Source organism: Delphinapterus leucas, chromosome 19 (genome assembly GCF_059928025.1).
Source record: "Delphinapterus leucas isolate spDelLeu-1000000601 "Yukka" chromosome 19, BTC_Dleu_Yukka2, whole genome shotgun sequence".
Taxonomy (NCBI): domain Eukaryota; kingdom Metazoa; phylum Chordata; class Mammalia; order Artiodactyla; family Monodontidae; genus Delphinapterus; species Delphinapterus leucas.
The window spans coordinates 63,835,390-63,960,331 of NC_143147.1; the positions used below are offsets into that span (position 1 = coordinate 63,835,390).

The window sequence follows — 124,942 nt, forward strand, 5'->3', positions numbered from 1 at the left end:
CTGTCCTTCCCGCCTTTGTTGGTTTCCAGCCAGACTGACAAGCCTTGAAAAAATAGTACCTCAATGTCCGTAGCCTGTTCTCCATCTTTTACACCAGGCCCCAAGATGTTGACCTCACTTTATAGACAGGGGGCTTCTCGGAATTAACCGGCCCAAGGTCACACACCCAGTGAGCTTCGGGCTCGAACCCAGGGTTCCGGGCAGCCTGTTTTCTCCGAGGTTGCGCTTGGTCCCGAGTGTCCTGTCGGGTCTGGGGACACAGTCGTGGAGAGGGGAGAAGGGACGCGAGGGCGGGCAACAAGAGCCCTAGAACAGCACGGGAGCGGGCGGCGGGGTGGGCCGGCCGGGGCGGGCCGGGGCGGGGCGGAGGCTGCGGGCCCCGGTGGGGCGGGCCCGCGCGGGTGGCGGCGGCGGCAAGCGCTCCGCCACAGCCGGTCGGCGAGCCCTGGAAGCCTGGGCGCGGCGCGCTGCCCAGCCCGGGACGGAGCCGGGCGCCGAGCGGGCCACTAGAGGGGCCCGGGGGGCGGGCCCGGTCCAGCGCGCCAGGCCGCGCCACGGGCACCGGCCCCGCGGCGCCCTAGCTCAGGCGCCCGCCGGGCTAGGACAGCACGCGCCAGCGCGCTGAACCGAGGCGCGGGGACATGCAGCGCGCGGGAGGCGGCCGGCGCGGGCTCTGGGCGCGGGCGCAGCGCCCCTTCCCCCCGGTGAGTGGCGGGCGCCGAGCCGGGGGCGCCAACTTCGCCGCCAACTTGGGGCTGGGCTCAGGCGCCGCGCGGGCAAGGACAGCGGAGACAGATGGCGCGGCACCGGGGAGAGTCTGGTGGACGCAGGGAACCCCAGGAAGGGGGCGCCGGGGGACCCTCGGGGACCGGGCCTGGGGTTTGGACCCGGGCGGGCGGAGAGGAGGTGAGGAAGAGGCCGAGGTGACAGGCGCGCGGCGGGCGCGAGGGAAGGGCGCGGGCGAGGCGCCCAAGACGTTCGTCTCCTGGGTCGCCGAGCCCTCCAGCTCTTTCGCCCGGCACCGCGGCACCGCAGGGGAGGGTGCGGTGTGGGGACGTGGGAGTCTGGGCTGCGGGCCCCACAACTGTTGCTGCTGGAAGCCGGGCGGGGGCTGGGGAGCGGGGCTGGGAGCTGGGGCCGTGGGGGTTCGACCAGAGCGAAGGGGGCTGGAGAGGGCACGGAGCAGAGAGGACGGTGGCTCCAGGAGCCCGGCCCCCTGCTCCCGGGGGTCTGCTGAGCACCTACCGCGCGCATCTGCCTTCACACTCCCGCCCCTTCACCGGCTGTAAGTCCCCCAGGTCCTCCCCTCCCAGCTCTTCCTTCGGTAGAGCGCTCCCTCCTCTGACCTCAGGAAATCAGCGTGGGCTTCACCGGGTGGTGGGCTCTTCCCAAATGCTGGACCCGCGCCCGGCGGACCCAGGCTCCGAGGAGGGGCAAGGAAGGGTGGGCGAAGAGGACCTGGGAGAGCCGAGAGCCTGGGTGCGCTGGGCCCTGGCTGCCCCACCAGCGTGTTGCTCTGGTCCCCCGGGGCTTCGACCAGGATCCCCGACGGCGGGGAAGGGGAGCCACTGAGCCTCCTGCAGCGGAAGGCGGTTCGTGCCGGGCCTAGGTGGGCAGGGCCAGGTCCAAACGAAGGCAAAAGCACTCAGTGGCCAGAAAATCGCCAAGGGTGCGTTCCACGACCCATCCCAAGGTCCTGCTGGGTGAGCGAAGGGGGAATTCCCGCGGGGCCCTGAGGCTCACCCCACTTGTCCTACTGCTCACCCGTCGGGACTTGGGGCCCAGTCCCCAGCCCTCTGACAGTGGCACCGCCCCGGCTCGATCCGACCCGGTCTATGGAGAAAATGAGGAAAGGAACTTGGGCGGCGGGAGCTCGTCTGCTCAGTCTCAGAGCCCGTCTAGTTTCTGGCTGCGCTAGCCCGTTTCCAACCTAGTCCTAAATCCCGTTAGGAATTCGAAGAGGAGCGTGAAGGGGACTGGGTAGGTCGGGAACCGGACTCCTGGGTTCGCCCTAGGGCAGGGCTGGGCTGGTACCCGCCTACAGCCCCGCCTGCCAGGCGAACTCGGCGCCCCCCACCCGCGGGGCTTGGGGTGGCGACCCAGCTTGGGGCAGTGGGGATGGGGACCTGGGAGCCGGGACCCCCTCAGAGGGTAGCAGCGAGGCGGGGGGCGCGGAGTGCGTGGTGCCCAGTTTGGCCGCCAGGAGGCGTGGCGCGGGTCCCCGCGCCCGGAGTTGCCGCCGCTGCTGCCGCCGCATCGCGAGTGTCCTTGAGCCGCGGGTGACGGTGGCCCTCGCCGCTCGCGCCCCCTCCTCCCGCGGGGGGAGCTCGATGCCACGTTCCCTATGAATTATATATCGCTGGCCTAAAAATACCCAGAACTTCACAGCCCGAGTGTAAGAGATTCCCCCGGGGGTTCCGGGAGGAATCAGCTGGTGGGGGGGGGGGGGGTGGCGGGTTCGTCTTGGAGGAGGGAGACCTCGGTGACCGCGCCAGTGGGGGCAAGGTGGAGGGGTGGTCTTCTCCCCTGGCGCCTGGGTTCAGGTCTTAGCTCGGCAAAATGGAGGGAGGGAAACCCGACGGCAAAGCTGAGGCCGCTCACTCTGAGGGCAGCGGATCCAGAGGAGCCGCGCAGCCGGGGTCCCTGGGTACCCGGGAAACAGCGCGGTTGGTGGGTTAGGCCGACTCCTGGGACCGAGGCTCCCGGCTTAGAAGAGGGGGCGGCCATCAGATGTCTGGAGTGTGAGTGCGCGTGCACGTCCGTGTGCGGGAGCCTGCCTGGGATTGGGGGAGCAGGGGGAAGAGAAGAGCCCTAAGCTCGTGGAGGTGCTCAGGCCGTTCAAGGTGATGCTGAGTGTCCCGGAAGTGTCGCCATTGCCACTCTCCGCCGGGCTTTCGGGGGTCCGGGAGTTCATCAAATATTAACAGCACGTTTGTGAAAGGTGCGGACGGCAAGTGGGTGGGCAGAGGTCCTTAAGACCACAGTCCAGTATGGGGCAGGGGCATCATGGAGTGGGCAAATTCCTGCAACAGGGGGCACAATGATGAGGGAGACAGCGCAGAGGCATAGCCAGGAGCTCCCCAACCTGGGGGATGGGGCTGGGGGCGGGGGAGAAGGGCAACTGGCTTACAGCCAGACCCAGACCCTCTGTCTTCTCACCCGTGTTTCCAGAGCCGCCAGGCACTAAGGCAGGTGCTCTGTGGGAGAGGGATTTAGGTGGGGCTCTGAAAATTCTGGAATTTGTCTTGTAGACAAGAGAGAGGCAGCGGGAAGAGGACATTGTAACCTGAGGGAACAGCAGAGCAAAGGCCTGGAGATGACGACAGGGGGAGCTGTCTGGCCACCAGACTGGAGGGAGTGTGGGGTGCACGGAGGGGAGGACAGTTGGGGTGCGTGGGGCTCTGTCCATGGGACCCAGGTGTCTGGACTTCATTAGTGGGCACCAGGGAGCAGCTGTGCCCTTTGAGGAGGGGTGCAGTGGCCAGAGGACTGTTTCAGGCCAGTGGGGCAGGCGGGGTGGGTGGATGGGAGGTGGCGGGGTGGGTGGATGGGAGGTGGAGAGGTGGGAGGCCAGGGGGAGGCAAGTGGGAGATTGGATCAGGCCCGGGCTCGGGGATGACCTCCTGCCTTGCGGGGGAGGCTGGATGCCACGTGGTGCTGAGACTCTGGAGCCTGAATCTCTTGGAATCTGCCCATTGCTATTTGAAGCTCAGAGACTGGCCTGATTGGGGCCCCTCCCTCCAGGAGCATTCGGCAATCCCTCCTCATCTCCAGTCCTGGAGGACACCTTCCCAGCAGAGAGAGTTTCTAGGGGCAGTCCCCCCTCAGAGTTGAGGGAGGACCTGGGTCCTTCATCTAGAGTCATGTGGTCCAAAAGAAACAAAATGAGAGCCACATGTAGGCACATTAGAAAAAGGAAAAAGAAAAGTGAAATGAATTCTAACACTATATTGTTTAACTCAATTTAGCTAAAATATTTCTTCAACATGTAATCCATATAAAAATATTAGTGAGAGATTTTCTTTTTGTAATACAAAGTCTTCACTCTCCAGCGTGCATATTACACTTCACAGCATACCTCAGTTTGGACAAGCCACATTTAAGTGCCCAGTAGTCATACGTGACTGGAGGCTGCTGTATTTGACAGCGCGGTTCTAGAGCTCAGAGCTGGGAGGCATAAGTGGGGAAACTTCGGGCTTCCCAGAGGATGGGGAACCTACAGAGGTGGGCAGAGATGAGCACAGAGAGGAATTGCAAAGGAAGAAATGAGCCCGACAGTGCTCTTTGCAGGTGTGATTTGAAATCCCTCATTTGAGGTAGTGGTGGGCACGGCACGCTTAGGTTCCCACCCTAGAATCACACGCCTCGGGGCTGATGTTCTAAGTCAGTGTACTGGGAAACCATACACAGGGGGAAATTTCAAGGGCACAAAAATGAGCACAGTGTGTCCTCCCCTGCCCCAAAATCCTGTCTTCTCATTTTGAAATGAAACCAAGCCCAGCCTGGTCACCATTTGGCTCTCCCCTGTTCAGAAGTTTCACTGGGGATGTCATGGAGATGGAGAGGGTGGCAAAGCTGTGGCCGATGGCCAGCTGGGAGGGAGAGCTGTATCCGTGGGCACCACTCACCGGTGTGGCTGTTTGTCCAAAAGCAATGATGTTTGTTTCGCAGGGATACATGTCAGGCCCTTGGGGTAGGTTAAAAAATCCCTCACACCAACGATGGCCTAGGGTGGCAGGTCATGTGTGAGATACCCCGAGCCCTGAACAAATCAGTGGTGACACACTCCTGCTCTGGAAGAGCTGCTACTAATTGAGGCCACAGAGGGTAGAGTAGGGATATCCAGTGCCCAGGAGGAGGGGGCTTTGTGCCAAGTAGGATTATGAAGAGCAGGGCCCTTGGGGATGTTAGATTCAGTTTAGGATGGAGAAGGTGTGCGTGTGTGTGTGTGTGTGTGTGTGTGTGTGTGTGTGTGTTACAAGAGCTGCCTTCCTTTACCTGGCTGTGGGGCTGTCACCTATAGGATAGGGATACTGATAACAGTGGGTAGCCCTCCCACTGCTGTGAAGTAGGTCCTGTGATTACTGCAGGCAAGAAATCATGGCTCAGAGAGACTAAGCAACTTCCCCAAGATCACACAGTTAGTAAGTGGCAGAACTGGGACTTGAACTCAGGTCTCTCTGACTCATATCCATGCACTTGGTACCAGGTTAGCTTTTTTTTAAAAAAAATAAATTTATTTATTTATTTTTGGCTGGGTTGGGTCTTCGTTGCTGCACCCGGGCTTTCTCTAGTTGTGGCGAGCGGGGGCTACTCTTTGTTGCAGTGCGCGGGCTTCTCATTGCGGTGGCTTCTCTTGTTGCGGAGCACAGGCTCTAGGCGCATGGGCTTCAGTAGTTGTGGCACGTGGGCTCAGAAGTTGTGGCTCACAGGCTCTAGAGCGCAGGCTCAGTAGTTGTGGTGCACGGGCTTAGTTGCTCCGCGGCATGTGGGATCTTCCCTGACCAGGGCTTGAACCTGTGTCCCCTGCATTGGCAGGCATACTCCCAAGCACTGCGCCACCAGGGGAGTCCCACCAGATTAGCATTTGCTGTGAACCTTCCTGGGGCAGAACCCAGATGGATGAGTTTCCAAAGGTCTGGCCTTTCTAGCGAAGCCTGATGTTCAACAGTAGAATGGAAGTAGTGAGCACCTATTCTGGTCACGTTCTTCCCGGGTCCTGCCCTCTGGGCTGCGCTTGGACGCTCAGCTAACTTCTCTGTCTCTTTCTCTTTGTCTGTCTGTGTCTGTCTGTCTCCCCCTCTCTCTGCCTCTCTTTGTGGAGGGAGGTTTCCCCCTCTTCTCTTTCATCCTCTGGGTGTGTGTCCCTCTGACTCTGGCCTTTGCCTCCTCTCTGTCATTCATCTTTTCTCTCCGTGCCTCTGTCCCCCTCCCTGTGCCTATCGTGGTCTCTCCGCAGGACCCTCCAGTGGACATGGGTGGGGCCCTGGGGCCGGTCCTGCTACTCACCTCACTCCTCGGTGCCTGGGCAGGGCTGGGCCCAGGGCAGGGCGAGCAGGCTGTGACGGTGGCCGTGGTGTTTGGCAGCTCGGGGCCACTGGAGGCCCAGGCCCGTATCCACCTCACCCCCCAGAGCTTCCTGGACCTGCCCCTGGAGATCCAGCCACTCACCGTGGGTGTCAACAACACCAACCCCAGCAGTCTTCTCACCCAGATCTGCGGGCTCCTGGGCACTGCCCGAGTCCACGGCATCGTCTTTGAGGACAACGTGGACACCGAGGCCGTGGCCCAGATCCTCGACTTCATCTCCTTCCAGACCCACGTGCCTATCCTCAGCATCAGTGGGGGCTCTGCTGTGGTCCTCACCCCCAAGGTGCCCATTCAAAGTCATGTCCCTACATCCCATGAGCCTGGAGCCAGGCTGGGGCTGGGGGAGAGGGGCTGAGTCTGGGCCAGGGAGACACTTAGGTCCTGGGAAACTGGGATTGGGTGGGCCCAGCAAGGGGGTGAGGGCAGAGGGAGGTATGGGTGAGGGAGGAGAAGGCTGTGGGAATGATGCTTCTATGTTCTAGAAGATAAACTTTCTGAGCTGCTTTCACACTTGTGTCTGGATGAGGGATGGGCAGGTACCAAACCCACCTCTGGTTCTGGGGCAGCCCTCGCCCACCTTCTCCCTGTTTTCCTGGCCTTCCGTGGTCAGGCTCCAGACCCAGAGGTGCAGGGCCAGGCTGGGTGTGGGATCTGATGTAGCTGGCCTGCAGCGGGGAACATCCAAGGGCAGGTCATGCCCTTGCTGTCCTGTGGGGAGAAAGCGCTGAACACACATTCACCAGCAATCACAGCTGGGATCCTAGTCCTGAAGGAAAAACACAGGATGCCCCGAGGGAGTCCAGTGGGACCTCTTCTGGGTCTGGGATTGGTCAGAGAAGGTCTCCTAAGAAATGGCACCTAAGCCGAGACCTGGAGGATGAGGGGGTTGACAAGGTGTGTGTGTGGGGCGGACTGGGGGAGAGCGTCCCAGGCGGAGGGAGCGGGGGTGGTGTGGACACCCAGAGGTGAGAAGAAGCACAGAGTTTCTGAGGAACCGAGAGGAGCCTGGAGAGGGAGGCGAGGTCCCAACCACACGGGAGGACACTTGGGTTTTACTCTAAGTAAGTGAGGAGCTGAAGAAGGTGTTGAGGGGAGACTGATCTGATTTGCCTTTCTTTTATGATTATATTTTTATTATGGGGAATTTGTTTTGTTTTGTTTTGTTTTTTGCTGTACACGGGCCTCTCACTGTCGTGGCCTCTCCCGCTGCGGAGCGCAGGCTCCAGACGCGCAGGCTCAGCGGCCATGGCTCACGGGCCCAGCCGCTCTGCGGCATGTGGGATCTTCCCGGACCGGGGCACGAACCCGCATCCCCTGCATCGGCAGGCGGACTCTCAACCGCTGCGCCACCAGGGAAGCCCTATGGGGAATTTTGAGCATACATAAAAGTAGAAGAGTATAATGACCCCATGTATCCCCTATCCACCCCAGGCCAACTGTGCCTCAGCCTTACTCTCACCCACTTCTCCTCTTCTGTTTTATTTTGAAGCAAGGCCCAGACACAATATTTATTCCATCCATAAATACTTCAATACACATCTCTAGATGGTAGGACTTTACAAAATAATAAAACCACCATACATCATCACATCTAAAAAATAATAAAAATTCCTTAACATCATAGAGAATCCAGGCAGTGTTCAAATCTTCCGTGTTGTCTCATAAATGTTTATTTTTATGTCTCTTGCCTTGAATCAGGAGCCAGATTAGGTTCCCACCCAGCGATTGGTTGGGATGACTTCGGAGTCTTCCCTCTCAAGGCTCCTCCTCCATCTCTCTCTTTTTTCCTTGCAAATTTGTTTGTTGAAGGAACTGGGTTACTTGTCCTGTAGAGTTTTCTCGGAGTTGCTTTTTTAAAAGATTGGGACAGTCGCAGTGTGGTGAAATCTTGGAGGGGCTGCAGTGGCAGCAGGGAACCCACAGCTAGGAGAGGCTTGCGCTAGCCCAGGCTCGATCTTGCAGTGTCCTGGGCGTTTGTGGTGGCAGAGGCAGTAGAGAGGAAGAACATTCTCATCCCCAGGGCTGCATAGAGGATGGTGCTTTCCCAGTTACCCGTGGGCCTGACATTAGCTCTCAGCACGGTGGTTCTCCACCCACACAGTGCTTTAGAAAAATACAGACACCCAGTGTACCATGTCTAAGATTCCCATTCAGTTGGTCTGGACTAGCAGGCTCAAGAGTCACCTAAAGAGCTTGTTGAAATACAGATTCCCGGGCGCCATCCTCAGGGATTCTGATCCAGCAGGTGAGCACTGCGCCCTAGAATCTGCATTTCCTACAAGCTCCCAGCTGACGCTGCTGCTGGTTTGCGGTCCAGCCTTGGTCAGGCACGAATATTTAAAAAATCTCTCCAGGGCATTCTAATGGGCGGCAGGGGCTGGGAACCGCGTGCGGGGCGGGCGGGCGGGAAGGAGGTTATCGCGAGACTAGGGATCCCGGGACACCTAGCACCTTCCGACGCAAGGGTGTGTGGGGGTTGACGGAGGGAGTGGAAGTTGGGGCGGGGCGGGACTCGGCTCGCCCCACCCCCCGCTCAGGCCCCGCCCCTCCCCCCTAGGAGCCGGGCTCCGCCTTCCTGCAGCTGGGCGTGTCCCTGGAGCAGCAGCTGCAGGTGCTGTTCAAGGTGCTGGAGGAGTACGACTGGAGCGCGTTCGCCGTGATCACCAGCCTGCACCCGGGCCACACGCTCTTCCTCGAGAGCGTGCGCGCCGTCGCCGACGCCAACTACGTGGGCTGGCGGCTGCTGGACGTGCTCACGCTGGAGCTGGGCCCCGGCGGGACGCGCGCCCACACCCAGCGCCTGCTGCGCCAGCTCGACGCCCCGGTGCTGGTGGCCTACTGCTCGCGCGAGGAGGCCGAGGTGCTCTTCGCCGAGGCGGCCCAGGCCGGCCTGGTGGGGCCCGGGCACGTGTGGCTGGTGCCCAACCTGGCGCTGGGCAGCACCGACGCGCCCCCCGCCGCCTTCCCCGTGGGCCTCATCAGCGTCGTCACCGAGAGCTGGCGCCTCAGCCTGCGCCAGAAAGTCCGCGACGGCGTGGCCATCCTGGCCCTTGGCGCCCACGGCTACCGGCGCCAGCACGGCACCCTGCCCGCCCCGGCTGGGGAGTGCCGCGGCCACCCTGGGCCTGTCAGCCCTGCCCGGAAGGCCTTCTACAGGTGGGCACCTGCCCAGGGCATAGGATGGCCACGAGTGGCCGTGAGTTTGGGCTCACTGGTCACACCTCCCACTAGGTGTGTGCCTGCGGCCAAGTGACCTCACCTCTCTGGGCCATTGTTTCTTCATCTGAGAAAAGAGCAGGGTGTGAGGGTGTGGTGAGGATCTCGAGGGTCAACACAGGGAAACAGAACAATAATTACACAAATGCTACCTGTTGGTGGCGGTGATGAGGCAAAAGGTGGGGGAGGGCACATCTGGTCCTGATCAGGGCTAAGAGGACCCTGGCTTCTCCCCCCTCGCAGGCACCTACTGAATGTCACCTGGGAGGGCCGGGACTTCTCCTTCAGCCCTGGTGGGTACCTGGTCCAGCCCACCATGGTGGTGATCGCCCTCAACCGGCACCGCCTCTGGGAGATGGTGAGAAGGGGGTGAGCCCAGGGGCCCTCGGTATCCTTTCATTGTATCCCCCCCTCTTGTCCCACAGCTGAGCAGAGAGTCCTTTCTGTCCCTCATCCAGCCCCTCATCCTTCAGGTCTCAGCTGAAACATTTCCACTGAGAAGCCTTCCAGGTCTCCCGGGGGTCTGAGGCAGCCCTGCTCCGGGCTCCCACAACACCCTTCACTATAGAACTTATCAAGCGCTCTTATTACACAGTCCTGCCCCTGAAGGAGTAACCCACAGCTGTGTTGGCTAGACGGACACGTAAACAAATAGAATTTGGGGCGGTCAGTGCTTAAGAAACAATGTTTGCAAAGCACTATGGGAATAGAGAGGAGGGGCAGAAATTAGTTCTGCCTTCAAAGGAGGAAACTGGGGAAGGCTTCACAGAAGTTGGGACATTTGGGCTGGGCTATGGATGGTTGAGTAGGAGCCCATCGGGAAGGGATAGTAGCCTGGTATAGACTGAGGGGAAGGAGGGTTTAGGGTTTTTTTTGTTTTGTTTTGGTTTTGGTTTTGGTTTTTGCCATGCCACGCAGCTTGTGGGATCTTAGTTCCCTGACCAAGGATTGAACCAGGGCCCATGGCAGTGAAAGTGCCGCGTCTTAACCACTGGACTGCCAGGGAATTCCCCTGGAGCATTTTTAAGTGATGCGTTTGGAGGCGTGGGGACTGGGGAAGAAGGGTAGGGTGATGGAGATAAATTGGACCCGTGAAGGGTCTTGAGTGCTGGGCTAAGGACTTTATGTGAAGCTTGGGGGAATGAGTGCGGTGTGACAGGCTCAGGTCTGGGCTTTAGGAAGAGGCCGTGAGCCAGCAGCAGTGTGGAGGCTGGACTGGAAAGTGCGGGGACCAGAAGCCGGAGAGGCTGTAGGGAGCCCTCCCCTTGGCCAGCCCCTTGCCCCGACTCTCCTGTTCTCCAGATGCTCCCGCCCCAGGCCCTGCTTCATCCTGCCCCGAGTGACCTTAGGTGTGGTGGGGGGATTCTTGGTCCTGGCAGGCCTCGCCCAGAGGACCCACCTATAGCGTGGGCTTAGTGGGGCTGAAGGTCCCGGGCTGAGGCCGGTCATCCTCTGCAGGTGGGGCGCTGGGACCATGGTGTCCTCCACATGAAGTACCCGGTGTGGCCTCGCTACAGTGCCTCCCTGCAGCCCGTGGTGGACAGCCGGCACCTGACGGTGGCCACGCTGGAAGAGCGACCCTTTGTCATCGTGGAGAGCCCCGACCCTGGCTCAGGCGGCTGCGTGCCCAACACTGTGCCCTGCCGCCGGCATGGCAACCACACCTTCAGGTCCGCGAGAACACCCGGGAGGCCCAGTGTGAGCCGTGTGCCGCCGTGCGATGGCGGGCGTTGTGTGTGCCTTATGCTTGGGTATAGGGGTGGGCGTCCACCAGCCAGGCTGGGAGGAGCTGCTGGCTCTGACCCCTGCTGGTCTCTTGGTGGCAGCAGTGGTGACACGGCCCCCTACACCAAGCTTTGCTGTAAGGGCTTCTGCATCGACATCCTCAAGAAGCTGGCCAAGGTGGTCAGGTTCTCCTACGACCTGTACCTGGTGACCAACGGCAAGCATGGCAAGAGGGTGCGCGGCGTGTGGAACGGCATGATCGGGGAGGTAGGCCTGCCCCCAGGCCACCTGAGCCCGCCCACCTGCCCGCCTGTTGCCCTGGGCCCCATCCATCCGTCAGCCACCCCCGGATGTTCCTTAGGTGTTTCCTCCTGTTCTGGGGATCAGTCAGGGTGGGACCCAGGCCCAACTCCTAAGGGTCTCTGAACTGGCAGGGGCACTGTGCTGGCACCAATGATGACCCCTGGGGTCAGTACTGAAAGTGGAGCTCTGAGGACCCAAGTGGGAACAACTGACTCAGCTGGTGGGTGCTGGATGTGGGGCTGGGAGAGGAGTGGGGGAGTCCTCCAGCCTGCGGGAGCCCCTCTTCTGATCCGGGCCTGACCCCCAGGTGTACTACAAGCGGGCAGACATGGCCATTGGCTCCCTCACCATCAATGAGGAGCGCTCCGAGATTGTCGACTTCTCTGTGCCCTTCGTGGAGACGGGCATCAGTGTGATGGTGGCTCGCAGCAACGGCACCGTCTCCCCCTCGGCCTTCCTGGGTGCGGCTCGGGGTGGGCAGGGATAGTGCAGAGGGGCCCACGAAGTGGACGTGTGGAGCATGGGTGGAGATGGGGAGCTTGGGGTGCACCCTCAGAGGGCAGCACTGCAGCCTTGGGTCCTTATAGGTTAGCCAGAGGCCTGAGCTATAATAGGTGGGTAGAACGGAGAGGGAAGAGGTGACGTCCAGGTTCAGTCCTAAGCCTGGGTGCTCGGTAAGGGCGGGGGATGGGCAGAGCGGGGTAAAAGGTGGCGCCATTGTGAAGGACAGGAAAACCAGCGAGGCAGGCTGCCTTCAGGAGGTGCCTCGTGGGCTGCGACATTGCTTTTTGTTTCATTTTTTGGCCTCATGGCTTGCGGGATCTTAGTTCCCTGAGCAGGGATTGAACCCGCACCCTCAGCGGTGAAAGCGCAGAGTCCTAACCACTGGACCGCCAGGGAACTCCTGGGCTGGGCCGTTGGGACAAAGGGAGAAGATTCACGGGGGGTTGGAGGAGCCAACCCAGAGCACGGGAAGCCGGGCTAGTTTCTGACTTGATTAGAAATTCAGCATTTCTTGGGCAGCTCCCTTGTGCCGGGTCCCGTGCCAGGTGCTGGGATCCGGCCATAGTCCTGGCCTTCCCAGAGCGCCCAGTCAGAAGTTCAAGTGGGACTTGCAGTGTGGAATGGTTCAAAGAGCCCTGAGGACAGGTGAGCCTCTCGACCAGGAGCAGAAGAGGGAATCCCAGGTCTGCCTCTTCCTGCTGTGTGACCTTGGGCAAGTCACTGAACCTCTCTGAGCAGGGTTCCTCAGCCACAGGGGAGGCAACAAACTCCACTTCGTAGGATGGGCGTTGTATCAAAGGAGCAAATGATTTGGGCAGTAACGACTTCTCACTCAGGGAGACTGAAGTGATTTTGTCAGAAACCTCAGGTCGGTCTCCCCAGCCCCTCAGGCCTCGGTTTCTGTGTCAGTAGGATGAGGGGTAAGGCTTGGCTTCAGAGCTCTGATTCCGAGCAGCTCACCCATGCTGGGCCCGGGGTGTGTGTGGGGGGGTGGAGTTCCAGACCCAGGAGCCTGGGCAGCGGTGCTGGCGGCGAGGAAGGAGAGGAGGAAAGCAGAGGGAATTCCCTGAGATTGCTCCTGTGGCTTTAAGGGGCCACCCTCAGGGGCTGAGGGGTGGAAGAGGTTGCAGGCAGGGGCGGGGGGATGGGAGGGGAAAGGGAAAGAGCATGGGGTGCTGGCCCTCTTTTGTGAAAGGAAGTGGGAGGAAGAGGGAGAATGAGAGCCAGGGGAGATGTGGAATCAAAGGGAGGTTTCCTAGGGTGGGTGATGGGTGATGGGACCCTGGCCCAGGGCAGATGGAGGGGAGAGACCAAGAATGCTGGGGAGCCTGACCTCCCTGGGGGATGGCGTCTCTCCTGGGGCTCCACTGCTCTGAGAGTCAGAGACCCCTGAGCTCAGTCCACGGGGCTGATATGACCACATGGACCCACCTGTCTGCACCCAGAACGCCTGAGCTGTTGGGGGGAGACACAGCGCCGCCTCCTCTGAACCTCCTGCCTCTCTCCCCAGAGCCCTACAGCCCTGCCGTGTGGGTAATGATGTTCGTCATGTGCCTCACCGTGGTGGCCATAACCGTCTTCATGTTCGAGTACTTCAGCCCCGTCAGCTACAACCAGAACCTCACCAGCGGCAAGAGTCAGCTCCCACCTGGGCCTGGGAGCAGGGGCAGGGCTGGCACTTCCAGGAGGGGTGGGTTCAGGGCCAGAGGGGCCCTTCAGAGAATGCCCCGTGGGGGAGGTCCCTGGCCTTCCGACAATATGCAGGGGGCCAATCAGATACATGAGAGAGAGAGAAGCAAGGTGAGTTGACGTGCCCTGGGGTGGGGACAGCCAGGGATGGGGTCTCCACCCAGGACAGAGCAGAGACGGGAGCCGTGGAGTTGGGTGGGCTGAACCTGACCCCCTCTGTGCCGGGCAAGAGGAGCACCAGTGTCCTCCCTTTCACCCCCAGAGTCTGGGGGCCCGTCCTTCACCATCGGCAAGTCTGTGTGGCTTCTCTGGGCACTGGTCTTCAACAACTCGGTGCCCATCGAGAACCCCCGGGGCACCACCAGCAAGATCATGGTCCTGGTCTGGGCTTTCTTCGCCGTCATCTTCCTCGCCAGCTACACTGCCAACCTGGCCGCCTTCATGATTCAGGAGCAGTACATCGACACTGTGTCTGGCCTCAGTGACAAGAAGGTTCTGGAGCTCCAGAGGGTGCTGTTGGAGGGTGGGGTGATGCCGCAGCCAGGGGGAGGCCTTGGGTGGCACACAGGACAGTTGGAATCAGTGGAATTTGAACTGGAGGCGGGAGCAGGCAGAAGCAGGGGAGCCTGGGGAGGAGGGGGCTGGGGACGGGGACAGGGAGAGACGGCTCAGGTCCACTGACTAAGTGGCCTTGAGTAAGTCTCTCCCTGTCCCGGCCTCAGTTTCCCCGTTTGTAAAACACAGGCGTGGGCTGGACAGTCTCTAAGACCGTGATGCGCTCGCTATTCAAGTCCAGACTAGGGGGATGGTGTCGGGGCCGGGGTCGGCTGGAGGGTCGGAGGAGGGGTTATGAATGGCGGCTGCCCTCTGTGCGCAGTTCCAGCGGCCTCAGGATCAGTACCCGCCCTTCCGCTTCGGCACCGTGCCCAACGGCAGCACGGAGCGGAACATCCGTAGCAACTACCGCGAAATGCACACCCACATGGTCAAGTTCAACCAGCGCTCAGTGGAGGACGCGCTTAGCAGCCTCAAGATGGGGTGGGTCCGCAGTCCTGCACCCACCCCCTGACTGTCTCTACCCACGTGTCTCCCCGAGAGACCCAAGGTGGGACGGTGAGACTGGGTTGCCATGTAGGACCCCCGGGGAAGGGGTGAGGAGGTCTTGGGGCAGAGTGAAGCTTGAGGACGCCCACCAGAGCCCAGAGACGCAGCTGTGGTATTGACCAAAGTTCAGCCGTGCCCTCAGGTGTTGGTTGTCACCTTCTTAGGATCTTTAGGGGCCTGGAGGGCAGAGAGGGTGTGTCCTCTGGGAGCAGAGTGTCCCCTGGCCTCTCTGAGGAGGAGGGTAGGTGGGGTTCCGAAGCTGTGGGAGGGGGCTTCTCTGCACCAGGACCCCAGAGAAATAGAGAAGGCTCTGCCCATCCATCCCTCCTGGGTGGTGGTCAGTGGGCCCACGTGGCCCAGACCCCTGTCAGGACCCAGGTTTGGTGCCCTGAGCCCCACTTGATCCCTGGCCTGAGGGCTCAGCCTGTCCCCAGGAAGCTGGATGCCTTCATCTATGATGCTGCTGTCCTCAACTACATGGCGGGCAAGGACGAGGGCTGCAAGCTGGTCACCATTGGCTCTGGCAAGGTCTTTGCCACCACTGGCTATGGCATCGCCATGCAGAAGGACTCCCACTGGAAGCGGGCCATAGACCTGGCGCTCCTGCAGTTCCTGGGGGACGGTGGGTGCAGCCACTGATGGGGGCTGGGGTGGGTCCCAGGTGGGCCACAGAGCCCGTGGTCGGGACAGCTGCCCGATGGCTGGTCAACATCTCCACCACTGTCCTCTGAGTGCCCAGGGCCCACGGGCACGGAGAGAGGTCTCTGGGGGTGAGAGATGGGTGCAGTGGCTGGGTGGCGGGTATTAGGAGCAGCTGGATGGAGACGTGGGGAGGGATTGGTTTGCCGGGAGGGAGCAGGAAATAGCTGGGGAGCCCTTGCAGGAGGGGAAGACAGGAAGGAGCTCAGGCCACACGGTGGAGGTTGGGGGCATCTGAACTCCTTTACTTTTCCCCAAGACCCCTCCCCTCCATTGCCATCTTGAGATGACCTGGGGTAGTGCCAACAGCCTGCCTAATCCCAGAGCCAGAACCCAGGTTTGCCTTGGTACCCCAGGGGCTCACATGTGTGAGCGGTCCGGCTGGGCTGCCCCAACACCCAGAGAGAGCTTTGAATTTAGAGTCCCAACCCTATTAGATAAATAACTGTCTGGTTTTCCATCAGTGCCATAGAATAATGCGAGTGATAACCATGAAGGTGCCTGCAGCCTCCTTGGGGGCCTAGGCCTTTTGTCTCAGTGTGCCCAGCTCCATGCCTAGCGTGTAGGTGATCAATAAGTGTTTGATGAATAAATGAATGATAAAATTTATGCAGTCGACAAGCCTTTGCTGGGCGTGTGGGCTTGTGGGAGGTGGGCATGTCAGAGGCTGGCATCCCCCCCCCGCAGCTCCCACTCTGCTCTCCTTCCTTCCTGCTCATTGACACCCCCTCCCCCATCCTCCCCTGCCAGGCTGGATCCCCGTGTGGTCCTACAGGGGGGTGGTACCCTGGCCCCAGACCCCTCCTCACTCCAGGCTTGGGTGAGCACCGGAAGGGTCCTTCCTGAGCCAGGTGTGCCTCGCCCCCACCAGGGGAGACCCAGAAGCTGGAGACGGTGTGGCTCTCGGGGATCTGCCAGAACGAGAAGAACGAGGTGATGAGCAGCAAGCTGGACATCGATAACATGGCCGGCGTCTTCTACATGCTGCTCGTGGCCATGGGGCTGGCCCTGCTGGTCTTCGCCTGGGAGCATCTGGTCTACCGGAAGCTGCGCCACTCGGTGCCCAACGCGTCCCGGCTGGACTTCCTGCTGGCCTTCAGCAGGGTGGGTGCCCACTCCACCTTAGACAGGCCCCAGCTTCAGGGGCAGCAACCCAGCTAAGTCAGAGCTGGCCATGGCCCCATTTACAGATGTAAAAACTGAGGTCTGGAGAGGTGGCATGGCCTGCCAGCATCACACAGCAGGTGAGAAGCAGAGCCCTTTTCCAGCAGGCAGGGCAGGACTTTGGAGCCGGGCTGACCGGGGTTCGAGTCCTCACTGCCGTTTACAAGCTGTGTGACTTTAGGAGGAGTTACCCTCTTGGTGCCTCGGAGAGCTCCACTGTAAGCGCTCCCAGCGGCACACAGTAGGAGCTTAACAAATGTTAGTTACTTCCTGGGACTTAGAGACACCTGGGCTGATGCTTCCCACCTGGGCGTGGGGCGTGGGGCGTGGGGCGTGGGGCGTGGGGCGGTCCCGGAAGGGAGGGCGCCGCTCACACCGTGTCGGTCCCCTGCCTCCCGCCCAGGGCATCTACAGCTGCTTTAGCGGGGTGCAGAGCCTGGCCAGCCCCGCGCCGCCGCCCAGCCCGGACCTCACCGCCGGCTCGGCCCAGGTCAGCGTGCTCAAGATGCTGCAGGCGGCGCGCGACATCGTGACTACGGCGGGCGTGAGCAGCTCCCTGGACCGCGCCACGCGCACCATCGAGAGATGGGGCGGCGACCGCCGTGCGCCCCCGCCGCCCGCCTGCCCCAGTCCGCGGCCGCCCACCCCCGAGCCGAGCCCCACGGGCTGCGGGCCGCCGGGCGGGGGCCGCACCGCGCTGGGGCGTAGGGCCCCGCAGCCCCCGGCCCGCCCCCCGACGCCCGGGTCCTCCCTACCCGACGTCTCCCAGGTGTCTGGCCGGCCGGCCTGGGAGGCGCGGTGGCCGTCGCTGGCCGGGCGCGGCGGGCGGCACCTCTCGGCCTCCGAGCGGCGCGCGCTCCCGGAGCGCCCTCAGTCGCCCGAGCGCTGTCACTACAGCTCCTTCCCTCGAGCCGACCGGTCAGGGTGCCCCTTCCTTCCGCTCTTCCCGGAGACCCCCGAGCCCGAGGACCTGCCGCTGCTCGGGCCGGAGCAGCTGGCCCGGCGGGAGGCTCTCCTGCGCGCGGCCTGGGCCCGAGGTTCGCGCCCGCGCCACGCTTCCCTGCCCAGCTCGGTGACCGAGGCCTTCGCCCGGCCCAGCTCGGAGCCCTCCTGGTGTGCCCGCCCGGCCTGCGGGCGCTGGACGCAGGCGCAGTCGATGCGGCTGCCGTCCTACCGGGAGGCCTGCCAGGAGGGGGTGTGGGCAGGGGCCCCCCCCTGGCCGCACGGACAGCACGCCTGCCTCCACGCCCATGCCCACCTGCCGCTTTGCTGGGGGGCTGCCTGCCCTCACCTCCCACCCTGTGTCAGCCACGGCCCCTGGCTCCCTGGGGCTTGGGGGCCTCCGGGGCACAGGGGCAGGACCCTGGGGCTGAGCACAGAATACAGGGACACTGGGGGGCTGGAAGAGGTCAGTAGGGTGGCCTGTGGGATGCACGGCTTCCCCCGACCGTGCACCTGGAGGCGGATCTCCAGCTTGGAATCGGAAGTGTGACGTGTCAGCTATTCTGCTCAGCTGGACTCTCCGCCTGGCACTGCAGCGTTGGGGGGTAGGTGGGCTCGGGCTTTTCTGGCTTCTGCCATGAAATCCTGGCCATGGGAGCCCAGTGACAGATGATATCTTCCACGGCCAGCTCAGCGACCTCAGCAGCCTCAGGTCCTGGTGTGGGCTGGGCTTTTGCTACCTTCTTATGCAGATCCCTTCCCACCTGGCCTGGAGTCACAGGGAGCAGTGGGGTCTCCCTGCCCTGTTGTGAGCCAGTCCCTGGACATGGCTTCTGGGGGCTTGGTGTGGGAGCATGGAGGCTGGAGCTCGGTGTTGGGGCAGGGTGGTCCTGCTCCTGGCTCCAGCTGGCTGGAGTTTCTTCTCCTCAGAGTGCTGGGACATTAAACAAACCTTGTACAACCCACTGGTCCTGGCTGCCTCATTCTGCATCCCTGGAGGGGGCACCCCAGAGCTGGTAGGCAACAGGAGCATCATGGGAGTATCCCAGATGGGGTGTCTGCCTAGAGCAGGTGGGCAGCTCCCTTTGTGGAGTATCCAGGAGGCAAGGCTGAGAGAGGGCTCCAGGCAGCAGAAGCCACTTGGTATTCAGTGCCAGCTCCCGCCCGCCCTGGTGCCAAATGAGACAAATGTGCTCAGCACGGGGGCTCTGGTGGTGATGGATGGAGCTCATCCTTCAATCTCCATGAAAAGAAGGGCTCATGCTAGGGGCTCTGGGGGTTCTGCCCCGCCAGGGGCCCCCATGGGAGCCTGACAATGTTATGGTGGAAACGGCAGAGGGAGGTCTGTTGTGGGGAACCTGCTGGGCTCTCCTGGGCCCTGGCCAGCTGTGTTTGCCCCGCGGTGGCTGTGCAGGGCTTGGACTGCCTGCTGGCTCTGGAAGCCTGGCATGGGTGGCTTCCGGGGTCAGGCACGGCTCAGCCTTGGGAGGGAAAGACCTCCAGGTCAGAGAATCTGTCCCACATCTCAGTTCTCTGTCCTCCCTCTGCGGCTCTCAGCCCCACCTCCTTCCTCTGTCACATGTCACTGGCTGTGAACCATCTAAAAAGATGGCTCTTGCTTACCATTTTCAATGCTTTCACCTCTGTGGTTACATTTAGCCCCACAATGACTAAAGCAAGCCAGCCCTCCTTCCATCCATTCCGCAAACACGGTGAGCATAATTGATACCGTTAGAGCCTTTTCTAACTGTGAGCCTGTGAAGCCCAAGGCCTTGTTGTCCCCGGCAATTTGGGTGAAGCAGGGCAGAAACTTAACTCCTTGTAGTAGGGAGGGGGCTGGGGAGGGCAGTGCTGGATGCCAGTACCACGTGTGGCCACGGCCCAGTGCCCTTACCCACATGGCTCCTTGCTGGCTCCCAGCAGGCTGGGTCCCCTCTCCAGTCTCCAAATATTCTACTGCTGGGGCTGGAGCCATGAAAACTGGAAGTTTTTTTGTTTGGTTTTAGGGGTGAGAGCCGCTGAAATGGTAGAGTGGCGGAAATTACCAGTACCCTTCCGTTCCTGGGTGGAGGGCCTGACAACCGCAAGAATGTGTGCCCCCCCCAGCCCATTATAGTCAATTTCACATTCTCTGCCCCATGGATTTTCACGGATCCAGGTCCAGGATCGGTGGGGGGGGGGGGCTCAAAAACAGGTTGTGAGTGTGAGTCTAAGGGGGGTGCTAGAGGCCAGTGCCGCGGAAGGGAGCTTGACCTTGGTTGCAGCCACTGGAGGTGAGAGGGTTAACCGCTGGCCACCAGCCCCTGGACCTGAGCTCCCTGGGTCACGGTCTGAGCGCAGCGCTGGGTGGAAGGCTGCAGCAGGTAACGCCTGGAGGAGTTGCGAGGGCCAGGCTGCTCTCTGCTCACTCTCCAAGATCATTAATAACCAAGAACTGGAAAGATAATTAAGAACCACATGTAGAGCTGAGCCTGCTGCTGACTGGCTCTGAGGAGGGGCCAATCCTGCTCCTGGGGCCGGGCTCCTGGCCACCTTGCTCCTTCTCTAAGAATGTATTCTGAGGAGAAGCGAGTCCCATGGGGAGTGGGGGCAGGAAGGATGCCTCCTGCCCCTCTGCGGGAGGACCGAGGAAGGGTCCTGCATTATCAAGGGGAGGACAGAGAGCCTGGCAGGGGAGGAGGGGGCCGGCTGTGTGGGAGAGTGAAGCCACAGATGTTCAGTCATCACACACAAGGGTGTGACAGTGTAGCACAGCCAGCTGAACCCAGACACCAGATACCCAAATGCTGTTTTTTTTTGTTTTTTGTGGGACACAGGGAGAGGCCTTTGGTCACAACTCAGCAGTAGAAATTTCTACTATCTTTCCCCGTTCCCTCCTGCTGCTGCCATCGCTGTTTCTTCCTCTGTCTTTACTGAGTTCATGGTCCACACCACCTCTTTCCTGGGGCCCGTGTGTGGGGAGGGGGCACGATGCCCTCACTTACGATACTTGAGCTTCAGTCTTGGCTCCAAAACTCCCCAGCCTGGCCTGAGTCTGGCTCTGTGATGGGGGAAGGCTGTCCTTCAGTTTCCTGGGGGTGTTGGGGAACCAGAGACCACCCCCTCCCCAAAGCCCTAAAGAATTCAAGTCCATTTCCCGCCTCTGAATTGTGGCAGGCAGTTGCTAAGAAGCCACTTTGCTCATCAGGAGGCTATGAAACCGGTTAGGTGCCTGAGGACCTAAACCAGGGTCTTCAACGAGTCTAGAGGTATGTGGTACACGTGCAGTATGGCTGGCAAGGGACAAGGGAGCTGGGCATCAGCACCTGAGAGCTTTATTGAACACTTCTGTGTCAGGTACTCAGGACTTTAGCCCCATACAGGTCAGTGATGCAGGTACTATCCTCCCCATGTTACAAAGGACAGGAGGAGAGAGCACGGGCTTTGCTGCCTGCAAGTGGCACGTCCGACTTCTCGGTCTACGCTCTTAACCCGTGAGTTATGCCACCAAGGTCCACGGGGAAAGTGCCCAGCACTGTGCCCGCATACACCAGGCACTAGTAGATGTCACTTTCCCCTTTCTCCAATCGACACCATGAGCCCCAGGCCCTGGGGAGAAGGGATCGTGAAGCTCCCTCCTGCAGCTCTGGATCCTGGTTGCGCAAGAGCCGGGTGTCAGCCCTGATCAGGGATCCGGTCCCTAGACAGGCATGGCCTCAGCCTTCGCTGGCTCAGTGTCACACACACACACCAGGCTCTTCCCCTGGGCTGGTTCCCCATGAGGTGGGGGCAGCCCCTGCCCTCCCCCCACTCTGACTTTAGCCTCTTCCCATTGCTGAGGCCGCTCCTGGCCCCCATCTGGCGGGAACAGGTGTGTGTCTGAGGGCCTGGCGAGGTGCCCGCTGCCCACCTCCCACCACTCGGCAGTGCCTCCCGGCCTGTCACCCGCCATCTGTCCCATCCATAAGCCCGCAGTCATCTCTCTGGCCTCAGGTGAGGGAACAGCCAGGAGCCGCTGGTGCGATGGCACGAGGCTCCAGTGCCTTGGCAGGGAACGAGACAGAGAAGGCTGCCTCCCACCTTGACCTGCCCTGCCCTCGGGGCCAGTCTGGGTCAGTGCGGGTGAATGGCGTCGGGTGGAGCCTGCTGAGTTTATGTTCTTCTCCACAGCGACACTTGTACCTGGGCCAGGTTGGGCTGGCATCCTCTTCTGGTTTCCCCACCACAGACCACAGGGCCCATCGGTAGAACAGAAACCATGACCCAACTGGCCCACCCCCGCAAGCTGATGTAAAAACTCACAGGCGAATGTGCTGCATGGGCAAGGTGAACAAGCCTCACCTGGGAACGTCTAGCTGTCAGGGTCCCCGCGCCCCCTCCCCCAGGCCATCAGCAGTAGAGAGGAAGCTGACCCCATCTGACCTCTAGCACGACAGACAGCAGGCAAACACCAAGGAGCAAAGGAACCCAGTGACGTGGTCCTTCCAGGACCACGGCCAATCACCTCCGGCCAATTCCTTCCAGGACTGTGGTTGCCCAGGTCGGAGGTGGAGGGGAATGCAGCCATCCGGCTCCACTGCTGTGTGGCTCCAGACTGCCCCATAAATCAAACTGGCTTTACCATGCTAGTAAATTTGTGTCCAAAATTTGGATTGGAACCTGAGGCGGTGGGATGATTTAATTTGCTTTGTCCTTAAGCAAGAGGGAATGTAATTGGAGAAGGGTAAGTACAGATGTTTTAATTTTCAGCAAGCAGCCCGGCAGCTTCCGGCGGGGTCCGTGCCACGCGGGGCGGGGCCTCGTGGAGGCCCCCGGCCCCGCCCACCCCGCAAGGCCTCCTGGGAAGCAGCCACGATGGCAAATGGGGAAGAGGCGTCCTTCTTTCACGAGGATGGAAAAATAACAATACGCCGGATGAGCTGTGAGAACTGAAGATGTGCGGCAAAACTGAAGATGTGCGGCAGATCGCGGCCGATTATGACACGGGACTCTCACAGGCCGGGGCTGCCAGGGGGCCATAGGGGAGGGCTGGGGCTGCCTGCGGACTCCCCGTGTTCTTGCAAATCCCATGTCCCCCTGCCCTGAGACCATCGTGGGCCCCAGGAGACCTGGCGTCCTCGCTCTGTCCAAAGTTCAATGACGGTGAGATGCAGGGGGAAGGCCGCAAGGGGTTCCCTGGAGAGAGGAGCAAGGCACTGAAATCAGCGGAGGGAGGGGGAAGGGCCGAGACCCCACCCCAGAGGCTGCTCCTGGCCCAGCTGCTGTGGGCTCCAGGACAAGTGGGCTTAGGCCCAGGGCCGGGGCCACACGAGGGAGGGTCAGGAGGAGCCCCCAGGCCCTGACGCAGGAGAAGGCACATTGAAAATGCAGAGTTCTTTAGGGTCCCATGTGTCTCCGAGGAAGGCTGGCCCAGCAGGTGCATGCATGATTGTTGGGGGGGAGGGGAGCACGTGGAGCTGGTGACGTGCCCAGGAACCTGGCTCTCCTTCCATGGGAATGGTGGCCGGGGCCCCGTCTCACCCCACAGCGCCCAAGGGACATGGAGAGCGTGGACGCTGAGCACGCACAGCTCGGCTCCAAAGGGAGCCACTGTTAGTGTTGGAGCGGGGGCAGGGCCGGGCACTCCCACAGCTGTGCTTTATTCAGACTGAAATGTAGATGGTTAGGGTTTTGCTAGAGTCTGTGTATGGGTTCTAAGGGTTTTTTCTGTAAGGTAAGAGCTTCTGCTCCATGTGCTGGGGGGGGGGGCAGGCCCGACCTCTCTCACAGGGTGGGAACCACGGGCTCCATGCCCGGGGTGCTCCCAGGCCACTGTGGTGACAGCTGGGGGTAGCTCCCCTCTGGTGGCCCTTGTACGCTGCTCCCCCCCGCACCCCCCGCAGGAAGCCTGAGGCGCCCTTTCAGGGGTCGAGAGCTCTGGGCTTTAAACCCCGTGCGTGGGCTGCTGTGCCCGTGTGGAAAGGCTGCTCCCACCCGCTGCTCTGGAGTCATCATGGGCTCCGAAGCCCAGGACAGGAGCTGGCACCTCCCAGCTCTGGTCTGGGGACCCTGGTGCCAAGTAGCACTTATGGTCCTTGTTGTCAGCTGGCCAGGCACTCCCCTAGGAGAGGCACTCGGCACCTCCAGGCCCGGTGGGAAGGTGAGCCCTGCCAGGCCCAGTGGAGAGGAGGGGTAGGACCTGGGGTTGCCCTAATGGAGATTTCCCAGACAAGGATGCGGGAGGGACTGGGAGAGCGGGGTAAGGGGTGGGGGGGACACGTGTCTGGCATAGTGGCAGTGCCAGCACTGCGTCTCCACCCTTCCGGGGGAAGAGCCCGCCCTGGTGGTGGAGTGTGTGAAAGCAGAGGGCTCGATCCCAGTAACCAGTCCTAGAATCTAGGAGCAGCCGTGTGCCCGGTTGTGGGACTCGGCTGGCTGGGGGCAGCCCCAGCACGAGGACCTGGAGGAGGGTGACCCCGGCAAGTGAGGCGAGGTGCAGACTGTGCGGAATCCTGGGTGGGGGAGCCCCCCAGCTGGAGGCGTGGAGGGTACCCTCCAAGAGCCCGGGCCTTGCCTGCCCCACGGACACCTGGGAGGCAACTAGCCCTTGGCTCTGCCAGCGGGGAGGGCGGGGGGGCCCCACCCCTCTCGTCACCAGACTTGTCCTGCCATCAGAGCTTAGTCTCGCTGAGGACGATGTTGGCGGTGACAAAGAAGAAGCAGGAGAAAGCCCAGAGCAGCACAAAGCCCACCCAGAAGGTGCGGCGGAAAGGGGACCCGTGCTTGTTGACGGTCCCGTAGCCGAAGGCCAGCTGGGTGTCCTTGCGGCAGAGGTACACCAGGAAGGCGGGGATGACGTACTGGATGCCCGTGCCCGCGTAGGCCCCCGTGATGCCCACCAGGGACTCCAGGTCGTGTGTGCAGAAGGCCACCAGCACAGGGGGCAGCAGGGTGATGGTGGGGAACACCACGTGGTCCACCACCCAGGGGTATGTGCCCCCCTCTCGGTGGAAAAGTGTCTTCCAGTTGTTGCGCAGTGTCACGGCGATGATGGGGAAGTTGGTGCTGATGGTGAAGACGGGGAAGAGGCCCAGGAAGAAGCGCACGGCGGCCAGGCCCACGACGTCGCAGCGTGCAAAGTTGAGGGTGTACATGTCCAGGAGGCTGTCACCACGGAAGCAGAAGATGGCGGTGAAGGAGAGGAGGCCGTAGAAAGCCAGGATCAGCACGTAGTCCAAGAAGACCAGGCGTGTGAGGTGGCGCTTGGAGGAGATGGGGGTGATGAGGGACGGCAGGGAGTGCTGGCTCATGAAGGAGTAGATGCACACGCCGAACAGGTTCCGGACGCCGGAGAAGTCGGCCAGCGGCGGGCGCCCCTCCCCACGCCCATGTCCGATGCGCACCAGGGCCAGCACGATCATGATGGCGAAAGCTGGAAACAGGAGGGGAGTGAGTCAGGGAAGGAGAGGCAGACCTACCTGGGACAGCCTCTGGTCTGGGGGCACCTGCCGAGGGACCCGAGCCCCATGAGAGAGAACCTGCGGGTTCTGCTAGAGTCTGTGGATGGGTTCTAAGGGTTAAATTCCTGTGGCCGTGAGGGTCACACTCTGGGGCAGGTCAGCAGTGGCCGCTGCTGTCGGGGACATGCCGTGCACGCCCACGCCAGCAGGTGAGGGAAGGTGTCTGGGGGTGAGGGCCGGGCATGACGGGGGCTGCGCAGGGAGATCGGCAGCGGAGCCACCCCGCTGTCTTCTCAGAGGAGCGCAGGCTCCTGGCCAGGCGCTTCCCGGCTCCCTGACCGGCCCCAGGGGTCTGGGGGTTGGGGGGCTTCCTGCCAGCTTCCTGACTCTCCTTTGGTTTCAAGAATGTGTGTCTGAGGAGCAGGGGCGGAGGCACGGAGCACTTGGGAGGAGGTGTCCTCCTGGGCCAGGGCATCTGCCAGGGACAGCTAAGGGGCGGCAGTGAAGAGCGCGGGCAGCCCCGAGCGGAGGCAGGCACCCAGGGGCCAACACCGGGAAGGAAGGTACCTGGGCTCACTCGAGGGAAGAAATGGCACCAAAGCTCAAGGATCGTGGGAGCTGAGTCCAAGGCTGGAGGCCAAGGGCATGTGGCTCTGTTCTCCTGGGCCTGGTGGCACAGGTAGGAGGCACAGAAGTACAGGGAGTAACTCTGACCTGGCTTTGCTGCAGAAGCGGTAGGGGACCCACGATCTATCTGTTCAGAGCAAACAGAGCTCCAGGCCAGCTGCACCTCTTACAGCGGCCCTCCTGTGGGTCTCATACCCAGAGCCGGGCTTCCCAGCCGCTGCTCCCAGCAGACAGACATACTTCCAGATCCAGCAGCCTCTCTCTGAGTCTCTGGCTTCTTGCATCTGTTATCCAGATCTCCCAGAACTGCCACCCTTAGCCACTCGGCACACGCAGGGACCACCGGTGTCCCTGTCTCCAGCGTTGGAGTCCAGAAACCGCTGCTGTCTCTGTTCAGACCAGACCTGACAGCCCCTCCAGCCCGGGCCCCCATCGCTCAGGTAAAGCCCACGACACCTGACATTTCTCGGGGAGTGACGCAGGCGAGCGTGAAGGAACAGTGGCTGAAGAGACTGCCTGCCAGCCCATGGGAAGCTCAGGGCTCCTCCCGAGTGGGAGGCTGGGGGTCTCCCCACTGTCCCCTCGGGCCACGTCATACCCTCCCCGCTCCCTGGAAGGAAGAGGCCTTTCTTCCAGGATTCACGGGAAGCCAGACCAATGTTTTCCCACAATGACACTTGGAAGTGGGCTCAACGGAAATGTCATCTGTCACTTCTCGTCAGAGCTGCTGACACTGCTGCGGACAGGATCGGGGGAGGGGAGCACGGGAACAGGCCTGTGGAAACTGCCGATAAAGACGATCATTTGTTTCTGATGCTCTCATCCGACTCCGGCCCTGCCGCTCCTGATTCCGAGGGCCCCACGACGGAGGGGCGTCACAAATCCCACCAGCTGTGGTCAGTCAAGGGGCAAGCGGTGACCCAGTCCCTCCCAGAGGAGCTGCCTCTGGCTGAACCCTCTCGGGCCCGGGACAGGACACCCCGTGAGGGCCTCCCTGTTTCCTCGGGGACGCTCAGGACCCTGGCAGTCTGGCTCGTCACATTTCTCAGGGTGGGTGCAGGAGGGGTGTGCGGGCCAGAGATCTGTGTGGCAGAACCGCACCCAGGAAGTGCACTGGGGCAGGGTGTGAGGGCAGCACCCAGGGGAGACGGTGGACGGGGTGGAGGCGGAGTCCCCCGTGTGCCAGGCAGTCTGTCCTGGGCCGGAAAGGGTTACGAAGCAGAGCTGAGCGGGCGGGCCGCCTGCCGATTAGCTGTTCACGAGGCTGCAGCTGGCGCCTCTGCCAGCAGAGGTGGGCCACCAGGGTCGGGGCAAAGGGGGCAGCTGCTGTAAGACAAGAGCTCGATCCTGTCGTGCCGCTAGCGGAGTGTCCCCCGGTGACCCGGCGCTACTCCTGGCCCAGGCCGAGGCCAGCGCGGACTGGCAAAGAGGCAAGTGGGGAAATCCTGTCTGTTGCTCGGCCACGGGGCCCTGGGTCTGGTGGGCGTGGAGGAGGCAGGGAGAAGTTGGCTGTTGGGACATGAGCTCATCACTGCTGCCTGCAGCTGGGATGCTGGCTGAGCTGATGCTTCTCTGCTCATCTCCTCAACCCTACATCTCCAAGAGGCTGTAAGAAACGCAGGCAGAAACTGGCTCGCTGACTTCAAGGCGAGCTGTCTGGCCAGCCCTGACCGGCAGCTCTGACCTTGAGGGAGGGGTCCTGGCACCAGGGCCGCCCGGCCCTACCCTCTGGACCACAGTCCTCTGCTCCCGGCCCTTCCCTCCACGCATTGCCGGGGAAGCAGAGTTCAACAGCCATCTCCTAAGATTGATCGTCCCGTCCCTGGGAGATAGCTGCTCCAAAAACTCATTAGGTCTGATAATAAATCAAGATGAAATGAGGATGACAGGTTGTGAGCGACAAACGCAGCCAGGAAGTTCGGCAGAGAGCAGGGCTCTCAGTGCACACAGGATGCCCAGGGCTCGGGCGCGGCCACTGGCAGCTCGCGCCACCTGGTCGCGGCCGTGTGGGAGGCGGGGGTGGCCGCTTGGGAGAGGGGGACAGGGCGCGAGCAGTCCTGACGTCTGGGTGAGCAGGCCTCACAGTTCCCCGAGGGCAGGGCGGGCTGGGCTTCTCTCTGAGCCTCACGGGGGCCGTGCTCAGGGAGCCCACGTGACGGACAGGGTAGCAGTCCGCATCCACCTGCATCCACCCGCATCCTGCACCGGAGTCATGCTCCAAGGGGTGAGGAGGTGCAGCGAGCTGCTGGGGACGATGCTGTGGGGGGAGGGGGGAGGGCCTGACACATGTCACACGAGGAGTGGCTGACGGCCTCGGAAGATGCAGCTGCCAGGTGACGTGGGGGATCAGGAGACCTCTTTTTTAATATCTGCGGTAACAGCCCACGTAAGAACAACTGCGCTTGTTTTGTGTGGCTCAAGGGGCTCACCAGGACCATTCGTTCATTCGTTCATTCAGCAAGGATGTACTGAGAGCCCACCGTGCAGATACTATTCTGGGCATCTGGGGATGGCGCTCTGAGCCAGCAGTTACGGTCCTGCAGGCAGTAAAACCCAGTCCAGGGGGCCACCGGGTGGAACTTACAGGACACAAATTACTACCACGGAAAGAACTGCCTAACAGCCACATGAGCTGCGGAGGGGCAGGGGGGCAGATGGGGAGATCCCTGTCTCGGGACGTCCAAGCCCAGGGAAGAAGACCTGGGGGTCACAGGGGAACCGGGCGCCAGAGCCAACCTGGAAGAACGTGGCTGCTGTCCCCCTCGCGGCGCAGGAGGGGAGGAGCAGCCCGATGAGGGTGGCGACAGGGGGTCGGGGCCCCGGGACTTCACCGCTTCCGCCCAGCATATCGATCCACCTGGAGCTGCTCTCCGCTCTCCCCACATGTGCTGCCTTGGGAGGGAGGGAGAGAGACAGGAGGGGAGGCAAGTCCTAATCTCGGTACAAATCCTGAGCCCTGAGGGCACTGCTTAGAGGAGACATCTTTCCCCCTCCTTTTCTGAGGAGGTCAGGTTAAAATGAAAATTTACATCAGGAACGGCCCTCCAGCACAGGCACGTCGGGGGTGACAGTATCAGGATGGTGGCAGGTCAGTGGGGTCATGTCAGTACTAGCTTTCTGTCCTGGGGGCGTCAGCAGCCTCAAGGATGGAGGTCAAGGTCGTATTTTATGTCAAGATGCATTCTCACGACATTTAATGAGTCATGCATGAGTTCCCTTGCGCGGTCAGAGGAGAAGCACCGCTGTCCACGGAGGCCCCCTGCCCCTCCCCCCTTCTTTGTGAGCTGGAGTCAGATGAGGAGCCCCAGCTGGGAGCTGTCTTGCCTCACGGCTCTCTGTCTGTCTGACCTCAGAGCCTCTCTCCTCTGCAGAGTTGGGCCGCTGAGCCGACACCCTCTGAACTCCTGCCAAAGGGTAAAGGTGGTCCAGACTTATAAGGGGATGAGAGTGAAAAGACAGACGACCGCGAATCTGGACTGCTTCGGCCTCTCCTGGTTCCTCCCTTTGCTCTCCCGGACCCCCTCCACCCTGGGGCCTCGGCTGCATAAAGAGGTGAACTGGCCCAGACCTCACAGGAGTCGGAGCTGACTCGTTCTTGGGGCCAAGTGGAGATGGGCAGGGGTCTGAGGTCTGGGTCCGGGGCTCTGGGAGTCCAACCAGTGGCCCCAGTATGCCTGTCTTGGGGCTGTGGGTTAAGGCAGAGATCAGAGTGGTCAGCAGCCAGTCCCAGCCTTCGTGCACTGGAACCCAGCCCTGGGTGGGTTGCGCTGGCGCTGGAGAGGGGAGAGTTCCTTCCGGACCTCTGCCTTGGCCTCTGGGCTGTGGTGGGGCTCTCCCAAGCACTTGGAGTGGCGGTGAGGCTATGCAGAGCTCCGCCTTCCTTACAGAATTCTGGGGTCGGTGTGGGGCTGGCATGAGCCGGGCCACCTGCCTGAGCATCACGGGAGTTGGGGAGCTCGGGCCAAGACTCTCCCTGCCTGGAGGAGGGCAGGGCAGAGCTCTCCCAGGAGCCCCCTGCCCCGCGCCCCCCATTAGGCTGTCACGCTGACACTGTGATAATGGGACACGGGATCCCTCATGATGGTTTTACCATTCCGCTCCTTCTCCAAGACTGGCTTTGCAATTATGCATGGGCTACCTCTGGGCATGCTGAGTGCCTCTGAGGGCCCTCCTAGCAGGTGGCAGTAAAACCCTCGAGCTCTGAAGGAGAAGCACGCGCAGCTGTGCTGTCCACCAGGGCAGCCATGAGCCACATGGGGCTCCAGAGTGCCTGAGTGCGGCCGGCCCAAAACGAGCCTTGCTGAAGCCTAAAACGCACCTCGGATCTCAGAGACTCGGCGTGAAAAACGAAGGCGACCTAGCTCATTCATCATTTTCTCATATTGGTTCCATGTTGAGAAGGTATTTTTGATATCTTAGGTTGGATAAGCATATTATTAAAATTAATTAAATGTTCAGATGTGACTGCCACACAACTGAAAAGTCCCCAGTTGGCTCGCATTATATTTTGATGAGGCAACGTGGGTTTACTGGGACCGTGTGCTCCGTGGCGGTGAGGGAAGCACCTGACCTGTTGGGAATCAGAAAGATCTCTGCCCCCTGCCCCCAACCTCGGCCCAGGTCTCCTCACTGTAGCCCTCGGTCACCTGCCCTGAATTGCACAAGACACCTGAAACCTAGGCCTGAGGTGTGATACTGGGCCAGCCTTTAAAAAGCTAAAGGGAAAATGGGCTATCAGTTCCCTGGGCTGTGCCCACCAGGGCGACCTGCCCTACAGAGGGAAGGCACTGCTGGGTGGGGCTGGGCAAGTGGCCTGTGGTCCTGGGTCATCGAGTCAGAGGGACATTCTGGTGGGGGTTCGAGCTGGAACAGAGCTTCTCTGGAACACAGGAGGGCTCTGCCCAGTGGCCCGTGCCCGGCCCTGACCCCTCCTGTGTCCTCTGCAGGCACTGGAAGGAACACAGCTGTCACGGAGGAGGGGGACACATGTCCACTAAGGCCAGATCCCTCATCCTTAGTCCCTGAGGGCCCCGGAGCACACATATATGTGAAGCTGTGATTAACAGCCAACGGCGAAGCTGATGGACTCCTCCCAGTGGAGCCCCGGGGCCCGTGCCAGCAGCCCCGGGCCCTCCCCACAAGCCAGCCCTGCAGCATGCCTCGCCCGGGTGGGCCTGCTTCCTGGGGAGCCACCTAACCCCCTGAGCTCTGGACCGGCCCTGATGCTGACCCCAGACACCTTGCTGTTTTCGGAGCCCTGTAGGTGGCTCTGCTCTGACACGTGCGAGGTGGAGGCCACCTGTCAAGGCGGCTGTCAGGAGGATGGCGCTCTCTTCTCCAAGAAGGGGATCAACATGCCAGGGCTGATGCTAATGAACGGCCGTGGGTACCCATCCAGGCTCGGGCACTGGCGCTCCAGGCTGGGAGCTGGATCCGGGGGAGGATCCAGCACCAGCTTCCTTCTTCACCACCGCACTGTCCTCAGAGGTGCTGGGGCATGCATGTGTCTCTCCTTAGGCTGGGTCATCAGAGCTGGGCCAGGGCCTCCCGAGATTCAGGAGAGCTGGGAGGAACTGATAGGGTAACGTCAGCCTGAGCTGAGAACCACTGAAAACCAAGCAGTTGCTCGGCCCTAAATGTGGGCGCAGGCGGCTGTGTAACCATTCCTTAAAGAATAGGACCGACTGTGAACAGAGAGCCACTGGGCAGGCTCACAAGACCCACAGGCCAGGGGTGTGAGTGGCAGCTCACCTCGCGAAGCTCTAACCCCTTGGAAAGAGCAGGAGAGAGGGAGAGAGGTGGCCGCTGCCCTTCTTCTAAACAAGCTTAAGTTCCCAAGTTACTCTGGGCTCAACTCCTGATTCTGCCACCGAACTGTGTGATCCCGGGGCAGTCACTTAACTTCTCAGTGCCCCTGTTCCGTCACCTTTAAAAAGGGGGATGCTCGTGGGTGCTGGGAGGATGGAATAAGCTGGTACAATAAAGAACAGGGGCAGGGCCTGGCCCACAGCAGTCGCTCAGAAACGTGTCAGTCCCTTTTATTGTCGCAAAAACCTGACTTCCCACCCGGAAAGCCCAGGCAAGCAGGAAACCTTGTCAATACCGAGTTCTCCCCTAATTCTCCTTTTGCTCCAAGGAGGGTACTGGGGTCATCCTCGTGACCCCAGCCGGGTGGAGCCGCAGCCATGACCCTTCCCTGCTGAGCGTCTCTGGCCCAGGGGTCAGCTAGTCTTTGGGGCTCTGGGGGTCAGGAGGACCCCAGGCAGGCTGCTCATATCTGCTCTGTGAATCAGAGACACCTCCTCTCCCTCCACTGAAGGCCACACAAGGCTAAGCCGTCCCCTCCACCTGTCATCTGGGGGGAGTCGGCGGCATGTGCTCTCTGTAGGGGGCTGGGCGAGACCGGAAAGGAATTCTGTTCGGGTTCTTTGGTGCTCACGTTCATCCATCCTTCCTCTGTCATCACCCTCCCACCTGAGCACAGGCTGTGGTCGGGGTGGGGCCTCCTTTCATGCTCCGAGAAGACAGGACACACTCCATCTCTGGCTGGGAGGGGCTCCCTCTGGGGAGAAGGGAAAGCTCCCCGTGCAGATGCACTCGGCTCCAGAAGCATCTTGGCCCTGGGTCGCATTTCATGTCAGGTCGATGAGACATTCTGTGATTGCTGCCCTTGCAAAAAAAGTCACCTGGGTTTCCACTGAAGGGAGGGAATTCAAAGCCAATCAGACTACCCTCCCATGCAGGGTCAGCCCCCGTGGTTTCTGGAGGATTCTAGCTCTGTAGTTGCCGTCGTCGTCGTCGTCATCATGGAGGCAGAAGAGAAGGATGTTTACATAATCAACTTACGGGACTGAGATTCTACTCCAGAAGGACTCAGGGCAAAGCCTCCCCACCTCCAAGTGTGTCAGGAGGCGCAGGTCGTTGATAAAGGGCAGGTATTTGAGTCTCTGAAGCAATCAAGTCTCAAGTACGAAATCAAGAGTTCTGGCCTTTTCATCCTTCAACTTTCCACACTCTCAAGGCATGGCAAGTGGCGCCTGGGACGGCAGGCTCTCAGTTCTTCATTCTTAAGCTGTCAGAGCCAGCTCCATTTGTAATCGCTGGGAAAGCGCACCCGAGTGCCCTCTGGCTGCTGGTGGACTGATCTCCTTCCCAGAGACTGGAAATATAAAACTTCCACACCGTCACCTTTCCTGAAGGCCGCTCAGTCCTTTCTTAACCCTTTCTTCTTGCCACTGTCCCCCCTTCTGATTTGTATGTCGAAGCCCTAATCCTCAATGTGACTGTATTTGGGGACAGGGCCTCTAGACAGGTTAGATGAAGTCGTAAGGGCGGACCCTAATCTGATGGGATACGTAAACTTTTAAGAAGAGAAAGAGACACCAGAGTACGTGCTCTCTCTCTGCACACACGGAGGAAAAGCCATGTGAGGACACGGTGAGAAGGCGGCCGTCTACAAGCCAGGGAGGGAGGCCTCACCAGAAACCAACCCTGACAGCACCTTGATCTTGGGCTTCTAGCCCCCAGCGCTGAAAAATTAAATTTCTGCTGTTTAAGCCACCCAGCCCATGGTATTTTACAGTAGCCTGAGCTAAGACAGCTGTCATGCAGTGGCTGGATGCCGAGAGAAAACAGGAAGGCGAGGAAGAGGAGAGGCAGTATTGTGATAGGGGCGTTGGGTTGCCCTGGTCTGAATGTAAACCCCGGAGCTCCAGGGTTGCCCTGGGCCACACTAGCTCTGTAGACCGATATGGCTGCCTGACCTGGCTGCCTGCCTGGGGTTCACCCTGGCTCGTGTGCAGCCTGATTCCGAGCAGAGGCGAGCCTGTAACCATCAGTGTCCGTCAGACACCTCGCCCCGCGTGGGCCTCACCCTCCCTTCCCTTGCCAGAGTCCAGGCAGCTGGCCTGCTAACCTCCTGGTGGAACAGGAGTCCCTGCCTGATGGCCGGGCCAGCACACATGTCAGCCACACGCAGAGCAGAGCTGCTGACAACACAGGCCACTCAGAGGGGACGTGCGGCCGGGAGAGCCACGGCCTCTGCTTGGGGCCCAGCGGAGCTCTCAGGTCAGTCCTGCCGCTAATGAAAGGGGTCACTTGATGACACGTGGCTGGCCCTTCAGCAGACTTTGATTAGGTGTCCGCTCGACCCTGAAAGCCTTAAGACAGAACCCTCCAGTCCCTCTTCTTTCAACTGACCTTTGAGTCTGCAGAGAGGACTTTCAGAAAACCAAGAACAAAATAAGACTGAAATGAAACGTACATAAAAAGGTTTTCCTGGATTCCCTCCACTGGCTGTGTAACGAGGGAAAGCCGGACCCTTAATGGCCCAGGAAAGCCCTGGACAGTGGCCCAGAGAGAGGGTAGGTAGGGCAGCAGCAAAGGCTCAGGACAAAGGCTGGCTGGAAGGTCAGAGGGGGGCCCATGTGCTACCGTCCTTAGGGAGCGAGGGTCCTTCCTGGCCCCCCGAGGAGCACCAGTTGAGAGTGAGGGGACAGCAGTGAGCGACCCTGAAGGAATTCAAACGCTGAGCTGGCTTGCTGAGCCAACAGGATGTGGGGAACAGATGGCTCAGACATAGAAGACCCCTGGCTGCTGGTGGTGACAGATCAGAGCAGTCCCACCAGGAGACACTCAGCTGAGATCAGTCATAGATCCGTGGGGGAAGAGGCCACACGGCCACAGATCATTCTGGGGACAGGTAAAACCTGAGCCCTTATGTTCCCAGGTGATGGTCTCCTCCTGGGGACCTTCTGCCACTCGGGCTACCACCACCGGCTCCCACCTCTCCCTGCTGGCTCGGTCTGGAAGACAAATCTGGGGCACCAGCCAGGGAAGGTGGGGCGCGCGGGGCCAAGACAATTCACGAGGCAGGCTCAAGTTTCTCCACCAACAGTCGGGGAGGACGGCGCCTGACCCACTTTGAAGGGAGCACAGAGATGGGAATAACGTGCATGGTGCTCTGAATACACAATCGGAGGGAAGGCAGCCCTGCGGGTCCCTGACAACCCAGACGGAAGAGGGCTGTCCTGAGCCAGAGCTGCCTTTATTAGAAAGAATCGTTTTTTTAACACCACCAAATGGGGAGCCCCGAGCCGAGCCAGCTGTTCATGTCCCTGAGTGGGAGGCGTCTGCAGGGGCGGGGGTGGGGGGGCTGGTAACGGGAGTGAAGTGATGGTGCTGCCGCAGCCCCTTCCATCCTGAGAGCTCCCTGCTGGGCGGCCCAGGTAGAACAGTCCACAGCGGCCCATTTCGTGGTTTAGGGCTCCAGGCTCTGGCGCCACCGCTGCCGGGCCTGTGGACATGAAGGACAGAACGGTCGTCGGCGTCTCCTAAGTGTCCCTGGTCGACCTACGGCTGACAGTGAGAGCTGGGAGTCAGGAGGAAGCCCAGCCTCTCTGTGAGGTGGGCCTGCGTCTCATTTCTCTTGGGCTCAGGCTTCCTTGAAGACGATGGGGGTGGAGGCTGGTGGGGGCAGGGAGGCTCCCTGCCCGGTGTTCCCCAGGTACACACAGTGCTGGGGTGGGGCAGAGGGGAGGCCATACGGAGGCAGCCGGCGATGCTCCAAGGTCTCTCCGGGGACCATCCAGCGACACAGCTCTTTCTGCGGGTGGCTTGGGCCACGTCTCTGATCTCCGGGCCAGCCCCAAGGGAGGCTCACTCTGAGGCCACTCCCAGGACGCAGTGGCCGGAGACGCCAATGGCAGGGCCGCGCACGGGGCTGGCGTCTGGATGCTGACCCGCTGCTGAGCACTCTGCCAATAGTGCTTTTCACACAGTCCCAATTCATCTTCCGGCCTTCGCCACCGCCCGACAGGGAGCCTGGCCCATCAGTGCACACCGGCGACGGATACCGGCCGACCTGCGCACCTGGGCCGGAGCCGAGTGTTCAGGAACCAGTGGACGGCACGGGGGGCAGGTCAGGGAGTCTGCTGAGGCCTGAACAAGTTTCACCTGCCGGGACGGCAATCGATCGCTCTCGTCCACACAAATTCAGGGGCATTTGCAAACCGGGTCTCCCAGACTCAGCAGCCTGGTCTCCCCAGAACTTATTTGAGCAGCAAAAGACACGAAGCGATGCTGGCGCGTGTCAGACACGTTCTGACATTTTCCCGACAAGCGGCTGTTTGCAACGGCCGTCCAACTTGTAGATCCCGTGCTGGCAGCACCAGGGGCTTCTGGCGGAGGGCATGGTGAACACCCTGGAGGAACCAGTTTAAAGGCTTCCCTGTTTGTCTGGAGCTCCGGGGGCCCCTGCTCGGGGTGGGGTTCCTGCAAGTCTGCCCCAGCCTCATTTCAACAGATGGCAGAACAAATTCCTAATTACGCACAAGAACGTTTCCGGCCGGCTCAGCACGTTTATTTATGATTTTCCGGTCCCTTTGGTGCTCATTCTTCCCTTTTGTCTTCCTAGAACCCAAGCCAGCTTATTGCCACCCTGAGCTCCCCGCTCGGCTCTCTTGGACAGTCTGGGCCCTAATCTGGGCGGTGGGAAGAGGCAGGGTGCGTGGGAAGGAGGGAGGTCGGGGTGGGGCACGGCCGCACCCCTGCCGTTCAGAAGCAAAATGAAGAGGGAGCTCATTGCAAACTGACAACTTGGCGCAAACTTGAGAGGGCTAACGGGGCCTTGGTGCTCACTGCCTTTGGAGGAGTTCTAGAAAAATCACCTGGGGTCAGCTGGGGCCAGAGGAGACACCCCCCTGGGATGTCCCATGGGCGGGGCGCGCTCCCTCCCACAGCGGGGCTGCCTGGGGGCTCCCCGGCTTCCACAATCTCCACTCCCTGCCCCCGCTCCTGCTGCCGCCTGCTGCCTGGGGTCAGGACCAGGGAAACTCCTTCCACCAGGTCTACAAAGGAAAACGCCCAGGTGTCTCCACCGCCCCAGGCTGGGAACTGAACCCCGGGTTCAACTACATGTTAGAGAGTTGACTTCACTGGCCGATTTGTCTTCCACTTGAGAGGGCTTTGTGTCAGAGACGGGTCTACTTCCCGAGCCCAGAGGCCCGAGTCCCTCACGGAGACAAACGGCTGGTCTGTGTTGTCACCCACAGCAGCGCCTCGGGGAGAAGGTCCGCGGAGAGGCTACTGCCGCTTGATTATCTCAAGGATCAGAGGGAGCAAAGAGGCGAGTGACTTGCAGAGACAGCCATGTCACCACCAAGACAGGAGCGCGGATGACCTTCACGGGCTGGTCTCCACCTGGCACCCTCTCTCAAGGCCACGGCCGCCTGGCTCTGTCGCACTGCAAGGGCTGCCACCGAGGGCCCATGAAGTTGCAGGCGGGAGACCAGAGGAGTCCCCCTGCAGTCCCCTTGCTGCCCTGTGGGAGGGGGGCTCTGGCTGGGAGGAGAGGCAGGATGGGGTCACCGGGGGCCAGGGTGGCCTGTGTCATGGGAAAGAGCGGCTGAGTTTCTAAAGCAACTGAGCCGCAGGCGACACTCCGTGAGCCCGGTTCTGGAGGACGAGGAAGAGAACTCCAACCGCAGAAGCAGGAAGGGCCGCTCGAGGGGCCTGAGGACCCTGTGGCCAGCTAGCAACGGGAGCTCGGTGCCACCTCTGCGGGTGGGAGCTGGGTCTGACCTGAGCCTGGGGGCACCTGGCATCCTGTGCCCAGACAATCGCTCTCTATTTACCATCAGCCTCCTCCACTCCTTCTTACAACCTTCTCCCTTTTAACAAATGCATCGCTCACCAGATGCGTCGTGCTAAACAGGCCCCAGGTGCTATGGAAGCCATTAACTGTCATTATCCAGAAGGCTCCCCGCGTGGGCTGACGGGGAATCCGTCATGTCAGCTACAGCACGTCGTCCCCTCCACCCCCCACGCCCTGCTCTGTCCCCCCGACGACGGAACCAGCGCTTAACGAGCCCCTTCCACCGCTGATGCGGCAGGTCAAGGACAGCCAAGCCCGAGCTGAGCAGGGGCCAGACCTCCAGGACGTGGGGACCCGACTTCAGGGACCGGAGGAGTTGGGGCAACAGAGTTGGGCCAGGGAGCGAGGAGGGAGAACGGTTTTCTCCAAATACAGCTTACCGAGAGAAAACTTTTCCTTCTGGAGATCACCGGGGCTTTCAAATACTTCCTATAAGCGGACTTACAAGGAGAAGATTGGACGGCCAGTAATTGTGATCCCAGTTTTTGGGCACAACCCCTCCTGGTACTCACGGAGGCTCCCTTCCAGCTTCTTACCCCGGAGCTAGCGTGATCCTTACGTTCTAAGGAAGGAGTTTGCCTTTTTTTCCCCAGGTGGTCATGTTAGTTTAACCCAGGGCTTTGGAGCTTGTGAATGAAATCTGGGAAGAGCAGCCTATAGGGTCAGACCAACTGGGTGGGGCCGACAAGGACGCCTGCCGCATCCAGGTGTTCCCTCGTCTCAGTTGGACGGTGAAGGGCAGCTCATCGAGCTACAGAGGCCCCAGAGCTCACACACCGGACGGCTCAGTCCTGCTCTCATTTCCTTGTAGGAAGGACCAAGAGTGGGAAGAAGCTACAGGCTGGGGAGTCTGGCTCAAGACAAGGCACTGGCAGACGTCCCCTCAGGGTGGAGCAGGGGCCTTCCTCCTTCGGGAGCTCCTGGGCTGGAGGCTGCCTGCCCCGTCCTTGAGCTGCAGCGCCTGCCTCTGCAGGGGAGGGGCTGGGCTGGATGACCTGGCACCTTCCAAATGGAGATGCACCAGGACTCCTGGGACGCAGTGGCTCCTTACACTGGGATCTTGGAACCCTGGAGTGAGGGGGTGCCGGGGGCCTAAAGGTGCCAGACTTGCTGGAGACCGTCTGGATCAGAAACTGTCCTGAGCTCGTCACGATCCAGTGCCGGGTGCCAGCACGGAATACGGAGCGACGTGCACCCCGAGTCCTGATCAGGGCGGGTGCAGCAGCGACGGGAGCCGGGCCAGGGGGTCAGGAGCGAGGCCTTCCAACCTCGGGTTCCTTGGGAACCTCTGTGCTGATGGGCAGGGGGGATCCTGGGGAGCACCCCGCAGGGGTCCTGGAGGCCGGGCAGACCCCCTCTGCCAGTCCCGTCAGCCACAACAGCAACAGCATCCATCTTTGTTTTTAGACCAAAGCAGGCGCGCAACTGATCCCAGAGCGCCTGCCGGTGGCGGGGGAGCCGTGACTGCACACCCTCCGGTCACGGGTCCAGGTGGGTCAGCAGCCTGGCCCTTCCGGGTGGCTGGCAGGACAGTGTCGGGGGTGACCAAGCTCCTGGCCGCAGACCTGGTATGGGGGAGAAACCCCCAAGCTCCCCTGAGGATGGTGGCGCTCTCGCTCAGCAGGGTGTCAGACAGCTGGAAGGTACTGCAGATGGGGTGTCTCTTCCCGCCCTGGTGGCCGGGGACGCAGAGGTGGCCACCATGGCCCACGGGGTTCTATGGCTGTGCCACACGGTGCGCCCAAGAGAGCAAAGAGCAGGCTTCTCCCCCGCCCTGAAGGGGGCTGAGCCTGACCCAGGCCCCCAGGAGACCCGGAGCCCACCTGTGGGTTGCAGGCGGACCTAGCACACTCGGAATCAGCCGTCCAGGGCTGAGCCCCGCCTCTGCTCGCATTACGGGACCTTGAAGTGACCTCTCTTTTTTGGTACTAGATTTCCCTACCAGTAAAAAGGCACAGAGCACCTGCTGCCTCCTGGCCCGCGGGAGTCCACGGAAGCCCTTGCCACGTTGCAGTCCTGGCTGTGAGCTCATGTGGCCGTGGCCCACATGGCTGAGGACAGGAGGGGAGAAAGCGCGTCAGACCCGAGGTGTTTCTCAGACTCACCGATCCATCTCATCAGCGACGTCAGGAGCTGCAGGTACTTGGTCTTCTGGACGTCAAAGAAGGTGAAGGGTCCGAGGAGGAGGGTGAAGACAGCCTGGGGATGAAAACAAGAGTGAGAGGGCGCAGAGACTGCGTGCACACGGCACATCGTGTGTGTGGGGAGGGCACGCCGTTCACGCAGCCCCCGGCCACCCCAGGGCCGGTCCTAACCCAGGTGTGCACCTGGAACGGCAGAGGCTCCCTGGGGTCAGACAGCATCACCTGGTGAGTTCCCAGGGCCAGGGGTGCAATAGAAACTCAGAGCTGTGCTTCTCTGCTGTTCCTCACACTTACTGCCCTGAGGCTATTTTCTAGGCAAATCCGAGGTGACATCCTAGGGACATGGCCCTGCTTGCTTCTCTTCAGCAAGCACTGACTGAAGGGTCGAGGGCCCGGCACTGAGCTGGTGCAAGCACGAGTTAGGAAGATGAGGCTCCAAAACAAACACCAGGCACACCCTGGACCCTCTCGGTTTACTGGGAAGAAAGGACCAGGGGTGGGGTGGGGGACGCACGGGCCCTGATGACGTGGCACAGTGGGAAGGACACCATCCTGGAGGGTTCAGAGGAAAGGATGAATCAGGATGTCGTTCATCATCAACGTCCTGGACTTCGAGAGGAGGGAAAGCCTGGAGAACCACAGCCGGTGGCTCCCCGGGCAAACCCGTCAGAGAGACATCCCGGACCAGGAGAACCACAGCCGGTGGCTCCCCGGGCAAACCCGTCAGAGAGACATACCGGACCAGGAGAACCACAGCCGGTGACTCCCCGGGCAAACCCGTCAGAGAGACATCCCGGACCAGGAGAACCACAGCCGGTGGCTCCCCGGGCAAACCCGTCAGAGAGACATCCTGGACCAGGAAAAGCAGGGGCTACCCCAGGGAGCTGGGAGTGGACAGGGGTAGGGGTGGGAGCCCGGCCAGAGGAGTGGGAGCTGCTGGCACTGGGCCCCTCACTACTCTTCCTCTCTGGAGAACAGGGGAAAGCGAGCGTTTACTTAGGAGGAAGAAAGAGAATCCAAAGCCTGCCTTAGAGAATTGGTCTGTGGGAAATCTGAACCCGCTTTGCAAAGGAAAACGGGGGTAGATGTGGCACTGCAGACACTGGGGCTGGGGCCGAGGGAAGGCGACCTCCACACCAATCGGCTGCTCAGAGAGCAGAGGAATTAGAAGCTGCTGGTTGGAGTTACGATAATGGTACCACTTCCGATCTGCCACTCGGAAGCAGCGGAGGCGTCAGACCTTATTAACATTTACACTGCACCATTTTATCACGTTACTGCTAATGACATTCACCAGAGACGCGGCTGGCTGCGCGAGGCCCGAAAGTGGGCAGTGAATACCTCCTGGCTGCTCGGCCAGGAGCAGGGGGGCTGAGCCCGTCTCTCCCCTCCCTGCCTGCAAGGAAGGCAGGATGTGGGAGAGGCTGTGACCTCTCATCTAAGTAAGTCCATTATCACCGTGAGAATGAATGACAGGAGAGACTAAAGCGCTGCTTAAGGAGAGGTTCTAATTAGCTGGGGTGGGCAAAGCCTCCTGGCAGGCACCCGGGCTGGGAGACTTCGGGAAGGAGCTTGCTCCTGGGGGCTGACAGCCAGCCCTGCTTCTGCTCTGGAAGGAGCAGCGTCTCCATCAGGCGGGGGTGATGGGGGAGCCAGAGGCAAGGGGCTCTCCGGGCAGCCCTCGCCAGTGCCCCTCTGGCCCGAGGACACAGTGAGGTACTGGATCAGAAGCCCTTGGCCGAGCTAGTCTGTATACAGCACCATCAGCAAGTCATTTAGGAAAATTACCACTTAAGGGAAACTTTCCACTGATGAATTTCTCTTTTGAAGGATGGGAGAGGGACACGTCATGTGGAAGAACACGTACAAAGCCGCTTGTCACAAACATTCCCAAACGGCCCTGGCCTGCTAGAAACTGGACTCTGGGGCACCCGGGCCAGAGGTTGGGGACTTTCACCTCTGACCTGCGACGCCCCCTGCTGAAAACACGGTGCTCCAGCTGTGGGTGCTGGACATTTTCTTGGTGGGTGGCTTATGCGGGAGGTCAGATCTGACTTTGGAAGCCTCAAGACTGGGTTTTCGAAGGTTCCGTTGCTTAAAACCAGGGAGATCACAGAACCAGCCGCAGAGGCAGGTGGGGAATTCTGCTGCTGCGGGCTGCATGGGGCCTCCTCGCCAAGAGGGAATCCATCTTCCTCCACCTCCTCGGCAGACGTTCATTTTATAGGACCCGGTAGGATGGGACCCCGCTGAGAGCACCCCTTGCTTAAAGGGACTGAGCACACAGACACACCGCCCAGGGTAGAGTCGGAAGCGTACGCGAGGCGCCCACCGAGTGCCGGGGAGCGTGAGTCAGGCTGAGAACGAGGGTCCGCCGCCCTCTTTCAGATCCAGCTCCGGGACAGCAGGTCTGTCCTCAGGGTGGGGACTGGCGGTGAAGGACTCTTTTGGAAGATTCGGACAACAGGCTGTGATATCTGTGGCTGGACGGCGGCTGGGAAGTGCTTTCTTTCTTTCCGCTCAGGAGCCCAGACTGAACACAGGGCTCGGGAAGGCGCAGGGCCGACAGCCAAACGGCAGCCCTCGCGCGGGGCAGAGCTCATGCAGCGCAGGGAGCCCAGACCGAGACACGGCTCAAGCTGGGGCTAGTTAAGGAACAGGTGTCCTCTGCAAATCAGCTCCTGCCAGACTCAGCATCCGGGGTGGCGAAGGACAGAGGATTCGGCCGCGGCGTGTCTGGCCTCACCGCGGTGTGGATGCGAGGTCTGGGGGACGAAACGGCCCTGGTGGCCCAATGGTCCAGCTGACCAGCCAAGCTTGGCACCTTCTGTTTTCCCTTTTCTTTTACAAAAAGAAGAAATTAAAAGCCGAGAGACAGCCTGTCCTCCTGGGTCTTCTTGTCCAGCCTGTATGACATTATAAATCACCTGGCTCCCGAGCAATTTCCCAACTCCCAAATGCCATTGATTAGTTCAAGTTCGGTCTCTGTTCAAGGACTCTGCGAGCCCGACACATGACAGGAGGCAGGGACACCAACTGCTGTAGCCGAGTGTGCTTCTTTTTTTTCTATAAATTATTTTATTTTATTTATTCATTTTTGGCTGTGTTGGGTCTTCATTGCTGCGCGTGGGCTTTCTCTAGTTGCGGTGAGCGGGGGCTACTCTTCATTGCGGTGTGTGGGCTTCTCACTGCAGTGGCTTCTCTTGTTGCGGAGCACGGGCTCTAGGCGCGTGGGCTTCAGTAGTTGTGGCTCGCAGGCTCTAGAGTGCAGGCTCAGTAGTTGTGGCACACGGGCTTAGTTGCTCTGCGGCATGTGGGATCTTCCCGGACCAGGGCTCAAACCCGTGTCCCCTGCATTGGTGGGTGGTGGATTCTTATCCACTGCACCACCAGGGAAGTCCCGAATGTGTTTCTTTAAAAAAAAAAAAAATAAATAAAAGAACAATTCTTTGGTTTCTAATGAAACCTTCAAACTGGTCACTGGGAGCAAACTCTGAGACAGACCTGGGAGGGGGCAAACGGGGCCGCCCACGTGCCTCTCTCTTCTGGCTGCTGAGTTTAGATGTGCCCTGTGGCAACCCTGCCGGTCCTGACGGACAGGACGCAGCTCACGTCCTCAGGCACGGCCGGCAACGCTTGGCCACGGCTCTTACAGTGTCCCGGTGGCACCGTGATCTTGACACGGAGTCTAGAACTCAATGCTACCTCTCCGCCCACATCCCCAGGCGGGTTAAGGGCACCACCCGCGTCCACCTGCTCCCACTCCAAACTTCCAACTACCCCTGGCCCCTTCCCCACTCTCTGTGCTGACGTCCCATGACTGCTGTAACTCGGTGGCTTAAAACCGCAGGAACGTGTTTTTTGTAGTCCTGGAGGGGACACAGGGAACATGGAGCAAGGGCTCCTAACCCAGCCTGGGAGGGGCCGGGGAGCGGGGGGACACAGGGGTAACAATACATAAAGTAAGAGGAATCAGGTGGGCAGAGGGCTGGGGGCAGTTCAGGACTGGGGAGCTGTCGGGCCCCTTTGTCCCTGTCCTCTCCCTCCTGGGCCCGAGCCAGCTGGTGCCAGGGCCGCCTCCCCACTGTCAGCCCCAACCATACTCCACTCGTGATGAGCGAAGGGCTCATCGCTTCAGACGACAAAGTCCAGTGGCCCCATGGTCTGGTGCCAGCTGCCTTTCTCAACCTCGTCTCTGGAGACACCACCCCGAGAGCCTACGGGCGTGAGTCCCTGACTTGCCCGCCCCCTCCGGCTGCTGGGCCTTTGCTCGGCAAGCTCGTCACACCATTTCTGCGGGTCAGGGTCCCGCTCAAAAGTCTGCTCCTTCACCCTTGTCTCCTGAGTCCCCTCACTGGAGTGGGCTGAGTTTCCCTGCACATCTGTGTCCCCCATGGGACTGAGCTGACCGGGCACATGCCTGGAGGGTGGGGTGGGCAGGGACGAGCCCGTTTCTCCAGCCTCTGCCAGAAATGAGACCCGGCGACAGGCGAATAAAGACAGTCCTAACCTAACTCCCAGCTCCCGGTCCACCAGAGGCAGGAGTCAGTGTCTGAGAGATGCAAGGAAGGCCAGGGGGGCTGCGCTCCGAGATGCCTGGGACAGGAGGTTCCCCGGACAGGACGGCGGCTTTGCTGAGACCCCGAAGTACAGACGCTCAGGCCCGCACGAGCCGGCTGGCCTCGGGGAACCCAAGGCTCGTCTCTAACTGGAGCCACCGCCTTCCTCTTGGGAAACAGCCGCAGCTACGGGACGGGAGAGAGGAACACATGCTGTGCTGCTTCGGAGAGCATCTTTCAATCAGGGTCCCTTGCTCAGAAGTGCGGAGGCTAAGCTGCGCCCACTGCCCTCGGAGAGGAGAGACCCCCAACGCAACTCAATCTTGCTTCACACACAAAATGAGCCCAGGATCGGCCATGTGCTATGTCCTTTGCTCAATGGTGCAAAATGAAAAAGCGGGAGCGAGTCAGAATCGGGGCAAAGTAGTAAAGCAGCTTGCTGCCTGTCTCCCCACCCCCAAATTTCTCTGCATGTTTAGCTGGCCAGAGAACGAAAATGTTAATTTGGTGGGAATCCCAAATTAGATGCCAGGGGACCTGGGTGCCAAGTCTCTGGGCTCCGCCTTCTGCCCATGCATCTGTCACGTCAGCCTCAGCCCTGTCCTCCCAGCTGCCGCTCCTGTTAACCACCCATCACATCAAAGGGGTCCCGTGATGAGGTCGCTGCCCAGGGCTGCATACCCCCGAGCTTCACAAAGTGCTCACACAGGCACGGTTTCACGTCACGCTCACTGCCATTTGTGAGGTCACCAGGTAGCTGACGATGTCTCATTTTACTGACAAGGGGGTGGAGGGACTGGAGAGGTTGGGTGACAGGGTAAGGAAGTGGCAGAGGGGACTGGGGGGTCTCCTGGCCCTCTGCCCCGACTGCTGTGATCCACACACTGCATCCTGTGTGAGGCCACTTTCCCCTCTGACTCCTGCTTTCCCCACATCAAGCTAATTCTCACCCTCATGCCTCAACCCTTGTGATTCCTCCTGCTGGCAAAGAATTTCCTCTCTACCTTCCTTATTCCTATCACCTTTCAAGCCCTGCTCAAGTGCCAGTCTCCCCTGCAAGTTTCTCCAAATGTTTTATTCCTCCCTGGGGGCTCCTGACTGAATCACCAAACGCACGGTCGGTACCACATCACTTAATCCTTGTAGGTTCTGTGTCGCTCCTTGTTCGTGGGCTGCTTGTGCCATCAGCAGAGGGTAAGCGCCATGATGGCAAGCTCTGCATCTCTCGGCACATGTGAGATGCTCAGTAAATAAACATTTACAGCATACACTGAACTTGGTGGAGGAAGTGCCTGATAGAGGCAGGTTTACTCCTGCAGGGTGGGAAGAGGCCACCCCAGTCTTGCTGACTCGCTGTGTACCCTCTGTCACGGGCAGCATCTGGGCTGGCAGAGCAAGTGGCATGTGGGTATGCAGAAGTCACCCGCTCGCCGGAAAGCAGTTCACTTTGTCAGGGAAAAGCTCCCTTCCCAAAACAGTTGTGAAATCAACGTGCTCTGATTTAGGAAGAGTGCATGGAAATGGCATTGCTCCGAGCACGCAGCTGGCTCCAGGGGAGGGTGAGACGCAGCCCCGATGAGGAGGAAAAGGCCTGTCTGAGATCAGTTCGGGTACTCGGCTGCCCGCCGTCAGCAGTATCTCCCAGGACGCCCACTGAGGAAGGGACGATGTCTTACAAGAAACCTAAAGTCAAGAACCTATACGTCTTCAGAGGAGCGGCTCTTCCCTCTCCTACTTCTGGGAGACAGTGGATTCATGGTTCCCCAAGAGCCATACACCGGCCACCCACCAGTTTTTTTTTTGTTTGTTTTTTGTTTTTTGCGGTACGCGGGCCTCTCACTGTTGCGGCCTCTCCCGTTGCGGAGCACAGGCTCCGGACGCGCAGGCTCAGCGGCCATGGCTCACGGGCCCAGCCGCTCCGCGGCATGTGGGATCTTCCCGGACCGGGGCACGAACCCGCGTCCCCTGCATCAGCAGGCGGACTCTCAACCACTGCGCCACCAGGGAAGCCCGGGACCATAGTTTTTAATTAGAACTTAAACTTGGATGAAATTCAACAACACCCATAAGTCCATCTCATTCCCCTCGAAAAAGGGGTGGGGGGAGGAGATATAGGGCACGCTCTTCTTCGAGGAAAGAGAAGCAGGAGAGAATGATGTGCTAAAGTGATGGCCACCGTAAAGGACAAGCGTCCTAAGAGCCTCTGGGCAACTCCATGGGACAAAGGGCGATACACCAATCACCTCCCCTAACAAGTGACAGTGAGAAAACATCCTAGAAGAGCAGCGGAACAGTCAGCCGACTGCTGACCCAACAGGGGAGGGTCCCTCCCAGCCCTGCCCCTGACGTTGGCGTGAGCAAAGGGATAGGATCCGGGGGGACAAAGGCCAGATGGTCAGGGAAGCCAGCAGTGGCCCTCAAAGCACCAAGGCAACGCTTCTGTGGTGTCCCATCGTTCCCGGGCCGAGAGAGGGCTTGGAGCTGAAGGAGGTGACGCCCTGCCTGGCTGGGTAACTGGCTGGACGGCCAGTCCTTGGACTGCCTGCTTACCTACTTACTTCCCTCTAAAAATAAGCATCTTTTCGGTTTGTCTGTGGCTCCCATGGTGTAGTGAGATGGAGCTTCCCAGAGACAAGAACTCAGGCGTCAGCAGCTTTCTCTCACTTCAGCTGTCAGTTCCTGACTTTCAACACAAAAGAGCGGCAGATCCGCTTGGAGCCTTCTTGTACTAGGGCGCTGGGGGGACTCCGACTTCTCTTGTTAATCTAGCAGGGGTGACGAAGCGAAATGTCTTGGAAGGGGGAATGGCGGTATGCTGCCTGATCTACCTAAACACACAGGGACCCGTGGGGCTGACGACCCAGTGCACGGGGCCCCAGGGAGCCAGTTCACTCAGAGGTGGCCACACACCGAGGGCACGGCTGAGCTCTGTGGACTGGTCCTGGAGGTTCCTTCAAAGGACAAAGGAAACGGACGCCCTGCTGCTGACACGGCTGTCCTTGTTGGGCGCTAAGGGTTAAGAGTTAATTGGGGTTAATGGAAACTCAGCACGAACCCGTCCCTAGACGGGAGCTGAACTTTCCACGCATCCTTGAGGTGCAGCGAAGAAATGCTCAAGGATTCTATTTTTATCCCTCAAGTGGCTGTGAACGTTTTGGTTTTGGAGTTTGTATTTTCCCAACTTGAATGACAATGTCTGGTGATCCAGCCACGAGAAGGAGGTGTGTTCTGAGGCAGTGAAGGACAGCGGAGGGACCAGAGGCTTCGGGGTCACATGCTCAGGGCGAGGGGTCTGAATGCTAATGTTGTCCCAGCTAACGGCGAGACCCTAGAGCACTTGTGAACTTCCCAGAGCACGTTACGTGTGCAGAGAAGGTACTCAATACACAGCAGCCCTGGCCGTGTGACCCCAACAAGGATCAGCACACCCTCGTGGGATCACAGCCCACCTGTCCTCCCAACATCCCGGGAGGGGGAATTCGGAACAAGTGAAGCCAAGTGACGACCTCCGGCCACAGAATGTTAGGTCGATACTATTCCTATTGGACTTACAGCACCTCCACCCCAAGCGCTCTTCAGGGGGAGTTCAAGTTCTCAAGTACCAAGCATGAAGGATCAGTCATGATGCAGATGCAATGCATGATGTGAGGGAATGAGAACAGGGGGTAGGGCTGAAGCGGCGTGAGCAGCTTGTGCACTGGACCCAGTGAACCATCCATCAGCACAGCCTCTCTGCCAAAACCCTGAGACGAGAGGCATCGTGCCACCTAGAGGAGGTCACCTGAGTCCTGCAGGAGGACCGGCAAACTCACAGGAAGCGCTGAGAATGAGGTTTCAGAAACAACAACCTTCCCCGACAAGGCAGGGCGGGGCTGACCCCGAGAGCGTGAAGAGCCCTGCTGTGGGAGGGGGCTCCTGCCAGGATAGACTGCTGGGCTTCAGACGACCAAGCCAGCAACGATGGGGGCGCTGCCAACCTCTTACTCACCGATCCCTCCAATACGCTTACCTGGTGGAGAAGGAGTGATGGAGACGGATGGAGGCTGGACGCCTCTCCAGCCTCGCAGGCGTGGCGTGTCTGACAGGCACCCTCCCCAGACGCGCTGCTTAGGGCGAGTCACCCTGTCTTAGTGTCCCTGGGTCCCTCCCCAGCTTCCCCAAGCCTCACCTAGAAGGTACTTCGGAGATGCTTGCTGAATGGGTTGAAAGACTGAAAGATTCAGGTGATGCCTGAAGGTGAAAGTGGAGGAGGGCTAGGACTTCCCTGGTGGCTCAGTGGTTGGGAATCTGCCTGCTGGTGCGGGGGACACGGGTTTGATCCCTGGTCCGGGAATATTCCACATGCCGCAGAGCAACTAGGTCCGTGAGCCACAACTACTGAGCCTGCGCTCTAGAGCCCAGAAGCCACAACTACTGAGCCCACGCGCCTAGGCCCTGTGCTCCACAAAAAGAGAAGCCATGGCAATAAGAAGCCCGTGCACGGCAACGAAGAGCAGCCCCCTCTCGTTGCAACTAGAGAAAGCCCACGCGCAGCAACGAAGATTCAATGCAGCCAAAAATAAATAAATTTAAAAGAAAGTGGAGGGTTGATGCCCAGATATTCTAAAGCAGCATGTGATTCTGGAGCATAGACGTCAACTCTATAAACCCAGCTGTTATCTCATGACGCCCTTCAGCAGAAAACAAAGTCCACTCCTGTCAAACAATTCAGCCCCATTCGGACTGAGTGAGCTCCGAGACTCGTAACATCTGTAGCGCTCATCAAAAGGTGAGCGCGTGCTGCCGGCAGACACTAAGCCCAGGAGAGCAAGGCGCCGAGCCCCAGGCCGAGGCCAGAAGTTAAGATTCCCCAGGGAGTTCTTAAGTAGCCACTGAGCTACAGAACAGAGGCAAGAAACCAAACCCACACGGCAGGAACTCGCCCGCCTGTCAGACCTGGGGATCAGGGGGCTGGCCGGGAGAAAAGACCTCTCCCCACGCACAATTCACCGAGAAGAGGATGAAATGCTGGGGCACCTTCCCGGCAGCAACACGGACTGGCCAGGGCGGGGCTGCCTGAACAACCTCTGCCAAGGTACTGTGAACACGCTCTTTGTCTCTGATACCGGGGAGCCTGGGAGCAATTTCAGGGAGGGACCACAGAAGGGGTGGCTGCTCCCAACCCCGTGCACACGGGCAGCTCTGGCTGTCGAAGCCCAGAGTGCTGCCTCCTACAGGGTGTGAGTTCAGTCGCTTTGTGGCTGGGGAGGGGGCGGCCTGGAAGACAACGGCAGAGAGGCCCCCCCGGACTGAGCCGATGCGTCAACTGTACAGGATGAGGGCTCCAGCTCTGAGAGGGGAGGGCTGGGCACAGGACGGTCCAGGCCTCCGGCGCATCGCTCCCCAGCTCTCAAGGAGCCTGGGTGATGCGATCTCAGCCCTGTCAGCCCGGAGACAACCATGCACGCAGAGGGCAGGTCTCAGGCTCCCTCTGTGACTCCCCAGACACACTGACTGGAAGGCTGCCTGGACTGTTTGACAGTTGAAAACATCCCCAGATCCCTCCCTCAAAGCTGCCTGCTTCCCTTTCTTTCAAGGCAGCTGGAAACAGAACAGACCTAGGAAAGAACCCAAAAAACTATAACTTCCTTTTCCGAGCCCCCTTCTCTAAACAACCCCCCACCTTACACAGATGAGATAGAAAATCCCTACTTAGGGACCTGAGGTTTGTACCCAGCTTTATGGTTTTTGCTCTGGGAGGCAAAAAAAGAAAAAAAAAAAGAGCATATCTCCTCCCTAACCCATAGATGGTGAAAAAGATAGGTTGGGAAACTCATCCCAAACTTCTATGATCAAGCACCGTGATGTCCTACCAAGGAGCCTGGCTGCTTCACGCAGTTTTAGAGATGGTGGGAGGAGCGACCTGGGAGGGGTGAGATGTCACAGCCTACGGGAGGCCCCTCCAGTGCAGGGTGGCCTGGCGTGTGCTATGACCACTGCTGGAGGGAGGCCGGGTCTTTCCAGAACATACACTGTGGCTCCCAGCCAGTGGTCTCCACCATCACATCACAATCCCCTCCCGGCTTCTGGAGTCAGGCGGCGTCCCATGCACCTGGTCCAGGTGTCATGCCCACATCACCTCCAAGCCCCCAGTTCTGAGGGGATGCTGTTGGCAGCGAGGGAGGGCTCTGCCCCCGACCAGGCCACTCTTCCGCCCAGAGCCTACTCCTGCTTCCTGACACTCCCCAGGAGACTGACTAAGCCACCTCTCAGAGAAGGAAGGCTCTGTGCTGGGGTGGGGAAGAAGGAGGCTCAGAGAACCAATGGGCAAGTGAACCAACATTACCGCGCACCTACCGAGTGCCCAGACAACAGCATCTTCCATCTAAGATCGCTTTTGAATCCTGACACCCTACAAGTCGGTTACTGTCTCCATCTTAAAAAAACTGAGGTTGAGAGGGTTAACTAACTTGTCTAAGATCTCATAATAACCAAGACAGCTGAGATCAGAGGTCAGGCTGTCTGTATCCAAGGCCCAGTCCTCCTTTGGAGCACTTGACTGCCTCCCTCGATTACGTCCTAGAGAAAGAGTCTCTCCAACACCCCCTCCATGTCCCTTCCAGGCTGGCTCCCAGGGCCGGGCCAGGAGGGCTGGTCTGGTCTGATGGCATCAGGCTGGCACGGCTGCTGCCGTCCTTGTGGTCTTATTGGAGGACAAGCCTGGGTGCCTGTGTTGTCTCTTTCTCAGCTGGAAAGCCAGATGGTAACCAGTGGTGGGCAGAGTTCCAAGGATTTGATGCCAGAGCTGCAACCCTTGTGATTTGGGGAGAAAAGATAAATATTGTGGAAAACCCACGAAGTCACTCACTCAATGATGATAAGCCATCAGGGTTTAAAAAGGACGGCCTGGCTTCTCACAGGTGTGAAAGAGACTGGGGCAGGGAGGGGAGGGTCCACTCCCCCCCGCCCCGCCACATCCAGGTGAAAGACCAAGGGGCTTGATCGTGACCTAGGTGGGCTTTAAGGACATTATGACAAGGAGCTGGGGAGGGACAGGGGGTGTGTGACGATGCGGGAAGCGGGATGAAACAGGTGGAAGGCTGGGGGCTCTGCCTGGGGAAAAAGACTTTGGAGATGGCACCTGTTCTAATACTTCACTTCTCACACTCCAGGTGCCAAGAGGTGGCAGAGAAGGAGATGGGTGGTGAGCCATCCTCGACCTCCTGGCACCTGGATGGCTTTGGGCTGCTCTCCGCTACCTTCAGCCACCAAAGATAGGGGCCCCTAAGCCCTCGCTGAGGGGCAGCTTCTGTCCCAGCACCAAGGAGCAGAGGACGGCCGCCAGCTGTGGTGAGCCCTGGGCGTCAGCAGGCCCAAGGGCTGATGGAGGGTCTCGCACCCGTGCCCGGCCGCAGACCCCGTGGCGGCGGCCCGCCTGAAGGGTCTCGTCCACTCAGATGCTCGTGGAGCAACCCCCCTGCGGGCAGCCCCGTGCTGGCTCTGGACTGAAAGGTGGATAAGGCACGGCCCTAACCTCGAGGAGCTCACGGTGAGGCCAAGGAACTGAACACGGATAAGAGTCCCATTACCGCCACGCGCGGGTGAGGGGCGGGGGTCCCTGAGCTCAGTCTGGAATGAGTGAGTGCTTGTCGGGATCTGAAGTGAGGGGAAGCACGTGAAGGGCACAGAGCCGTGAAAGTACCCGGCGTCTGTGGAGGACAGTGGCCAGTGAGGGTGGGGCGGTGGTGAGACAGAAAGTTCCAGAAGGAGATTAGAGCAGACCACGTCCCGTGAAGGACTTTAGAGCTGCCTTGCAGAGAGGAGTTTCTAAAGGATTTTAAGTACGGAGATGGCACTCAGATTTACCTAAAACCAGGCTGAAAGAATGAGATGTCAGAAACAGAAATGCCTCAGGACCCTGGGGCAATCCTCATGCTGGGAGGAGGCACCTCTCCTTGGACAAGCAGCCCGGGCGCCCGGGCTCCAAGGCCCCCCTCGGAATCCCCCGCGTGGGAGTCCTCTCTGTTCTCACGGGGAGATCTGAAAGGGACTTGGAACGTTAGAACTGTAAGTTCTGGGGGCCGGAGGAGAGGAGGCACGGCTGGGACTCCCCGTCCAGCTGGGTGCAGTGACAGATGCATGAAAACGTTGACCCGGGCCTGGCGGTGAGCCCGAGCAAGGAGGTGCACAAGCCCAGGGCAGGCTCCGAAGCAGCCCTCTACGGCAAGGAGAGAACAGGTCTCACGGGGGAGGCAGGGCTCTGCTAACGAGCAGCAGAGTTGAAAGCCCCAGAAGAGTGCGGCAACCCCTCCTCGGGCTCAGTGAACAGGTGCATAGATGATGACTTCCTGCGCACCGCAGGCTGGGTTTACCCCTTCCCACTTTTTAGCCACTGAAATCTGTCTGCAGAGAATCAAACCCAGCTCTGTGGCCCGGTCTATTTCTGCTGGCTGTCAAACAAGGGGAGAGGATGGGTACCTGGCGTCCCTCCCCCAGGGCCGGCTGAACTTACACGCTGCTTCACAGACACGAGGAAGCTGGAGCTATTGGCCACGTGATCCAGGGGCTGGGGAACAGCTGTCGCGGCCAGACTAGAGATCAACTGGGCCTTACAGGTCCTCAGAACAGGAGGACTTGAGGGGAACGGGTGGGCAGGTAACACCCTATATCGTGGACTGTGTTATGAATAACAAGGGGTGGGGAGCCCCTGGGCTTTCAGCTCCCTCGGAAAAAAGCACCCACACCCCCAACCACCGGATTCTGTCAAGAACAAAGCTGCTCAGATACCCTGGGTGCTGGGCAGGACGTGAGCCCCGTGGACCCTTAGGACCAGCAGGGCTGTTAGCGTCTCCAGTAACCTGCTGGAATCTGACTGCTTCTGCTGGCCCCGCCCCGGGGACACGAGGAGGCGGAGCCATTGCCCTCTGTCACCTCAACTGCCTGACGCCTGCGTGATGCTCCAGGAGAGGTGCCGGATAATCACTGCGGATGCTCAGGCACACCCCCTCCCCAACTCTTCCCGCTCATCTCTGCGCAGGAAGAGCGGGGCCAGGACTGGAGCGGAGGGAGGGAAGGAAGTCAGGGCCCGGGATGCGGAAGCCCTGCAGAGAGCACGGGCGGACTGGCTCCTCCTCTCCCCTGCTGACCCCCGACCTCGAAATAAACGGAAAGCGGCAGGATTCTTTGCGGGGTACCGAGTAACCCCGGTGGAGGTGGGGAGGGAGGGGAGCCGGCAAGGCAAGGGGGTGATTAACGAGCTCCGTGGAGTCGGGTGTAAGAAATCACGCTAATGACCCCCGGCTCCCTCCCTAGTGGATGGTCAGAGGCCGAGGCCTCTCTGTGGGGCTGGCACGCTGTGGGCTCCAGGAGGAAGGGACCGGGTGGGACCTGTTGGCCACAGGTAACAAAGCAGCCGCTGGCAAAGGGGTACTGCTGGAGGCCCTCTTCTCCTGGGGACACTCAGAGTCTGAAACCAGTCTGGTCAGAGCAGGAGTGCAGCTGCTCCCTGTCTGCAGTGACGCGCCGGAAGCCAGGCTGGAGACCTGCGATGCCTGCCCCGTCTCTCCCTGGAGGAGGCTTTGCAGGGCCCTGACCGCTGCCTCTTCAGCTGAAGCTTGGGGAGCAGATCCAAGGGAGACCACAGCAGGCCTCTCCCCGGGAGGCTGGGTGTCAGCAAGACCACTTATCGCTGCGAGAGGGCCTCGGCCAGCAGACTTTCTCAAAGGGCAGAGGACACAGAATCACCCTCAGAACAGGTGGAAAATGCAGATTCCTGGGCCTTGCAGTCCTAGGTGCTGCTACATTAGGCCTGGGGTGCAACCCAGGGATCTATATTTTTAATAAGTACCAGTGGTCCTGGAACCAAGCTCTGAGACCCAGTTGAGGTGACTGTTCCTGGCCGGGGGTGGGGAGAGGGCTGGGCAGTGTTCCTGGAGGCTGGCGACCCATCCCTCGGGTGCAGCACAGCCTCCTGAAACAGCAGTGAGAAGTTCTCCTGCCAGAACTGCTTGGGTGTCACAAACTGTGGGGGGCCTTCCAGCCCTGGTCAGCATCTAACCTGGCCCGGCAGCCTCTTCCCTCCTCCTGTCCAGGTTTCCAATTGAGCGTCTCAATCCGCGGCTAAAGGAAGCTTTTTTGTAGCTCAACTCAACATGCCCTGCTGTGCTCTGTGACCCGTCCTTCTGGCTTCACACAGCATTTGCTCAGCCATGCCCTCTGCGGTACCTCCCTTTGCACGTGAAGGCTTATTAAAATGTACCTTGGCCTACTCTTGGCTAATTCACGAGACATCCCAAGCTCGTGCTACTTAATCGGATGTCATCATTGATATGCACCCTAATTGTTCAGCTCTGCCTAATCACGTCCGTGTCCCAGGCACCCTTCTGCTGGCTGAGAACGCTTCGGGGTTCCTTAGCTGCTGCTTTCTCCTCGGGGCCAGCCTGCAGGCTGGGGAACGTGCCCATGGATACTTTTAGTCTCCGCACGGTTTGCTGGGCCTCCGGTTGGGACACCAGCCACACGGCGGAGCACGCTTATTACTTTAGAATGAGCGCTTTATTTAATTAAACAATTACCGCCAGGGCCCTGGGACACTATTTAGAAATACAGCAGATTCTGTTTATAACAGACACCCTGTAACAGAGAGCAAGCATCATTCAGGGGGTAGCACAGCCTCACAGAAGTCAGCAGGGCCGTCGCGAGGACCACGGATTCAGCTATGGAATGAAAGCATCAGAGAGACATGGAGCTGAAGGAGGAACGTGGTTTAGCGTAAACAGTTTTGATCCTCGTTAGCACGAGATGTTTAAGAATGTTCCATATTACTCTTAAAACAACTGGAAGGCTGCTGTATTTCCTATAGTTCTTTCCTATACTTTTTGGGAAATGAAGCCAAAAAAAAGAGCAGGGGAGAGTAAGGATCTGAAATTGACAACTGGGACATTTCCTTAAAGAATACAAAGTCATTTTTTTAGCTCTTTGCCCAGAAATGGGAGGTCTGCAAGCAGAGGGGATGCAGTCTGGAGATGGCCTCAGCTGTAGCATCTTGGGAGTTTGCCTAGAGCAGCTTCTGAGGGGACTGACTAAAAACACACAGACATGGACACACACACCTGGGTCAGTGGCCAGGACCAGCCCGGGGAGCTCATGAAGCAAGGAACAGCAGCTTTGCACCACCAATCACGCTGCACACAAATGAAGAAGCCTCCAGCTTAGGGCGTGCCCGGGATCAGTGTGAAGTGTGGGTAAAAATGGTCCTGAAAGAGCACAGTGCAGAAGGTCCCCAGCAGGGACGAACACTCCCCAAGGAGACTTATTTGGAAGTTTCCCAACCAAACTGGCCTGTGCATGAGTGTGGGTCGTGGGCATATTCTTAACAAGCTCCGTGACGCTTTCCCGGCTTGGGGCCCCGTGTGTGTGCACGTGCGTGTGTGTGTGTATCCGTCTGTCTGTGATGTCCACGCCAACCCCATGTCGGCCTATTTCTCCGTGAAATGGGCTCTGGACTCCTGCACTTTACATACAAACATGTGGATACGCTTTACCCAAGAGATGGGCCTCTAAAAGTTCTATTTATAGATACTTAATTTCCACAGAATAACGTTTTAAGCGCACTAGGGAAAGTAAGTACTCAAGAGAAACCTGCAGCAAGCCCTTCTGTAAAGTATCAAATTGTTTTGTAACAAATAATTACCCGCTGAGTTCGTTTTATACATTGGGATTTTCATATCATGGGGCTTCTTACAAGCCGAGTCTGCTGGCAGGGGTGGTCCGGTTGTGGCGCACAGATAACTTTCCCCATCGCAGTGCCCATCCCTGAGTGAACTGGGGAAGGGGGCAGGGAGAAAGGACGAGACACCAGACAAGCCAAACTGACAGTTTCCCACGTGCCCAGGGTAAAAGTGGCTTGTGCCCTGGGCAAGTCCTATTTGTAAGGATGTACTCATTACTTTCCAGACGACGGAGATGGGGGTAGAGGTCGGGGACATTCTAACAGGGTCAGAGAGACACTCAAGCTGCCACTGTGAGAAGGGGTTCTGGGCAGTTCACCTGGCTCAGGAGCTACAGCCGAGTTCCCTTCATCCACTAGGACGGAAGAAAGGCCAGAGGACTCGAGCTCAGCCGGTGAGCAGCTTCCAGGGCTCAGGGAGGGGTGGTGCGGACTGTCTTGTGATCCTGATGCCCGTCACCTGCTATCTTTACCGGGAGGTCGGAGCGGATGGCACAGGGGAGTCAGCGCTGTCCTCTAAGCTGGTGTGTCAGGCATCAGCCATCGCAGAGGCAGGACGTGGGGGGTGATGGATGGCGAGCTTAACGCTGGCGGACAGAACCCATGTCCCCGAGAGCCGCGTTAAAAATAAAAACAGTCCTCTCACTGAGCCGGAGGGAGCTCGGACCAAACACCCCAAGGCACTGGGGGTCAGGGAGGAGGGGGTCACCGTGGTCCAGCGAGGCGCTACCCAGGTCTCCTCGGAAAGGTGAGGGCTGGTCCTGAGCAATGCTGGGCAGCAGCTGGGCTGGCACTGGGGACGGACTGGAGGCTGTGCCCAGACACCAGTAGCAGTGGGGGGGCGGTGACGGGGGTGCCCCTGGGGTCCCTTGGCAGGAGCTGGAGAGACAAGCCATAGTGTCAGAGTGAGTGACAGCGTGATCTGAACTTCATTTAGAAAGGGCTGGGGGGGATGGAAAGCACAACGAAACACAAGCAGCCATTCCCTGGATGAGCCATAGAGACAGCTTCCTAGGAAAGGGAGGAAGGGAGGGAGGAAGGGAGGGAGGAAGGGAGGAGGGAGGAAGGGAAGGAGGGAGGAAGGGAAGGAGGGAGGAAGGGAGGAAGGGAGGGAGGAGGGAGGAGGGAGGGAGGGAGGGAGGAAGGGAGGGAGGAAGGAGGGAGGGAGGGAGTAAGGGAGGGAGGGAGTAAGGGAGGGAGGGAGGGAGGGAGGGAGGGAGGGAGGGAGGGAGGAGGAGAAACGCAGGCCTGCCCCTGTATTGTTGATATCCTTGAAAAAGAAGAGACAAGCTAATCCTTTAAAGTCAGTCCTTTCAACCTGAGCACCGGCCACTGTTTGAGTTAGAATTTGCTCAGCATGAGCGCCTGCCTGTCTGCAGAGTGGGTACATGCAGTTTTAGGGTGTTGGGCAGAAATGCTTTCTTCCTTGAGACCCAGGATCGTGGGCTGAAAGCAGAGGCTCGGCACTTGGGGGGCTAGCACCCTGAGACACGAGGCCTCCCGGGGGGCCAGATGAGCTGGCAGACGACCGCAGACCCCCCACCAAGTCGGGGTGGGACCGGCCCGGGAGAGCTACTCTGCTCGCCGCACCTGCAGGGCGTTGCCCAGCATGACCGGCACCTTCCCACCGGCGAGCAGCGAGTAAAGGGTGAAGCACAACAAAACTGACCTTCCAGGAGCCTCCAGAACCAAATGAGGAGCTGATGTCAGGGTTAGGAAGGGAGGAAAGGAAGGGAAAGAAGATGGGCTTCCCTGGTAGCCCAGATAGGTCCCCAAACAGTCCCCATCCTATGAGGGCGGCGCCTTGATGTCCCAGACCCTGTAAGCAACCCCCTTCTTGCCCAGGTGGCCGGGAACCTCCTCTTGGCTTGTTCCGCTTTGGTGTTGGGCTAGGTCCCAACCCACAGGAGGCAGACAGGAGGGCGATGTCCCCAAAGAAGGAAAACTGCCACTGGTCCGTTTACTGCACTTAGGGCCCTGCCCTCCATCTGCGGATGGAGCCAACCCATCAGACTCCTGCATGAAGATGGCCCATCCTGGGAGCACTGCGCTTGCCCTCCAGGACCACCCTGCCTGTCTCGCCATGGTCTCTGCTTCCTTCCGGGTTCCCCACGTTGTGCATATCCAGGGGCGGCGCTCACACTGTCTCCTATTGGGGCTGTGCTCTAGGGGCACAGGCTGGTTCCCCTGGAGGTGTCCCCGAGAGTCCCCAGGTCCCGTGAAGTCACTGCTGCCGCTGAACCTTGTTGCTTCACACTACCTTTCCCTCCTCACTGATCCTGAAGGCCTCTAGACCACCTCCTGCCCCAGCGTCGCTAAGAATAAACATTCAAGCAATGGCAGTGGTGACCCACTTATTAGCAGATGCCACAGCTCCAGGGTACCGTGGTTGCTATTGAAAGAACAGAGAGAGAGACCGTGGCAGGGAAGGGAGACGTCCTTGGGCAGACGCTCTGAGTTCCAGCGCTACTTGAGTGAATGGAAGAAGCCCATCTCGCTACCCAGGAGTGAGGGGCGGCAGGAAGACAGCAGGTCAGTCAGGCAGATGGGCAGGATGCGCAGACACAGGTCACCGAGCAGATGCCATCCTGGGGCAGCGTCGCCCCAACCTCTGCAAACGTCAGGCTCCCAGGGCTGATGAGCAGGCGTGACCTGCCCCCTCGTTTTGGGCTCTCATCTCTGCCTCAGCTCAGAGACCCTGGGGAAGTCACGGTCTCCAAGTCTCAGTTTGCTCTGCTGTGAAATGGGATGAGGCCACAGACCTTACTGTTTGGAAACGAGAAAGTAATGGGTAACTCGCTACACTGACGCAAACCACACAGCAGGAAGGACCTGGCAGTGCTCGGCCTGGCGCCTCCACTCGGGTACGTCACTCTGTTCTCCACCCCCCAACACAAGGGATGTTTCTTCCCCTGAATGGTACCGTTCTAGAAAGAGACTGTTTGGTTTTAAAAAGGGGATCGTGTGGGACTTCCCTGGTGGTCCAGTGGTTAGGACTCTGTGCTCCCAATGCAGGGGGCCCGGGTTCGATCCCTGGTCCGGGAACTAGATCCCACATGCTCGCATCCCGCAACTAAGATCCGGAGCAGCCAAATAAATAAATAAAAATAAAAAGGGAAGCCCGCGCTGTTTAAACGTCGCCAGTGGCAGGGAAGCGTTGCCGTGTAAGACTGAGACAAGACGGATTCAGAAAACAGCCTCCTGCCAGAGGAGGAGAGACCAGCACCCTTCACCGCTAACCTGAGCCCGAATCAGACTGACCTGCTCCTTTAGGAAGAGTTCAGCAGGCAGGATCCCCCCTGCAGCCCCCAACACATACCCTGTTTCTTCAAGGGGTGTCCGCAGGGAGAGGCCCCTCTGTCCGGCAGTGGGTGGCAGGTCACCTGCCAGGCTGCACCTCTCTCCCCACTCACCCGCAGACCCCAGAGGTGGACCTCACAGCTCCTGCGTTCAAGGCAGCATGGCAAGCCAGGGTGACCTTGTCCTGTCTCAAAGCAGCCCACGAGGGGCCCCCTGCCCCACGCTGCCAGTTTCTGGCTGGGTCTCCAGCCAGGATGAGCTCCGCTCTGCCATCTGCGGGCCCGGCTCTGCCCAGCTGGGGCCTGCTGGGCCGCCGGTGCCGCAGCGGCACCTGTCCACCTGTAAGCTGTGGAGGCCGCTCCTGCCAGCAGTGAGGAGGCTTCAGCACTCGGGGAGTCCCGCTGTCCCCCAGGACTTCCCTCTGACACTCTCCAGGAGGCGGTACTGACGGGGCCTGGGGCGCAAATGAGGCCGGACGGCCCTGCAGGAATGAGGAAGGAGAACAAGAGTGCCGGGCAGTGCCCTTGACTCAAGGGGACAGCGACACACGTCCTGCCTCCCAGACACTCGGGACAGTACGATTCCTGGACGGAACTCATTTCCATATGACCCTGCCGTTCACCAGCAGCTCCTGACTCTTCCTCAGCACATAGGAAAATGAAATGCTAAATTCTGACTTTGTTTCCTACTCAAGCCAGAGATGCTCTGCAGAGAGAATCCCAGGACGTTCCCCAGCCTGGAGGCAAGGTTGCGGGTCTGAAAGCGCTGTCCCATTTGATACTTCAAAGGAGCATGAGGGGTGGGCGGTGGGGCTCGGAAGATCAGATCCTGATGCTAATTCTCACGGGCCCTCATGACAGGGGCCCAGGTCACTGCTGGCTCCAGCTGTGGCGTCTTGCTGGGACGCCCTGGGGGCACGTGTGACTCACGGGACCACCCCCACCTCACAGCAGCCTGCTCTGCGGCTACTTCAAGGAGGGAGAGGGAGAAACTGACTCATATCAGCTGCATGGGAGTCACAGGATGTGGACAGAGGTCACAGGCTACGGGAGGGGAGGAGGAATTTTCCACTCATTAAGGTCAAGGGCTTCGGGAGGTGACCGGTAGCTGGTGGTAGAGAAAGCTCCCTTCTGACAAGTAATCATGATGCTACACAGGCTGGCCTCTGGAGATGGTTAATATCCCGAATATTCTCATTCTGTGTGTGCATCTCAGCAGCACTCCCGGGAAGACAGAGAAGAGACTGCTTCCAGAGGACTTTCTAAAAATTAAACCGTAAAGTTAAACCAGAAATATACCGTCCTGGAATAGAAAAGAAGTGGCTATTAGAGGTCCTTTTGAACATGCAGGCCGGATAGGTGTATCGTGTACCTGAGACAAAGAAGTGGCTGTGCCTGGGGTGGGAAGGGGGCTTAAAACCCGCCCGCCTCCGTGGCCAACGCTGCAGCAACAAAACAGCTGGTAGAAAGAGGCGCGACGGGATTCTCTAGGCGGGACGGACAATCTTCCAAACACGAATGACTGGGGGGCGAGGGGAAAGGATGCCCCTCTTCTCCCATGATCTGAAGGGGCCACTTGGTGGAACAAGGATGCAGGGATGAGCCCCGCGGGCCGGACTTGGGAGGGGAAGATGCTGTTAGCACCTGTCACAGAGCACCCAGGACGGAGGAAGGAAACCCACGTTTGCCAACCCCCTCCTTCAGTCGCTAGGCCGCTTCCGACTTACTAAGAGGGGGTGGCCTGCAGAGGGACAGAGCCCCCCCCCCCGGTATTTAGGGTCAGGTGGCACAGCTCTGTGGAAGCCGCGGACCCCCTGGGAGCCACATGCAAAGTTGTAAAGTAACTTCTGAGACAACGCGAAGGTCCACCTGCCCTGAATTTCTCCAAACCAGGCAGAAGAGCACGTCTGAACCGAAAACCTTCTGAGCCAACTGAAGTCCCCGGCAGTGGGAGGGTGTCAACCACCCAGAGAGAACGGGCTGTTTCTGCTCAGCCCCGCCCCCTCCTATTTCGTGCAGCTTCTGTGGGCCCGGTGGCAATTAACTTTATGAGCTATAAGTGCAGTATCTGGGAGACAAAGGCTGTAATTAATGCCTGTCTGCTTTCCTGAAGGGCTCCTTCTGTTCGGTCAGACAGTTATTGAAACTCAGGCAGGGAGGCTTCCATCATGTGGAAGGTTTATAGGAATGAGAGGAAGAACAGTTTAATAAGGCAGTAATGATGCTGCTAAATAATTCATCGGGCCGATGGCGGCAGCAATATTCCCAGCACTCCGTGTCTGTTCTGCCGATGCGCGAGGGAATGAGCCAGGCAGACCCTGCACAGCCTCCAGCAGCGCCCCCGGTACAGACCTGCCTGAGGGGCTCTGCCGCTGACCCTCCATCCTGGACCTGCTCCCGGGTCTGTGCTGAGCCCCTGGGACCCTTTCTTCAACCTCCTCCTTCTGCCTGACTGTGCCGGTTAGAGATCCAGATGGGTCCTTACAATTACCAACACTTCTGCTAATTGTATCAATCACGGTTTGTTGAAAGCCGAGAGGCTAACAGGCCTCCGCTCTCCCGGGTTCTCCTGGTGGCCCTGCTGAGTTCTCTGCCTGCCCCCAAGGCTGGGGAAGTGGGGAAGGGGCCGGGAAATTAACCTGCCACCGAAGTCCCATTGGACCTTGGCTGAGATACAGTCCTCCTAGAAGACACCCTCCTAGCCGTAGCTGACCACCCGACTGGTCCAGAAACGCACAGAGGAAAACAAATCTCTCCCGGGGCTGGGGCCACAGGACTCCTGGGGTAGGTCGATAGGATAGGACTGGGAAGGTGAAAACCACCATTCCGCTGTCCTTGGGGTTAACAAATTCAGAGCCGCATAACACAGGTGGCGGGCCGCGGGAAGCTCTGCCAGGATAGGGATAATTAAGTCAAGAGGCCGACACCCTGAGCCTCCCTGCGAGGCCGGCTCTCCCGTGTCCCGCGTCCCGCTTCACATCAGCTAAGTGGCCGCGTGTCAAGCTGTGTGTCGCCTAATGTACCTAAATCTGTGTCAGGGCTGAGGAGGGCCAGGAGGGAGCAGAGAGCATTAACAGACACCGCACAGGCGAAAGGGAACCATTTCTGAGTCGCGCCTGCAAAGCAGGCAGACAGACACCTGCCTCTGGTTTTGCGTCTTATTCCCTGAGACCCGTGGGACACGTTATTCAGCTCCAATTCCCCCCTCCGCCCACCCCCGGCCCGCCCCCGGCACAAAGCACTCAAGACGGAGCCTGGACATTCATCTTCTTCCCTTGTCTGCGAGGAGCAGGGGAGACTGGGAGCGAGCTGGGCTGATCCCTCCTGATCTGGAGAGCTGTCTGTACCTGGGGTCAGCCGTGAGATGGCTCAGTCCCGCCTGCCTAGCCAGCAAACCCGGCATCCACTCATGTGCTCCTGGGCTGGCCGGGAGTAAGGTCAAAACAGGGAAAGTTTCTGGAAAGCCAGCCCTGGCCCTCTTACAGGGCTTTGATAAGCATGCCCTTCAAACCCCTAGATGAGTTTATAAGAGTTCACGGCCCTGGAGCTGGCGCCAACCCCAATGCCAACTCCAAACCACATACGATGGAAGCCCGCTGGCCGGGACGCTCTGGGGCTGGCACTGTAGCCACATGATCCACTTTCTGCCCGGGACCAAAGCCCCAGTAATTAGCCAGGCTGTGGGGCTGTGTAGACTCTCCGCTCTGGGGAAAGTTCTAGCTGAGAGTGCAGGCGGGCGGCTCCCAGGCCCCTGGTCCCCTGGGCCAGCCTGGCCGACCACTCACTCACCAGGTAGATGCGGTAGGCGTCCACGCGGTGCAGGGGCCCCCAGCACAGGTCCGTGTCGTTGTACTTGGCTTCGGCCTCCACGCCGCAGGAGTCGTTGCCCACGGCACTGCTGATAGAGAGACAATGGCTCAGTGTGGGCCTCCCTGCCTGGCCGGGAGCAGAGAGAACCTGCCCTTACTGACCAGGGGCAACTGCCGCGCCCCCCACCCCCCGCCACCCAGCTGCAGCTTCAGGTCCCACGCTCTGACCCTCCACAAGCCACGTTTTTCTGTCTCTGGGGGCAGGCACCTTATTCCTTATTCCTGCTGCACTGTTTCCCGGCAACTGGTGGGAATCCCAGTCACCTTCCCAGCGGGGCAGGGATGGGGTCAGCGGTGAGCTGTGTGTCTCTGACGGCCAGGACACACAGCTGGCTGTGATGCGTGCAGAAAAGGGCCTCAGACATGACGGACTCGCTTGGTGTTGGGCTTCTACCCTGAGAAAACACTGCCCTGACTGCCCAAGGAAGCCCCTCTGGCTGCAGCTGGTGTGGGGGGCAGGGGGGACACTCACCAGGTCACCTGCATGAGAGAGAAGGGCACGGCGGCAGCATAGATGGCCAGGTCCCCATACAGGTAGGTGATGATGCAGAAATAGAACAGGTTGACCCCCACTGAAAGCAACAAAACCATCGGTCAGGGAGCCACAGGGAGAAGCCGGCCTGCTTTTTTGATGACTACAGCTCTACCTCATCCACGGCTTTCGTTCTCCAAGCAGAGTGGGAAAACAACCCCCAAGTCCTGTTTCTCATTCTGGCTACCGACACTGAGATGCTGGCGGGAGACACATCTGCTCGAGACTGTCGCCCGGTGGTGAGCGGGACAGGATCAGAGAGGTTCTGCATCCAGGGTGAGTGTGGGGCGTGGACTGGCCAGGGAGCACCTGGAGGCGTCTTCGCGCTCGGGACAGGCTGCCCGGAGGGGAGAAGGAGGGATGGCCTGAGTCAGGGCCTGAACCCCCGGGCTTGCCTGGACCAGGGCCTCCTTCGCAGCCGCACACAGGGCTCTAAGATGAAAGACTGAGGGATTGAAAAGAAGAGAGCAGGAAGTGGCCCAGCTCCGGAAGCTGAAATCAGGAGGGTGAAAAGCCCTTGATTTCCAAAGACCAAGTGCCTCATTCTGAATGTGGCCCATCACCAAGCACCCAAGAGGAAGAAGGGTGGCCTGGTGCGCTGGGGAGGGAGACAGCGGCAGGAGTGGGACGGCTCACTTCCCTCCTTACAGGAAGCGTCTGCAGGGGAGGATACTGACTTTGGAAGGCATGGGAGGCGGAAGCTCCCTCTGCAGAGGCAAACCTTGGTCCCCTCTCCCTCCAGGAGGGGCCTGGACTGGCAGGCGGGAACTCAGGCTCTGGTCTTCATCCCATCGGCCTCTTCTCCTGACCCTGGCAAGTCCCTGACCGTCTCTAATCCTGTGCAGTGAGAAGAATTCAGCCAGTGCTAAATTCCATACGTGATTCCAGCTACAAAGATCAGGGGTAAAAGTGCTGAAAAAAGCATCTGGGCCCTACAACCTCAGGGTCGTGGCCCCAGACGGCCAGTCTCAAACTCCCATTCAGACTGATTGCTTGTTTTTGGTTTCATTGGTCTTAAGCTGCTGGAGTCTCCGAGAACAGAAAGAAAAATGAAGTGACAGTTTCCTTCTAATCCAGGTGGCTCAGATGAGCCTCTAGGTCCCGGGGGAAAGCCAGGGGCATGTCCCTCCTGGGCTATTTGAGGTCGGCTCTGCTCCTAGGAGCCTAGGCGGAAAAGATTCGGAAGATACAGTTCTTGAAAGAACCCTGGATGTCCAAGCTCAGTGGCCCCTGGCGTAGCTGCCACTCACCCCCAGGCTCCGAGCCCAGCCCCCGCTCATCTTTTCGCTCTGAGCTGTCGCTCCTGCAGGGAGGCACTGCCCCTCCCCACTCCCATCCTTTTCTCCACCTGCCGTGGACTCATGTCCGCTGTTTATAAAACTGTCACTGGCCCTCCCTGATCAATAAATTTCATTACGAGACACAAAGTGGGAGGATCAATGAACTTCCTTGAGGACGGCAATGACCAGGACTGGCATTTCTCATTACAAGGACTGAGTCTGGACCCCAAGGGAGACTTGTGTGGAGTGTGGCAGCCCTCCCAAAGGTGAAGGTGACGGTCTATGAATTAGGATAGAGCCGAGCAGTGGTTTCAACTGGGGGTGATTTTGTCCCCCACCCCCTACTGGGGACATTTGGCAAAGTCTGAGGACATTTTTGATGGTCACGACTGGGTAGTGCTACTGACGACTAGTGGGTAGAAGCCAGGGATGCTACTCAACACCCTACAACACACAGGGCAGGCCCTGCAATGAAGAAGGACCCAGCCACACAGCTATAGTGGTAAGCTTGAGAAACCCAGGAGCAGGTGGGAAGAGAGCTTCCTTTAAGTCTGAGCTGCTCTTGTACGAATGTGTTTATTTTCTATCAGATTTGGGTAAACTAGGAGTCTAGTCTGTGGGGGCACACACACACACACACACACACAAAGACAAAACAAAACCAGGGCTTCCCTGGTGGCGCAGGGGTTAAGAATCCGCCTGCCAATGCAGGGGACACGGGTTCGAGCCCTGGTCCGGGAAGATCCCATGTGCCGCGGAGCAACTAAGCCCATGCACCACAACTACTGAGCCTGCGCTCTAGAGCCCGCGAGCCCCAGCTACTGAGCCTGCGCGCCTAGAGCCCGTGCTCCACAACAAGAGAAGCCACTGCAATGAGAAGCCCGCGCACTGCAACTAAGAGTAGCCCCCGCTCGCCACAACTAGAGAAAGCCTGCACGTAGCAATGAAAACCCAACACAGCCAAAAATAAATAAATTAAATAAATAAATTAAAAAACAAAACAAAACCACAAGTTCCTAGAATTCTTAAAGAAATCAGGGTGGGCTGTGAAACATGACAATTAGGAAGGACGTTTAAGAGGTATGTGTCCCCCCTCCAACACGCATTTTGTTTCAGAAGCTTGCATTTGGGGGGAGGCTGTGCAACAGCCAGAAGGGAATGTCTGCTTCTCTGATCTGAGGCTAACGAGGCGGGGAGAGATAGAAACGGAACAAAGGAAAAGCACAGAAGTGCGCCAGGCACAACCAATCTGGCTTTTTTAAATAAGTATATTTATTTTTACTTATTTATTTTTGGCTGTGTTGGGTTTTTGTTGCTGCGCGCGGGCCTTCTCTAATTGCGGCAAGTGGGGGCCACTCTTCATTGTGGTGCGTGGGCCTCTCACTGTGGTGGCTTCTCTTGTTGCGGAGCACGGGCCCTAGGCACACGGGCTTCAGTGGTTGTGGCACATGGGCTCAGTAGTTGTGGCTCGTGGGCTCTAGGGCACAGGCTCAGTAGTTGTGGCGCACGGGCTTAGTTGCTCCGCGGCATGTGGGATCTTCCCAGACCAGGGCTCAAACCCGTGTCCCCTGCATTGGCAGGCAGATTCTTAACCACTGTGCCACGAGGGAAGCCCCCGATCTGGTTTTGATAAATTCTGAGAACCCTCAGTGAGGCCGGTCTGGTGGGGAGGACGGAGGGAGGCAGACCCCGAGGCAACCTCAATCAGGATCTTCTGTCACATCACACCATGGTGATAAACGGACCGCCGGATGTCCTAAGAAGCCATTGAGAAGATTCTAGATTCTAGTTTCCACAATCCCCCTCGGCTCTAACTTAGTGCGGCCACATTCAAGACAGGAAAGAACCAAGGGAGACGCTCCCCTCTGCAAACAGGGGCTTTGACGAAGGGGCACAAAATCTCCCAAGGTAACTGCAAGGTCAAGGATTTTTTGAGATGTGTCTGACTTTCTGTGAAGGATCGAACATTTTAAAAAACTAAACCCTAAATAGCTCATCTTCCAAAAGAACAAGATTTGGAACGGAGGTCTAAACTATTGTTGCCGGAACCAACAAGGCAGCACCCGAGCTGGGTGCTATCCTTCGATCCCACCAAGCCGCAGGTGGAGCACACCGAGAGGTCACAATTAGATGCGCAGAGTCCAGACAGCAGTCCTGAGCGTGGGCTCCTAGCACCCTCTGCTGGTCACCAGGAAGAGACACAGACACACAGACACACACACACACAACCCTACTGTCAGGATTAGATGCGCAGCGTCCAGATAGCAGTCCTGAGCGTGGGCTCCTACCGCCCTCTGCTGGCCACCAGGAAGACACACACACAGACACGCAGGCAGGCAGACAGACACACACACACACACACACCCTGTCACAAGGTGGTTGCTCTGTCCTGTCCTAAACAGAACAGTCCAGAAGAAAAGAGAAGACAAGTCAGAAGTAATCGAGCAGGAGGCACAGAACCGCCCGCCGCCTCCACCGGCTTCCTTGGAAAGCTGCTCGCGACGCTCAAGCTGTGTGAGCTGTAGTCGTTAAGTAGCTGCTTCGCGAGCGGGGAGGGTCCAGGGAAAACCAGGAAGTCGTTCGCGCCTCTCAGCAAGGCGGCCTCCGGGTTGAGGATCTGCTCCCCCCCCTCGCCTGCCCCGTCCCTAGTTGAGGCGGAACCCCCGCTCCGGCTGCCCCGGCCCCCAAGAAGGCACCAGCTCTGCCCCTGCCCGTGCCCCACCTGGAGAAAGCACTCCCACCTTTACTGAAGAACATGGAGGCCATCTGCCCCATCTCCACCCGGTCTGTGATCTCAAAAAGGTTCGGAGATCCATGCCTCTCTGTGGAACCAAGAAGAAAGAGGAAGTGGTTTGTTTTTTTTTTTTTCTCTCACAAGGAAAAGCTCTTAGAAGGGGTGCTGAGTTCACTGACTTCTCCAGAATAATGACATCCCAACGGGTTCAAACTCCTGAGAAAAGTTTTCCTATTGCTTCCTGCTTGAAACATTTTGAAATATCTAGAGGGACTTCCCTGGCGGTCCAGTGGTTCGGACTCCACACTTGCACTGCAGGGGGTGTGGGTTTGATCCCTGGTTGGGGAACTAAGATCCTGCATGCCATGCAGCATGGCCATAAATAAATAGACTAAATTAAATAAGTAAATAAATACATAAATAAGTAAATAAATAAATCGTCTATAGAAAGGGATCCCAGGGGTGCTCACTGTGGGGTGAGAGGGAAGGCTGGGATGCTTCGCCCTGGCGCAACTGGAGTGTGTGCGTGTGTGAGTGTGTGGCTGAGTGTGTGTGTGTGAGCGTGTTAGTGTGGGTGTGCAAGCGTGTGTGGGTGTGTGCACGTGTGAGTGTGTGCGTGAGGGCACGTGCGCGTGTGGGAGTGTGTTAGAGACTGAGTGTGTGTGCGCACACGTGCGTGTGCGTGTGTGTGCACGTGTGTGGGCGTGTGCGTGAGGGCGCGTGTGCACGAGTGTGTGTGTGTGTGTGTGTGTTGGGATAGGAGGAAGGACAGAAGTCAGAGAACTGACATTTACTTGAGCTTCCAGGGGCTGAGGTGAAGGGACCTCCCCAAGCTGCACGCGCCAGTTAGCAGCAGAGACAGCAGGGCCGGTGCTCTGCTCTACTGTCCCATGGTGCCGTCCTCGGCTCAACCCTCAGGTGGTAAATGCCAGAGCGTCTCTGTAGGGAGTCCCCGGGGCCCTCTCCACGAGTAAGGGAAAGCCCGCGGACCAGAGGGAAGCACGGGCCAGCCCAGAACCCCAGGACTTACGCACAGACAGGATGGGCCGCTTCTCTGCCCGCGCGTCGTTGTCCTGGGTGAGAACATCACTGTCGGAGGCCGTGGAGGAGCCATCGTCTTCCTCCTCCTGGGGAGGGGGGGGGCACAGGGCGGATGAGAACAAACAAGGAAACAGAGGGCACACAGCTCTACAGCAACCCCCGGGGCGGCCAATGGACAGCCTGCTTCCTTTGTGATTTCCTTCTAGAAGGTATCTGATTAGGAAGCTTTCAACACTTCCCTGCTGTCACATTAGAGGGTCAGACACACCGGGAGGGAGAAGCTGCGGCACAGTTCCTGGGTACAAAGGTTCAGAATGACTGAGCCAGCTCAAGGCCGGGGTAGGAGGGACCAACAAGGGGATGTTAAAAGAGCAGAGACTGCGTTTGTTCCGTAAGCTGACATGGCTGTGAACTTCAGCTCTGGGCTGGGGTCCTGGAGCAGCGCTGTGGTCAGGAGCCCTCCAGGCGTCGGGAGGGAGAGGACTGGCTGCTGAGGGCCACCTCTTTGCACACGACTGCCTGGGGGCACTGCCTGGAGCCAAGAGCAGCACACACACCTGATGGGTTTCCATTCTCTTCCAGCGGAGCTGAGCGTTGGCTGCCGCCATGGCCTCCACCACAAAGGTAGTTGTCACAAAACTGCAAGGGAAGGCCACGTGTTAACTGCGAAAGGCAGGGAGGAGTTTGGAGAAGGTACAAAATAAAAGGAAAAGCCATTTAAGACCTGACCCGACCAGTAAGCCCAAAGCTTACTCTCCTGAGGAAGGGATGGCAACTTCTGAGATGGGTCTGACCTGATAAAAAAGCATGTGTGAATACGTGGTGCCTCTTGTGCTCTTCCTGACGTCTGTCTATATTTAGAATGTATTTCCAGTGCACTGGAGAGAAGGGTGTGAAGTAAGCTGATGGGAAGGAGGGAGAATGAGCCTGGGGGAGAGGTGCTCCCTTGCCCGGGGGGCAAGGTGGTACTGCTCCCCAGAAGGGGCCTGTCGGGGGGCAGAGGTGGGAGAGATGGGAGGATGGACACCAGGTAATGCTCTAAGCTGGGAAGAGGAGACTGGTCCACAAGGGGGCCCTCCCAGAGCTTCTGGGAGGGGCAGCAGGCAGCTCTCACCTCTCCTTGCTAGCCAAGCGGTCAACCCCCAGTTACACACACTAATGGACGGAGCACAGGTGTGGATATAATTGAAAAGGGGGACTTCCCTGGTGGCGCAGTGGTTAAGAATCTGCCTGCCAATGCAGGGATCACGGGTTCAAGCCCTGGTCGGGGAAGATCCCACATGCCGCGAAGCAGCTAAACCCGTGCACCACAACTACAGAGCCCGCGAGCTACAACTACTGAGCCCACGCTCCTAGAGCCCGTGCTCCACAAAAAGAGAAGCCACCGCTATGAGAAGCCCATGCACCACAACGAAGAGTAGCCCCTGCCCACCGCAACTAGATAAAGCCCGTGCGCAGCAACAAGACCCAATGCAGCCAAAAATAAAATAAATTAATTAAAAAAATAATAATAATAATTGAAAAGGACACTTGGCTCTGGAATCATCCCCTCCTTCTTTTTTGGGGGGGTGCCTTTACTTTCCTAATAATCTGGTTAGTATTAAAGTAACTGTTACTTCAATATTAATTATTAAAATAAACTACAATATATTAATGCATAATGTATTTTTTAAAATATTAATTAATTTATTTGGTTGCGCTGGGTCTTCGTTGCAGCAGGTGGGCTCCTTAGTTGCAGCTCGTGGGCTCCTTAGTTGTGGCAGGCGAACTCTTAGTTGCGGCATGCATGTGGGATCTAGTCCCCTGACCAGGGATCAAACCCGGGTCCCCTGCACTGTGAGTGCGGAGTCTTAACCACTGCGCCGCCAGGGAAGTCCCGATAAACAACGTGTCACTAAGTTAAAATATACCAATAAATTAATATATTTAATAAATTAAAACGTATTAATAAATTAAAGTATGTTCACATTTTAATTTCCTAATAATCCAGTCCGAAAAGGGAAATTGGGAGGTGGCACCAGACGTTTGCTGAGAAGTCAGACTAGAGTGAAAAATCGTCTTTACTTAAGGAAATGGGAGAGACATGGATGACAGCGGGAGGGCTCTCCCTAGCAGCCGGTAGTACGGGGGAGGGCCGCCTTCCTGCTGATAAAGCCTGAGGAATGACTCTGTCCTTGCTGAAAAGACCCGGGGTGGGACATGCATCTGTTTCTTGAAGCCACCCGGCAGAGCCTGACGCCAGACTCGACCCCAAGCCCCTGCCTCGGGCGCTGTCACCTGCTGCAGGCTGGCTGCCTGGTCCAGGAGTCAGGGGGCTGGGGGTCGGGGGGAACGACACAGAGGTCAACCCACACCCACTCCATCTCGGTACGGGTGTGGCAGCCGTCTCTGAAACTCCCACTCCGGCCACCGCAGCACCTCCTAGAACGGTTTCTCACCACCTTGACTAAGTGACCGTTTTAAGGGCTTTAGATTTCCCCTTCTTTTGGGAAGTAAAACTGAAATCAATCATAAGGTGTAAAGAGGCTTCTCCAGGCTGCACAAAGCCATGTCTGAACGCAGATGGGTTGAACGAGGTTGGGGCGTGGCGGCCCCTAGCTGGGGGCCCCCAATAATCACTTCCCATTCAGGTGGCTGCCTGCGCTGAAGGTCCTTTGAAGGGGACTGCAGGGTCACAGAAGGACAAGGACTTCTGGGGCTGTCGGTCACCAGGGCTCGCAGTACGTAATGAGCCAACAGTCCCTCGAGGCTGGCCACAAAACCCCCCAGAAGAAAACGTGGGAAGAAACTGAAAAACACGGGTTTTCCTATCCTGTGCAGCCTCCTCTAGGTCTTAACTCACTTCAGCTACTGAACTGTTTCATTCCTCCACTAGTGCCCCCTCCTTTGTCCTTCCAGTCTGCTGCCCTCCATGGCCATGGACCACCTGCTTCAAACCGCGGCCACCCCAGGCTCCTGAGCCCCTCACCTCGCTGTACGTTTCCCCTTATCACTCATCACCTAACTGAACTCTACACTTGTTACCTTCACTACTAATTGTCCACTGAGAAAGGGTACAACAGCGGAGGCAAAGCAGCTGGGTAAGAAACACACGAGCACCACGGTGAGACACCCCACGGCCTAACTGGAGGTCTTCACTTCTCAGTGACTGGGGGTGGACAACCGCTCCATCAGAGCGAGCCCCTGAGACCTTTGGGCCTCCTCTCCTGGCTCCGGGCACCTGTTAGGATTCCCTCACCACAGAAGTCTTCCCCCACACTGACGGAGAGAGCTCGGGCTTCCTGGGCAGACTCCCCCAGCTCTGCCCCCAGCTCCCCGGGGGTGGCCTCTTACCTCATGAAGCCCAGGAACACCAACAGGACCAGGCTGACGAGCCACCCAGCCGCGGCAAAGGCCTTGGGCATGGTGAGCGCGCCGGTGCCCACGATGAGGTTAAACATATACACCAGTCCGACCTGGAAGCGAGAGAGGTGGCATTCGAGCCCAGAAATTAACGAACCTCACCCCCAAACGGCTCCCAAGGGTGACCCTGGGCAACGACAAAACCGTGGAGGCCGGGAGGCCAGGCCTTAGGCAGGTGAGCAGGTAAGTAGGGTGGGTTCCACCCAGGTTCCAGGGGGGTGGGATCTGCAGCCGGCTGCTGGGAGCCGAACGTGAACACCTGGAAGACTGAAGCCCCGGCTTCCATCAGACTTTTCAAAATGTCTCTGGCGTTGGGTTTGATTCTCCACTTTGGCTGTCATCAGCCCCATCCCCTCATCAGGGCGTATTATTCAGAGCCGTGTCTCAGATGATAGCTCTGGGCTCAACCGGACTGCAGGTTTCCTGAGGATGGGCCATCACCTCTGGGGTACCCGGCACACGGATCAACCCATAGCACTGACCCCCCCAAAAATTCCCACTTTTCCAAGGCCACTGAGCACGCGGCCTGATCCTCCTCTCCGCCCGTTCTTGCCAATGCCCTCCGGGACGTCGCCGTACATGCTGCTTCCCTTTTCCTGTCCTCTGCCCCGTACTAACTTCAGGGGTTAAAAGAAAAAAAGATGATTCACGTGCCATAAAATTCACCCTTTTCAAGTACACAGCCTTGCAGTATTTTCACAAGTTCTGCAACCAGCATCACCATCTAATTCCATTTCATTACCCCACGGAGAAACCCCCTACTCAGCGGCAGCCCCTCCCCCTCTCCCCTGGCAACCAACCTCCCAGCGGAATTGCTGGGTCACTGACTTCAGGTTTTAAACTTAACTCACACCAACTTGACTCTAGCTCAGCTAATTACAATTATTCCCTTCTCGGGCCCTCCTCGATCATGAAATCCCTTTCGCTGACCTGAAGCCCCTGCCGCCTACAACCCTGTGCACTCCCACTGACCCGCCCTTGTCCTCATCATGATGTCCAGTCCCCCCAAACCCTCCCTACCCAGGCCACCACCTCCACGGTGGCCTCACTGACAATCGGCTGGTTGCTCAAAGCCCACACTGCCCCGAGCTCCCCACACCTTCCCCGTTCTAACCTCTCCGGCCCCCAGCCTCAGAGACGACCTGGCACCCACCTCCTCGACTCCCTAATAGGAAGCCGCTAAAGGCTCCTGGAATTTTTGAAAAATTCTAACTGTGAGTCCCCCTAACAGACGGTCTCTGCAGCTGCGGTCCAGCAGCAACAGATTCTCTTCACTCCTCCGTGTGGACTTGCGAGTATTTCCCACGCACGTAAAGGCTCCAAACCTCCGTCTCCAAGTCCCAGACCCACAGCTCCCATCTCCCCCAGGTGAAGGCTGCAACTCCAACGCTACGGAGGGGGAGGGGACGGAGACCGTCTGACATGCGCTCCCCAAGCCTCGCTCCTTCCGAGCTCAGAAGTCAGTGTCGGCCTCCCCTCTGCCCCCCTCCCCATGTCTGGGGGAGCACGGCTGCTTCCTCTTCCCTGACAGGCTCAGCCCTGCATCTGAGCTGGGCTCAGCTCTCTCTGGAATCCTCTCCTCCTCCTAGCTCTCTCCCCCTCTGACTGCGAACGCTCTCGACGCCTTTAAAATGTTGCCCTCTCACTTTCCCTCAGCCCAACTCCTTGAAGGAGCAACCTATATCCTCCGCCTTCATTTCCAACTTCCTCTAGTTTGTGGTTTCCATCCCCAGAACTCTTTTGAAACTGCATTCTTAAAAATCACCAATGACCTCCTATTTGCCAAATCCGGCGGCTTTCTTAGACCTAATCTTTCTTGCACTTCTGAGGTCAGTGGTCTCTCTTTCTCTCTGCGTTTCTTTTCCTCAGCAACATCATTCAATCCCAAGGCTTTAACCATCATGGCGGACGGTATTTCTCTTAGTGCAAGGCTTTCTGCAGACCTCAAATCCAACTGCCTGCTGGTCACCTCCACGTGGACACCCCAGCGTGGCCTCAGCTCCCCGCTTCCCCTCCATATCCCAGGGCTAGTGATTTTATTTCTGAAGAGTCTTTTGTGGGTGCCTCTGGCTCCTATTCCATTTACAGTTCAAGTGAACCATTTCTGGCCTGGCCTATGACAGTAGGTTCCTAACAGGTCTCCCTCTACTCCACTAAACTGGCTAACTTACAGTTTGCTTTACCACTTGTTTCTGGTCATGAGAAGACAAACACCAGAAATACCTATCCATCGCTCGTTTTCACCTCCCCTTTCTGAGAAATACGCACTTTTCTGTATTTAAATTTTTTTCCAAGATAACCACGTGCTGCATTCTTAATCAGAAACACACAAATTAGGGCCCATTCTCAGACCAGCCTCAGTCAGATCTAAAAAACAAGACGAAACAGAGATAGGGAGCAACAGCTACCATTCTGGGGCCCTTGACAGGGAGGGACAGGATTCCGGGCAGGTGCCGACTGGCCATGTGAGTGCTGGACAAACGGGAGGGCGTCCTGTAGAGAGGGAACAGCTCTGTCCAGAACCCACATACACTTGACACAGGGCACCAACCCCTTGTGCCTCCCACCCAGCCCCTCAACTCCCACCCACCACGAGGGACCCATTCAAACGCTTGTCCCACCATAAAGCCCTTCCCAGTCTCCCGAACCCATCTTGCTCCCCCTCTCAAAGCCCTGGAGCAAAAACACTTCTTACGCCATAGTTTGGGTATTTTTTTTTTTTTTCCTAGTTTGGGTTTTTGATGTTGATGTGTTTATCTTTTCCCCACTATTAAATCTGAGGCTCGCTGCGGTCACAGCCTGCAACTCACTTCTCTCTACATTTCTCGGGGCGCCTGGCACACGGCCTCAAGATGGGGGTCCTCAACGGCTCTGGCTCAGGTCCTCTCTGCCGTGAACCTGACAGTCTTCGGCCCCTTTTAAACGTCACGGTCTCACTCTGATCCCCCAGGAGATCCCAGAAGGATTAAGACAAGTTTGAATCGTCTTCCTCTAGCTCCTGACTGGATCACAAAACCATGATGTGGTTGCCCTGCCGGGAGTCTTGGCCCAGGGTGATGTTATGAGAATAAATGTTGAGGGTGACAGCTGGCCTTCTGAATTGACTTTTCACAAATGGGAACGTCTACAAACTAACTTTGCCTTTTGTTGGGTTTAACTTCGATCACTGGCACTCTGAGGCGAGTACATCCAGGCGTGGGCTCGTTTGCTTACTGCACAGCTACCGAGAGCCTTCCACGGTCCTGGCCCTGTGCTCAGAGCCCAGGGAATGACAGTGAGCAAGACGGACAGGAGGACACAGACAAGAAGACAAACGATGATTACCGCCTCGGAGAAGCGCTCTGAAGGAAAGAAGGGGCTCCGTGACAAAGAACAGTGGGTCAGCACTTCAAGCAGAGGACGGCCTCGTGGTGACATTCAAGCCGGGACCTGAGGGCCGAGCAGGAGCCACCCAGGCAAAGGGCCAGGGAAGACACTGGCAGGTAGGAAGGCCTAAGGTGGGAAAGGGGGAGGGATTTCCCAGGAACTCTGAGGCCAGCGTGGCTGCAGGCGGACTCCCGGGCCCTGGCGCACAGAACAGGGAGTTCGACGTCACAGGCAGGGTTGTAAGCAGGACGCTAAGAGGCCAGGCCCTGGTCGATGACCTAACGTCTGATCTCCCGGCAGCTTTGTTCTCTGCATATCGCTTTTATAAGCTGTAACACTTTGAAGGGCAGAACCTTACTTCTTTATGGAAAACAGCCCTGGTGATGGGCTCGTGACAGAATTTAAGAGAAAGCAAAGAGGCCTAAGAAAGTGATGGTTCTCAGCCAAAAGTTTTATGGGGATGGGACTTCCTTGGCGGTCCAGTGGTTAGGACTCTGCGCTTTCACTGCAGGGGGCATGGGTTCGATCCCCGGTCAGGGAACTAAGATCCCGCAAGCCGCGGGGCGCGGCCAAAAAAAAAAAAGTTTTATGGGGAAATTAAGTAGTACAAGAAGCATTTGTGAATTCAGGGATGCCTGAAAGTCTTGGGATGTGAAAGTCACGGGTCTACTGTCAAGCAGTGTTTCTCAGCCTGAGCGCTGCTGACATATGGGGCCAGCTCACTCTGTACTGTGGGCCTGTTCTGTGGATTATAGGATGTTTAGCAGCATCCCTGGCCTGTACCCACTAGATTCCAGTACCCCCCCACCTTGCCCTTGTGTTGTGATGGTCACACCGTCTCCAGACATTGCCAAATGTCCCCTGGGAGGCAAGACTGCCACCAGCTGAGAACCACGGCTGATGAAGATGCAGTGAAATAAACACACTCCCAGTGGAAACTTCAAATAAACCTCAGTGAAAAAGACCCTTTACGAACGTGACAAGGAAGTTAATTAGGGATCAACTACTGGAAGTTAGGAGCAGAAATGAGTCATCACATTTGTCTTGGGTTGTTGCTATGTTTTAGTTCTGAGGCAAGCACTCCGGGCCTGGTGGTGCTGCAGGGAATCCCATAGGGAAACATACGGCTTCTCCACCTTCCTGGCCGGAGTTAAACCCTCCTTACTTTCAGTAACGGGGATCAGTAGGGACCAATACCAAGGAGAAGAGCACGACGCAGGAAGCAGACCTGAGCTGAGCCACAGGCCGGGTGGAAGGCAGTTGTGACACAGAAGGAAACGGGGGAGTGAACTGCTCTTCTGTTTGTTAGGGGACAGTTCTGTGGGGACAGCCTGCAGGGAGGCATGACCAAAAGTGGTGAAATAGAACCCTGCTGTGGTCTCAACAAAGAAGGCTATGCAAACCGAGCTTCCTCCTGTTCTGGACTCTTCCCCTGTGGCTGAAGTGCAGAAGACACAGTCCCTGTCCCTTGGGGTGGCTGACCCGCTCCCCTGTGCTCGAGGGGGTTCAGTGCAGCGTTCCCACGGCCTCACCCACAGGTGTGCATGAGGCAGGGGTCACGGGCACCTTTCAACGGCTTCCCCAACGACAGCTGTCAAAGGAAACAGAAGGTGGCAGAGATGTGGAAGCAACAACTAGGGTTTCAGGCCGGGAGACAAGCCCTCTTTCCTTCGAAAGCACCGGCATCGATCTTCCGCGAGACTGGCCGGCGGAAGGCAGCCTCGGCAGTTATCCTTATGTAGCCAGTGACCCCCTTCTTCCTCTATTTTGATCACACGACCCCTTCAGTCCCGAGCCACTCGTGGTCCCCATAAATGGGGAAACAGACATGCCTGTTCTGAGATCACTTATGGGGGGGATGCATAGGCCTAAACCATGCTCCTGCGTCCGGCACTATCCTTGAGAGAGTTTGTCATCCGAGTCCCCTGCGAGGCTCGTCTGCCCATTACACACACACAGTTTATGCAGAAGAATGCGGGCTAAGGCAAACACCCCTGACACCCAGGAGGGGCAAGAACCCCCAACAGGGCACCGCAGAGGTAGGGAGAGGCTTGGTGCTGGGAATGACCGGGTTATGGGCTGATGCACCGCTCAGGGTCATGGTCTCCCAAGGCAGGCAGAGCAGGTTCCGCCCACATCGTGCTGAGCAGCATGTGCGGTAAAGTCCATTCTGCAGCCTCTCTGGGCTCAGTGGGTGGTGCACCTCACACCCTTCTCCTGGTCTCACAGGGGATCAAGAATCATTCTTGCAGGACGGCAGAGTTAAGGAAACCTCAGGCAAAAGGTGTCTAATCCTGGTTAGTGCCACCTCATTCTCAGCACCATCCACCTCCCCCCGCCTCTCTCTTCACCGGCAGGATAAGAGGATACGAGCAGGTGTTTACGGCCAGTGCCCAGAGTCGGCCCTTGAACACATGCCTCAGACAAAACCAAACACATAGGAAATGGAGGAAAAAATTTTAAAAAGCAGAACCCGCTGAGACTTTTAGGTCTCACTGCCCCATTTCCTGTGGGCACATGATGATATGTGAAATTACTGAACAGCTGGAGGCACGAGAAAAGTGGGCACATCAAAGGTTTTCCTTCCCAACACTCAGCTACAGAAATAACTCATTTCCTCGCCTCTCAGCTTACAGATGTTGTAAGATGACGCAGGAACCATGGTGACTTTCATGGACAGTGTGGACATGTCATTGCTGATACCAAGAGGAGGCTGTGAGCTGTTATGCAATTCCACTAATGAGAGGGGCATGACCTGATTCATTCCAAGGTTCAAGAAAGACTTCCCGGACTTCCCTGGTGGTGCAGTAGTTAAGAATCCACCTGCTAATGCAGGGGACACGGGTTCGAGCCCTGGTCCGGGAGGATCCCACATGCCGCGGATCAACTAAGCCCGCGCACCACAACTACTGAGCCTGCGCTCTAGAGCCCTCAAGCCACAACTACTCAAGCCCACGCACCTCGAGCCCGTGCTCTGCAACAAGAGAAGCCACCGCAATGAGAAGCCCGTGCACCGCAACGAAGAGTAGCCCCCGCTCGCCGCAACTAGAGAAAGCCTGCGCACAGCAACGAAGACCCAACACAGCCAAAAATAAATACATTTATTTTAAAAAAATGAAAGACTTCCCTGATAAATTATTCAGGTGAAGAAGGCTCCCTTGGAGCCACACACAAATGGCACAGACCCAGCAGGAGGACCCTAGTGTGAGGGTTTTTGCCAGATGTTCTCAGAGGTGCTTCCTTATGCATCACACCACAGCTCTAGAGTCTATGAAGCTGGCAGAAACAGAGCATGGATCCCCAGGCAGGTGCAGAGCAGGGCAGCTGTTGAAGGTTAGGTACTTTCTAGAAAGAGGCCTCTTGCTACTTAAGGCAGTGCTGCCTTTCTCTGGGATACTTGGCAGCAACATGAATCAATCATTTGATTATTCCAGTCCTCCAGCTACTCATCCAAGCAAGGATTCCGTGATGTAACCATGACCAATCTTATATTACACAAAGAAGATAAACTGAGTGTACGTGAGAGGGGTGGGGGTAAAGCAGACCCAAGACAGTGAGAAATCAATCACTCTAGTTGTCCTAGTTACAGACTCCACCCAACGGCAATTGAAGGTCTCTGTATGCTTTCTCTGCCTCTTACGCCATCCAAGACTATAAAAGTTGTGCAACTTAAAATTCAGCTGAGAACCGAAGTGGTTTCAAACTGCTGAGGGGAGCAGAACCCAGAGTCAACAGCCTACAGCCTTCATCCACCTGAACTGGCCTCAGTTTGCAAGTGCTAGCAGCCCTGAGACAAAAATAACGAGTGAGCAAGTCCGGTTTCCTTTCTTGACCACTCTCTGATCAACATGTGAAGAGTGAACAAACCTGACTCTCATCATACATTCACCGTGGCTGCTGCTGAATGGGATTCCCAGACCGCGGCTATGAAAGCCGCTGGACTCACAAGTACAGTCCACAGGAAGCAGTGTGCTTCTCCAGAAGCCAAGGGCACTGATGTGGGCAAAACAGCTCCAAAAGTAAAACTCACATAGGGAGAATAGAGCTCCCCGGGCTCTGTGATTTCACCCGCCATTTCCAAAAGCGAGGAAGGGTCCGTTGGCTGCCAAGGTTCCTTCCGTGCAGGGGCGGCGGCGGCCGCGGCTCCCTAGGAAAAAAAGAGACTTCAGCTTTCTGATGGACCTAGACGCGGGCGGAGGGATGTCTACAGAGCCACCCCCTCCCTGTCCTTTAATCACAGCCACTTATGGCCTTATCTGTCAAAAGAGAGCCCGGAGGGAAGGACCTCCCTGAAGCCAAGCAACTGTCTGCCTCCTCCGCCTAGAGCAAGGGGCTGGGGGCTTTCCTAGGTCGCCCCCCAACCCAACTCCTTGCCCCAGAGCCTCTCCTTTTTAACGGGGCCTCCACGTCTCCCAATCTGCCTTAGGGCTCTCCAGCCTCCCCCTCTTCCCAAGAGGCCCTCTCCGAGCCTCTCCCCCATTTCTTCCTCCCTCCTGGAGGAGCCCCGAGTCTGGCACGACCCCATTCCATCCCACCCTCCTGCTCCGACACCTGCAGCGAAGCTTGCTCCCGCTGCCGCGGCCGCTGTCTCCGACCCGGGGTTGTTGCCGGCGACAGCTGTCCCGCACCAGCGCCGGCAGCACGCATGCGCCCGCGCCGGGAGCCCACCTTTTTTGTGCGCGCCTCGGGCGGGGCGCACGGCGCTGATTGGGCGCCTCGCGGAGGCGGGACCGGGATTAGGCCCCGGCGGCTGCCGTCTGCGTGGCGGAAGTGGGCGGGGTTCGCTCCCACGCGCATGCGGGAGGGGCGGCCGCCTGCCAGGTGGGAAAGCGGGGTAAGTTGGAAGGGGTGGATCACACCTGCTGGGTACACGTTCGTCGGCGAGGAGTGGGTGTGAACTTGGCCGTCGCGGGACCCCAGTGGTTGTGGGGGTTCGAGAAGAGTAGCCTGTAACTCATCACAAAGAGGAGGGGATTGAGGCCTTAAGCCTGCCTCACCCAAGAGTGGCCAGGGAGGCCCCGATGGCTTGGGGGGCAGGAAGAGGGAGGACCCGAGCCCGGGGGGTGGTCGCTGGGAAAAGGGGTTGGAAGTAGGTTTAAGACAGGGCTGAGAAGTAACCGTGGGGCGGAGTCTCAGAACTGGGGCGAGTGATGGGAGTTTTGGTGATGAGTCTTGGTGCTTGAGTGTGGGGCATCGAGCTTCCGGGTGATGGGGCTGAAGGGACTGGCAGAAAAAGCAGCCCATATTTGGCCCCTTGAGATGCGAGCCCAGGATTGTTTAATCATCTTTCACCAGCCGTGTTCCCTTTCTTGCAAAGGGTTTAAAGTCCGTGTTCTCTGAAGTGAAGAAGGACAGGGGCTCTTCTGACAGCTTAGTCCCCAGGAGGCATTTAGTGAACTGAGAGCCGGGGCTCCCACCCTAAGTGGGAGGAAACTCAGGTGCTGAAATCTTTGCCCTCCCACCCGCAGGCTGCTACCATGAGGTTAAATCAGAACATCTTGCTGCTGGGAAAGAAGGTGGTGCTGGTACCCTACACCCCAGAGCATGTGCCTAGGTAACCATTCCCCTGACATGGGGTGCAAGCCAGCTCTCCAAGGTGCAGTGAGGAGGGTGAGCCTGACTTAACCCCAATCTCAGAGGCTGTTTTCTCTGAGAAGGAGAAACATTGGTGTGAGAAGTAATTGCATACGGGAAAAAGTGAAAACTGAAACAGAGGGCTATGACCTCCCTGGAAGAAGTCATCCATCCCCCTGTTTCTCCCTCCCAACCCCTCAGCTTCCTTTCTGGCCTTTCAGCCAGGAATTCTTTTATGTAAACTGCATGTATGCAAGAAAAAAAAGATACTGTCTTCTAATTATAAATGAGTGCCATTCCTCTGGTGCCAGTAAATAGGCTCAGTTCTTGGAAACTAAATGTTAGCTTGTCATAAAACTGAGCAGGTGGGTCGTCGTGATGTCTACTGCTTGGAAAGGGCAGGACCGAGTCGCAAGGTGGGACTGTCGTGGGCCAGGTGACGAATGTCTGGTAGACAGGGATACTGGTGCTGTAGGCGTGTGTTCTCTACTTGTGGTCTTCCGTTTGGGGGTTCCTGGTGCCTGGCCTTTGTGGAGATCTGTCCAGCCTTCTTTGCTGAGTTTGGCTTGCCAGGACCTCCCCTGGGGAATTTGAGGAATGTTCAGCTCCAGGCTGCTCCCCCGCACTGACCCCTGAGATAGGAGAGGAGGCTGGATGGATAGAACTGCCTCCTGCGGTTCTCTTTAGGACTAGCCTGCCTCTAGTTCTTGGGCCTGTGGCCTTCTACCATAGGAGCCATTATAACTCTTTCTTCTAGCCCTCTGTGAGCCCTGGGGGGGGGGTTCTCCCCTCAGCCATCCATTTCTTCATCTCATAAAGCGTCAGACTTAGGCTTCTCAATTTGTCCTGCCTGCCAAAGGCCGACCCTCCGTCCCCGCAGGTACCACGAGTGGATGAAATCAGAGGAGCTGCGGCGTTTGACAGCCTCCGAGCCGCTGACCCTGGAGCAGGAGTATGTGATGCAGCGCAGCTGGCAGGAAGATGCAGACAGTGAGAAGTGGAGGCCCCGGGCTGTGCCGGTCATGGGAGGGCTGATTCCAGAGGCCTTACCGGGTTCCCACCCTTTACTGTTCCCAGCTGTAGCCCCGCTGGAGCCACAGAAAGTTTGCAAAAAATACTTCGTGAAAAGCTTGGGAGGTGCCTGAATCCCTCAGACTGCGACGCCCCCTGAAGCAAGTCCCTGTGGCTGACGCTTCCGTCCTCTTCCCCACTCCCTGCACCAGGCGTGAAGGGATTTAGAGAAAGGAAAGCATTTGGGGCTCTGGCTGTAAATCGAGGCCCTGCCCCTTGTGCCCCTTGCCGCAAGCCCCGTGTGGTTCGTGCTCTGAGAATACAGTTGCTGTTTGCAGAAGGCCATCGTCTCCTGCATGAGGCCGATTTAGGCTTTGTAATCAGCTGAAGGAAGTGCTGGCTCCCTTTTCCTGCCCGACTCAGAGACAGTGGTAGTTCTCTGCAGTTCTCTGGCTCGGGTAGGAAGACTGGCCTCCCTGCACTCCTTTGGGGAGTGTAGGTGATAATCCCGTCACCTCCTTCCTCAGAGTGTACCTTCATCGTGCTGGATGCAGAGAAGTGGCAGGCCCAGCTAGGCACCAGCGAAGAAAGCTGCATGGCGGGAGATGTGAACCTCTTCCTCACGGATCTAGGGGACCCCACCTTGGGGGAGATTGAGGTCATGATTGCAGGTTTGTTCCACCGGGCCCTGCCCTCCATCCCTCTGGTCCTCAGATCCGCTGAACCTGAAGACACCGAGGCTGTGTAGGGCACTCAGAGAGCTCCATGGACAGCTCCGGCCTTGGTGAGCCTAGCACCTGGCTGGGCATACTGTCACTTGGCACCCTGTTAGCCTTGTGGCTCACCCCTGGTAGTTCATTTTATTCCCATCTCATGCTTAGGTGTGAACTTAACCTTTGGTTTTAGGGTCTTCAAACTGCAGTCTGCCCCATCCTTGGGGTGGACTGGGGACCCTCCCAAAATAAACGATCTTCCCTGGAGCATCTCCCCATGCCGTGGGAGGAGCCCCTCCAGTTTCTGTGTCCATCAGGGTCCTCAGCCTCTTTCTAAGGGGCCGTGTGACTGTCCTCGTGGGGCAGCACACTGAGCCGAAGGGGTCAGTTTTGGGGTCAGGTTGCTGGGTGCCTCTAAGCTGTGCGACCCCGGGCGAGTCACTTAACTTCTCTGGGCCTCTGTCTCCTCCTCTGCCGAATGGTGCCCGTAGCTGCGAACTTCCTAGGGCTGCGAGGATGACGTGAGCCGGGCACGCACTGTCAGTGACTGTTGTCATTCCTCCTAGAGCCCAGCTGCAGGGGCCAGGGCTTGGGCACCGAGGCCGTCCTCATGATGATGTCTTATGGTAAGGAAGGCCGAGCAGGCTATGTTGGGGAGAAGTGGCCAGGCCCCAGGAAAAGGCGAGGGCATGTTGGGAGGGAGCCTTCGGGCCTGAGGGTGGAAGCCAGTGACAGGCGTTTCCATCGCAGGCTGGGACAGGAGGGGCCGAGGGTGCTGGGGAGGTGGGGGAGGGCTTCATCCTGCAGCTCATCCCTCTCTAATCTCTTCTGGGAGGAGTGACCAAGCTAGGTCTGACCAAGTTTGAGGCTAAAATTGGGCAAGGAAATGAACCGAGCATCCGGATGTTCCGAAAGCTTCACTTTGAGCAGGTGAGGATGGTGCCAGCGCGAGGGTGAGGCCTGGGTCTGGGCGGGCCCAGTGGTGCTAGGACTTGGGCCTGTAACTTAGTTGGCCCTGCTCTGTCTGGATCACGTAGGTGGCTGTGAGCAGTGTCTTCCAGGAGGTGACGCTCAGACTGACGATGAGTGAGCCGGAGCGGCAGTGGCTTCTCGAGCAGACCAGCCACGTGGAAGAGAAGCCCTACAGAGCTGGGGCGTCGGAGCCCTGCTGACAGCCGGCCTTGTGGACCAGCCACCCTGTGTGGATAGGGGTGTGAGACCAGAGCCCTGCAGCAGGCACACAGAGGGGGCCTATGGGGCAGACTGCTCTGGCCTTGCTGCAGCCTGGGACTCTCCTCTTGGGGCCCTTCAGACTCCGGGCTGGACTTGCCTTGGCCTCCCTCTGGCTGGCCTTGTGGCTGAGCCACTCCAGGGCCAGCCCCTCCTCCTGGCCAAAGCTGGGCTCAGACTCTTGGAATCTGGAGTGGACGGCATGAATCCACGGGAAGAAGCAGGGTGGAGGTGGAGACGAGGGGGCGCCTGGTGAATGGGCAGGACCTCTCTTTCCCCCGGAGGGCCAGAGGGGCCACCGAGGCTCTGGCCGGGAGTAAAGCGCACTGCACGCAGCTTGCCCTGTTCTCTCACTGGGCCCGTGTGGAGGTGAGCTGCCAGGAGGGCCAGCCTGCGGCATCTGGTCCGGCGTCGTAGGGACAGGGGAGGGGTAGCTCGGTCCTCTGTCATCCAGCAGAAGCAGGTGGGTATGACCCCGGGAGGTCTGGAAATAAATGAGCTCGGCCTTGAAGGACAGACAGGTGGCTTGGAAAGTGGGCGAGTGTCCTTGCTCCTTCCTCTTTGGAGCCAGTTTTGAGGGTGGAGTAGGTTAGTTTCGGATGCAGCTGCCTGTGGCTGGAGTACCCCCCCTGCCGAGGAAGCTCCGGGCCTCCTCAGTTGCAGGGTGTCCTCCCGAGGGCACCTGCGTCCTCGCTCTCCGGGCCTCTGCCTCTGGGAGCAGCTGCACCTGCGAAGGCCACTAGGGGGTGCCAGAGGCACAGGTTCGGATGATTACGCTGCTTGGCAACCGGGGCTTAACAGGCAGAGCCGGGCCGGGGCTCCCCACCTCACAGCGAGGGGGACACCCTTTGACTTCTAACCCCATCTCGTGCCCTGTCGTAATCAGGGTTGGCCGTCAAGAAAAGTCAGGCGTGTTTCAAAACACAATTGGACAAGAGACTCTTGAGGGCACCTAGGACATTTTCAAGGGGGGGAAGTGGTCCCAGGCAAGTTGAGGCACTCGCCCAAGGCCCCAGAGCTTTTGATGGCAGAGCCAGGACTGTGGCTGACGACCCCCAGCTCCCAGGCCTCTCACACCAGACTACGCATGTGGGGAACTAGAATCTGAAACAGGCCTGAAGCTAACACACAAACTTTGCTTGCTGGGGCCCCCAGCCCCTCAGCGACAGTTCCTTCTGAGCCACGTGTTCCTTCCACCTGTCCCCAGCTTAATCAGAGTCAAAAGTCCTGAGGACTTCCCCACCCAGCAGGTGAGGTAGGGAGGGGCCCCTTCTCAGGCCTGCTAACCTGCAGGGGGCCTCCATCAGGGGTCAAAGGGCAGGCTGGGGGCCCGGCCAGGCTCAGCCTAACTGCTTGCCAGTGATGTTGTGATAAGGGTTTTGAAAGGTTTCTCTTAACAATGGTGGGATTCAAACCTTAACAGGTCAAATAGTGATGGCCAGATAGTGACCTGCCCTTCCCTCCACCCCAGGGGCTCCACGGGTCCCCTCCCTGGTCCACTGTCTCCCTACTTGTTCTCCTCAGTCCCAGGAACCTGGCTTTTCTGAGTGGTCTCCTGGTTGGGTAGAGAATAGCCCAGGGCCAGCTTCCCTTCCTTCTGAGCACCTGCCCAGGAACCTGGCCCTGGCAGGCCACCCTGGCAGATCTCCAGGATGTGGCCTCAGGGGCAGAGGTATAAGGGACCTGGGTGAGTCCTTGGAGAGTCCCCTCCATGCCACCTGCCACAGGCACGTCCCAGGGCTCGGTGGGCCAGGTTTGTTTTCCCCCAGTCCCTCCAGTCAGGTCCACGGCCAGATAAGATGAGAGTATCTGGGACCAGCTCAGGTCACTCCTGGGACTCCTGTACCTTGCTGGCTGTGGGTGGAAAGATGAAGCCTTCTCTTTCCAAGTCTGGCTCCATCGTGAATTCACAGTTTGAACGCTCCTGGAATCCGAGGTGCCTTCCCGGCGCCCTCCGAGCGCGTGGGTTTAGCTCCCACTTTCCCTGATGAATGTCCCTCTAGGGCAGCCCCAGTGAGCCAAGCACATGGGGTGGTGGCGGCGGTGGGGGGGGGGTGGAACCTCGGCAGGGCCACCCAGCAGCTATAGGCTCAAGGCCCTCGGGATAAAGCCACCCCACCTCCCCTCCCTCCAGCTGTTCCCTACCCTCTCTGCCAGAGGCCACGCCGGGAACACCCATGGACAGAGCTCCAAAAGAAAACACAGAGGCCAAGGCGGTTTGGAGAAACCGGTTCAATTTCGATAACATTTCCTTACAACTGTGCCTGGCTCAGGGCTGGGCAGCGGGTGGCGAAACCCTCCCCGTGTTGCCCAGGTCTCTGGGGGGTGGGAGCAGAAACAAAAAAGTTCTAGGCTAAGGCCGCTGCTATGTCCTGGATGCAACAACCTGTAAAATCACGTTAATCAAGGAAACGGACGTCCCGCTAAAGTCTGTGGTACTGCACTCTTTAAAAAAAAAAAAAATCAAACAAAAATAAGATGCCCAAGCCACAGCTTAGGATGATGGCCCCCTGTCCACTCTGAGATGTTGCTGTGATCTGAGTCCTCGATCAATCCTGGACCCAGTCATCACTTGGGGTCATGTGGGAAGGTGACCTCTCGCCCAGTCCCACAATCCTTGCTCGGTAGAGGTCCCAGTGATGTCCCAGGAGGGTGGCATCGGGACACCTGGTAGGCTGAAGCACCCAGTGGGGGACAGTCTGCTTTCTGATTGGGGCCAGGACGGAAAAACAGTCACCTTCCCTGAAGTAAGGGAAGAACACAGTTCTCTAGAAAAAAGTCAGATTTGCCAAGAGAGGAGATGCTGGTGCTGATTTGTATGTCGATTTGGGGGTAAGTGGGGAAGAGGGAAAAGGAGCCGGGTCGGGGTGTGGGGCTGGCCCGGCCCTGCCAGCCTTCCTGGTGGCTGGGGCACTCAGAGGTTGCTGAAGAGTTCGTTTTTCTTGCTCCAGTCCATCTGCGGGGCCCGTTTGCTGCTGCGCTTCTGGTGGGCCCTCTCTTTGGCCACGGCCAGGGAGATGTTGAAGTCCAGAATGGGGTCGGAGGAGGAGGAGGTAGATGAGGGTGCCGTGCAGTCCTGTTTCTTGAGGCTGTCTTGGGAATTCAGCTGTAAAGAGGAGGGGGCGGCAGAGTGCGGGAGTTAGTGCCTTGGCGAGGTGGCTCCCTTGGGGCGGTGCCCAGGGAAGCCAGGTCACAAGAACTGAACGTGGCTCAGCATGTGACCTCCACACAGGCTGGTGTGCCAGGATCAAATGTGGCCTGGGAATGGACTTCCTGTCACCCAGTGCCACCCCCCTCCGCCCAGCCGGCCAGCCTACCTCCTCACTGGGGTCACTGGAGGTGGATCTTGCCAGGGTTGGCCTGGGGCTCTCGGAGGCCGTCTTGGCCAGGGCTTCACGACTGTTCTCCTGGCACAGAGAGGAGGCGTGTGGGTGGGCAGGGCATGGGGTGGGCAGTCCTGGGCGAGGAAGGGCATTCCCAGGGAAGACAGGCGCCTCGGTCTGAGAAGTTCCACTTAAGCCCTTGCTATCCACCCCAGAGCCCCACCGCCTGAGCCTGCCAGGGCCCCTCGAGGATTTACATTTTCACATTCTTCCAAGGATCAGAGGGTAGCCCGGTTCCACCACCCAGGCAGGAGGAACCATCCATCGTGGGATTAGCTGAGTTACCCGCCCCAGTCCTCCCAATGCAGCCTTTGGGGCTGACTCGCCTTTTGGGACGGCGACCCAGGAGGGGCCTCCTGGAGTGTGGGGACACTGGGAGCATCTTTGCTTGGCGTGGGGAACGCCCGTGATGCTCCCTGAATCTCCTGCAGCCCATCTGACTGTTTACTTGGACTTGACCCCGGGATTCTTGAAATCTTAACCCCAAAGCAGCCAAGAAGGGCTTTGAAGGAAGGAGGTGGATGAGAGTTCTAGACCCACAGGTAGAGTGACAGAAGGCTCAGGTGGTCCAGGGCCAGCCCCTTGCTGTGTCTGTCCCCCAGCAGGAGCCCCCGGGGAAGGGAAGCCTTCGAGCAGACCCTGCAGAGAGCTCCCGTTCCGTGGTCCGACAGCGAGTCGGCCCACCCTAGAGCCAAGGCCTTGACCAGGGCTGTGGCTTGGTGCTCAGCTCCTGCCTGGGTTCCTCTGTGGCCCCAGCTGCCACCGGGCCCCGCCATGTCCCCCCAGCCTCCGCTGCCTCCTCTTCCCTCTGTCCGGGGAGGACAGGCTTTGTTCTTCCAGCCCAGACTGGAAGTAACAGGGGCCGGGGAGCGCGCGGCCAGACACTGCAGCTCTGTTCTTGGGGGGAAGAATGGCCGCCTCTGTGCGGTGGGGAGCTAGAGGCGGAGCTTGGCACCCAGGATGGCGGGCTGCGGACGGGCCGGCCAGGCCCCTCTCCCTCCCCGCTGCCTTGGGCCCAGGCGGGGGCTGAGGGATACACGGGCAGTTACATAGCTTGGGGCCCAGGAGGGAGCAGCCTGGAAACCCGTAGTTTCCACCTGAGCCAGATGCTGTCCACCTCCCACTGCACCCCAGGACTCAGCGCCAGAGAAGCAATTAGGGGTCTGCCTTTACCTTCCGGATCTCTCCATTGGTGAAGGGCTCAGGCAAGGGACCTAGGCGAAGGAGCAAAGAGCGGAGGTGAGGCAGGCTCTGGGGAATGCCGATGGAGTGGGGCATGGAAGGCAGTAAGTTGCGGGGTTTGGGCAGATAAGCAGATCATGTTCCCCAAGGTCGGTGTTTAAAAGTCTCCTGACTGCCACCCACCGTGAGTACCTTTGACATTTTGACAACCCAGCACCCACATACATCATGTGTGTGTGTGACAAAAGTTTAACGAAACCACTTGCCCTTACCACATCGCAATGCTTTTTGATATTTTCTATTCAGTTTCATTAAAAAAAAAAAAAGAATTAAAAAAAAACCCAAAAAACAAAGATGCTGGCCTCTGCCTACTCGATTAATCCCAAGAACCACCGATGAGTAAGGAGCTGTTTGAAAAAAAGCGCTGTCCTAGAGGGGGCTGAAATTCCAGGCTGGCTGCCTACCAGCCACCCGGGAAGCTTGTTGGAAATACAGGTTCCTGGGCTTTCACATCAGTTCCTGCTTCAGTGCGTCTGGGACGTGCCTAGGAATCAATATCTTTCAAATGCTCCCTAGGTGACGGTGGCATCACCAGAACTGGGACCACACCCTGGTTATGATTAGTACCTGCCTCAGCTGAAAGAAAAGAACCCCAACTCCTACTGGCCAGTGTGGGGATCAGGGTGGGGGGGGGGACCAGAAGGCTCAGGGCAGAGTCCTGGGTGTGCCCTCCCCCAGCCAATGGGAAACCTGGTGGTGGCAGAAGGGGTCAGAGGGAGAGACACTCGGGCCTGGGGTCACCCTCCCTGGGCTCACTCAGGGTAGACACCCCACCTGGCTGCAAGGGGCGGCTGTTCCGTCTCTGGGGACTGGTCAGCCTGGTGGGTTTCTTCTGAACTCTTAGCTTAAGATCAGCGTGTGTCCTTCTCCTCCCCTGGACCGTGGCCCCGGCACAAGGCAGGCATACCTGACGCTCACCCAGCCTTCCCACGGTGGCTGGGCAGGGGAATGCTGGGACATGGGGACACTCACTCCCATCCCCCTGCAAGCAGCCCCTCACCCATGAGCTGTAGGCTGTCTCACTGTGGTAGGGAGGCAGCCGCTGGGAGGGGGCATTCCTCTCCACGGGGAGAGTTACATCCAGCTGGGAGGAGGGTCAACTGGGGAGAGTACCCACCCCCAGGTCTCCCTGTGCAGGTCCTCTGGCCAGAGGCTGCAGGCACTGAGGTTCCCAGGGCGTTCCCACCCAGCCAGAGGGAGACAGAGGAGGGAGGAATGTCTGAGGGTTGATGACTTGGGGGTGGGGAGCAGAGAAGGATGCTGGGGGAGGCCGGGGGAGGTATTTGAGCAGCTGAGGGGAATCCAGATTTCAGCTGTGTCTTCCCACACCATGTTGCCAAGAACAAGGCTGGGGGCTTCTCTTGGCTTCAGTTTCCCCCTTAATGAGAAAGGGGATTATCTGAGTGACCTGGTTTCCATGAACTTGGGAGCCAAGGGTAAAGGGGTACCCACCTCCCATGCCCAGGGTCTGCTAGCGACTTCTAACTCACCCATCCCCGCCTCCAGGAACCCCCAGGACCCACTGGGCCCCTCCAGCTGGGGATCTAAGTTTGTGGCAGGACCTTTGCGTGGACCCATCTGCTACAAATATGACCCTCAGGGAGGCCCCACCCATTGCAAAGTCCAAAGATTTACCACCCAGCCCCCCACCCCTCCAGGAGCCATCTTCCCAGGGAGAAAAGTCCAGACCAGGGAGCAGAGCACCACTCAACTCCTCCCTGTCCTGGTGCAGCAGCCCTGCCCCATTTGGCTTGGGCTAGGGTGGGGGAGGTGCCAGGCTTGGCAGGGTGATGCGGGGGATGGGAAGGGCAGGGGCCCAGGGACCCACTGCTCTCTAGAGCCAGCGAGCCTGGGTTTCCAAGACAACCTGAGAGAAGGGAAGGGGAGGTACTGGGCCCTGTCATTGGACTCTGATCTGACCAAGCTAAGGCTGGAAGCCTCTCCAGACTTAACCCTTTCCTTGCATCAGCACTGCCCTGAGAGATTGCTGGGGGGAGAGGGGTGGGGGCCCAGGCCTCCCTCCGGTGCTGCAGCTTTGGCCTGGGAATCGGCAGCTCACTTCCATCTCGCCATCCCTCGTGCCAGCTCCCCCCCCGTCATATGCCACCCTCAGAAACCCAATGTCAGCACCAGCATCCTCTCCCTGACCCTCTCTCCCAACCTACACCGTCTGCCTGCCTCCCCGTCCCGTGGGACACAGTAGAGTCTAGAGCACCGGCCCACATCCCTGACCCGGGGGCCTCGGGCCGCCCTGCCCAGCTCACCATGCAGGTGCTCCTGAGACGGGATCACTCTGCATTTCTTGAAGAACTCATCGGTCTCCTTGTCCACCACCAGCAGCTTGGCCTCGTCCCCGCCAGCCTTGATGGCGGATACCACGTCCCCGTGCTGCCTGCCCTCCACGCAGACCCCGTTCACCTGTGGGTGGGGGCAGGGGTTACTGGCACAGGTCTCAGTTCCGGGGTGGGCGGGGGCAGCTGGAAGCAGTACAAGGGGTCCTCTCTGTCCTCGGCCAGTTGGCAACTGGGGGACACTCAGCCCCCCCTTGCCTGTGGAGTCCTGAACCAGGCCAAGTGATCCTCCCACCTGATGGTCAGATGGGGAGGCAGGACACGTGGGAAAAGCCAAAGAAAATAGCCGGCCAAGACTGAACAAACACAGCTGTGACATGGGACGGGAAAGATCTGGGAGGCCTGAGTTGGGCCCCAGCTTTTCTAGGTACTTCCCTCCCTGGGCCTTGGTTTGCTCACATGTAAAATGAGAAGTCTTGGGAGAGCTGATCTTCCAGCTCTAAGGTTCTAAGACTGAGATTCTGGGACCGGCCCCAAGACACTTGGTTCACGTTTCCTCTCCCAACGAGCATAGCACAAGAGTGTAAGAGTGTGCCTGAGAGCCCCACTTGGGAGAAGGATTTCATCCTCCTGCCCCCATCCTTGTGCCTGGCATGAAGGCCTTGGGCAGAGGGAAGCTCTGGCGGTCGCCCCAGACATCTAGCTGGATGGATGGGTGAATCGTGGACAGCTGAGTGTGTCTGCTCGGTGATGAAGAGCCCAGGGGAGATCCAGGCAGGAGAGAAGTCAGTCCATCTCTCCATCCATCCACCACCCATCTTTCCTTCCTTCCTTTTTTTAAAAAAAATTTTTTTTTTTGCCACGCCACATGGCTTGTGGATCTCAGTTCCCCGACCAGGGATTGAACCCAGGCCCCAGGAGTGGAAGCGCACAGTCCTAACCACTGGACCGCCAGGGAAGTCCCCCATGTTTCCTTCCTTTTGTCCTTCCTTCCTTCCCACTCCCCCACCATCCTCCCCCATCTCCCATCCATCCATCTGTCTGGTATCTCTGGGCTGCCCGAGCCTCACAGGCTAATAGTGAAGGAGCAATGATGTGACGCCTGCCGCAGGGGAGGCCTCCTGCAGCCAGGAAGGAAGAGCCTGGGAGGAAAGCAAGAAGCGTTACCTCCACGATGCGGTCCTGGGCCCGGAGCCCCGAGGCCTCAGCGGGCGAGTCTGGGTCCACTGCCCGGATGAACTGGCCTGGCTTGGACTTGTCGCTGTGCAGGTTGAAGCCGTAGCCGTTGGGGCCCTTCTTCATGGCGCAGAGCCGAGGCCGAAGCTCGTGCTGCGGGGAGAAAGGAGGGGCCACGGTCATCCCACAGCACCCCGGGTTCCGCCCTCCCTGCTCCGTGCCTGACCCCACCTCCCCACCAAGGAGAACTGGGGGAGGACGCAACCTTGCTGAGATCCTACGTGCTGGCCTGGGACTCAGAAGACCCAAGACCCCCGCCTGCAGCAACCTGGCCGGGTGACCCTGGGCAGGCCACCGTTCCCTCTTCTGGCAAATGAGGGGTGGGAGCAGATTAGCTCAAGTCTCTCCCCTTCTGACATTCTAAGGGTAACCACGTTATTTTGATCACTACCTCATCTCTCAGGGGGTAGCATCCCTGCCAGCCTGGCTGGGTACCTGGGACAGTGACTGGGGACCCCCAGCCCTTCTGTACCCTATTGTCTGCAGCGGGGGAAGCAAGGGCAGCTGGTTACTCAAAGCTGGTCAGCATGTTTACAGTAAAGCCTCTCCTCGCCCACACGGACTCCTGTCTCGTCCCCACCAAGCAAAATGACCCAGCCAGAAAGGAGCTGGGGGCCAGATGACCACAGACCGGAGTGAGGCACAGCCAGGGGTCCTGGATGCGACAGGCACATCCCCACCAGCAGAACCAAGGCTGAGGGGAAAGGCAGCAACAGAACCCCAAAGACCGTGTGGGTCCCCAAGGAGCCCGAATGGGGAGGGGAGCGGTGGGGAGCCCCGTGTGGCTGTGGCCATGGCCTGGGGAGGGGGACCCACGGAAAAGGTACAAGAAGATTGCCCTTACACACTCAGACCCTCCGCTGAGAACGGTTTTCACCAGCCTAAGCAGCTTAGCTTAGAAGCTGCAGCCCTGGGGTACGTTTACAAGACGGAGGGAATACAGTGTGAGGGGGCCAGAGGCCTGAGCCCATGACCGACTTGGGGTGCCTCTCCCCCTTCTCCCAGGCCTGCTAGCTCTGGGTTATCACCCGGCTGCCAGGTATCTCCCATTTAGGAGCTATGTGACCTGGGGCAAGTAATTTCCTTCTCAGAGCCTAGGGTTCATTGTTTGTAGACCATTCTTAGTGCCAGGGTTGCTAGGAGGTCCAGGGGGTAATTAACATATGTGGGAACACCTGACCACGCTAAAATCTCTGTGCCCGGTTTGCCATCGTTGCTAATATCAATACAAGCTGAGAAGTGAGATTCTGAGGGTGGGGTGGGGTGCCGGGTAGCTCTGAGACCTCACTCCCCAGCTGGGAGAGGAGAAGGCAAGGGAGGGGTGGGGAGGGAGGGGAGGGCTTACAGGCCTCCTGCCCCAACTCGCTGGCCCCAGGAGGCGGCTGCCATCTGCAGTGAAGCCTCAGTCCCCACCCCTCTGCTCTGGGAGGGGTAGGGAGGTGGCCGGAGGAGGGTGACTCTGCTTTCCTTTAGATGCCTGGGTGGGCCTTTGTGTGTTTCAGGATGTTGGTAGGGGGTGTGGAGAGGCCAAGACAGGAAGGAGGGGTGAGGCGACGTTTAGGCCTGGGTTTACCCTAATCTGGGTTAGAGGCCCCGTGCGCTCTCACTTCACCCCAGACCACAGCTGACAGTTAAGTGAGCATAAAAAAGTGGGGGGCGCCCACGGAGGCACCCTCTTTTCTCCAGTTCTCCTCATCCCTTCCGGTCCTCACTGCAGGCCCACCCCCCCGCTGCTTCCCCTGGGGTGGGGGGGGGAGGCCCTCCCGCAGCCTGCAGCCCCCGCCCCCCACCGGGATCTAGTTCCGGGAGTGAGGCTCTTTTCCCCTCAAGCTAATCCCTCCGCGGAGCTGCCAGCCCAGCCCTCCCCCAGGCCCAGGGGAACAGGAACAGGTCCGACCAGTTGCTACCACGGGGCAGGCTCAGCTTTCTGCCCCAGCCGGGCAGTGCTCTGCAGTCACCCTGAGAAAGCGGGGAGGGTGAATCACGGGGAAGGGAGAGGGCAGCTCTGATGTCTCTGCTCCCCCCGGCCGCCCCTCACTCCAGAGAGCCTTCCCCCCAGCCTCGAGATAGGGTTAGGGGTAGGGTGAGGGTTAAGCCTGACCCCTATCCTCGAGATGGGAAAACTGAGACAGGAAGCCCATTGCCTGATGTCAGAGCTTCACGGTGGAGAAGCCAGGACGCCACCCCGGGCTCTGACTTGGGACCTGTGCTCCCGCCACCATCCCTGGAAGGACCCAAGCCCAGGCTGGGAGGAGGCCCACTGGAGGTGGGGAGTTGCAAACACCGCTTGCAGCCTCTGCTGGGAGGGGCAAGGAGATGATGAAACCGCAGGCTTCCTTCCGAGGCTCAGGCTCGCGGCCTCTCGCGGGGCGACACGGCGGCGAGCAGGCCCGGCGGCTTCGGGTGTCCTCCTGGCTGACGGGGCGGCACTGGCTGCCCCCGTGATGCGTCTCTGTGCCGCGGGCTTCCCTCACTGATCCTCAGCACCTTTCACCCCGGGGACCCTTGCCTGGTGACTTGTCGTATGCACCTCACTTCCTTCTGCTGGCGCCAAGCCATGAGGATCTCATGGTAGATCCACCTGCAGGGCCCAGGCCCCCGCTGCTCCCTTCCCCCTGCACTGGGACCTGTTCCGTTGCTTTCTGGGGTGGCTGGGGCAGGGGACAAGGAAACCCCAGGCGTTTTCCGAAGCGCTCAGACAAGTATAGAGCCCCACCCAGCTCCCATCTTCCCTAGTCCCCAGAGGCTCCCTCCCTTCCCATGGGGCTGGGGGGGGGGGGCTTCCCATTCTTCCCGTGTTGCTCTCCACCCTTCCCCCAGCTGTCCCCAGGAGGTGTCATTGCCAGCTGCTGAGTCAGACCATTAAAGGAGGCCATCCCAGCCTGGTGGAGGCTGGTGCTGTCAGGAGTCCTGGGGGCAGCTCCCTCAGGATGTGTGGTCAGCACCGAGAAGAGAAGATGGGGAGGGGAGGTGTCAGGTGCTGGCCGGAGCTTGGCCACCATTGCTCTGGGCCCACACCCCCAGAGCTGGGGCAAGGGGAATAAATGGAACATCTGGGACATCCTGGGGGTGGTATGCGGCTCCCAGGAGCTCAGGAGGGGACTTGTGCCATAGTGGCAGCTCCGGAGGGGAACATGGCCCCAGCGTGTTCAGAGATTCAGGTGGGTCTTCCAGTGTGGATGACAGCTCGGAAGTAAAAATCAGGATCTGCTCAGTGGGGAGACTGGCAGAGAAGTGAGAGGAAAGACCAGGAGGCGGTGGTGGCCGACGGGCTGTGCAAATGGGCTGGGGCGGCTGGGGGCTGGATGAGTCTCTCACTTCCAGACAATGCCAGACCTGCCTTCCAGAATAGACCCTGTCAGGAGAGCTGCCTCTAGACTCTCCCCATGGGGGCTTCTCCCACCCTGCGGGTCTCGGGCTGACCCGAGCCTTGCACAGGCCTGCCCTGGCTGCTGGCTCCATTCCGTCCTCTTCACCCAGGGAGCCCAGTCACCTCCACCCATTCAGCCCAGGGAGCGGATGTTGGGCACGGAATTCAATAGGCACCACCAGCAGCCACCTGGAAAGCTGGGGAAAGTCGATACCCTAATCCTGGTGACCGTCTCTGGGGAGCAGGCCCAGGGCCGCTCCCTGCTCCTCCTTGGGGAGGGCGGCTGGGGGCCAACGCCCCACTGGGCCCAGCCCCTCCCTGGCCGGTGCCATGGTGATGGGCCCTATAGAAAACAAGCCAGGCTGCTTCTCCCAGGCCAGCCAGCTCCGGGCCCCAGAAGGGGCGGCTGGAGGAGCAGCAAGACCACCGGGGTGGGTAGGGGAACAACAGAGGTGACTCGTCACCTCCCAAGGCTGCCCTTCCCCCCAGCCCGGCCAGCCGAGGGCTCTTCTTTATGCAAATAAGATAAGAATGATACCCTGCCCCCACACAGGGGAATCAGCCCCAACAAGGGAGGAGGGGTGGGGGGGTGGAGAGATGGAGCCCTGGCTGTTCTGGTAGGGGAGGGGTGGGGTATACTGGGTGTAAGGAGCCCGGGCTGCTCTGGGATGCAGCTCAGGCCGCTCCACGGGGCTCTTGGAGACACAGGCCTGGGTCTGGTGCCAACTCTTCAAGGAAACCAGGATGGAGCGAGCTGCCTCTGCCTGGGGGTGACGCGTGACTGGGCAGCACGGGGGCACTGTCCTTAGGGCAGGCTGGGAAGTGACCAGGAGCTCAGACTGCTGGCCAGTGTCCAGGCTCTAGGCTGAAGGCATCCTCTCCTCACCCAAAGGGAGGTGATCAAGGGCTCAGCTGTCACTGACCCATGATCTCTGGCCCTGATGTGGCTTCATTTATTTCTCCCTAGAAGACACCCCAGCCCAAGGTCTGTACACACTGAGGAATGCTGCCACCTCCCTCTGCAAAAAAGGAGCGACTCTAGGCCTTGATCTCATGCTTTGCCATTTCTCAGCGGGAAGGCCCTTCTCCGGAGACCCGCAGGGTGGGATCCAGGAGGGAGCCAGGTGATAAAATGGGGGCTGCTTCTCTGACACCCCCGCCCAGGGACCCCGAGCCAGGTTCTCCCTCTGGCTCTTTTCTCCCGGTGCTGGCCAGAGACCCACCCGATGGAGAGTTTGGCTCAGTTCTCCCCAGGCCTGGGCAAGCCTGGGATAGAGCAGGCTGGTACCTGGGCTGCGGCCTGGCTGGACACCACCCAGGCTGGCAGGCTCTCTACCGTCATCCCTCCTCACCCTCCTTCCAGAAGTTGCTGGATTTAACTCCTGTGGGCTGTCCCAAGAGGCTCTGTAAGGACCTTCTCGGAGCTTGTGAAATCGGGGCTCTACGTTTAGTGAGCACTTACTAAGTGCCAAGCATCCCACCAGGGCTTTATAAGTGTATATTCTCGTCAGGACCCAACTGTAACCCTTTGGGAGGAGAGTATTATTGCCCTCACTTCACAGATGAGGAAACTCAGGTTCAAACAGGTGGCATAAACCGCTCAAGTACATACAGTTGATAGGAGGAGAAGAGGGTTGGCTTTGAGCTCAGCTCTAGAGCAGCAGTGCCCCATAGAAACAGAATGCCAGTCACGTAGGTAACTTAAACGTTTCTAGTAGCCAAATTAAAACGTAAAAAGAAACAAGAAAAATCAGTTTTAATATCTTACTTAACACAACATATCCAAAATATTATCCTTCTAACACGTAATCTATTTAAAAGTTATTAATGGCATATTTTACATCCTTTTTTCTGTACTAAGTTTTCAAAATCTGGTGTGCATTTTATTTTTCACTTACGGCACATCTCAATTTCAACCAGCACATTTCATGCGCTAAGCGCCACACGTGGCCAGTGCCTGCCCAAAAGGCCCATACAGACCCTAGAGGTATTGCTCTCAACTCTTAGGCTGTCCCCTGCGTCCCCACGGCCTTTCAACAAGCACAGGGAGAGGCCGGAGCCTTTGTCCCTGGGAAGTCAGTCCCCCAGCCTTGGACGGCACTAGAACCCAGGCCTCGGGGCATCCGCACCACTTGTCCTTTTCAGGGCGCAGGAAGCCAAACATGGTCTGGGGTCGGGGGACGTGGTGAACTGTCCTACCCTGAGGGGTGGGGGAGGAAGGCCAAGGCCGTCAAGATCAGCCTCTCAGGGGGAGTCCTTTGTGCTACAGGGGAGCCCCAGAGCCAGCAAGGACAGTTCTCAGGCCCTGGGGATGAGGGTAGAGACTTGGTCACCAGACTCCCGGCTGGGCCCATCGTGTGAGAAGGGATGGGGCCTGGAGCCTGCCCCTTCTGCGCCGAGGCCTTCCATCGGGGCTGACACTTTTCCTGATGGTGTCCCCTGGGGACAGAAGCACCTGGGAGCCCTGGATCCTTGCAGGGAGCTGGTTCCAGCAGCCTGAATTTATGCTGCTCTGATGGCCCTGGTATGGCCCAGAATGTGATGGGCAGAGACACCCAGCTGGAGGGTCAGGCCCTTAAGCACAACCCAAGCCAGATGGACGTGCAGACACTGGAGTCAGAGTGAGCGGAGTTCTCAGACACAGCCCTGCTACAGGGTAAGGGCTCCCTACTGAGAACCGTGGGGCCCACCGCCCGCACTGATGGAGCCTCAGTCTCCACATATGGACAATGGGGCTAGTATCTACCCCGTAGGGTGGTCATGTGGATTAACTGAGATAAGGCATGTTTAGTACACAGCACACTGCCAGACACATATAATAACTACCATTTACTTATTATTTATCAACTTACAAAATGGAGAAAATAATACCTGATTTGCAGGGTTGTGGTGAGGGAAGAAAAAGAAAAAAATCAATGAAGTGTGTATCACTATCTTTAGGGCCGGGCAACTAGTAGGCTTAGAGTAGCTCCCATTATTGGGGTCTAGAGCTCTGGTTTCTCTCTGTAAGAGGCTCACAGCACCCTCAAGACCTTGGCCAGGCCCCTTCTTCCCCTAATTTCTAAGCACTCCCTGACTTCCTCAGGGATCCATGGGATGGGAAGCCTGAGGAGGAAGAGAAGGGCCCCCCCATGGAGACATGACGGGGTTCCTTGAGAAAAAAGCCCCTTTCTCTTTCCAAGAGAATCATCTCCAGGATTGAACAGGAACCAGAAGGTCAGAACCAGGGGCTATCCCAGGGGAGAAAGAAATCCCAAGTATGTGGCTTAAGAGGAGGAACCAGCACACAAGCCGTCACACCCTGTCCATTTCCAATCCAAACATCCTGCAGCTCAAGCCCTGCTCTGCCCTCGCAGACTCCAGCTCGGTCGGTGCGAAACGGAAACATGGGAAAGAGGTTGGAGGCTGCCAGCTAATTGTGCCCACCCCCGACTTTGCCACCTGGGGTACCTCTGGGATCAAGGTCAGGCGTGGCGGGAACCCACCCCACGCTGGGCACTTAACACACACCTTCCGCATCATCTCATCAAATCTCTCCCACAACCCTGCAGGGTGGGGTCCCCATTTCACAGAGGCAGAAGCTGAGGCTCGTGGGGAACGCTGAACAATCAGGGTCCCAGAGCCAGAGGGCAACAGGGCTGGGATTCACAGACTTTTGGCTCTCTAGTTTTAAAATGGAAGCTGCTAGTAGGCAAGAAAAAGGAGCGGGTAAAGCTCCATCTGGAATTCCAATCTCCGGGTGTGCTCTCGAGGCACGAACAGGCCCAGGTGGGTTGGGCTGAGATGAATGAGGACAAAGGTCCCCCATGGCTGTTTCGCATTCATCCATTCATGCAAAAATTATTTATTGAGCCCCTCCCTGCTCGCTGCCGGGGACAGTGATGGGGATATAAACATAAATAAGCCACAGCTGTTGCCCTTGGGACCCAGCACGGGCTGGTGGAGGAGATACGAACAGATGACTGAGATATTGCGTGTTCAGTGTGAGAAAAGGTGGAAGGACAGGGGGCAGAAGGTGAGGAAAGAGTTCACGATGCCTGCGGGGTCGAGGAAAGGTTTCCTAGGAGGTGAGTGTTGGGGAGCGTGCTTGGCGCAGAAGGGGACTGAGGGTTCCCACGTGCAGATATCAGGTGCGAAGGCTCAAAGCACATGGCATGCTGGGAGGGGATTCGGACCCTCGGTGTGGTTTGGTGGGCTGGTGGGGACAAGAGGCGCGGTGGCGAGAGAAGGCTGCCAGATTGTGAAGGGCTGATTCTTCAATGACAGCGACCCCAGATGGAGCGCTTTCGGATGCCAGGCTTGGCCACGGCAGCACGTGCCCTATGGGAGAGGCAGATCCAGGGCTAGCTGCCCCCTGGGTGGGCGTGTAGTCATCACTGTGAAATATGTATTAATTCAGATCTCAGCAACCAACGTTCACTGAGCACTTACTTAGTGGAGGCTCTGAGCTACTGGCTCGACAGGCATCCTCATGTAACCCCGCCAACGCCACGAGGCCCCTGCTGTCACCCCCAATTTACACAAGAGGAAATGGAAGCTTAGAGAAACTTGGCTCGCTCGCGGTGGCCCAGCGAGTGCAGCTGAGCTGGCTCAGGCCTGCCCAGCCCCTGCTGTGGGCCCCGTGCCGGCTGCCCAGCTCGAGGATTTAGGCCTCATCCTGTGACGGGGGGCCGTGAGCAGGGACGCTGCTGCTCCTCCCTCCCCGTGGGCGGAGGTGTGCCGAGTTGGAGGCACCCCGCCACCTCCTCCGAGATCAGTACTATGGGCACCCCTCGCCCTCTGCCCTGCATCATTCTCGACCCAGGCCGCTCTTCCCAGTGAGATGTCACCCGCCACCCACTCTGCATGACACTTTCCCACTAACGCCTTTTTCACTTCTGAGAACTAACGGGGATGTCATTAACAGCCCCCACTTCGCAAACGAATTCAGACTCAAACTGATCAGTAACATTCAAACGCTGGGTGTATCCCTTACATAGACATCCCTTGTCTTTTCGCGGAACGATGAACTCTTATGACGTCGGTTAACTTTTTTTTTTTCGTTTTTTGCAACGACAGGGCGGGTCATCTGCAGGCCCACCGTACCAGATTTCATGGGAACCTCCTACCAGAAGGACTTAACGCTGCTCGGCGGCCATGCAGAGGCTAAGAGACACCCCACTCACAGCTGGGATTCAAATGCCTGGGCGTACAAGATGCTCAGTCCAGCACACTAGGGGCTCAAGGACTTTCCATTAGTTGTAAAATTCTAGAGAAGGCAGGTGTCACTGGAACCCAACGCCCTCATTTTATTGATGGGAGAACCAAGGCTCAGAGAAGTTCTGATTTGCTCGTTGACCTGAAACCCCAAGAGGCCTGGTGATGGTGTCCCCGGGACTGGCTGGAGGGTTCTGTTCCCTTCCACGGGCCCAACAGAGCATACACACAAATGCAGGTGTCACGCCACTACCTGGGGCAACCCCATCCTGCGCTCACCCAGAGAGCAGAAGCCAACCTCTGCTGCTTCTCAGGTGGCCTGGTGGGGAGCACACGTGCTAGGTCAAGCCTCCGTCCTGGCCTCTGCGCCCCCCAGCTCCCCGCAGGCCCTCCTGCACCCAGCAGCAAAACCAAAAGGGCACCAGGAGGAGCTAAACATGACTGCAACCTAGAGGGGCGGGGCGGGGCGGGGAGGCCGGTTACTTGTGCCAGTGCCGAAGTCCAAAAAAACAAAAACAAAACAGGAATGGTCAATCGATGCCCTCGGCACAAAGTTCAAACTGGATTTCTGCCTGGGACCAGAGGTCATGGGTCCCAACTCCCCAGTGTCAAACCCCTGCCAGGGGTGCTCCGACCCCACCCCCACCCTTGCCAATGCCAGCTTGTTAGCGGCAGGAAGCAGGAGCCTGGTGGCCCTGGCGTTCTCGGCACCCAGCTCTGGCTGGACAGGGCTCCTGGTGACTTCACCTCCACCAAACCAACCGGCCCTCTCCAGCTCCACTTACTACCCTAAAAGGCTGAACTGTGCCCTTTCTCTGTCAAGGGAGGCTCCTACTGGCACCACGGACACCCCTGCCAGCAGGTGGAGAGCTGGTGAAGCCAAACGGGCCCAGGGGATGCCCTGGTCCTGCTCCCCACAACCCCACCCTGAGGCCCCCCCTTCACTCTCCGGGGAACAGCAGGCTCAATACAACTTCCCTTTTGCCTCCGCCCCTCCTACGGCCGATCCAAACTGGGGTCATGAGAGGAAACACCAAACGTGGTTAGAAAGCAACCAGTCTGCTTGCTGTCCAGGGACTGGAGTGAGACAGCTGATGCCAGGGCAAGACCACCTGCTGTCCGCTGTCCAGCCCAGGAACGCTGGACCACTCCCGCCGCCGTTTCTCCTCCTCCAAGGTCTTCCCTCCCGCTCCCAGATACCAGCCAGCGCTTACTCCTCACATTCCTGAGAATCATAAATCCCCCTGGGTGGCAGAGCTGCCACCATCCCCCAGACCAGACGCCTCTGAGCCTCCTCCCTGAGCCCCACCCCCATACATCGCCTTGGGACGGTGGAGCTTCTTTCTTAGAAGTCACACCGGACTTAAGGAGGATGAAGTCCAGCCAGGCTGAAGTTAATGATACACACGCCAGCCAGCGGGCTGTGGGGAAGGGGGGAAGTGCCTGAGAACCCAGCGTGTGACCCCCTCCCCTCCCCTCCCAGCGCTGCAGCTCCACACAGAAAGAGCGTAGTTATTGCTCTAGGTTTTTGAAGTCGGGGCCGCTCTAGCCTCACCCCAGCTTCATTTACCACCCCCAGGGGCCGTGGAGAAAGCTGGTCACTTGCACCAGGAGGGGCGGGATTGGGAGTCCCAAGGGACCGGAGCAGACACCACCGACAGAGTCGAGGAAAAGGGGACTGGACTCCCTGGAGCCGCTCGCCCTCACCCTCACTCCCAAAGGCGCTCAGGGTCCCAGCCCAGTCTGGGGAGAGAGAGTAGGGGTCGCGGGACGCAGCCTCAAGGCTGTAACTGCCAGTTCGCCCGGTTGGCGGGCGGAAGCAGTCTCCCCCGTGAGGATCCAGTTTCAGAAAGACAAGGCGGCAGCAGGGCTGGGCGTCCGGGGCGCCTGGGTCTCTGGACTACTCTCCCTCCCACCCGGTTCCAGCCTCGCCGTCCGGCCCGGGCCCGCACTTACCCGCTCCTGATGGCTCTTCTCGGCCTCGTGCGGCTCCGGCGCGGCGGCGGGCGGCTCATTTTCGCCGCCAGCCCCCTGCTCCTCGGCGACGGCCGGCGGCTCGGCCTGCCCGGATCCTTCCTGGGGGCGCAGCATCTCCTCCCGGACCTGGACGCCCAACTTCTGCAGCCGCTCGTCGGTCTCGGGGTCGACCACCAGCAGGCGCACGGAGTTGAGTGCGGCACGGATGCGGCTCACCACCTGCTGGTGGGTCTCTTTCTCCACGTTCTCGCCATTCACCTCCACTAGCCGGTCTCCGGCCAGCAGTCCCGACTTCTCGGCCGGCGAGCCGGGCTCCACCAGCCGGATGAACTGGCCTACCTTGCCCTTTTCCCCGTGCAGGTGGAAGCCGTAGCCGTTCGGACCCTTCTCCAGGCAGCAGAGCCGGGGTAGAGGCGCCCCGGCCGCCGCGTCCGTGCTCATCTCGCCCTGCAACGGCTCAGCGGCGTCCGGTCGGGGTCCGGAGACGGGACGGTCCACCCCTTCTTCTCACCCTGCGGGCCGGGAGACGAGAGCGAGGGCGGCAGGGAAAGCCCACGCCGCCGGACTGGCAGAGCGAGCAGGTGTCCTGGGAGCGGCGGACGCGAACTGCGAGGAGCCGAAGCTGAAGCTCACGGACCAATCCCCGCCGTGCGCGGAGTCTGAGCGTTCCAGAGCCCGCCCAGGCTGCTTATTCCGGGGGGCGGGGCCGCGTGGAGGGTGTGGACCACCGAGGGCCAATCAGACACCACGGAGAGGGGGCGCTCTGGCACGGTGAATGACACCGGCCAATGGGAGCGCGCAGGGGTGAGTTTCTGCTCTCAGCGCGGCGCCCCGCGGCGGGAGAAGAAAGAGGGCTCAGGAAGTGGAAGTGTCTGTTACCAAGTGGCTGGCTGAGGCCCGGGGGTGGGGGGGAGGGGGAGGGCCGGGGCAGGGGCGAGTTCCTGGTACTGGGCAGAGCGGCCCGCAGGATCTTTTCTGATTTCCCTCCACCTGCCTCGGGGATTGAGAGCCAACCCTCGGGTAAAAGACCCTAACATTTCAACAGCCTTCAGCCAAAGTGTGCAACTCCAGTTGGGGGTGGGGGTGGGGGCGACTGTTGCCAGGAAAATCAATGCCGCTCCAGTGCTGCGAGCGGTCTTACGAATAAGAACGAGGTCCACCTCGGACCCAACAGAGTAGTTTGAATAACGAGATTTTTCCATTTGTGGGGCCACTTTGCTTTGTCCCAGGAACTGCTAATAGGGGTGCGGGCTCTGATCCTCGCTGGGACAGTGTGAGGGTCCAGCAGAGAGCCCAAGGCTTCACGGGGCTGCCCATCCAAGACAGGCCACCTAGGGACAATGGCGTGGGAATTGGCGTCAGCCTTTGGCTAGGGAGGTGGGGTTGGGGAGAGGCAGATCAGAGTCAGGTAACCAATCTCTGGGTACATTCCATAGGAAAAGGAGCCCTGGCTTTTTTCAATAGAGAAGGAAAAATGATTAGGACCGTAAGATAAACCTTTCAGTTCCTACTTTCAGATGACAGGCTGGTCACAGAGGCTGGGGGCAGTCTGTTAGGAGTGAGGTGACTAGTTGGGGACATTGAAGGATGAGAAGCAAATGATTTTGGCAGTCAGTGACAAGCAACGACAATCTTTTCAACATGATCCGCCCCCGCAACCCCCCCCCCGACCCCGCATCATGTGCACCTCAAAGAAGCAATGGACAGGGTGTACTTTCCAAAATACTGCCATTTACTTCTGAAAAACACAAATGCTAAAGGCCCAGAGCAGCCCATGTGATTGGATTGCCTGCGACCTGCCTTGGGCCCCAGAAGAACCCGGCAAGGTCAGGCTCCTCCCTGCTCTGCCCGGGAGAGGCCTGGAGAGCTTCCTTATCGTGCTGACTCTGCTCTGGGAGCAAGATTTCTGCCTTGAAAGCAAATGCAGCAGCTGCAGAAATGTACAGTGCATACCTTTCTCACCCCTCTCCCCACCCCTGGTGAACAGAGCTGGAGTAAAGGTGCCTCTAGGTCATAAGCTGCACGTCTCCTGCCCTCTTCCCATTGTTGGGGTCAGGGCTTTGGGAGACATGTGACCTTGGCCCCATGTAAACTCCTTTAGCATGTAAACTCCTTGCTGCCCGTCTCCCCACCCCAAGCCTCACCCACATGACCTTGTTTTGCATACAATGCGTTGATTTTCCCAGAAATGGATGACCTCTCACTCCCTAACCTGGCTCAGTACGAAGGGAGATAAAGCAGTTTGGGCCCGAATGTCCGTCTGAGAAGAAAAGGATGTGGCTGATGGGGGAGGAGATGGCCCTTGGGTTTAGGGGTTACACAATGGGGTGAGGTTTGCTCACTTCTACCTCCCACCTACTCCAGGAGTCAGGGCTTTCTTTTTATCTGGCTCTTTATCCAATGGAAGCACTACAGCTGCTTGAAGAAGTAGCCTGTGGGCTGCATACCTGCCAAAGGATTGGAACAGAAGAATAACCTTTCCCTATCAGTAACTGTAGGTGTCTGGGGACACAGGCAGAAAGGTAGGAAGATAAGGCCAGGGATTCAGGGAGGAGGGGCTCCCCTGGGATCTGAGGTCCAGTGAATAGGAACCAGATGTTTCCAGGTGCCCTAATGTGCTTGTGGGCTGGGGGAAATGGGGTGCACCTCCCAGAGAGGGGCTAGTAAGGCCAGAGGTAGCCTAACAGACCTAATCTCTGTTACTCCTCTACCCCCCTCCCCCCAGGGAGCTGGGTCCCTGCCCAATCTCCACATCTCTTATCTTCCTGAGGCTTTGGTCTAGCTCCCGGCACAAGGGCCCTGTCTTATTGGGGAAGATTGTTCTCTGGGGAGCCGGAGGAAATGAAGGCCTGGGTCTGCTCAGCCTCTTGCCAGCTGAAGGGTGGGAATGGGGGTCACTACCTGCCTCATACCCCAGAAGTGCATCAGTGCCCCCTGGTGCTGAGCTGGTGCAATATCACCCTCATGGTGGGTAGGTGGGAGGCCCAGGCCCCTGAGTCCTAGCACTAGAAGGCAAAAGGGGCACCAGCTCCCTTCCTCCGTTTTCTGGTGTCCTTTTGATTAGATTATGTATCATTAAAATGAAATAAAAATATTTTACCCTCCTCCGGGGATGCAGGGAAGCTACAGGAGCTAGAATAGGGGCAGGAGTACGGAGGGGCTGTGCACTGGGTCCCCCAACTCTCTCCTCATTGGCTCAGCCGCTTAGAATAAACCAGGTCTGAGGGAGAAGGCTGCATCCTTGTGCGTCTCTGGAGCTTCCTCTCAGCCCCTTGGGATTCACAAGAAAGAGCAGCAGCTGGGCCGCTTCTTCTGGGATTCCACATAGTCTCGGATCTGGAAGCTGGGTTCATTGGCCTGCCGACCGGCTCTGTATTTCAGCTCCCTTGAAGAGGAAGAAGAAATGGCCTGGCCAGGCAGTGAGGAACTGAGCCTTCTCCCACTCCCACGGCCCGGGGCCGGGGGCCCTCTGAATGCCAAGGGCCAGGCCCTACTGAATTCCCAGATGGTGCCACCCTGCCCTGCACGTTCCCTTCCCGGCTCAGCGCTCACTTGGCAATGGCCAGAAAGGCTAACTCCACGTTCATGCCCGTCTTGGCGCTGGTCTCCATGAAGGGAACGCCATACTCCTGCCAGGGTGAGATTATCCTCAGTGGCCAGTCTCTGGCCGCCCACCCCCACTCCCCCCAGGCAGTCACTTACCCTGGCCAGCATCTCTCCATCCTCTGAACGGATCATCCTTTCACTGCTCACATCCGCCTGTCAAGCCCAGGTGGGTCACTCTGGGGAAGGAAGCCTTGACCCCAGATGGCCCCTCTCCTGCCCCGCTGGCCCAGCTTTCTGCCCTGGGAGCAGGCACTTCCCGCCCTCTGCTGGTAGCCTGCGGGACTGCGGGTGGTATTATCCACCTGGGGCCAGGGCTTCTGCCTTCTTCAAGTTCTTACCCAGCTCCCAGCAGGGGGATCTCACCCCAACTCAGGGAGGTGGGTAACTCTGCTTGGCAAGGGGGTGGTGGCCAGCGTCGAAGGGCTGACAGTATTTGAGGTTAACCCTTTCCACACACAGCTCTTAATCCGTGTATCTAGTCCCTAGGATCTAATAGGGGCTGAGCAGCTGGTCATCCCTGGATCTCTCAGGAAGCAGCTTGACCTTTCCCTGCAGGGGGCCATTTCCAAAGCTTTAAGAGGGCAGATATGATGGACTGAAGCCTCCAGATAGGTCTGACTCCTGAACTGGAGGCTGTAAAGAGTGCTTTGCTGGAAGGATGTCCAGCTAATACTTGTGGCAGCGGGAGAAGGGTGGGCTGACCCTGCCCTGGAGCCACTCACCTTGTTGCCTAGGAGCATGATCACCACATCCCTCTGGGCGTACTCGTGAATCTCAGTGAGCCAGGCCTGTGGGAGAGGGTGCGCTGAGCCCCAGCCATTCCCCTCCTCCCTCCTGCCTTTCCTTCGTCTGCCCTGTGGATTATCCTGGACTACTCACTGCCCCTGAACACCGATCATAATGCCCTGTGCATTCTCTCATCTACATCTTTGTTTGGGCCTCTCCAGTCCTGAGTAGCTCTAAACCCCTTGCAGTGTAGCTCTCAGTTCTATGAAAGACAGAGGTGACAGAGGCTTTATCTTATAAATCAGCTGGTAGTCACCAGCAGTCTCCTCGAGTGCCCTGTTGAGGATTCTAAGGCCCCATAAGGGCTCAGTGATCAAAAACACTGTGATTGATTAGTGATGTCTGCCATGAGCATGGGGTTGGAGGTGGCAGTAGGAGTGCCATGGATTCCATCCAGTTTATAAGCAGTTTTATATCTGTATGTCTTGTTCCCCCAGTTTGCTTGTCAACCCCTCGAGGTCAGGGAGCATGTGAAATCGTCACGATGCTGTGCACAGAGTCAGTGTTTGTTGAATTACTGTCTCGACTATTTAATAGTTTGCTTGTGAGGAGGGAGCCACTCACTTTGTCTGCCTGAGTCACCTTCTTGAAAGTTGGGGTGGATGTATGGGTAGACTTTTCTGCTTGGGCTCTCCTCTTGGTCTCTGTGGGTAATTGTCCAGGGTGGAGCTGGGCACTTTCTGAACATTTTGTCATGAAATGCTCCATGAATCATAGTCAGGGATGAGCAGGTGGCACACAGCCTGCTTGGCCTTTATGCCCACATGCCCATCAACTACCCAGGAGTAGTTTATTACTTCTGAGTCACAGCTCCGGTGTTTTTAACGAGGCAGCAGTATTCCATGCTCCACCCATTCCCACAAAGCAGGAAGCAGCCCTGGCCTGCACAGGCCCTGCCCTGCCTGCTCGTGAGTGGTGGGTGGGGAGGACCTACCCGGATGTTGTCGAAGGAAGATTTGTTGGTGATGTCATACAGCAGGAGCAAGGCTGGAGGGGGAGAGAGAGGTCACATGGGGAACTTGGGGCAGAAGGGTGGATGTTACAAGTGGGCTGGGGGGGTGGTGGAGGTGGAGCACGTGAGAGACCTACCCTGGGCATCTCGGTAATAAGCGTGGGTGACACTGCGGAACCGCTCCTGCCCTGCGGTGTCCCAGATCTAGGAAGGGATGGACAAATGGTCAGAAGGGGGCAGGGACTGTGCTGGGCAGAGGAAAGCCATGTTGTGGTACGAGAGATGGGCGGGGAGGTGAGATGTTTCCTTCTTTAGTTTCTCATGGGCTTGTGAACATCTGGTGATGTCCCGGATGGCGGTAGTTAATGAGTTCTCAAGCTCGTTCGGTGCTGTTGCCTCTTGCCCAGCCCAGGGATTAGAGGTGTCCAACCTCCTAGAGCAGATGAGGCCTGGGAAACTGGGGATGATTTGGAGCGAGCCTAAGCTTGTCTGAAGGCACTTAGAGCTGCTGCCTTTGACAGAAGGGAGGGTGCCTGGGAACGGCTTTTTCTGCAGACATCAAACAAACAAAGGCCGTTTCCTCTCCTGACCCCCACAGGAAGTTAGGCCAGGCTGAGCGCAGGGCCGCAGGCCTCCTGTGGTTGGGTGCGGAGGCTGGGCAGGCTCCCCCATCCTCTCGCCCACACCCCAGCCCTCCCAGCCGCTGCTCTCACCTGTAGCTTCACCCTCGTACCATCCACGGTCACCACCTTGTTCTGAAAGAGAAAAGGGCAGAGGGAGAGGTGGGCGTGGAGGGCAGGGGAGTCTCGGTTTCTGCCTTCTGCTGAATCCTACAGTACAGCAAACATCCTGTCTGGTTGCTCCCCAGGGCCACGGGGGTCCGGTGAGCCCCGGAGATGTCTCCAGCCAGATCGCCCCATCAGGGCAGTGGGACTCTGTCCCCAGGTACCCCTACTTTGGAGTCCTCTCTTCTGGGGACTCCGTCTGCCCTTCTCACAACACGCCAAGGCAGGGAGAGCCTGAGAACCTGCCTGACCGCACCCCTCCTCTCGCCCCGGCCCGGGCTCAGCAAGGTGCACAGGCGGAGCCCAGCCTCCAAGCTCTTAGAGATGAGACGCCCACCGGCATCTCGGGGATCGCAGAGGCTGGATCTGCAGGGCCGTCTTTCCCCTGGCTGTCCACTAGTTCTCCTCAGTGAAGCTTCCCCTCGCACTGGGAGGGAGGCACCTGGCCTTTGAGAGCACCCCTGCCAGGGTTAGACCCTCACTCTCCTGGCCCGTGCGCGTGTGCAGTGCTCAGAGCCCTCGGCATCCGGGATGCCGATTTGTAAAGATGGGTTCATCGAGGTGAGAGGGAGGGATGCTGTCAAGCTGCTCTCTCCCCACAGGGCCAGCCCAGTTCCTCCACCTGGTGCCGTGCTGGGCTTCCCGGGACTCCAGAAAGACTGGCTGACCTCAGGTCTTGCCGGGGGGCCCAGCTAGCACTGTGGGATATGTCGGCCCGGCTGGGGGCAGGATTTTAAGACTCAGTCTCTCATTTCTCATCCTGTAGGGGAGCCAAGAGCCTCCCCAAGCCCAGACTCCTCTAAGCTGGCCACCTCTGGGGTCCCTAGGGGAGCATCGTGTGCCCTAGGGTGAGCCACAGCAGTCCTGAGAAGCCAGCGCAGGTGAGGAGAGGACCGTCCCCCGTGCCTGAGCCATAGCCCCTGGCTCGCTGCTGGAGGAGGAGCCTGCAGCCACCTCACCCTGAAGTCTATGCCGACAGTGGCTATGAAGGTCCCGGACAGGAAGGCCCCATCTTTGAATTGGATCAGGAAACAGGTTTTGCCGACGCCTGAGTCTCCCAGAAGCATCACCTAGGAGATGGGGGCAGAGGCAGTTAGCTGGGCTTCCAGGGAGAGCCAGGGAAGGATGCCCACTGCCCCGAGGGCACCTGCTTCTGGAAAAGCCTGCTGCTGCCTTCACCCTGCCTCTCCTCTCCACACTCCCTGGCTCCGGCTGCCTCTCAGGCTCTCCCTCTGACCCTCCTGTCCTCATCTGGTTTCCTGGAAGCCTGAGTTGCCAACTTAGCACCAACAGGACCTCAAACGTGCTCGGTGGCCCCAGAGAACAACCACATTCATGTGGTCTCGACTCTGCACCGTGCTAGGATCCCTTCCCTCTCTGTGTGTGTTCCACGCATGTGTGCACACGTGGGTGGGGCTATGGTGCCAGAAAGAGAAGTGTTAATACCTCGGACAGGGATTCCCACCCAAGGGAGTGTATCAGAATCTGATGGGGGCACGGCTCTGTCATTTGCAAGGCCATATTCTAAACTTACTTTTGTTCCGGTGTTTTACTTTTGGTTACATTTATTTGGAAGTTCCTAATGACATTTTATGTTTATAAAAGCGTTGCATGAATTAGGGAAGGTTGAAATTTATACTGAAGCGGAGAGACATTTAGTCTGAAGTTCGTTCCGCAGAAACCTCCCACGTGGGACAAATGGCTGACAATTGGCATCCCTGGTCACTGTAGGTGGCAGAGCAGGAGGGAGTGTGTGTGGGGGTATGTTTGTCCCTTTCCTGTCTGTCCAGTCTCTGCTCATCTTCTCTGGGGACCATGGGCGGGGGAGGGGACCCCTCTGTCTAGTCACTCCAATCTTGGAGAACAGAGGTCCAGACCTAATGCTGGAACTTTCCCAACAGGCCGAGTCGATACTTAATGGGCTGAGCAGGGACTAGGTTTGAGTTATTTTTGAGGCTCTGACCTTGACAATGGAGCCCAAGGGCTTTCCTGCTGTGGGCATGGGGTATGGGATTAGCTAACTTTGGTGGAGAGGTGGGGGGCTGAACCAAAGGTGTATGAAGGCTGGGGTCCTGGCTTGTACACGGGTTACTGGGGGACTTCGGGAAGATTTCTTAACCCTTCTGTGGCAGTTTCCATAGTGGTTAGAAGGAATGAGGGATAATTTCTTTGAGGCCTTACTAGACTCCGTTAATGTCTAGGGTCAACAATGTTGGCATGAACCACCTGACTCCAGAAGAGTGGCCCGGGGTGGGTGCTGCCTGCCTGTGGCCCCATCCCCTCTAATCCTCCCCAAGGAGCTCCCACCAGGCTCTTCCCAGACCATCCCGGACTCAGTCTCCTAGGCAGGCCTCGGGCACGAAGGCTGGTGGGGGCCAGAGGCCAACTCTCCACAAATGCCGCTTGGCCCAGGGGACAAATGGCAGGCTGGGGGCTAAGGAGCCTTCTGGAGCCTGCATTGCTCCCTGGCTCCTGGGTCCCAGTACCCGATGGGGAAGGAGGGAGAGAGGGAGGTAGGGCAAGCACCTGTGTACTTTACAGTTGACGGTTGCCTTGAGCAAATGATGCCACCCACCCAGCCAGGCAAGTCCACCAAACAGCTGCCCAGCCTTGCCACCTCCTAGGCAAACACCCAGCTGGCGTGTCAGGCAAGGAGGTCAGGCAGTTCCCAGCGGCCTGGGGCTGGCCCTCAGCAGCTCCCCTCCCCTGAACACAGTGGGGGCCGACTTCCTGCCTGGAGCCCACAGAGGACGCTTATCGCAACGGCTCTGGGTGGGTGACTTGCAGAGTAGCTTCCTCTGAAACAAGGGGGGTTGCAGGAGGAATCCAAGGCGCAGAAAGAGGCAGGTCTCCTTCAAGGCCATGTAGCATGAGATGCGCGGCCCCTTCGCTAATCTATCCCCAACCCTACAGAGGAAGAGTGGAGGCTCTGGGCTCTCTCAGCACCTCTTTCAGAGTTCCTGGTACCTGCCTGCTCCAAGGGCATGAAGGGAGGGCAGACAGACCAGTGTCCACCACCAGCCCCCCCTGCTTCCGTTCAGGGCCACCCGCAGAGGGAACCAGCCCCAGACAGCTGACTTAAGCTCTCCCAGGTGGGAGACTTGTGCCTAACGCCCCAGGTCTTTCTCACGTTCTAAAAATTCCCATGTGGGTCTGCATTCTGGCTAGCAACATCCTCCCAGAAGAAGGTGTGGGCAGTGACTGCAGGGGTGGAAAGGGAAGGGGTAGCGCCTGGGGGCAGCTGGGGTCCTAAAGATCTTCAGTCCTAAGGCCTGGTTAACTGGGAGAAGGGCATTAACTGCAAGTTTCCCCGCCGCCAGGGGGCGTCCTTTCCGAGTCGCCAGGCAGCCCTATTTCCCAGCGCTTCGGGTGCCTGTACCCTGGAGGGCTGTGCGCTCAAACCCTACCTAGAAGCATGGGATTCCTGGGGCTCGTATTGGCCGGAGTGTGGCAGAAGAAAATGGGGTTGGGGTCCTCTGGGTGGGGAGTCACTCGCTCCTTCCGATCTTCCTCTCCCTTCTCCCACGGAGCCAGCCCAGATCCCTGGACGCTGGCATGGGCCCAGGGCTCTGTCTCGACCCTCCTTCCTTATTCTGGGAGACCCGGCTGCCTGGGGGGAAGGGATGAGTCCAACGCAGACGCAGCCAGAAAGGGTCTTGGGCGGGGAGGCCGGGGTCTCAGGGCGAAGAGCGCGGGGAGGGGTGACCCCCAGAGCCGGCACCGAGTCCCCAGCGCTGGGTGCAGTGCCCACCCACCTTGCCCATAAGATCGTAGCGCGGACTGCAGGGTGGGGAGCGCTCGGGGGCCTCGCCGTTCCGGGTGGCAGCGGCGCCAGGCGTGCCCATCATGTCCCTGGACCAGAGGTGAGCTGGGGCAGGCGGCGGGCGAGGGATGGCGCACGAACCGCCGCGCCTTAGGCTCCACCCACTCCTTCTCCCCTCCACCGCCCCGGCCCGGACCCCGACAGGCTCCTCCCTCCGTCCGCCACCTGAAAGACACTGGCGAGGAGCGGGCTGTCCCGCGGGGGCGCGCAGGACCGCAGGGTCAGCTCCCGAGGGGCAGGAGGGCCCCCGTGCGCCACACTGGCCTGAGGGCGTGGGCCAAATCCAGCCCTAGGACCGACCGGTCCCCAGGGTTGTCAGCTGCCGGGGTTAGGTTCCCACCGGGAGCTGTCCCTGGAGACCCCGCCTTCAGGGGAAGATCTGGCCTCGCTGGGACCCGCGGACCCGCGCCCGGGTTGCCACTGCGCAGCGTGGCCAGGAGGCGGCGCTCGGGCTCCATCCGGCTGGCGGGCAACAGGTGGCTCCGGGAGCGGGGGGCGGGGGAGGCTGGAGACGCCCCTGGGCAGCGCGGCGCGGGGTTCACGAAGAGGCGTGCGTTCCGAGCGCAGCTCTCAGGCAGTTTCGCTTTTGCTAATGCACCCCAACTCGACGTCATCTGAATGTAATTGTGTTTACCGACCGATGGATATTCACCTTGCAGCACATTTGCACTTCGGGGCCCCTGGCCGGTGCTTGGACTTTGACACCTCCCATTTCTGCCTGCCCTGTTGGGCTGCGCCCAGAATGTACCCACCCCGGAGAGCCTTCCGAGGTGGGCTTCCCTGCACACCTCCCAATCCAGGCGCTCCCGAAGGCAGAGCTGACCCCTGGCACCGAGTAGGCCTTAAACGTTTGGTATCAAAAGAATTCATGAAGTCCTGAATCTTTTTTTTTTTTTTTTTGGCTCCACCGCAGTGGCACCTGGGTTCTTACTTCCCTCACCAGGGATCGAACGCACGCCCCCAGCAATGGAAGTGCAGAGTCTTAACCACTGGACCGCCAGGGAAGTCCCTGTGGTGAATCATTTTGAGCAGAGTCTCCAGGACATCCAAGGAACCCTGCAGCTCCTGGTGACAGAGGGTGAGAGTATGTCCGGGGTTGTCCATAGCGGAGTTCAGGGGCCCTGGCCTGGGCTAACCATTCAATTACGCTGTCCCAACGTCTTATATAAGTGAGGTCAGGTTCCCGCGGAACAGGGTGGGTGCAATACAAAGGAACTGTGTGAAGGGTGTGAGGAGAGGCAGGGGCCCTGCACCTCTTTACCTACATGTTGGGGTGAGGGGCAAGGGGCAGGCATGGCTCATGGGTGACCATAGGCCCCGAGGGGACTGTGTGTGCACCCGCCTCCTACCACGTGACTTTTGGCGTCAGCTGGAGCTGTTTGCCGCAAGTGGTGTGCCATAACCTCATCTGCACACAGGGAGGGACTCATACAGGGAGCCATACCTGGGCAAGGAGCAGCTCTACACAGCCCTGCAGGTGTGCGTTCTTGCCTGCTGTTCGGGTGCCAGAGGCTCTGGCTGTACATAACGCCCCAGTCCATTCAATGTCCTGGGCTCCGGGCTCCTGAAGGCTCATCCAGGAACCCTGCAGGGGAGCGGGTTTCAGCGCAAGTGGGTAATGACCAAGGAGGAAGGAGAGAGGGGACCTGGCCTGGTCCTCCCGGGCCTTCCACTGCCAACCAGGCTGATACGGGTTGCACTATGCTCCCCCCACTCCCCAAAGAGATGCTGAAGTCCTAAACCCCAGTAACAGAATGTGACCTTATTTGGAAGTAAGGTCATTGCGGATGTAATTATTTAAGATGACGTCATAGAGAGTAGGGTGGGCCCTTAATCCAGTACGACTGGGGTCCTTATAAGAAGAGGACACACGGGGAGAAAATGGCCATGTGGAGACAGAGGCAGAGATGGGAGTGTTGCAGCTACAAGCCAAGGAATGCCAAGGATTTCCGGGAGCCACCAGAAGCTGGAAGAGGCAAGGAAGGACCCTCCCTTTGAGCTTTCAGAGGGAGCGTGGCCCTGCCGACGCCTTGATTTCTGGCCTCCAGCTGTGGTTTATATTGGCTCCACCAAGACCCTTTTTGTCCTGTGGCACACAGGTTTGGGATGGAGATGGTTGCCCATCGGTGTGAACACTCCAGAAGTAGGGGAGAAATACAAACACTGTCTTGCTGTAGGCTGCAGCGGAGTCCGAGTGGGCTGGTGGCACCGGGGGAGGCCCGGCTGCCCTCTTCTGGGTCATGCCTGTGTGGCCCGCTGGGTCTGGGGCCTGTGGGCTGTGTTGTGTGCAGTGTTGCACACTGTCCTCTGGGACACTGCAGCGTCAGGCGGGGTGTTCAAGGGCAGCGGCCAGTGAGGCAGAAGCGAGAGGGGGTCAGGGGTGCTCAGAATTGGGGGTGCAGGAGAGGCAGCTTTTGCCCCAAAGGGAGGGAGCACAACCCACTCAAGGATGGGGGCTCTTTAGACGGGTGTCCTGGAGAGCACAACCGCTGGGAGGCCCAGGCCTCCCGACAGCCTCTTTAGTGCTGTGTACATGCTGGGCCAGCCTGCATCTCCCCAAGTGCTCACACCAGGCACACGTCACCCCACCCACACCTCACACCCCACACAGACACACACAGCTCATGCCACACCACAAATAGACACCTTACATCATGCACACAACTCACACACACACCTCGAATCTCACATACACGCAACATCACAGAAACACATACCCCTCACACCATGCACATCTCAAATCAAGCCACATACACCGTCTTGTATCAGCTACAATCACACACACACGCCTCATGACACACCACAACCACACATACCCTACATCATCCCACAAACACACGTCACATCATGAACACAGGCACACCTCATATCATACCATAAACACACAATGCCTTACACGGCCCCCCCCAAACACGCATCTTAAATGACCACCCCTCCCAAACACACACCTCACGTCCCCCTAAACACCTCTCACCACATCACAGTTACAGACACAGCTCATCCCGCACCACCAACATACACCCCTAACTGGCCCCCATGTCTCACGCCGTCCCCAGATGTACAAATCACCCTCCAAATAAAGCCCCTCTTTTTTTTTTTTTTTCCGGCCGTGCCATGGGCCTTGCAGGATCTTAGTTCCCCTACCAGGGCTCGAACTCACGCCCTTGGCAGTGAAAGCGAGGAGTCCTAACCACTGGACTGCCTAGGAATTCCCAGAAAGCGCCTCTTAAATGACCCCAGCCCCTCCCATCACCTCCAAATCCAGAAGGCACATACACCCCACATTACCCCTAACAGACCTCCCTGCCCGCCTGTGCACAAGTCACCCCACACAGCCACACCCCTTCCTGATACAACAGGTGATGATACCTCGTGAAACCTCATGGTTGTTCAGAGGGGGGCCCTTGTGTGCAGCCGAGGAGATCGGGGAACGAGCAGAGGGGGCTGGAAGAAACCCCCAGAGCTGGGGGGAAAGGTGCACAGCCCTGTGAGTGCAGGGTCAGGATGTGGAGGGGAGACCAAGACAGAGGCTGGGGGACTGAGGCACGTGGAGCATCTGCATGAGAGTCCGTGGCGGCTGACAACATGCAAATCCTGGTCCCCACATGTGCGTGGGTGAGCTTGGGATCTGCACCGCAGACAAAATGGAGGTTTTCATGTGCATTACATGAGTGCTCGAAAAACCACCAGGCTAAATTGTGCAAGACTTCGACTGGCAGATGAGGGGTTCTGACTTTACTGGAAGGCGGTAGTGAGACTGATGGTGCTTGGTGGTGGGGCGCGGGGGCAAGGCTTTTGGAAGATAAACTTTACGGCAGTGTTCAGGCAAGACTGCAGAGTTTGGGGCACACCGAGGCAAGAGGTAGCCAGGAGGACCTGAACTGGCATGCGGGAGGGGCCAGCTGCAGCAACTGCTGTGTGAGCCCGGTCGGTGTCGGCACCCCAGTAAACCCATCCGCAGGGCTCAGAAGCCAGTTTGATGGAGGTGATGATGGAGCAGTTGGGGAAGATATTGGTTTGAGAGGCATCTACCCAGGACCTGGGCCGGTCCCACTTCTGGAAGCAGTGGGCTCCAGAGGCTCTGAGAAGTGGCCTGAGGACAGACACCAGGTGCTTCCCCCCACTTAACTCTGTCTCCTTTATTTTTTAGTATTATTATTATTTTTTTGGCCGCATGGCATGCGGGATCGAACCCGTGACCCCTGCTGTCCTGCAGTGGAAGTGCAGAGTCCTAATCCCTGGACAACCAGGGAATTCCCCACCTCTGTCTCCTTTAAAGTAAAGATCAAGGACTCCTCCCCTCTCCTGCTGCCCAGGCCACACTCAGCCTTATGAGCTAGGCCAGCAGGACCTCAGTTACCAGGAATTCAGCCACAACCAGGGCTGGCCACAGGGCACTTGCACATGGCCAGCTGTCGGCAGTGATTCAAACCTCTGTGCAAATGACAGACAGACAAATGAGTGTCCTGCAGCCCAGCTCTCTGGGGCTCCCTAGACCACTGATATTGGAAGGAGACCCCAATGCCCTCCAGCCCCTTTGTCAGACAACACAGGAGACTTCAGCTGCTCCACGAAGATCGAGCTGCTCTGAGCAGAGGGTTGGAAAGAGACCTGTCTCTGGAAAGGAAAGGAATTGAGGGTCCTTAGTGCTAGATGAGGGGTGGGAAGGGGGCTTGCGGAGGAGACAGACATTTTCTCAGCGAGAGCTGCAGACCTCTTTGTATATAACTGGGCAGTGTGTCTAGGCCCAGGGTCAGTCACTTGTCCTTGGTGTGGTTCCCATCATGGGCTGTTGTTCCTGCCCTCTACCACCAGTATGGGGGTTCCCCTAGGTTTGTGTCCCAGCTGAGGGGTAGACTATGTACCCGTTTTGCTCCCAGGTCATGTACTTGACACAGGAGAGCCCAGGTTCAGGCCTGAGTTGGGCCCTCAGGCCCTCACTCAGCATAAGCTGCACATGGGTTTGTCCTGAGGTGCTGAGCGGTGCCAGGCGAGCAGCCGAGGCTCTGGAAGGCCCTGGCCCAGGAGAGGGGAAGAGCCCGGCCTGCCCTGTGGACCACACACTTTCTTCCTTCTCACGGGCGAGTTGCCTCACTTTTCTTACCAGGCTGGTGGCAGAATTTGGAGGTCCCACCCCTGTGCCTCTGTGGAGCGTGAGTCAGACTCCCCACCCCACTCTCTGCCTCCTGTCCTCTGACAGGCGGAAGGACGGGGTTGGAGTAGGTGAGGAGTGTGACTGTGGGGACACCGTGTGCCCTGGGTGCTGAGGGCCAGGTCCAGGCTTGGGGGTTGCCAGGATGGGCCACACTCTCCTGGAACTCAGCCCCGCCCACCTGGACTCGGCCCCGCCCTCCGGGGGCTCGGTCCCGCCCCTCACTCCAGGCCCTGGCGCACACCCTGGCCAGCCTCTCATTTCTGCTCCGTCGTGGGCCCTTGCCTTCTGCACTGTGACCCAGTGGGCAGGCCCAGATTCTGGGGGTCCCCTCTCTCTTCTCACCAGCGTGGCTCTGCTGTGTCCCAGCACCTCGCAGGCCTGGTGCTCTGTTTGGTCCCGGGGGCTGGCCTTTCAAATACCCATGCTGCCCAAGAAATGACATTTGCTTTTCTGCATCTCTGGAGACTAGGATTCTGGAGACCCCAAAAGAGGGTCCTGTTGCTCCTGCCACTGTCCAAGAGAGGGCTGAGACCCTTCCAAAGGCCTCCCCAGGGTTCAAGGTCTTCTGACAGCAGCCGGCAGCCGTGGTGAAAGTGGGGATGTGAGCTAGAGCGAGGGCTTCGTGGCCCACAGAAGGGCTGGGAATAGAGGAAACTTGAGGCTGTGTCCAGGGAGAGACAGAGTGCTAAAACCTGAACTTTAACCCTTGACCTGCCAGCGCCCTAGGACCCACATGACAATGCCAAGTTTGGATTGTGCTTAAACTTTTTTTTTTTGCGGTACGCGGGCCTCTCACTGTTGTGGCCTCTTCCGTTGCGGAGCACAGGCTCCAGACGCGCAGGCTCAGCGGCCACGGCTCACGGGCCCAGCCGCTCCGCGGCATGTGGGATCTTCCCGGACCGGGGCACGAACCCTTGTCCCCTGCATCGGCAGGTGGACTCTCAACCACTGCGCCACCAGCGAAGCCCTGTGCTTAAACTTTTAAGGCATCCCTTTGCCTCTCCAGGCTCTTCTTGCCCTGTGTCTGTATCAAGCTATTCCCTTGCGTACTAGTTGGAGCGGAGCCCAGGAAGAAGATGGAGGGGAAGCAGGAGGAGAGCAACACGGGAGGGCGGCCGACTTATTGCACTGGTTGCTCCGTTCCACCACCGAGGGTGGCAGCTCCTCCCAGCCCTGCCCACGCAGCCCCCTTTGTCCCTGGTTCTGGTGACGGTGCCCTCCTCACTGATTTTCAGGCTCGGGGTGGGATGGACGCCTTGAACCTGCCCAAGGGCCCTGGGCCATCCCTCCTGGTTTCCCCACCCATGGACTGCATCTTGGTAAATAGCCTTTCTATTAAACCTCCTGAATGATCCAATGTGAGCATCCACCTGTTTCCTGCCGGGACCCTGTCAGAGGCCCAGCAGGGCCCCCGAGCCCAGAGGTACTTACTGTGAATCCGATGCCCAAGGTGGCTGAGAAGGATCCCGGGATGAACTTGCCCTGGTCGAACTGAACGAGCAGAGATGTCTTCCCCACGCCGCTGTCGCCCACCAGGATGGTCTGAAAGGGAGCAGCAGAGGGGTTTGAGGGCCTGCGGTGTAGATTAGGCTGCTGAGAGGTCCTGGTGGCTGCGGGAGTGGGTTCTCTAAATACACAGATACGTGTGTGCACACACACCCACCCCCGCACACACACACATCCACAGACACAGGCCAAACTCCGGATTTCCTATTGAAGCCACTGAGGACAGCATGAAAGCACAGAGGAAACCTCGTTTCAACCCAAGTTAATTAGCATCTGAGGTGACCTTGAGAATGTGCCTCTCAGACTTCCAAACACAGGGGCATTCCTGACTGAGGCCCCCGTGGCTGCACTCTGCAATCCAATCCATCACTGATGTGTTTGTGCTGAGGCCATGCTTCCCACGGGAACTTCCTGGCCAAAGGTGGAGCGTGGCGGGAACACTGAGGCAGATCTGTTCCTGGTAGACACAAGACTCCCCTAAAAGCCGAATTAGGCTCAAGGACTCCCTCTAGGTTTTACAGAACCTTCCAGAGACTTCACAGCAGCCTGAGATGCTTCTACCCAACCTTGCTGCTCTCCCTCCTTCACCTGGGGTCAGACCTGCCCTCCCCCATGGCCTCACCGCTCTCCCTACCTCTCCTGGCTCCCACCCCATTTATCTTGTAGGTGTTTCCCCTAATAAAATCCTTGCGCATTTAATTCCCTTTTGGCATCTGCTTCTTGGAAGACCTGGATTAACACAATGGGTTTCCTGTATGGGAAAGCCTATAGAATAAAAAAAACTCAGGTTGTCTGGGTATAGATCTTGGGAAGAGTTTGCACTTGGCCTTGGAGAGGACGGCATTTCAAAGGGAAGCAGAGTCTGGGAAAGAAGGGTCTGGCTACTTTTGAACTTGGAAGAAGTAAGTGGGGGAGAATTAGCTGGAAGTTCAGGTGTGTATTTGAAAGAAAATCATAAGCAGCAGGGAAGAAATACACCTGCACCCAGAGGCTGATACCCAGTGGGTGCTCAATGAATGAATGAATGGATAAATGCCTTAGTTTCAAAGTGGACAGTAGCCACTTTCCAAAGGCAAGCATTCAAAGTCATTGGAAAGGCTTAGGAGATGCCAACTTTAGCTCAACTTGAAAAAACATAAAGACATAAAAAACCAAAAATGTAAAAGCATAAAGATTGACAGGGCCTCCTTAGGTCAGAGCCGTGGGCGCCAGCACTGTTTGCTCTGACCGTGGCGTTGACTCGATAGCAGGGCAAACATGGGGTTATCCATGATGCTGCCTTTGGACCTCCTCTGACTACCGTCCCCCACCCACACTTCGCGAACCGAATTCCATTCAGCTTTTATCTTCCTCCCGGGTTAAAAGGCTCCATTTGTTTGTTGTGTGTAGCGGCTTTAATAATTCACGTCTCAAATCTAACTTCCTCAAGCTGGAGGAAGGGCTTCCTAGAGAGAATATTCCAGAATGTGAGGGTCAGTCTGTCCGTCCGTGCCCACCTCATTCATTTACTAAAGGATGTATCCTTTTCCTTTCCGGGGTGAAGACTTCTCATCACTTTCTTCTCTCATATGAAAACAGTTCCATCTTCTTAGGACGTCTTCTGATTCAGTGAGCTCACACTCCGGGGTGACGGGCTTCAGCATTTCAGATCCAGGTGAATCCTGCCCGGAGGCAGGGCCAGGACGATGCTCTCGTATAGGCCTTTTTAGAAACATCAGCCCCGTGAAGATGATCACATCAGGAAATCAATTGATGACGCTACAGACTTTTTTCCTGGGCCACCATGGAGAGCTCAGAGTGGATCAGTTTACAAATTGAATGATTTCCCCCTAAATCCAGGACCACCCTTAGCCCTGGTCATCCTCTGCCTGTGACCCTCCTCATGAAATGAGTGGTCCAAAGACCCGTGTCCCTCCTATAGACTATACTTTACTCCCAGCTCACTGCTAGCATTGCCTGAGGAGTGGCCAAGGGGTGGCTCTTCGCAGGGATGTGAACAGAGCTTGGATGTGAAGGCTGGGGTGTCTACATGCATCCTCCTGAGGACCTTTGGGGTGTGGAATGTGCAGGAGGGAGAAGGGCAGGGGAGTGTCTGTGGATGGCGGGCTAAGGACCGGGAGATGGCTGTCACTAGGCTGCCACGTTTCGGTGCAGAACTTCTGAGAATCCTACATTCAAATCCAGCTTCTGGGTCAGTAGGCCGGTATTTTTGTCAAGGTAGGAAGATCAGATGCACTTGATTGGATAGTTTTTTTAGCTTGATTTAGAACATGAAAATATTGAGACATAAGGTTGATGGGCCACCATTTGTATTCTAGCCCTGATCTCCCAAATGTTACAGGTGGGTCTGCCTAATCTATTACCTTAGAGACACAATGGAGTTTCTCTCTCCACTCAAAAGCTGCCAGGATTTTCCTCAAGTTTCTCCAGGGGGGCTCCAAATGTTACTGCTTGGAGAAGCCAGATGTTAACCTCAGATCTAGATTTTCTACTCCACCTTCCCTCTTTTGGAGCATTTATGAAACTGTTAATTAATTGTGGTTGTGACAGAAATCTGTGTCAGCTTCGCCACCATTCAGACAAGTGTCTTTGTTCTCCCTTCTTTTTTTTTTTTTTAATTTTATGGAAGTATAGTTGATTTACAATGTTGTGTTAATTTCTGCTGTAGAGCAAAGTGACTCAGTTATATATATATATTCTTTTTCATATTCTTTTCCATTATTGTTTATCATAGGACTTATTTTTGAATTTTATTTTATTTATTTTGTTATACAGCAGGTTCTTATTAGCTATCCATTTTACACATATGAGTGTATACATGTCAATCCCAATCACCCAATTCATCCCACCACCCCCACCCCCACCGCCACTCTCCCCCCTTGGTGTCCGTACGTTTGTTCTCTACATCTGTGTCTCTATTTCTGCCCTGCAAACCGGTTCATCTGTACCATTTTTCTAGGTTCCACACATATGCGTTAATATACGATATTTGTTTTTCTCTTTCTGACTTACTTCACTTTGTATGACAGTCTCTAGATCCATCCATGTCTCTACGAAAGGACTTTTCGTTCCTTTTTATGGCTGAGTGATATTCCATTGCATATATGTACCACATCTTCTTTATCCATTTGTCTGTCAATGGGCATTTGTTTCCATGACCTGGCTGTTGTAAATAGTGCTGCAATGAACATTGGGGTGCATGCGTCTTTTTGAATTAAGGTTTTCTCTGGGTATATGCCCAGTAGTGGGATTGCTGGGTCATAAGGTAATCCTATTTTTAGTTTTTTAAGGAACCTCCATACTGTTCTCCATAGTGGCTGTATCAATTTACATTCCCACCAACAGTGCAAGAGGGTTCCCTTTTCTCCACACCCTCTCCAGCATTTGTTGTTTGTAGATTTTCTGATGATGCCCATTCTAACTGGTGTGAGGTGATACCTCATTGTAGTTTTGACTTACATTTCTCTAATAATTAGTGATGTCGAGCAGCTTTTCATGTGCTTCTTGGCCATCTGTATGTCTTCTTAAGAGAAATGTCTATTTAGATCTTCTGCCCATTTTTTGATTGGGTCGTTTGTTTTTTTAATATTGAGCTGAATGAGCTGTTTATATATTTTGGAGATTAATCCTTTGTCCGTTGATTCGTTTGCAAATATTTTCTCCCATTCTGAGGGCTGTCTTTTCATCTTGTTTGTAGTTTCCTTTGCTTTGCAAAAGCTTTTAAGTTTCATTAGGTCCCATTTGTTTATTTTTGTTTTTATCTCCATTACTCAAGAAAGTGGATCAAAAAAGATCTTGCTGTGATTTATGTCAAACAGTGTTCTTCCTATGTTTTCCTCTAAGAGTTTTATATTGTCCGGTCTTACATTTAGGTCTCTAATCCATTTTGAGTTTATTTTTGTGTATGGTGTTAGGGAGGGTTCTAATTTCATTCTTTTACATGTAGCTGTCCAGTCTTCCCAGCACCACTTATTGAAGAGACTGTCTTTTCTCCATTGTGTATCCTTGCCTCCTTTGTCATAGATTAGTGGAACATAGGTGTGTGGGTTTATCTCTGGACTTTCTATCCTGTTCCATTGATCTATATTTCTGTTTTTGTGCCAGTACCATATTGTCTTTCTATTTCTTCCTGGTTCAGTCTCGGAAGGTTGTGCTTTTCTAAGAATTTGTCCATTTCTTCCAGGTTGTCCATTTTATTGGCATAGAGTTGCTTGTAGTAGTCTCTTATGATACTTTGTATTTCTGCGGTGTCTGTTGTAACTTCTCCTTTTTCATTTCTAATTTTATTGATTTGAGTCCTCTCCCTTTTTTTCTTGATAAGTCTGGTTAAAGGTTTATCAATTTTGTTTATCTTCTCAAAGAAGCAGCTTTTAGTTTTATTGATCTTTGCTATTGTTTTCTTTGTTGTTATTTCATTTATTTCTGCTCTGATCTTTATGATTTCTTTCCTTCTACTAACTTCGGGTTTTGTTTTTTCTTCTTTCTCTAGTTCCTTTAGGTGTAAGGTTAGATTGTTTATTTGAGATTTTTCTTGTTTCTTGAGGTAGGCTTGTATAGCTATAAACTTCCCTCTTAGAACTGCTTTTGCTGCATCCCATAGATTTTGGATCGTCATGTTTTCATTGTCATTTGTCTCTAGCTATTTTTTGATTTCCTCTTTGATTTCTTCAGTGATCTCTTGGTTATTTAGTAATGTATTGTTTAACCTCCATGTGTTTGTGTTTGTGTTTTTTACGCTTTGTTCCCTGTAATTAATTTCTAATCTCATAGCGTTGTGGTCAGAAAAGATTCTTGATATGACTTCAGTTTTCTTAAATTTACTGAGGCTTGATTTGTGACCCAAGATGTGATCTATCCTGGAGAATGTTCCATGTGCACTTGAGAAGAAAGTGTAATCTGCTGTTTTTGGATGGAATGTCCTATAAATATCAGTTAAATCTATCTGTCCTATTGTGTCATTTAAAGCTTGTGTTTCCTTATTAATTTTCTGTCTGGATGATCTGTCCATTGGTGTAAGTGAGGTGTTAAAGTCCCCACTATTATTGTGTTACTGTCGATTTCCTCTTTTATAGCTGTTAGCAGTTGCCTTATGTATTGAGGTGCTCCTATGTTGGGTGCATATGTATTTATAATTGTTATATCTTCTTCTTGGATTGATCCCTTGATCATTATGTAGTGTCCTTCTTTATCTCTTGTAACATTCTTTATTTTAAAGTCTATTTTATCTGATATGAGTATTGCTACTCCAGCTTTCTTTTGATTTCCATTTGCATGGAATATCATTTTCCGTCCCCTCACTTTCAGTCTGTATGTGCCCCTAGGTCTGAAGTGGTCTCTTGTAGACGGCGTATATATGGGTCTTGTTTTTGTATCCATTCAGCGAGCCTGTGTCTTTTGGTTGGAGCCTTTAATCCATTCACGTTTAAGGTAATTATCGATATGTATGTTCCTATTACCATTTTCTTAATTGTTATGGGTTTGTTTTTGTAGGTCCTTTTCTTCCCTTGTGTTTCCCACTTAGAGAAATTCCTTTAGCATTTGTTGTAGAGCTGGTTTGGTGGTGCTGAATTCTCTTACGTTTTGCTTGTCTGTAAAGCCTTTGATTTCTCCGTCAAATCTGAATGAGATCTTTGCCGGGTAGAGTAATCTTGGTCGTAGGTTCTTCCTTTTCATCACTTTAAGTATATCATGCCACTCCCTTCTGGCTTGTAGAGTTTCTGCTGAGAAATCAGCTGTTAACCTTATGGGAGTTCCCTTGTATTTTATTTGTCATTTTTCCCTTGTTGCTTTCAATAACTTTTCTTTGTCTTTAATTTTTGTCAATTTGATTATTATGTGTCTCGGCGTGTTTCTCCTTGGGTTTCTCCTACCTGGGACTCTCTGCGCTTCCTGGATTTGGGTGGCTATTTCCTTTCCCACGTTAGGGAAGTTTTCGAGTATAATCTCTTCAAATATTTTCTTGGGTCTTTTTCTCTCTCTTCTTCTGGGACCCCTATAATATGAATGTTGTTAATGTTGTCCCAGAGGTCTCTAAGGCTG

At 57.8% G+C, this 124,942-nt stretch overlaps 5 protein-coding genes across 12 annotated transcripts; 2 read left to right on the forward strand and 3 right to left on the reverse strand.

Annotated features, from left to right (window-relative positions):
- The first annotated feature begins 641 nt into the window (after positions 1–641).
- On the forward strand, positions 642–18,155 carry GRIN2C (glutamate ionotropic receptor NMDA type subunit 2C). 3 transcript variants are annotated; one of them, XM_089901672.1, is made up of 13 exons: positions 642–704; positions 5,960–6,373; positions 8,648–9,246; positions 9,550–9,664; positions 10,765–10,976; positions 11,133–11,298; positions 11,642–11,795; positions 13,349–13,474; positions 13,760–14,019; positions 14,405–14,565; positions 15,066–15,253; positions 16,202–16,434; positions 16,898–18,155. In XM_089901672.1, the coding sequence occupies exons 1-13, from the start codon at positions 642–644 to the stop codon at positions 17,984–17,986; spliced, it is 3,780 nt and encodes a 1,259-aa protein (XP_089757798.1). In that variant the 3' UTR covers positions 17,987–18,155. The 3 variants fall into 3 exon arrangements, with proteins under 3 accessions (XP_089757798.1, XP_022445397.1, XP_089757799.1); XM_022589689.3 differs by having other exon boundaries at positions 13,790–14,019; XM_089901673.1 differs by lacking the exon at positions 642–704 and having other exon boundaries at positions 10,765–11,298; positions 13,790–14,019.
- A 3,251-nt stretch (positions 18,156–21,406) lies between these two features.
- On the reverse strand, positions 21,407–79,740 carry SLC38A12 (solute carrier family 38 member 12). 3 transcript variants are annotated; one of them, XM_022589695.3, is made up of 11 exons: positions 79,619–79,735; positions 79,098–79,214; positions 71,633–71,754; positions 68,857–68,938; positions 68,289–68,385; positions 67,266–67,346; positions 63,185–63,284; positions 62,633–62,741; positions 39,240–39,333; positions 24,256–24,826; positions 21,407–22,590 (listed from the first exon to the last, which is right to left on the reverse strand). In XM_022589695.3, exons 1-11 carry the CDS (start codon positions 79,712–79,714, stop codon positions 22,407–22,409), a joined length of 1,653 nt encoding a protein of 550 aa, XP_022445403.2. In that variant the 5' UTR covers positions 79,715–79,735; the 3' UTR covers positions 21,407–22,406. The 3 variants fall into 3 exon arrangements, with proteins under 3 accessions (XP_022445403.2, XP_022445402.2, XP_022445401.2); XM_022589694.2 differs by lacking the exon at positions 21,407–22,590 and having other exon boundaries at positions 22,796–24,826; positions 62,633–62,738; positions 79,619–79,740; XM_022589693.2 differs by lacking the exon at positions 21,407–22,590 and having other exon boundaries at positions 22,796–24,826.
- A 93-nt stretch (positions 79,741–79,833) lies between these two features.
- Positions 79,834–86,072, forward strand: NAT9 (N-acetyltransferase 9). The gene is made up of 7 exons (XM_022589697.3): positions 79,834–79,901; positions 80,536–80,621; positions 81,522–81,631; positions 82,180–82,323; positions 82,932–82,991; positions 83,201–83,295; positions 83,403–86,072. The coding sequence occupies exons 1-7, from the start codon at positions 79,863–79,865 to the stop codon at positions 83,535–83,537; spliced, it is 669 nt and encodes a 222-aa protein (XP_022445405.2). The 5' UTR covers positions 79,834–79,862; the 3' UTR covers positions 83,538–86,072.
- On the reverse strand, positions 85,813–102,974 carry NHERF1 (NHERF family PDZ scaffold protein 1). The gene is made up of 6 exons (XM_022589696.3): positions 102,270–102,974; positions 91,679–91,840; positions 90,485–90,638; positions 88,152–88,192; positions 86,913–87,002; positions 85,813–86,701 (listed from the first exon to the last, which is right to left on the reverse strand). Exons 1-6 carry the CDS (start codon positions 102,729–102,731, stop codon positions 86,510–86,512), a joined length of 1,101 nt encoding a protein of 366 aa, XP_022445404.1. The 5' UTR covers positions 102,732–102,974; the 3' UTR covers positions 85,813–86,509.
- Positions 102,975–104,001: 1,027 nt separating this feature from the next.
- Positions 104,002–112,329, reverse strand: RAB37 (RAB37, member RAS oncogene family). Of its 4 annotated transcripts, none has more exons than XM_089901677.1 (9): positions 112,175–112,314; positions 109,379–109,489; positions 108,348–108,389; positions 107,772–107,838; positions 107,617–107,669; positions 106,619–106,684; positions 105,993–106,049; positions 105,843–105,919; positions 104,002–105,698 (listed from the first exon to the last, which is right to left on the reverse strand). In XM_089901677.1, exons 1-9 carry the CDS (start codon positions 112,265–112,267, stop codon positions 105,668–105,670), a joined length of 597 nt encoding a protein of 198 aa, XP_089757803.1. In that variant the 5' UTR covers positions 112,268–112,314; the 3' UTR covers positions 104,002–105,667. The 4 variants fall into 4 exon arrangements, with proteins under 4 accessions (XP_089757803.1, XP_022445415.1, XP_022445417.1 ...); XM_022589707.2 differs by having other exon boundaries at positions 104,002–105,675; positions 112,175–112,308; XM_022589709.3 differs by lacking the exon at positions 109,379–109,489 and having other exon boundaries at positions 104,002–105,675; positions 112,175–112,308.
- Between the last annotated feature and the right edge of the window lie 12,613 nt (positions 112,330–124,942).

What these genes read in the sequence shown, in the direction of transcription:
- RAB37 (XM_022589707.2), bottom strand. Translation starts at nt 112,267, where the DNA reads ATGATGGGCACGCCTGGCGCCGCTGCCACCCGGAACGGCGAGGCCCCC. An exon ending in GCTACGATCTTATGGGCAAG is followed by an intron (nt 109,490 to 112,174) that starts GTGGGTGGGCAC and finishes CCCATCTCCTAG; the next exon opens with GTGATGCTTCTGGGAGACTC. An exon ending in GTACGAGGGTGAAGCTACAG is followed by an intron (nt 107,839 to 108,347) that starts GTGAGAGCAGCG and finishes ATCCCTTCCTAG; the next exon opens with ATCTGGGACACCGCAGGGCA.
- GRIN2C (XM_089901673.1), top strand. Translation starts at nt 5,975, where the DNA reads ATGGGTGGGGCCCTGGGGCCGGTCCTGCTACTCACCTCACTCCTCGGT. An exon ending in CTCCCCCTCGGCCTTCCTGG is followed by an intron (nt 11,796 to 13,348) that starts GTGCGGCTCGGG and finishes CTCTCTCCCCAG; the next exon opens with AGCCCTACAGCCCTGCCGTG. An exon ending in CCTGCAGTTCCTGGGGGACG is followed by an intron (nt 15,254 to 16,201) that starts GTGGGTGCAGCC and finishes CGCCCCCACCAG; the next exon opens with GGGAGACCCAGAAGCTGGAG.
- NAT9 (XM_022589697.3), top strand. Translation starts at nt 79,863, where the DNA reads ATGCGGGAGGGGCGGCCGCCTGCCAGGTGGGAAAGCGGG. An exon ending in CTGGCAGGAAGATGCAGACA is followed by an intron (nt 81,632 to 82,179) that starts GTGAGAAGTGGA and finishes CTCCTTCCTCAG; the next exon opens with AGTGTACCTTCATCGTGCTG. An exon ending in GATTGAGGTCATGATTGCAG is followed by an intron (nt 82,324 to 82,931) that starts GTTTGTTCCACC and finishes CATTCCTCCTAG; the next exon opens with AGCCCAGCTGCAGGGGCCAG.
- NHERF1 (XM_022589696.3), bottom strand. Translation starts at nt 102,731, where the DNA reads ATGAGCACGGACGCGGCGGCCGGGGCGCCTCTACCCCGGCTCTGCTGC. An exon ending in AGAAGAGCCATCAGGAGCGG is followed by an intron (nt 91,841 to 102,269) that starts GTAAGTGCGGGC and finishes TTCTCCCCGCAG; the next exon opens with CACGAGCTTCGGCCTCGGCT. An exon ending in CCAGTGACCCCAGTGAGGAG is followed by an intron (nt 86,702 to 86,912) that starts GTAGGCTGGCCG and finishes TCCTCTTTACAG; the next exon opens with CTGAATTCCCAAGACAGCCT.
- SLC38A12 (XM_022589693.2), bottom strand. Translation starts at nt 79,714, where the DNA reads ATGCGTGCTGCCGGCGCTGGTGCGGGACAGCTGTCGCCGGCAACAACC. An exon ending in CTCCATGTTCTTCAGTAAAG is followed by an intron (nt 63,285 to 67,265) that starts GTGGGAGTGCTT and finishes TGTTGCTTTCAG; the next exon opens with TGGGGGTCAACCTGTTCTAT. An exon ending in GTCGCTGATGAGATGGATCG is followed by an intron (nt 24,827 to 39,239) that starts GTGAGTCTGAGA and finishes TCCTGTTTCCAG; the next exon opens with CTTTCGCCATCATGATCGTG.